General features: G+C 35.9%; 1 protein-coding gene and 1 pseudogene across 2 annotated transcripts; both read right to left on the bottom strand.

Moving 5' to 3' along the window:
* Window positions 1–16735: 16735 nt before the first annotated feature.
* LOC134732539 (syncytin-B-like) lies at window positions 16736–82857 on the bottom strand. 2 transcript variants are annotated; one of them, XR_010115852.1, is made up of 4 exons: window positions 82519–82857; window positions 77714–77886; window positions 76199–76297; window positions 16736–19011 (listed from the first exon to the last, which is right to left on the bottom strand). XR_010115852.1 is itself a non-coding variant. In XM_063618478.1 (3 exons), the coding sequence occupies exon 3, from the start codon at window positions 75995–75997 to the stop codon at window positions 75254–75256; it is 744 nt and encodes a 247-aa protein (XP_063474548.1). In that variant the 5' UTR covers window positions 75998–76297; window positions 77714–77886; window positions 82519–82857; the 3' UTR covers window positions 74836–75253. The 2 variants fall into 2 exon arrangements, 1 of the variants encoding a protein (XP_063474548.1); XM_063618478.1 differs by lacking the exon at window positions 16736–19011 and having other exon boundaries at window positions 74836–76297.
* Window positions 82858–130506: 47649 nt separating this feature from the next.
* Window positions 130507–141026, bottom strand: LOC129463723 (keratin, type I cytoskeletal 18-like; annotated as a pseudogene).
* Window positions 141027–144179: the final 3153 nt, after the last annotated feature.

Below are 144179 nucleotides of genomic sequence, written 5' to 3' on the forward strand. Positions count from 1 at the left end.
ATATTAGCAAGAAATAATTAGCAGCGGTTGTGGTAAGAAAAAGCAAGAGACTGGATGAATTGAAAGGAAGAGCACAGCAGGTTGATTTAGGATGGGCTAAGGATGAGCATAACTGAAGAGGACAGAAATGATCATACAGAACTTGCCCACTATCATGTCACTGGGGACTGGAATGAGTTTTCTTTTTTCTACTGGGTCCCGTCGTGGCGTCTGCAAGTGTGGCTGCTACATCACTAGGGATCCTGCACTTGCATTAGCAAGTCCTTACATGTAGACAAATGCAGCTCTTTTCTAGCTAAGTACTTATCTGTCTCCATCCACTAAGAATCTAGAGAAATGTTGATTTTCTGTCTTTAGATTTACTTATGTCTTAAGATCAGTGCCCAAGATAACAAAACATTGTCACTCTTTAATGGATAGCCCACATCAGTCCATAGGATACATCCTCTGTCCAGCTAGGCCATTTCTTTTTCAGAAGCTAGCCAGTCCATCATTCATCCTTTTTTCTCAGCTTAAAATCAGAAACCTTTTATAGGTTTAATACAGGTGTGGATCATAAAAAGCTAGTAACCAGTTGCCAATTTGATAATTTAATAAATTTCCTGTTAGTGTAGAAACACACTTTGGAACATAACTTCTATTGCACTTTGATACATTAGTGAAACAACATTTTAATACTTTATCACAGCCACTTAAAACAGGGGTCCCCAACCCCTGGGCCATAGACCTGTATGGGTCTGTGGCCTGTTAGGAACCAGGACATACAGCAGAAGGTAAGCAGCAGGTGAGTGAGTGAAGCTTCCTCTGTATTCTCAGCTGGTCCCCATGACTGGCATTACTGGTACACTCTACCTCCTTTCAGATCAGTGACAGCATTAGATTCTCAGAGGATCACAAACCTATTGTGACCTGTGCATGCCAGCGATCTAGTCAGCCTGCTCCTTATGAGAATCTAATGCCTGATGGTCTGTCACGTCTTCCATCACCCCCAGATGGGACCATCTAGTTGCAGGAAAACAAACTCAGGACTTCCACTGATTCTACATTATGATGAGTTGTATAATTATTTCATTATATACGTCAATGTAATAATAATAATAATGAAGTACATAATAAATGTAATGTGCTTGAATCATCCTGAAACCGTCTCTCCCGCAATCTCAGTCTTTGGAAAAATTGTCTTCCATGAAACTGATCCCCAGTGTCAAAAAGGCTGGGGACTGCTGACTTAAAGCAATAATAGGTAGTTTCAGCCAGAAAACTATGAAAGTAAATACATTACAGAAATATATTGGAGGGTTATCTAACCCCCCAAATTACAAGTTAATTTAATCCACAATAACTAATTTTGGTACTCAGGTTTCATGGGTTAAACTTATTATATTAAAATAATGTTTGATAAGAATGTGAGAATAAGAAATGTTCAATATGTTGTTCTTCAAAATTAGGATAAATATCAAGGAAAATCTAATTAAACAGCCTTTTTACATTTAAGGATGTCTAGGTTTCTTGCTAAAAACCAAGTCCTTGGGGCTGGGCACAGTGGCTCATGCCTATAATCCCTGCACTTTGAGAGGCTGAGGCAGGTGGATCACGAGGTCAGAAATTTGAGATCAGCATGACCAACATGGTGAAACCCCATCTCTACTAAAAATACAAAAATTAGCCAGGCATGGTGGCATGTGCCTGTAATCCCAGCTACTCAGGAGGCTGAGGCAGGAGAATCGCTTGGACTTGGGAGGTGGAGGTTGCAGTGAGCTAAGATCTCGCCACTGCACTCCGGCCTGGGTGACAGTGAGACTACCTCTCAAAAAATAAAAATAAAAATAAAAAATAAAAAACAAAAAAAACAAGTATTTGTTATGTGATTTGATATGAAACATATTCTCAATAAAAACTAATATTAACTAATAAAATACATGTCAATTTTTGGAAGTTCTCCTGGCCTGATAATTTTGTCTTAGCTGTTTTATAGAAAAAAAAGAAATCTTTTTGTAGGAATGAAAAACTTGCTAAAGTTTGCAATGAGGCTACATTCTGAATCATCTTACACAATTCCATTTCTAAAATTTAGTTGGAAGTTGTTGATCTTCCCTTTTAGGCAGTGCCATGTTAAAGCAAGGAAGAAGATAGCTAAGTATAACACTCAACTCTTTCAGTGATTGCAAATGCTGCTATTATGCCCTTCAGTGATCTAGAGGAAAATATATTACCTAAATCTCATTTGGGGAGTGTTCATGGTGTATTCTGGTGTAACTAGAGTATGCTACTGTAATAATACATAATTTTAATGCAAATTTCTAATGCATGACAATTTTAATGCCATCTTCTAATTTTCTTGATTATTATAATATTTCTGTCAATAAGATATTCTGATTATAATTTTGAAGACAGATTCTCCATGGCTAAAATTTTTTTGTTTATTGCAAACTTTCACTGATATAATGGTAATCTAATTGCCAAATGTTACACTTGTACTTAAAATCATACATATATAATTGTATTCTATCTTGCAGTCTGGGGAATAAAAGAAGAAAAAGTATTCTGTATTTGTGTATATGTATATAAAAGAAACATAGTACAGGAGAGTTTCGTAAAGTTTTTTCAAAATTTTTCAAAGGTAAGCCAACGTCATGCCAGTCATTATTTTGTAAAAAAAATTTTATAACATATCATTCTTCAGACATTTACATCTGGTATGATGCTGGTTTAAGCTCAGGTATAGCTCCCGATGGCATCGGGGGATAATCTGATTGATTTCCCATAAGCATCATCCTTTCTGGCTGGGCACGGTGGCTCACGCCTGTAATCCCAGCACTTTGGGGGGTTGAGGCAGGCATATCACAAGGTCAGGAGTTTGAGACCAGCCTGGCCAACATGGTGAAACCCCGTCTCTACTAAAAACACAAAAAGTTAGCTGGGCATGGTGGCATGTGCCTGTAATCCAGCTACTCGGGAGGCTGAGGCAGAAGAATCACTTGAAACCAGGAAAGCGAGGTTGCAGTGAGCGGAGATTGCGGCATTGCCCTCCAGCCTGGGCGACAAGAGCAAGACTCTGTCTCAAAAAAAGCAAAAAAAAAGTCCTTTCTTTCTAACATAATCTTTATTGGCCATGTGTACTTGTTCACAAAAAGACACAAGCAGGCCGGGCGCGGTGGCTCACGCTTGTAATCCCAGCACTTTGGGAGGCCGAGGCGGGCGGATCACAAGTTCAGGAGATCGCGGTGAAACCCCGTCTCTACTAAAAAATACAAAAAATTAGCCGGGCGTGGTGGCGGGCGCCTGTAGTCCCAGCTACTCGGAGAGGCTGAGGCAGGAGAATGGCGTGAACCCGGGACGCGGAGCTTGCAGTGAGCCGAGATTGCGCCACTGCACTCCAGCCTGGGCGAAAGAGCAAGACTCCGTCTCAAAAAAAAAAAAAAAAAAAAAAAAAAAAAGACACAAGCACATACATACATATACACAACAGAGGAAATAAGACAAAATTACATGAAAGTATGAATAGACACAGCTGCCTTTAACAGTATAGTTTTTATTTTTTCCTTCTTCTTTTCCTCAGCCTCCTCCTCCTCTTCCTCATCCTCTGCTTTGTCCTTCTGTTACTGAAACACCAGGGGTTCAGTCTAGGTCCTGCTGTTTGCAACACAGAAAGCTAACCACTGAGACACCTAATTGGGTTCTGCAGCTGAGGAGACTGGAGATTACTCTCAAATCCATCTCCGACTAAAACTAGGGGTTTATATAGCAGAGAAGAAATGGAACAATGTATAAGAAAATGGGAACCAGGGAGTGGAAGGGAAGAAATCATGATGAATATGGGGTCTAGCATCTCCATGTCTAGATGCTGTGAGCTGGTGTTTCAGTTCTTTTATACTTTCTCTGAGAAGCCTAAAAGTCATTTCCTGAGAAAAGAACTCAAACAAAACAAATATAGATTTCAAGTTTAAGACCAGAGGGTCAATTTCCTTCTTATTAAAAAAAAAAAAAAAAAGCTGTTGGGTCATTTTCACTTCTCTCCTCCTCTCTTCCTTCTTGAACTCCTTTATTATTATTTTTTTCATTTATTACTGGAAGGGGCAAAGAACTGAAGTCTAGGTAATTAGTAAGTGAAAGCTTAGATATTTAAGTATTAAAACACAAAGCTCAAGTGATAGGGACTTCCTATAGACATACAATATTCTCTGATCGATCACAGAGGTTCTATTGTGTTCTTGAATTATTAAGTATCTCCAAATTCCCCTCTTCTTCTCTTTTCTCTGAGACTCTTAAGCTCTTACTGCTCTTGTTTGGGCCATGTCTGTGTGCATAACCCTAAAGTAAAGCAACTTTTGGAATGGAAATGCCACTTCCCTCACATCAAACCATAGGTAAGAATAAACTAAAGTCTGATTTATTGAACACACAGAATCACAGACCTTGAGGAAGCATAATTTTATTTTGTATTATTCATAACTATAAATATATTATAAACTCCGCTATTATTTTTGTTTATTGTTGTTCGTTCATTTTGGCCTAATTTGCTCACCAAAGTAAGAATATGTATTATGAGTGTAATTCTTCAAAGAGATATTATGATTTCTGAAAGGCAGCGAAGGTGAATTCTTAATGATTTTTTTAACACATTGACAGATACTGAATCATATTTGAATACTAATATTATTATCTTAATTTTGCAATTATATTCCAGAAAATATTAAAATATCATTTTGCCTTTATGATAATCTTTAAATATTTTAATTATATTTATAGAATTTCATTTGTGAGTGCATTGAGAAAAACTATACAAAACTATAGCCTTGAGGAACATGCCTTTGTATTATGACCATTATAAGGGTGGGGATTTGATACATGAAATATGGCATAGTGCTTAGAAATACTGATCTTTGGGCCCTAACTAGACATAGTATAACATAATTTAGAGTTGGCCCAATATATCATATTTATTTTATTACATTATAATTTATTATAATATATAATAGAATTTTTATTTTAATAAATATTGAATATAAACAAACATATTTCTCGTTTCCCACGTGATCTTCTAATCACTCCATTTCAGAAGAAACTAGTTTCTTCTGAGCACCTGGTTTCAAAACTTCCATAGGTGACCACCCTAAAACAATAGAAGATATAGTTCACCGATTCCCTTATGGTGAAATTTTGCTTACTATGTTGACATACCAGGAGCTCAAAAAGTTTGATCAATGATTTTTAAAAATGCTTATTCTCTTTTTGTACTTTTTGTTAAGCGATTTGCTTGCTTTCAATATTCCATTACTCAAGACAATGCCTCAATCTTTAATATATTATTCAGCTCTATATTTTCAAGTATTAAATATTGCTACCACCATTTCTCTAAATACATAGTTAACTCTCAAGTATTCACTCAAATGTAGAGAGCAGTGGGGCATGCAGTGCAATATTGTAGATCACATTAAAAGCCTGACACAGGAAAATTTTCCATTTATATTTAAATATGTGTTTTTTTTGTGTCTGTACATTCATGCCAAACAAACAAGCAAATAACATGTAAAGTAATCCACCCTATGGGGAGGGTAGAAAATTTACTGTACTCTGTTAAGTTTCCCATTATGATCTTTCACTCAGCTCATACCTGAATCTGACTTTAAATAGGAAACGAGCAATTTTCTCTCGGTTTCTAATCCCTATTTTTTCCCTTTTAAAATGTTCCCTAGAGGTAGTAATAAAGAGCTTTTAAATACAAGAAGTAAACAGAGAAAATCAAGAAATCAAGATGTGTTAACTGCATCTAGTGAGTAGGATAGATATTAATAAATTCAATATTGCAATATAATTGCTTTATCGTACTTGAACATAGACCGTGTGTCCTGTTTTCCTAAGTGTATAAAATTCACATAGAAAGTTAACTGTACATTTCTGGATTATTCCAATAGGAAAATTGCATGAAAGTGCTATATAGCTTCAAAAGCACAGTGCACATTGAGTTAAAAGTTAATGAGACTCAATTCTAGAATATAGAATATACAGAGCCAAAAAACAGTCAGATGTATTACACTTCACTATTGCTTTTCCTAAGATAGTTTACTTCAATTATGAGTCTACTTGCTGCATCTATGAAAGTCTGCCAGCAGGGCTCTCCCTTGCATTATAATTTAGAAACAAATGACCTAATTTGTTTATTTCTTTAGAATAAAATGTTAACTCTGAAATCCATACCAAAATTAGATATGTTGAATTTCCAAAGCAAATGACTAATACAACTGTACACTGGCTTGTGTCTTTTTTCATGATCAATTCATTATTAATCTATTAGTTTAAAAATAATTGTGTTATTTAATACAGAATCCTATCTTCTGTCAGTTTAAAAAAAATTAAAATTAAAAAATTAGGCTATACACTAAAAACGTTTATAAGTTTGATTAAATGAACATTAAAGAAACTCCTCATTTTATGTATTGTCTTTTAGGCAAATTCTTCTCTTTATCAGAAAATTGATTACTCCACTAAGTTGTTGTTTTTATTTTAATCAAGTAATGAGCTCAATAGTTTTGCTTATGGCAAAATGATTAGTCATGGGTATAGATCATTCTGGGATACATGACTAATAAAAATATATAATAAATTACCTGAGTTGCACATAAGATTAAGCTGGAAAAATTGTAAGAGATTGAGTAAAACTGATATTCATCCAGACATTGTGAACTTTTTAATAAAAAATAAACAGCCATGTAACAAGAAATAATTAAATAGTGAAGAAGGAAACAGTATCACAATGAGAGCTCTGGGTGGATTCTTTTTTTTTTTTTTTTTGAGATGGAGTCTCCCTCTGTCACCAGGCTGGAGTGCAGTGGCGCTATCTTAGCTCACTGCAACCTCTGCCTCTCGGGTTCAAGCAATTCTCCTGCCTCAGACTCCCGAGTAGCTGGGACTACAGGCACGTGCCACCACACCCGACTAATTTCTGTATTTTTAGTAGAGATGGGGTTTTGCCGTGTTGGATAGGCTGGTCTCGAACTCCTGACCTCAGGTGACCCACCCACCTCAGCCTCCCAAAGTGCTGGGATCATAGGCGTGAGCCACTGCGCCCGGACCTGGGTAGATTTCTAAATCATAGGTTTTAATGTCAGTTGGGCTTAGTTCAGGCTTGCCAACCTGCCACTAGGTGACTGTGTGTCTTTGGAGCATTCACTTAAGTGGTTAAATGCATGGCTGTATTTCCTCATTTTAAAGCTTGGGAGCAAATAACATCTAACTGAGAATGAGAATGATAAAGTAGACGTGGGTTATGTGTCAGATTCCCGCTCAGTAGTCAGTTTGCTATAGCCTCTGCTCTCCATGTGAACTAATTTTGATATACTTTAATGAAGCACATACTGGGTTCCGTTAACATCAAAGAAGGGGTCTAGATTTGAATTTTCAAATGTAAAAACAACTCTGACATGCCTTCGCAAATTTTAAAATCTGAATTCTGCCTTCAATGTTCGTATATCAACTGCTTGGCGAAGATTTACACTTGGACAACAAACGAGTCTTCATTTTGATTTTTTCAGAACAATGGAAGCCTACTTTAGTGTGACTTGCTGAAATCAGTCATTGAAGAAGAAATTTCCAGCAGTTACAAATCATAGTTTAAAAAAAGACCGGAAAAAAAGATGGGAAAAAAAAGGAAAAAAAAAGAAACTAGCAGAAAAAATGAAGAATTAAATTGTACATTTAATTTACACCACACTAGCATCATGATCTATATAAGTATAGTCATTCTAGTTCTTGGAATATAAGAAAGCAATCAATGATATGTTAATATACTTGATCATATTGTTGGTTACATTATCACCATAGATTTAGTCTTGAATTATTATTATCACACGTTACTAATTGAATTTTCACATGTCATTTCAAAAAATGTGAAAAATTCTATAAGCAAGACAATTATGAAAATGCACAGATTTAGAGACAAGAAAGGACAGATACTTTTACACAGGTACATATAGACAAGCAAGAATCATGCAAATTTATCATGTTGTTGGTTTGTGATTCTCAATCATGATTCAACAAAAGAGGATATAATATGTTCAGTTTAGATTGTTCTCTAGAGATGTAGAAAATGATATCCTAGGCAAACGAAAAAGAGCTATACTTAACAAATCATAGAATACATGATTACAGGAAATGGTAAACATACAAAATATACTATGGTACAGTATGATTTTTAATAGGAAGCATAAAAATGTTTTGGGGAAAGATCTTGAACTCTTAGGTTATGATTGTGGAGAATAATATTTTAATGACATAAAATAGCCTTAGGTAAAATTGTCTTACTTCTATTAAATTGAGTTACTTGGCCTAAACCTGTCTCTGTACTTGTGGGATAAAGATTGTTCCTAATGGCCTCTGTATACAGTGAACTGTACCCTAACTTGATGTGTAAGTAAGTTGTGACCAAACTTATGACTATACCCTGGTAATCAAGCAACAGCACCACACCCAATCACAGCAGCCAAACCCTCAGCCAACCCCAAGTTGAAAGTTGCCAGATTCTGTCCAAATAAGGTCAGCCATGAACTGCACCAATCAGGTAATCTGTGTATGTAATTTCCTGTTTTCTGGCTATAAATATGGTTTACCACATTGGGTAGGTAGTCATTTCGAACTGTCTTAGCTCTGGAATGCTGACTGGTTCTAGAATCTATTTCTTGCTCAATAAACTTCGTTAAATTTAACTGGTCTTATTTTTTAACACTTTAAATACTTGACAGGATTTATTATGTATTGAATCAATTTTGTGATTCTTATATTCTTGTGAACTTTTGCTATGTGAAAAATAATGTAATTAAATGATACTAATCAATGATATAAATAATTCTACATAAAATATACTAGTAAGAAATGTTAATGCTGTCTTAAAATTACATAGATATTTATATTTAAATGTTAACATTTCTCATGAGCATAATTAAATACATTATGCTAAGAAAACTTCAAAATGATTATTAAAGTGTTAAGTATTACAGTTTGCATACGTAACAAAATAAATATTGTTTAAGCATTTAAACCTTATTATTGTAAAATAAAACAATTTCTTGGACTACTTATTTTAAAATGGGAGATATAGAATGAGAGCTTATACTTTTTCTGATAATTAATAATTTAACTCTAGTAATTTCTCATATAAAATAATATATTAATTTTTAATATTTACTATATTTTATTATTTAAAAGCTGAACATCCAATTTAGTGTCTCTATGCATAGCCATCCAATAGAAACTACAGCATTAATTATTTTCAAATATATATTTTTTAAATAGATTTTACTTTTTAGGGGAGTTGTACATTCACAGCAAAACTGAAGCAAAGTACAGAGATTCCCATGAATCCCTTCCCCTGCACATACACAGCATCCCCCATTATCCACATACCCTCTATCATGTATTACAACTAATGAACCTATGTTGATACATCATTATTCACTGAAGTCCACCATTCAAATTCTGTTTCATTTTTGGTGTAGAATATTCTATGGATTTGCACAAATATATAATGCAATGTGTCCAGTATTGTAGTATCATACAGAGTAGTTTTGCTTCCCTAAAGATCCTCTGTTCTCTTCCTATGTATCTCTCTATCCCTCCTTAAGTTCTAGCAACCACTGGTATTTTTACTGTCTCAATAGTTGCCTTTATTAGAACATTATACAACATGTTGGAATCATACAACATGTAAACTTTTCAACTTGAAGTCTTCCACTTAGTCATATACACTTCAGATTCCTCCATGAGATTTTCATGACTTGATAGCTCAATTCTCTTTAGCAATAAATAATATTCCAACGTCTGGTCTACAGTTTATACATTCACCTACTGAAGAACATGGTGGTTGCATCAGTTGTGAAGTTTTGACAATTATGAACAAAAGTATTATAAGCTGCCCTGTGAAGGTTTTTTTGTGGATAAAAGTTTTACTTCCTTTGAGTAAATATTAAGGAGTATAATTGATGGATTGTATGGTAAGGACATATTTCGTTTTGTAAGAAACTGCCAAATTGTCTTCCACTGTAGCTATACAATTTTGCGTCTCCACTAACAGTAAATGACAGCTTCTGTTTCTCCACATCCTTACCATCATTTGATGTTGTCAGTGTTCTGAATCTTGCCCATTCGAAAGAGTATGTAGTAGTATCTCATTGCTGTTGTAATTTGCATTTCCCTAATGACATATAATGTGGAACATCTTTTTATGTGCTAATTTTCCATCTCCATATCTTCTTTGGTGTCATATATGTTAATAATTTTATTAGTCTGTTTTCATGTTGCTGAAGAAACACCCAAGACTGGGTGATTTATAGCGAAAAAGAGCTTTAATGGACTTACAGTTCCACATGGCTGTGGAAGCCTCACAGTCACGATGGATGGCAAAAAGGAGCAAGTCTCATCTTATATGGATGGCAACAGACAAAGAAAGATAACTTGTTCAGGGAAAATCCTTTTTTAGAAAACATCAGATCTCATGAAACTTATCCACTATCATGAGAACAGCATGAGAAAGACCCACAGCCATGATTCAATTACCTCCCACTGGGTCCCTCCCACAACATGTGGGAATTCAAGACAAGATTTGGGCGGGGACACAGTCAAACCATATAAATAATTTTGGCCCATTGTTTAAATTGGGTTTTTCATTTTCTTCTGGCTGCATTTTACAGTGTGTGTGTGTGTGTGTGTGTGTGCACGCACGTGCATGCGTGTGTGTGTGTGTATGTGTATTTTGGAGTACTGTCCTTTATCACATGAGTTTTGCAAATATTTTCACCAAGGCTGTATTATGTCTTTTCATTATCTTTACAATGACTTGGACAAAGCTGAAATTTTTAATTTTATTAAAGTCCACCTTATCAATTATTTCTTTCATGGATCGTGCCTTTGGTATTACATTTTAAAAAGTTGTCACTGCATCCAAGGTCATCTAGATTTTATAATATGCTGTTTTGTAGGGGTTTCAGAGTTTTGGATTTTACATTTAAGTCTGTGGCTTATTTTGAGTTAACTTTTATGATGGCATAAGATATGTTTATATATTCATATTTTCACGTGTGGATGTCCAGTTGTTCCAGCACCATCTCTTTGTAAAGACCATCTTTGTTCCCTTGTGTTGCCTTTGCTTCTTTGTCAAAGAATAGTTCACTATACTGAGGTGAGTCTACTTCTGAGTTCTCTGTTCTGTTCCATTGATCTATTTGTCCATTTTCTTCCACCAATACCGCACTGTATTACTGTAGTTTTATAGTAAGTCTTGAAGTTAGGTAGATGCAAACCTCACTCTTCGTTCTTCTACTTCAGTATTAATTTGGCTATTCAGGGTCTTTTTTCTGTCCACATAAATTTTAGAATCAGTTGATTGGTATTCATAAAATAACATTGAGATTTTGAGTAAAATTGCATTGAAATTATAAATCAAATTAGAAAATATTGAGTGTTTCTATGCACAAACATGGAATATTTTTCCATTTACTTAGTTCTTTGATATTTTTCCTCAGAGTTTTGTTTTCTTCATATAGATTTTGTATATATTTTATTAGATTTATACCTAACTAGAGTCAGGTGTCACAACAATAGGGAAACATTTTGTGAAATGCATCTTTATGCAATTTTATTATCATAGTAGCATTATAGAGTGTACTTACACAAATTAGATGATACAGCCTATTACACATCTAGGCTATATGATATAGCTTATTGCTTCCAGGCTACAAGCATACACAGTATGTTAGTATACTGAAAGCTGATGCAATTATAATATAATGGTAAGTACTTGTGTATCTAAATATAACTGAGCATAGAAAAGGTACACTACAAATACAGTATAAAAAATAAAAAATAGTACACCTGTATAGGGCACTTACCATGAATGGAGATTGCAGGACTGTAAGTTGCTCTGGGAGAATCAGTGAGTGGTCAGTGATGTGAATGAAGTATTCACTACTATAAATTTCAGAAACACTATATACTTTGGCTGTAATAAATTCATAAAAATATTTTTGGCTGGACGCGGTGTCTCATGCCTATAATCCCAGCACTTTGGGAGGCCAAGGCGGGCAGATCACGAGTTCAGGAGATCGAGACCAACCTGGCTAACACAGTGAAACTCCGTCTCTACTAAAAATACAAAAAATTAGCTGGGTGTGGTGGCACACCTCTGTAGTCCCAGCTGTTCAGGTGGCTGAGGCAGGAGAATCGCTTGAACCCGGGAGGTGGAGGTTGCTGTGAGCCGAGATTGTGCCACTGTACTCAATCAAGCCTGCGTGACTGAGCAAGACTTCATCTCAAAAAAAAAAAAAAAAAAAATATATATATATATATATGTAGTAAATTAAACAGCTTACTGTAATGTTTTTACTTTATAAAAATTTTTTTTAAAAATACCCTTTTAACTCTTCTTCAATAACACTTAGCTTCAAAACACACACATATTGCACAGTTGAACAAAAATATCCTTTCTATATATCCTTAGTCTGTAAGTTTTTTCTAATCTTTTATTTTTTTTCTTTTTAAACATTTTTGTAAAAAACTAAGACACACACATACACATTAGCCTAGGCCTACACAAGGTCAAGGTCATCAATATCATTGTTTTCCACCTCCACGTTTTGTCCCATTGGAAGGTCTTCAGGGGAAATAACACACATAGCGCTGTCATCTCCTATGATAACAATGCCTTCTTCTGGAATGCCTCCTGAAACAATTGCCTAAGGCTGTTTTACAGTTAACATTTTTTAATGAGTAGGAGTATACTCTAAAATAACAATTAGAAGTATAGTATCCTACATACATAAACAAGTAACATAGTTCATTACTATTGTTCATTATCAAGTATTATGTTCTGTACATAATTGCCTGTGCTATACTTTTATATGAGTGGCAGCATAGTAGCTTTGTTTACACCAGCATCACCACAAACAGGTGAATAATGAGTTACACTTGCCTGTTACAAAAGCTACGGAGTCATGAGGCACTGGGAAATTTTCAGCTCCAGTATAATCTTATGGGACCACAAACGTATATGCAGACTGTCATTGACCAAAACTTTGTTATGTGGTCCATGACTATTTCAATTTTGAGGACTGCTATTGTGAATGGTAATGTGTTTTTAATTTCCAACTCCATTTGTTCATTGCTGACGTAAAGGAAGGCAATTGGCTTTTGTATATTAACCTTGTAGCCTGCAATCTCATTATAACTCCTTGTTAGATCAAGAAATTTTTATTTTTGGTCAATTTTTTCTGGATCTTCTATGTAGACAATCATGCCATCTGCAAAATCAGTTTTATTTATTCCCTCCGAGTCAGTAGTTTTACTTCCTATTCTTGTCTTATTAAGTGAGGCAGGACTTTTAGTATGATGTTGGAAAGCAATGGTGAGAAGGAACATTCTAGCCCTGTTTCTGGTTTCAGCCGGACAACTTTTAGTCTTTCACCATTAAATAGAAGGTTAGCTGTAGTTTTCTGTGGATGTTCTTTATAAGCTGAAAGAGTTCCCCTCTAGTACTAGTTCACTGAGAGATTTTATCGAGATGAGTGTTAAATTTTGCCTGATAATCTTTCTGCACTTATTGACATAACCATGTGATTTTTCTTCTGTAGCCTGTTGATGTGGTGGATTACATTAATTTTTTAATGTTGAACTCGCCTTGCATACTTGGGATAAATCCGAGTTGGTCAAAATTTATGTTTTTTAATACATTGTTGATTTTGATTTGCTTATATTTTTTTTGACAATTTTTGCATCTATCTTCATGTGAAATATTAGTCCATAGATATTTTTATTTTTGCAGTATCTTTGTCTAGTTTTGATATTAGCGTAATGCTGGACACATAGAATAAGTTAGGTGGAAATATTTCCTGTGCATCTGCCTTCTGAAAGACATTGAGAGAAAAATCGGCTTACTTTCTTCCTTTAATGTTTGGTATAGTTTACCAATGAACTGGTATATTTTGGAATGCTATTAATTATTGATTCAATTTCGTTAATAGATATAGGCCTACTTGGATGGTGTATTTCACCTTGTGTGAGTTTTGCAGTTTGTATATTTTGTGAAACTGGTGTATTTCCTCTAGGTTGTTAAATTTGTGATCATAGATTTCATTATACTATTCTTTTATTATCCTTTAAAGTCCATGTGATCTGTAGGGATCATCTTAAGTTTCTGATATTAGAAATATGTGTCCTGTCTTTTTTTGTTTTTCTTAATTAGCCTGCCTAAAGGCTAGTGATCTTTTAAAAGAAGAAACTTTTGGTTTTGCTTATTTTCTCTAGTTTTTTCTCTTTTCTATTTTATTAGTTTTGGCTTGAATTTTCATTAATATTTTTTTCTTCTTACATTAGATGTAATTTAATTTTTTTTTTTTTTTTTGAGATGGAGTCTCACTCTGTTGCCCAGGCTAGAGTACAATGGCATGATCTTAGCTCACTGCAACATTTATCTCACAGGTTCAAGCGATTCTCCTTCCTCAGGCTCCAGAGTAGCTGGGATTACAGGTGCATGCCACCATGCCCAGCTAATTTTTGTATTTTTAGTAGAGACGGAGTTTTGCCATGTTGGCCAGGCTGGTCTTGAACTCCCGACCTCAGGTGATCCACCCACCTTGGCCTCCTAAAATGGTGGGATTACAGATGTGAGCCACCATACTTGGCCCTTTAGTTTTCTAAGGTGGAATTTAGATGATAGATGGCACACTTATCTTTTTGAACATATACATTTAATTCTATGAAATTGCATTTAAGAATTGTTTTTGTTGCATCCCATAAATTTTGATAAGTTTTATTTTTATTATTGTTAGATCAAAACACTTCTTAATTTTTTCTTGAGAGTTCTTCTTTGACCCATGCTTTAGAGGTGTTGTTTAATCTCCAAATATTTTAGAATTTTCCAGCTATTTTTCTGTTATCGATCTATTTTAGTTCCATTGAAGTATGAGAACACACATTATATAATTTCTATCCTTAAAATTTTTAAGCCATGTATTATGGCACAGATGTGGTCTATCTTAGTAAATGTTTCATGTAGTCCTAAGAAAAAAAAAGTCCTTTCTTGTTTGATGAAGTAATTGATAGATTTTTATTATGTCCTGTTGATTCATGGTGCTATTGAGTTCAACTATGTCCTTATTAAATTTCTGACTGCTGGACTTATCTACTTGTGCTAGAGGAGTGTTGAAATCTTCAGCTCAAACAGACTCATCTTTTTCTTTTTGCAGTTCCATTAGTTTTTGCCTCATGTGTTTTGGTGCTCTGTTGTTAGGTGCATGCAGGTTAAGGATTGTTATGTCTTTTTGGTGTATTGACCCCTTCATCATTATGTAATGCCCCTATTTATCTCTGATAATTTTCCATATTCTGACGTTTGTTTTGTCTGAAGTTAATATAGGTACTTGTGTTTTATTTTTGATTTGTGTTAGCATAATGTATTTTGTATATACCTTTATTTTATTTTTTTCAAAGAAAGGATCTTTGTCTGTCACCCAGGCTGGAATGAAGTGGCATAATCACAGCTCACTGCAACATCAAACTCCTGGGCTCAAGTAGTTCTCCCATCTCAGATCCCTAAGCAGCTGGAGCTACAGGTACACATTACCACACCTGGAAATTTTTTTATTTTTTTTGTTTTGTAGAGACAGGATCTCACTATGTTGCCCAGGCTAGTCTTGAACTGCTGGACCCAAATGATCCTCCCACCTCAGCCTACCAGTACTGGGAGTACAGGTAGGAGTCACCACGACTAGCCTATCTCTTTACTTTTAATGTGTAGGTGTCTTTATATTTGAATTGGGTTTCTTGTTAAACAACAAATATTTGGGTCTTGTTTTTTTATCTGCTTTGGCAGTTCTGAGTTTTAATTGATGCATCTGAATTATTGATATTCAAAGTAATTACTAATATAGTTGGATGAATATCTACCCTACTTGTTACTGTTTTTTGTTTGTTGCTCTTGTTCTTTGTTCCTATATGTCTTACACTTTTTCCTGCCATTGTGTTTTTAATTTAATATTAAATTAATTTATTAATTTAATTTAATATTAATTTATTAATTTAATATTAAATTAATTTATTAATTTAATATTTAATTTATTAATTTAATATTTAATTTAGTAATTTAATATTAAATTAATTTATTAATTTAATATTAAATTAATTTATTTAATTTAATATTAAATTAATTTATTTAATTTAATTTTACATGATTTTATATTTTTTCTTTAATTAATTTTCACTCTTTTAAAAAACTTTTAAATTTTTGCTTTAATGTTTGCTATACAAATTCAAGTCCACTTTCAAATGCCATATCACTTCATAGATCATGCAAGTACCTTATAATAACAAAATATTCCTTATTCCTCTCTGTGCCATTTATTTCACTTATACATAAGCATATATATATCATATATATACATATATACACACATACACATGCAAACATAAGCATACATAATTGAATACATTATTGCTATTGTAATTTTGAACAAACTTATTTTTTGATCAATTAAAAATAAAAAAGTAAATTATTTTTATCTTACCCTTACTTATTCACTCTCCGATACTCTTGACTTCTTTATGTAGATTTGAGTTTCTGGCCTATATTATTTGCCTTCTGTCCAAAGAAGTATTTTAACATTTGTTATTGTCTACTGGAAAAATGCCCTCAATTTTTATTTGGCTGAGAAATTATTTCTTTTTTACTTAAAAAAAATAATTTTGCAGGATACAGAGTTCTAGGTTGGTTTTTATCTCTCAACATTTCAAATATTTTCTTCTTGTTAGCACAGTTTTCAAGAATTAGTTTGGTGTAAGTGTGTTATCTTTGTTCCACTATAGGTAAGATATATTTTTTCCTCTGGCTTTTTTCGTTTTTTGCTTTGTTTTCTGAAATTGGGATATGATATGCCTAGGTGAGGCTGGCATGTGTGTGTGTATGGCATTTGTCATGCTTGGTGGCTTTTTTGGGTTTTTTTGTTTGTTTTATTTTGTTTTTTGTTTTTTTTGGGAGGTGGGGACGGAGTCTTGTTCTGTCCCCCAGTGCAATGGTATGATCTTGGCTCGCTGCAACCTCTGCCTCCTGGTTTCAAGTGATTCTCCTGCCTCAGCCTCACCGGTAGCTGGGACTACAGGCGCCCACCACCACACCTTGCTAATTTTTGTATGTTTGTAGTAAAGACGAGGTTTCACCATATTGGGCAGGCTGGTGTCAAACTCCTGACCTTGTAGTCCGCCCACCTCAGCCTCGCAAAGTGCTGGGATTACAGGCGTGAGCCACCACGCCTGGCCCATGCTTGGGGTTTTTATAGATTCCTGGATCTGTGGCATTAGGTCTAACAGAATTTGGGAAAATTCTTAGTCATTATTGCTTCAACTATTTCTTGTGATCCTTTCTCTCTTTCATCTCCTTTGGGTATCACTATTACACATATCGTATACTTTCTGTAGTTTCCCTATGGCTATTAGGGTTATAATAACAGAAACTATAATCTTCTGCTATTTTTTTAATTTTTTTTTTTTTTGACAGACTCTCATTCTGTTGCCAGGCTGGAATGCAGTGGTGTAATCTCGGCTCACTGCAACCTCCACCTCCTGGGTTCAAATGATTCTCCTGCCTCAGTCTCCTGAGTAGCTGGGACTGCAGGCGTGTGCCACCATGCCCAGCTAATTTTGTATTTTTAGTAGAGATGGGATTTTACCATGTTGGCCAGGATGGTCTCGATCTCTTGACATCCTGATTTGCCTGCCTTGGCCTCCCAAATTGCTGGGATTACAGGTGTGAGCCACTGCGCCTGGCCTAGATTCTTTTTTATTTGTTTCCACTGTCATATCTTGACGCTTAGAGATTCTTTCCTCAGCAGTTTGCAGTCTACTAGTTAGCTTATCAAAGACATTCTTCCTTTCTCATCGTATTTTTGACCTCTAGCATTTTTTAATTGTTTCTTGGAGTTTTCATCTTTCTGCTTACATTATCCATTGCATGCTGTCTGCTTTTTTTTCCATTAGAGCTCTTAGCATGCTAATTACAGTTGTTTTAAATTGCTGGTCTGATAATTCCAATATTCCTAAAATATCTGACTCTGGTTCTGATGCTTGTTCAGTATCTTGAAATGCCGTTTTTTGGTTTTTCTTGTTTCTTCTTTTTTTTGCCTCTTTGTATACATGTATGTATGTAATTTTTAATGTTTTTTTCTTTAAAATCCTGACATGATGTATTAAGTAAAAGAAACTTCAGTAAATAGGTCTTTAGTGGTGTGGTGTTAAGTTGTGGGGGAAGGGAAGCATTCTATGGGTCTATGGTTGTCAGTAGTTCATAAACCTTTGCTACCGGACTGTGAACTTCACCAGTGCTCCTCAGTATTTTTTCCCCTTCGTAAGACAGAATGGCTAGAGGTGACCGGAGTTGGATATTTTTATTTCCCCAGGTAGGTTGGGCTCTAATAAGACCTCAGATGATTAAGCTTTAGTAAATAGTTTCTCCTCAGGTCAGACCTTGTTAAAAACAGAATGCTCTAGGGTATTTGCAATTGGTAATTTTCCCCTCCCCCTGCTGGAAGTAGAAGGAGATTTTTCTCCCATATTCTCTGCGAGTCCCTAGTAGAGCTCTTGGAGGTAATTCTCACAAAATATAAGGGCATCATCTCTATGACTGGGTCCTCTGGAGTTTTAACTTTCAGACTTGCCCACACTGAGCCTCCAGCAATTCATCAATTAAAATTTAGGTTTTTCTACCCTAGCACTGGGTCCTGTGGAGGTTTATGCTTGTAGGTCACTGTTTCAGTAAGTTGTGATTCTCTGTATCCACCTATCTTTTCAATATTCAGGATTGCAGTTTACACTGTAACTTTACTTCTTTGGTCTAAGAAAAGTTGTTGATTTTTCAGTTCGTTTAGGTTTTACTTGCTGTTAGGATGAAGCGGCAACTTCTGAGCTCCTGAAGTGTCAGGTCTAAAACCTGGAATTTTCCTTGGTTCTCTTTGTAGACGTTGTTAAGTCCATTATTTCCTAAAATGGAAAATGTTTAAATGTCAGCATCATATAAACTCATTTTAATTACTAGTAAATCATCAATTGGTCTACAAAGAGCCCTAGTTGAATATACTATTAAGTTTGGACGTTGCCATGAACGAGCTGATGTTTACCTGAAATTTATGCCAGTGCTTGAGTCTCTAAGGGGTATAAACATATCGTGATAAGGGAGCCTAAGAGGTTAAGAACTTGTGACCAGACATTTATATGGCATCAATATATTCTGGTTGATGAAAGATGCTATCAACAGAGCAGGGTCTGGGAAGACAAGGAGTGCTGTGTCAGGGCAGATTGATACCGCTATTCAGGATAGACATGATTAAGAATGGTCATAGAGGAGAAATTTTTATGTGATAGATATTTTAGCTAAGGCCACATGGACAACCTTAATATGTTGTGACAAATAAACATGTCTTTGTTTCCATCTGTGTTGTCTCGAAACCATTTATCAATTCTGCCACTGCAAACCTGATTACATCCAGGAAAATGAGCCTATAGTAGAAAAATGTCTTTTTTTATGTGGATGATGCTTTTGCACCACAGATTCAGTGTAGTGCTAAGAATTTGATTGTCAAAAACAGCTTACTCTCAACTATGACAAAATTTAGATGATTATATACCTTCTTTTAATTAAAATAGATAATACATAGAAGTTTAAACAAATGTACTCAAATAATAGATAATAAATGGGCAATAAACATTTAAACAAACTTAAAATGATTATATGTGGACCTTTTTTTGAGATTTGGTTTTTAAACTTTGGTTAAGGAAAATGAGTAATTTTAGTTTGTTTTACATGTAATTTCCTTGGAGTGCTTAGGGTAGGCTTCCACAGACCAATGATGCATTTTGATGTATTTCGCAATGCTACCTTCTAGTGCCTATTGCAGACGCAGGTACTAAAGAATAGGATGAAAGGCCAAATTCTACTGGGCCTTGTAATAGACATTATAGCCCCCTAGCTTTCCTCTCATCACAATCATTTTAATATCTGTACTACAACAATAATATATATATATATATATCATTATTTCCTAAAGCAGAAAATGTTTAAGTTTTAGCACCATATAAACTCATTTTAATATTTTCAGCTGCTAGTAAATCATCAATTGGTCTACAAAGAGCCCTAGTTGAACATACTGTTAAGTTTGGATGTTGCCATGAACGAGCTGATAGATTGTTTACCTGAAATTTATGCCAGTGCATAATAGTTACCCAACTCTGAGCTCTTTGGCTGATGAATTTCATTTTGGTTTGGTTAATGACTATTAGAAGATAAACAGATGATAAAAGTGGTAGCAATTCCATAAGAGGCCAATATCAGTTACAAAATTTAGAATCCTCATTGTCATTCTTAATTGCTTACCCTCCCTCACGTTGACAAGTCCTAACGTGTCTAGTTTCAAAATATACGTCAAAGGGCCATATTTCCTGTCCTCTACACCTCCATGAACCCCATTCTAGTTTAAGTCACCATCATCTCTAGGTCTGAGTAAATGTAACAGGTTTTTATTTTTATTTTTTTAAATCCCCCATCTTGTCCTCTAACCCCATTCTTATCCTAAATGTTAAAATGTTAGCTGTGGTAAACATTGACGATAAAAGAGTCACAATCCACATCATCTCTGTGTCCAATTTCAGGCCACTGTTGATAATTGAAGCATAACACATTGTTTCTCTAATACAACATATGAATTTATTGGCTGCAGGAAGCACACTATAGTTGTGAAGAAAGAAGACTCTACATAAGCCTGCTTAGTTTAGAATCATGACTCAGAGACTTACTGGTGATGTGGTTTTGAAGAACTTATTTAAACTATTTGTTTCAGTACCTCATTGTAAAATATTGTAATAGTACCCTCTTAAAAGGTTGTTGTTAGAGTTAAATGGGTTAATTCATAAAGTAGCTTAAAATAGTACCTGGCATACAGTAAGTAATCGCTCAGTAAATATTCAATTTATTCTTGCCAGAGCCAAGAAAACACACAATGATCTAGACACTACGTACTTTGCTTCCTCTTATTCTCCTGTTCATTCATTGTCTTCTAGACTCAATGACAGCCCTCTGATCAATTCCTCTATCCTGCTAAGTTCTTTTTTTTGGGACAGAGTTTCACTCCTTTTGCCCAGGCTGGAGTGCAATGGTGCAATCTCAGCTCACTGCAACCTCCACCTCAGCAGAGCAGGTTCAAGTGATTCTCCTGCCTCAGCCTCCTGAGTAGCTGGAATTACACGTACCCACCACTATGCCCAACTAATTTTGTATTTTCAGTAGAGACAGGGTTTCACCATGTTGGCCAGGCTGGTCTCGAATCCCTGACCTCAGGTGATCCATCCACCTTGGCCTCTCAAGCTAAGTCCTTTTTTTAGCTACAAGTTTTCACTCAGAACCTGAAATGCTCTCTCCTATTTTTCCCCTACTGGCTTATTCTTAACCTTATTTGATTTATTGTGACTTTCTCAGTAGACTTTCTCCCAATCATCTAGGTTTCCATGTATCAGGCCTGGTAATTTCATTTCAGTTGAGTTCTTCCTAATCATTATTATAAATATCTCATAGTTCTATTTCAATTGACTGCTTCCTAATCATTATCGTCTGTTTTCTTGTTAGTTGTCTGCTTTTCTCTCTTGTTCACATCAAATTCTCAATGTCTTCTAGATAAAAGACCTGAATAAAAGGTGCTCAGTGCCTGCATGCATTAAATGGTTGTGTTTACTGACCCAATACCTTAGGTGTGTCATGCTAGAACACAAGAGCCTTGTGCCAAAAATTCCGCTGATTCTACTACTGTTTTTGTACGATAGTACTTAAGATACCACTTTTCGGCCGGGTGCAGTGGCTCACCCCTGTAATCCCAGCACTTTGGGGGGCCAAGGCAGGCAGATCACGAGGTCAAGAGATCGAGTCCAACATCCTGGCCAACATGGTGAAACCCTGTCTCTACTAAAAATACAAAAATTAGCTGGGCGTGGTGGTGCGTGCCTGTAGTCCCAGCTACTAGGGAGGCTGAGGCAGGAGAATCGCTTGAACCTGGGAGGCCAAGGTTGCAGTGAGCTGAGAATGTGCCACTGCATTCCAGTCTGGCAACAGAGCGAGACTCCATCTCAAAAAAAAAAAAAAAAGATCACTTTTTGAGTTTTTGTCCATAGTGAATTTATTCTGAATCAAAATTTCTGTGTATTATTATTATTATTATTATTATTACTAACAAATACGCAGTCAATTTCTGGATAAAAGGCTTGGTGTCTTTTTTTCTTTTCTTCTTCTTCTTTTTTTTTTTGAGACAGAGATTCGCTCTTGTTCCCCAGGCTGGAGTGCAATGGTGCGATCTCAGCTCACTGCAACCTCCGCCTCCCAGATTCAAGTGATTCTCCTGCCTCAGCCTCCTCAGTAGCTGGTATTACAGGCGCCCCCCCCACACCACCTGGCTAATTTTTGTATTTTTAGTAGAGATGCGGTTTCACCATGTTGGCCAGGCTGGTCTCGAGTTCCTGACCTTGTGATCCCCCTGCCTCAGCCTCCCAAAGTGCTGGGATTACAGGTGTGAGCCACCTCGCCCAGCCCAGAGAATGCAATCAAAGTTTCCTCCTAATTAGATATAAGCAAACAGAAAATTTAAGCTTCCCTCCTTACAACATTTAAAGTTCCTATTAAATATCTTACCTAATTCAACAAAAATGGTGTTTCTTCTTTCACTCAAGTTTATCTTAATATTTTTTTCTCTCAAATACAGCCTTTCAGATATGCACAATGTCTTTACTCGAGATAATTTTTAAAAGAAAGGATTTATGTATAGAGAACAGTTAAAGATAATAAAGTCTTAGGAAAAATACAAAGTCCTTGAGTTGCACAGTGAAAAAGTTACTAAACAGAGAGATAGAAGTTGAAGGAGATTGACAGATGTGGCTTCAGACTGCAGGTGATTAAGCTTGCTGGTGAAGAAGAGACCACACAGGGTAATTAACTGAGTGACCCAGATGTAGCAAGCTACTTTCAACTGAACTACTCCACTAATGAAAATGTACCTGGCTTCAGTTGTTGTTTTCTTTTATAAAATAAAAATAATAATTAGCGGTGGAATTATTTTGATCCTGTATTTCCTTATGAGCAGTGAAGTAAACTTAGAACACTTTTTTGGTTCAGTTGTTGATTATTTTAATTGCACCAAAAACCAAACACCAATTTGTAACTAAAATAATGTACTGTAAAACATGAAAAAAGTAAAATACATAAAATTTTAGGAAAAGTGACACATCAAAAATGACAAGTCGAATAATTTTTATTTAAGACCCATTTTAAATATAAGCAGTTAAAATGGAGTCATGGAAGTAAATTAATCATTTTGGACATAGAGACTTCATATAACCTTTAAATATATTTATGTGCTATGGCTATCAAATTAAGTTGTACATTAGAATCTACTGCTGTAGAGGTTATAAATAAGCCTTTGTAAAATGTTATTGTAGTTCTTATGATGGTATCTCGTATTGTGGACAGCATTTCAGTATCAAACTGTGAGCAAAATTATTAAATAGATAATATCTAAGAATTGAGAAAATTAATATCAGATAAGAATAAAATGAAGTTCATCATAAGACACTATTAAAAATAGCTGTAAAAAGTATTACAGAGTGCTTTTAAAATTCCTATATATAAAAATTAATAATGCTACCTTGTATATTGTTGTTTTGTAACTCAAAGAGATGTTTTATTTTGTTCAGATGAAGTAAGTAGTCAACTTACTTTCAGATAAATCTTTATTGAAAAATATTTATGAATCATTGTACTATAAAACTGATGGAGAAGAATATGAATATGCTCCCAGCTTCAATAAACTAAGTATAGTAGGAAAGTATGGAAAGGAAAACACCACCTTTGTCTTACAGTTTTGTGTCCTTATTTGATGCAAAACATATGTGTTATTTATTATTGTTCAAATCCTAGATTCAAAATGTGAGCCTCAGATAAAGTACTCGACTTATTCAAAAATCCAAGTTGGAGTGAAATTATGGAAACAAAATTTGAATTCATATCTGCTTGACTTGAAGGCATATGTTCTTTACACTCTATGACATGACCATCCACAAAAGCAAGGTCCATATACATACCAGGTAAAAGCAGAAGACTTATAAACACGTAGTTAGAATGCAATGAAATAAAGGGTATAAGGAAACAGCTACCTATCTTCAAAGACAGCAGAGAAAACTTGGTGTTGCCATGACTGAAGAAACTAAGGAAGTAACTGATTGTCAAAATGAGCAATGATATTTTGAATTTTATTAAGTAGAACTCGTATAAAAACAAAAACAAAACACACAATTTCAATGGGAAAATGTGCATCGGGAAAGACGTAAGCATTTCTTAAATATATTCTAGGCATTTTCTGCAAGGAGGGTGTCAATAACAGATTCTTATGTGAAATGGTGCTTTTACATTTATGTGAAAATCACTTGTTCTCTTTATGGAGGCGCTGCCTGATTTCTCAGGCAGCGCCTCCATAAATCAATGGCTGAATATTGTACAACATATATTTATTATAATTACTCATCAGAGAGACAACTAATACCTTTCCTGATAGATTTACTTTGTAATATCTGATGTATTCCATATTCTTTGAATGAAAATTGTTTGACTAATTTTGTACAGTAATTCTTATGGTAATAGATGTCTGCAATATTAATAGAGGTAGGTCATCTACTTTCCAGGCTTTGGATTTTAATATCTATAAGAGGGGGGAAATCAGATTAAGTGTATATTGGGATGTTAGTTCATCTGAGGTAAAGGACTAAGCTTATAATAAAATTTTCAGATACTAAATTCTAACTACTCTATAACTTGCTTTTCTCATGTCATAAAATATCATGGTTATTCCTTCAAGTTAATTCATATAGATCTAACTCATTTTTATAGTAGATGGTGTAAGCTTCTATATTATAAATAAATGACACTTAATTTATTCATTCTTCAACTAATGGGCATTAAGATTTGTTTCTTTTTTAAAAATCCAAAACAATTGTGGAGGAAATATCATTATGCCTATATCCTTATATACTGGGATTTTGTTGTGATCAGATAAATTTCCAAAAAAGCATAATTCTGACTGAAAGTCTTCTTTATGCCATAGGTTTTAAAAGATCTTATTAGATTTCTTTTTAAACTGAAGAAACACTTTAAGCTCTTGACATTAATATATAGGTTTATTTCCCTGATTTAAAAAATAGTGGATATTATCATTGTTTAAAAAATATTTACAATTTTTATGAAGGAATGATGTGATACTTTTTCTTTTTATATTAATAATATGCATATTTTAACATCTAGAGAAATTAGGCATTTTTTTCATGAGGTTAGGATTAGCATTTGTTTTCCTCTATAAATTGTTTCTACATATGTATTAAGCATTATTTATTGAGTTGCTTCTATTTTTGTATTAATATGAAATAATATTTTGATTTTTAGTCTTATTTACCTTTTATTGATATATATATAGGATTTTTTTATATATATATAGTTACCTACGTTTTTCTTTTAAATTTAATTGTGATTTATTTTGCCACAAATGTTTAGTTTTTAATGTAGACTACATATACATATGTTTTTTCAGAGTGTCTGTAGTTTTACTGTTGTTTATGAGGTAAGTTCATCTCAACACTATTAAATATCCTTATAGTTTTCCTTCTAATTTTATGTTTTATATTTTCAATTTAAGACTTTAATTCACCAGGTTTCAATTTATATATATAGTAAAGCAGAGATTTAGCTGTGGTTTTATCCAGATATAGAGACAGTTTTGCATAGATCCTTACAAAGTTGAATTTTTTTTCTCATTACAAGAACTAACCCTTTTGCCTTTTTTATTTTTTAATTTTTATTTATTTATTTTTTTGAGATGGAGTCTCTCTCTGTCACCCAGGCTGGAGTGCAGTGGCACAGTCTCGACTCACCACAACCTCCACCTCCTGGGTTCAAGCAATCCTCCTGATTCAGCCTCCTGAGTAGTTGAGACTACAGGCATGTGCCACCATGCCCAGCTATTTGTGTGTGTGTGTATTTTTAGTAGAGACGGGGTTTCACTGTGTTGGCCAGGCTGGTCTTGAACTCCTGACCTCGTAACCCACCCACCTCAGCCTCCCAAAGTGCTGGGATTACAGGCATGAGCCACCGCGCCCAGCCTACCTTTTGCCTTTCAGTCATATCATTTTAAAATTTCCATAGCTACTTTCATCTAGAACTGTGTTTTGTTCCACTTTCTCTTTGTGTGCAATGCCAACAACTTTAATGGCATTTAAAAATGTTTAAATATTAGTGAGTCAGGAACACTCTTACTATTATTCTTCTAAAATTTCCAAGAATATTCAGATACTTTCTATTCCATAATAATTTTCTGTAATTTAATTTTAATTTTATATGTATATACACCTAATTAAGTGTATATATATGTGTCTATACATATATATGTATATGTAAGACATACTATATATACACATGCATACATACAATATACACCTAATTAGGTGTGTGTGTATATATATATATATATATACACACTTAATAATTGTATATGTTCATGTGGTACAGAGTAATATTTTGATACATTTATACAATATATAATCATCAAATCAGAGTAACAAACATATTCATCACTTCATACCTCTATCACACCTTTGTATTTAGAACATTCAATATCTTCTCTTCTAGCTATTTGAAAATATGTAATGAGTTACTGCAACTATAATCACTCAAGAGTGCTGTAATGCACTAGAAATTATTCTACTAATCTAGCTATAATTTCGTGTTCGTTAATGAATATTTCATTATTATCTCTTCCCATGTTACTTTTCCCAAGCCTCGAATAATCACAATCCTACTCTCTATTTCTATAAAATCAACGTTTTCAACACCCACATATCAGTGAGAACATGTAGTACTTCTCATTGTGTGTCTAACATTTCACCTAACACAATGTCCTTCAGACTCATCCATGTTGCTGTTAATGACAGGATTTCATTCTTTTTTATGGCTGAATAAGATTTTATTGTGTATATGTACCACATTTTCTTTATCCATTCATCTGTTAATAAAACGTTGATTCCATATTTTGGCTATTGTGACCAGTGCCGCAATAAACATGGAGGTGTAGATATCTCTCCCATATACTGATTTTCTTTCCTTTGGGTTAATACCAAGTACTGGGATTGCTCGATCAGATGGTGGTTTCACTTTTAGATTTTTTTAGGAACTTCCATACTGTTTTTATAATTACTATACAAATTTATATTCCCACCAACAGTGTATGAGTTCCCTTTTCTCTGCATCCTCGCCATTGTTAATTTTTCTCTTTTGATAATAGCCTTTTTTTAGATACATAATAGTCATACCTATTTGGGAAGTATATATGATATTTTGATATATAACATGTAAAGATCAAATCAGAATAATTGGAATATTCATTACTTTATATATTTATCCTTTTTATGCTAGTAACATTCAAATTGCTTTTTCTAGCTATTTTTACAAGTAAAATAAATTATTACTAATGATAGTTACCCTACAGATCTATCGAACACTGTCTCATTTTTTTCTATCTAACTGTGTATTTGTATAAATTAATCAACTTATCTTCATCCCTCTCTTCCCCCTCACCTACCTAGCTTTTGGTAACTACCAATATACTCTATTTTCATGAGATCTAATTTTTTAGCTCCCATATATGAGTTAGACCATGCAGTATTTGTTTTTCTGTGCTTGTCATAGTTTACTTAACATAATGACTGCCAATTTCATCCATGTTGCTGCAAATGACAAAATTTTACTACTATTTTTATGACAGAATACTATTCCATTGTGTATATAGACCACTGATATGGTTTTGATCTGTGTCCTTGCCCAAATCTTACATGCATTTGTAATCCCCAATGTTGGAGGTGGAGCCTGGTGGGAAGTGATTGGATCTTGAAGGCAGTTTATCATGAACTGTTTAACACCATTGCCCTTGCTGCTGTGCTGTTCTCATGACAGTGAGTGAGTTCTCGTGAGATCTGGTTAAAGCAAGTTCTTAGAGACCTACAAAGAGACTTAGACTCCCACACAATAATAGTAGGAGACTTTAACACCCCACTGTCAATATTAGACAGATCAACGAGACAGGAAATTAGCAAGGATATTCAGGACTTGAACTCAGCTCTGGACCAAGTGGACCTAATAGACATCTACAAAACTCTCCACCCCAAATCAACAGAACATACATTCTTCTCAGCAACTCATCGCACTTATTCTAAAATTGACCACATAATTGGAAGTAAAACACTCCTCAGCAAATGCAAAATACGGAAATCATAACAGTTTCAGACCACAGTGCAATCAAATCAGAACTCAAGATTAAGAAACTCACTCAAAACTGGACAACTACATGGGAACTGAACAACCTGTTTATTGTGGCAGTATTCACAATAGCAAAGACTTGGAACCAACCCAAATGTCCATCAGTGATAGACTGGATAAAGAAAATGTGGCGCATATACACCATGAAATACTGTGCAGCCATAAAAAAGGATGAGTTCATATCCTTTGCAGGGACATGGATGAAACTGCTGGAAACCATCATTCTCATCAAACTAACACAAGAACAGAAAACCAAACACCACATTTTCTCACTGATAACTGGGAGTTGAATAATGAGAACACATGGACACAAGGTGGGGAACATCACACATCAGGGCTTGTTGGGGGGTGGGGGACTAGGGGAGGGATAGCATTAGGAGAAATACCTAATGTAGGTGACCGGTTTATGGGTGCAGCAAACCACCATGGCCCGTGTATACCTACGTAACAAACCTGCAGATTCTGCACATGGACCCCAGAACTTAAAGTATAATAAAAAAAGAAAAAAAAGTATGTAGTACCACTCCTCCTCTTTCTTGCTCTTGCTCCTGCCATATAAGACATCTTGCTCCTCCTTTGTTTTCCCCCATGGTTGTAAGCTTCCTGAGGCCTCCCCAGAAGCTGAGCAGATGCCAGCATTATGCTTCCTGTACAGCCTGTGGAACCGTGAGCCAATTAAACTTCTTTTCTTTATAAATTACCCTGTCTCAGGGAATTTTTTTGTAGTAATGTGAGAATGGACTAATACAACCATATTTTCTCTCTTCTTTCATAAACTGATGGACATTTTAATTGATTCTGTACCTTGGCTATTGTGAACAGGGCTGCAATAAACATGAGAGTGCAGATATCTCTTGAATACATTGATTTTCTTTTTTTTATAATAAATCCAGTAGTGGAAGTCCTATATCATATCAATGCTTTTTGTAATTTTTAGAGGAACCTCACTTTCCATAGTGGTTGTATTAATTTATATCCCCCCAAACAGTGTACAAGTGTTACTTTTTCTCCATCTCCTTGCCAGCATCTATTATTCCTTGTGTTTTCAAAAAAAAAAAAAGCAATTTTTAACTGGGGTAGGATGATATTTCATTGTATGAATTCATTTGATGACTAGTGATGTTGAGCATTTTTCATTTCTTATTTTGAGAAATTTCTGGCAGATCTTTTGCCAGTTTTTAACTCAGATTATTTGTTTGTTTGTTTTTGCTATTGAGTTGAGTTTCATGTATATTCTGGTTATTAATCTCATCAGATGGATAGTCTGCAAATACTTACTCTTACTCTGTGTGTTCTCTCTTCACTTTGTTTACTTTTTCTTTGCGGTGCGGAAGCTCTGTATCTTGATATAATCCCAATTGTCCATTTCTACTTTTGTTGTCTGTGCTTTGAGGTCTTACACAAAAAATCTTTGCTCAGACCAGTGTTCTGCTGTGTTTCCTCAATGTTTTATTCTAGCTATTTTGTAGTTTCAGGTAAGAGATTTAAGTCTTTGACATATTTTAATTTGATTTTTGTATATAATGAGAGATAGGGGTCTACTTTCATTCTTCTGCATGTGGTTAGTTTTTCCATTCTTTAATAAATAGTTGTTTATTAAAGACACTTCCCTTTCACCATTGTCTGCTCTTGCCGCCTTTGTCAACAATGATTTGTCTATAAATGCATGGATTTATATCTGGCCACTCTCTTCTGTTCCATTGGCCCATGTGCCTGTTTTTACATCTCTACCATGCTTATTTGGTTATTATAGCTTTGTAGAATAATTGGAAGTCAGGTAGTGTGATGCCTCCAGGTTTGTATTTTTCTGCTTAGGGTTGCTTTGACTATTTAGGGTCTGTTGTGGCTCCATATAAATTATAACACTGTTTTCCTATTTTGTGAAGAATGCCATTGGTGTTTTCATAGAAATTGCACTGAATCTACAAAATGCTTAATTAGTATGATAATTTTAACAATATTAATTCTTTCAATCCATGAAAATGAATGTCTTTCCATTTTGTGTGTCCTCAATTTTTTTCCACAGTGTTTTGTAGTTTTTATTGTAGATATATTTCACCTCATTTAAAGGTGTTTTTTGTGACCTATTATAAATAGAATTCCTTGTTTCATTTATTTTCATGATTGGTGTATAGAAATGCTACTGATTTTTGTATGCTGATTTTGTATCCTCAAACTTTACTAAATATACTTTACCAGTTCTGAAAGTTTTTCAGTAGAGTTTATAGGGATTTTAAAAAATATGTAAGATTATAACTTCCACAAAGGAGGAACAATTGGGCATTCTCTTTTCTAATTTGTATGCTCCATATTTCTTTCTCTTGCCTAGCTTCTCTGATTAGGATTTCTCATACTATGTTAGATAAACGTGATGAGAGTGAACATCCTTGTCCTTTTCCAGTTCTTAGAGAAAAATCTTTCCACTTAATTAAATTAGCTCTTTTTAACTATAAATAACAACAAGCATTGGAATAAACTGTAAAAGTCTGACTCATTTCTCTATTAAAATAAGAAAGGAGTCAGGTATATTATAGTCACTATTATCCAAAATGTTTTTTTATTTTGTTATGTTTAATGTAATTATAAAAATCAAATATAGCCAAGATAAACATTAAAGGAAGAGCAAACTTTATTTGAAAACAATAATTTTGAATATGTAAAATCTAAAAGAAAAAAATCACAATTCATTAAGTTTTTTGCTTAAAGCCTATTTTGTTTGAAATGATTATAGTTACCCCGCGCTCTTCTGGTTTCCATTGACTTCGAATATCTTTTTCTGTCTCCTCACTTTTAATCTATCTGTGCCCTTAAACTGAAGTGAATCTCTTGTAAGCAGCATATGCTAGTTGCATTTTGTTTTTCATTCAGCTAGTGTATGTCTTTTGACAAGAGAATTTCATCAGTTTACACTTAAAGTAATTATTATTTGATCAGAACTAAATATTGTCATTATTTTGGCTTTAAAATATATATTTTGTTTCTTTATTCCTAAATTTGAGTCTTCCTTTATGACTTGATAATTTTCTGTAGTGGTGTGATTTGATTCCTTTCTCTTTACCTTATGTGTATCTACTTATGTTTTCTTTTTGTTGTTACCACGAGGATTACATAAAACAATTTGTTGTTATAACAGATTATTTTATGTTAATAACAACTTAGCTTTTATGGAATACAAAATCTCTACACTTTTACTTTCCTCTTTGACATTTTATGTTTTTCTTATCACAATTTACATCTTTTTGTATTGTGTACCCATACAAATTGTTATAATTTTAGTTATTTTTCCTGCTTTTGTCTTTTGAGCTTTATGCTAGAATAATAAGTGATTTACACACTACCATTGCAGTATTATTCTAAATTTAACTATGTAATTACATTTTCTAGCATGTTTTACAGCATGTTTTATTCCAGCATATGTTTTTCTGTTACTAGTGTCCTTTAATTTTAGGTTAATAAACTCTCTTTAACATTTCCTGTGTGTCAGATCAAGTGGTAACGAGCTCTCAGCTTTTGTTTGTAAAAAATGTTTAATCTTCCCTTCTTTTTGCAAGAAAATATTTGCCAGGTAGAATTTTTGTTTGTAGTTTGCTGGAGGTTTTTGTTTTTGTTTTTCCATTCTGTAGTTTGAATATATCATCCCACTGTCTCCCAGGCTAGTGAAGATTTAGTAGAGACTTCTCCTAATTAACATTCTCCTATATATAATAATCTCCCTTTTTTGCTACTTTAGAAATTCTGTCTTTGTCTTAAATTTTTGATAGCTTGATTATTGTCTTTGTGAAATCTTTGGGTTGAAACTGCTTAAAGAATTTTATTCTTTATTTACCTGTATACTCACATCCAACTCAGAATGGGGAGTTTTCAGCCATTATTTAATTGAATAAGCTTTCTGTATCTTTCTCTCTTCTCCTTCAGGGACTGTCCTAATGTGTAAGGAAGCTGTCTCGATGGTTCCCTGTAAATCTCACAGGCTTCCTTTATTCCTTTCTATCATTTGGTAGTTTTTATCTCCTGACTAAATATTTTCAAATGACTTTTCTTCAAGTTCACAGACTTTTACATCTGCTTTGTAAGTCCTCTGTTGGCACTCACTATTGTCTATAATTTTATTCATTTTGTTTTCCAGCTTCAGAATTTATGTTTGGTTCTTTTTTATGATTTCTATATCCTCATTAAACTTCTTATTTTGTTTATCTATTCCTTTTCTGATAACATTGAGTCATCTGTGTTCTCTCGTAGTTTACCGTACTTTGTTAAAATATCTATTTTGAATTATTTTTCAAGCAATTCATAGGTCTCCATTTTGTTGAGTCAGTTACTAAAATATTGTGCTGCTTTGGTGGTGTCATATTTTATTCATTTTTAATGTTCTTGAAGTCTCACATTCGGCATTTGAAGAAGTCATCTTCTCCAGTTTTTGCTAACTGGCTTCAGGAGGGAAATGCTTGCAACCAGTTAGTCTGCCTAAGAGTTCCAAGTCTCCCTCGGATATTTTTTATATTTGTGTTTGCTTCACACTTTTTGTTCCTTTTTGGGGAAAACTTTTACGATTGAACGGCTTCTATCAATCACACAAAGCCAAGCCGGGTGCTGAGAACCCTTTGTTTGCTTTCCTTAGGGTAATACCATGAAATACTCAAGTTTGTGTGCCTTCTCCCCATCGTGCTGACTGAAACTAGTCTGTGCGGGATACTTGCACCATCCACTGGGATAACCCCTGAGAGCTGCGCTGGGGAGGAAGGGTTGAGGCATATGGAGCACTTGGGTACCAGTCAGCCAGTTGAGGGGAGGGTCCACAGGAAAAGCATTCAAAACAGCCCATGGCAGGCTTCCTAATGGAAACTTCAGAGCAATTGGTAGAGTCTACTCTTCTCTGCTCTCATCCTTCCGTAATCCCTCAACTGTCCTGATCACCTCGGTATTTTGTGTGGAGCAAGAAAGAAGTCAGCATCTCTTCGGGCTTTGTCCAGTATGGCTGGGAAAACAGGGCACTTCCTACACTCTCACTTTCCCCTGTGGGAGAAAATAGTAACCAAAGAGATTTATCTTGGCACTAAGCTGTGCTGCCTTGGGAGGAGGGGAAATTCAAAAGTGAAACGGTTCTTACCTTCTTTAGTGCATCTATTCTCAGACTTTTCACTCCAATGGTGTGCTGAAACTTCACTGCTGGGCTCACAGACTCTCACAAAGGTACTCTTGTCTGTGGGTCTGTGGGTAGTTGTCAAAATTGATGCTTCTGTGGAAGGATTATCCTAGAAACTGCCTATTCTACTAGCTTGCAGACATCACTTTGCAATATTGATTTTTATTTTCTTTTTGATTTTTTAAAGTTATAAAGTAATAAATCACTCCTTTTAGTAATCTATACATTTAAAATATATTCCTTTTGATCAGACATACTTTTTTTGTCAATTATTTTTGTTTTTCACTTTTTCAAATATACACATGTACACATGTATTCATATGCATATACACACATAAATGTATGCATATATAAACATAGTTCAATTAATATTTTTCAATCTGGTCTTTTAAATATGAATAAATCACTCTTTACAACTGTGCTTTTGTTAATTTTGTTTATTTTTCTAAGTTTTTTGCTTTTTTGTGAGAGAAAAGTGTTACATATTTATGGGCATATAGCACTTTATAACTTTTTTCCTTTTTTGTGCACGGTAATTATCTTTATCATGTAATGTTTTTTTTACCCAGCTTATTAAAATAGGCCTGTGGTACCACTTGGCCAGATATTAGCATGTTTTCTGTTGTCTCATTTTGACTGTTTTTTTTTTTTAAATACTATTTGTCTTTTAATTTTTATTTTTACTATTTTTTTTTATCTATGCCTATTTTATTTTACATGGTTTCCTTCTGGCTGGTATTGTAAAGCCCATAGTCAGATGGGTCAAATGTAATGATTTGTCACTTCTCTCTTGCTCAAAACATGTAATTACAAAGAAAGGTACATTTATATTCATATGTATAACAGAGAGAATAACCAAGAACAATAAACAGATTGTCAAATAGCATAGCCAAGGTTGAAAAACAAATATTTCACCATTTGGAAATTAAATTGAGAGACAGTATCATTGAGTGCGGATGAATCTACAAGCATGCCACAGCATGTTGGAATCCAGATCTGGAAGCAGAAATAATGCATCCAAGCAGTAACAGGGAGTATGACAGCTCCATGCAAAAAGTGGTCTAGAAACAAACTCTGCTTGTATTCAGGGATTTTGAAGAGGAGTTTCCACTTGTGGAAATAAAGTCCCAATGAAATGCTATACACCAAACTCTTAGTTTCAAGCTTATAATAGCTTGCAGGTCTTGGGAATTAGGAGTCCATAGATATTGTCAGGTGACTAGGAACTAAAGAACGTTACCATTGGCTAGACCATGAAATATCCCATACTGCAGCAATATTTGAGTTACAAATCATTATTGTAGTTGTGAGGAGTCAAATCCCTTCAAAGATGCTAGATTTTGAGGTATGCACATAGAGAAAAGTCATTTTTTTAAAAAAATCTAAGACATAAATAAAAAATAAAACAACTACTCCAATAACAACAAAATTATCTACTTAAGCTAAGAAACTCCAATTTCGAAACACATATTTGGAACATTATTTATTATTAGTATCATCATTTTTAAGAGATGAGGTCTCATTCTGTTGGCCAGGCTGGAGTGTAGTAGTATGACCATAGCTCACTGCAGCATTGAACTCTTAGGCTCAAGTTATCCTCTTGCCTTATACTCTAGAATAGCTAGGATCAAAGGCACGCATCACCATGACTTGCTAATATTTTTTATTTTTATTAGTATTTAGACACCACATCTCACTATGTTGTCGAGGGTGGTCGCAAAGTCCTGGGCTCAAGCGATACTCCAACCTCAGCCTCCTAAGTAGCTGGAATCACAGGCACGAGACACTGTTCCCAGCATATTTGGAGCATTAAACTGATAAATGTAGAACTTATAATAAAAAAATTTGTTTAAAAATAATATAAGAAGTATGTTTAGGCTTAAGAAGAAAAATCTGTAAACTAATAAAAATATACTAAGTAAAACATGGAAATAGGCAGCCATCAGAAAAAGAAATATTGGGGCAGGGCACAGTGGCTCATGCCTGTAATTCCAGCACTTTGGGAGGCCAGGGCGGGCAGATCACGAGGTCAGGAGATTGAGATCATCGTGGCCAACAGGGTGAAACCCCGTTTCTACTAAAATACAAAAAAAAATTAGCCAGGCATGGTGGCGCGCGCCTGTAGTCCCAGCTACTCGGGAGGCTGAGGCAGGGGAATAGCTTGAACCCTGGAGGCAGAGGTTGCAGTGAGCCGAGATCGTGCCACTACACTCCAGCCTGGCAACAGGGCAAGACTCTGTCTCAGGGAAAAAAAAAAAAAAGAAAAGAAAAGAAATATTGGAAATGAAAAATACAGTTATTGATAAAAAATAAAATTGATGGTGTAATACTACCTATCACTCATTATGTACTTATCCATATACGAAGCATCACACTCACTTAAAAGCACCTTGTATTAGATCCTATCATTTCTGTATTTCATACACCTTACAAGGCAGACCTGGAGCTTCGTGCAGCCATAAAATCTGGTTCCAGATTAGGTATTTTTAACCACTCTGCTACTGCCTCTCAACCAAGCCAGGACTGATCTGAGTTAATCAAAAGACAGGACTGAAGAATGCAATGAGCTGTGACAGAATTTGATTAAGATAGGAAACAGAATGGATACATATGCAAAAGTAATATTTAAAGTAAAATGGATGAATTTTTTTTCAGAAAAAAGGACAGGGATTAGAAGTAAAGGCATTCTGCGTTCCAGGTAGGATGAATTATTATATTAAATACATATTTTGTGAAATTCCAGAGCATAAAAATAAAGACACTATTTTAAAATCTACTCAGCAGAAAGATAAACCCCAAAGAGGAAAAATTTTGAAAAGATTTTTCACCACCAAAATAGGTAATAGAATAAAATTGAAATAGCTCCCAAATATTGAGGGAAATCTTATTAATCTTAAATTTTTATACCAGTTAAGGTACATTTTTATTATTCATAATATAATATCATATATTTATACAGAGAAAGACTAAGATGGTGTCACTCACAGGTTCCTACTATAAGAAAAATTAGAAATGAGAAAATTGGTCCCCCATCGCAAATGTGAGATATAAAAACATTTTTTAAATGATAAAATATGTAGGTTAATTTCATTTAACCACTGATAGCAAAATAAAATTAATGTTTTCTTATTTTAAGAGGTAAAATTTGAAAGCTAAACCACAGTAAAAATATATGGCAAATTTCATTTATATTTAAGTTTATCTGAGGAAAAAAGTAAATAAGAAAGTCAAACTAATGTGACTATTACATCATTTAAGTGCTCAGTACTGACCTCATGTAAAGGAACCTAATGTGCGGGCTTGATAATTATACACGAATATGACATAAATATCAATATAACTTTTAAAAATATATAAGATCATTTTCACCAACAAATTTAAATCCTGGATTAAATATTTTTGGAAAAATATATATTCTCAAAATTAATTGGAGAGCAATTGTCTATTTGCTATAAGCAATAAACTTTACAATGATTGAAGATTTGAGTTAGAATGACAACTCTATAACCACCAAATTTTATATTAGGTTATTCCAAAATACAAAAAATAGAAAATCTTTGTTTTATATAAAGACTTTCTAAGGCTCTTATCACTCTATTATTGGAATATTCTTAATACCAATTTATCTTTGAAAGAGGCATAGGGTTCTATAGTACATTATTTTAAAATGTCTATCTCTTTGAAATAATCACATTTCCATCTTGAACTTCAAAGCAGTTAATTATACTTGAGAACAATGATAATAAGATTAATTTGATGCTCATAATGTAGACATATTCACATTAAAATATAATCATAGTGGTAAATCATGTTTATTCCAAATTCTATTTTCTATTTTTTAATCTTTTTTTTTTTTAGTAAGAATACATATCTAAAAATAGATGAAGCAAACTTCTTTAACAAATAGGCTTCGGAATCCTCAAATGTCAGGAGTTGGAATGATTAAATGCACTTTTACTAAACCTCTAGAGTGTACTGCAATATGTAACTCTTAATGAGTCTGTATTTCCTATTTGTGACTTTTCTCTCCTCAATGAGACTGTCAAATCCTTGAAAAGATAAATCATGCAAGATATTACCTTGATTGTACGAGAAACGCAAATAGAAAATGTTCTACATAACAAGCAATACAGTTTTAAAAGTGTAAGATCAGATCATTAGAAAACATTTCTCAGTGTAATGACCTGGATATTTGTAATCACCTTCAAATAGTTTAAACGTGTTATACAACTTCAAAGTTTGAACTTTAAAATGTTTTTGACCCAAACTATCTTCATACAAATATAATCCCTAAGAAACTTGTTTTTTTATTGCTACCTTTGGATATTGTCTTTATTATAAACAATTTTGGTTTTCTTATATAATAAGACATTATATATAAATATTGTGAAACATTTCATATTTATTTTTCAACCTTTGTCATTAAGATGTTTATCTTTTAACTTCCATTAGTACATTCTATCAAGTTTAAAACAATGAATTAGTGATTGTTTTATTGCCTCTCTTTCTAACCTTGAACTCAATTATCAGTAAAGAAAAAAATTGCAATGAGGAAAAAACACTGAAAGATTAGTGAATAGATAGGTAGATACATAGATGCATAGCTAGATAATAGAGATAAATAGAAGTGTTATGAATTTGGAAATCAATCACTATTACCATGTTTTTAACAAAACATGAACGTTTTTGTTCAAGAACAAATTTTTTTTTGGTCATGAAAAATTACTTTTATTGAAAATATTCTTCTTTAATGTGCATACAAATCATCAGGAGATCTTATTAAAAATGCTTTGCATGCTTTCTTTTTTTCTAAGTAAGTGGAACACATAATACTTTCACATGCTACAAGTTCCTTACTTTGAAGACATGCTAATCAAACTGGTCCCTGAACTAATTGCATCATCCTCACCTGGGGACTTTGAAAGTACAGAATCTCATTTACACAGAAAAAATACAAATTATAAATATTAAGCAAATGCCACTGGAGTCATCATCAATCTGCGCAAAAAAAACTCTCTTCTCTTTTCCGTGTTATTATTCTTAATTATATCAACTTTATAGGCTTTTCATCTCATTTCAGTATTACTAAAAGTGAATTCTAACTTGCCTGCTTTTGACCTTCAATCATTTGTGTCATATTCGACTTCTATAATCACAACAACCTTTGTCCAGCAAATTTTCAGTGATCCTTTGTTATTGAATTAAACCAAATTCATTTGGTTTATAGTTCAGATTTGCCATAATATGCCCCTCAACTTTCCCTCTTAACAATATGCATCATTATTTCTTCATGGAAATTCTATATTCCTGGCAATCTGGCTGATCTTTGGCTATCAAATATACATTATTGTTTTCTAGCCTTAATTTTACTTTTTATTCCAGAAAAGAATAGAAGGTAAAATCCAATGCTGCAAAAATTTTCTGAGGACACAGAAATGATTTCTATGTTTTTCGTGGTTTACCTTATATCTAGAAAAATTATATGTAAAAATACTAGGATACCTCCTAAGTGAAAGTTATTTTCATATATTACAAAGAACAGTGAAAAATCAGAAAAATGTAAAACTGTGGTAATAGGTAGGAAAGTATTTTATTTTTAGATAGAGTTCCACAAACCACAGCTCACTTGTTCAAAAAATTATAGTAAGGATATTGACAGGTGAGGAATATTTCCAAGTTAAATATTAAGTCATAGAAATTTCTAAATAGTAAACTCACTGGTACAAAAAATTATAGCAAGGGTGTTGACAGATGTAGCATATCTCAGAGTTAAGTATTAAGTCATAGAAATTTCTAAATAGTAAACATATATGACAAACATATAGGAGAAAAAGTATGGAGAGAAAGATGAATTTTAAATGATTCAGAGCTTTTTGTGATATATTCTGTTCCTGCATCTAGTAATTCTGCTTAACATTTTTTCCTTCATTTTCAAGTGTGAATACGATTTTCTTTAGTTCTTCAAGAGATGGGACGAGCTTGTCTTGTAAAATATCCTTCACTTTCTTTCTTTCAGCATTCACACAACTGTCATGCATTGCACATTCACATCCTTATTTTCTTTTGCATGCCAGATTCAGATTTTTATACCTCAACTGGTGAAAGAACATTTTGAGGTATTATACGATGCTGCTGCTTGCTATTATATTTTGGCAATGTCTCTAGCTTTGTACATTGGTATTTTTGTACTTCTGAGTGATTTATTTCACTCTTCTGATATAAATTTATATAAAGAATGTAAAATGAAAAGACAAATTCTTCAATCAGTTTTAAAAGCGTGATAAAAGTGGGACAACACTGAAATTCATGAGGCATATCTAAAATAGCCTCAAGTGGACAATTTTTAGACTTACACTAGTCACCTATTGATTCAGTTGTGCAGCAAGATGAAGAAATGAACGAAACCGTATGTCATTCTGTAAAGACAGCATTTAAATATTTTCTAAAGCAGCTGGTACAACAGTGAAGTTTACTGTCTATTTTTATGTTGTGAACTCTGGAAATAGCATTTATAATATCACTTTAATATCTTGATTTCTTCAGTTTTTCTGGAATTTCAGATGAAACAAAATAGGGAACTTTGAAAGTCTTGTCACTGGGGTAGAATCATTCTCTGTCATGAGCTCACGCAGCTCTATTGGCATTAGTCCCTCTCTTCCAAGTCCTGGAAAAGGATTGACAGAGCTTTTCTGTAGTCATTGGAGTTCACTGTAGGTTTATTCTTATGTCAAATAGAACCTCCCAGGGCCATTCGAGTTTATCCTCTGCTCTAGATAAGAAGCAGCCATATTCTTTTATGTCTACAGCATGCAAACTTTAGGATAACTGTTCTTAAGCTTCACTTCAGCACAAAAATGAAAATGACAGTGAGTATTATACTCTCTAAATTCCAGCAAAAAGAAATATTGTTAAGTCCAGGAGTTTGTATTTAAAGTACTATTTTGTTTTCAAGAGTATATTAAACAAAAAATACTGAGTCTATACTTAAGAAAATATGTGACACATACATAAAAATAAGCAAGAAAATACAAATATATATTATTGAAGGGACTAAATAGTTTCAACAGGACGTTGTTCAGAGGCATAGTAACTGACAACCGTTTCCAGCGTATACTAAGTTTTTCCTTCCATTTCTACTGAGCAATGCCAAAGCAATTTCCTGTGTACTTCGGATATATATGTGAAAAAACATATAATTATTGACATTTGGTGCTCTGTAGTATTCTAAAAGCTTAAATTATATCATTAGCTTTAAACATTTGTGGAAAAAATAAATAATGTAAAGATTCATGGACTATTTAGAAAATGAATTATTCCAGACACTAAAGGAAATTCCAGGAAGGATTCTTAATTATTGATTATTTACATTCATCTACGAATTGTTCATGTTTCACTATATGCTATTGTGGTTCATGAAGTTACTTTTAAAATAATTGCTTATAAATATTTTAGGACTTGAAGAAATTGATTCCTTTTAACAACCTAAGCATGACTTTGTATTTGTGATTGTCTAAAAGCAATTTCATTACAAAATATTTTTTCGTATGACATAGCATTTTTCTTACATTTATTTTTACCTTCGAATCTGGGGAAATCTAATTTACTTGTCTTTTTTTTTGAAGTGTTTTCTAATTGACTAAACTCCAATACAATACAGCCAAACTTCCAATCATATTATGCTTTATGTTTTCAAGGTTATTTAACCTAATCAGTCATCTGAACATTTGCTAATATGTAGTCAATGGCATTTTAATATTGCTGAGTTCCCATAACTGTATATTTGCAAATACTGAAAGTTCCTTATGACCTTTGTGAAAATTATAAAAATGATGATAAATGTCTGAACAGCTAGACAAAACAAACAGCACTGGGTATTCCAGGAGTGTGATGTATTACCCACAGAACATCTGTGCTATGAATGTTTAAATCTACATGAAATCTGCCTTCATACAGAGAGCACCTAGGAAGACCAAACAGCCTGGTGATTTTGTATAACACGTTGGTCCAGAAGTAAGGAAATTCTGTCTAAGTATAATGAAAATCATAAAACATCTGCAAAGTCCTGATCTGGGTAAGATGACATTCTGGTCAGAGTGGCACACTTTGCCCTCTTAAGGTCTCTGTGAGGAGGTGATGTTGTGTAAAACAAACAAAAACATGATTAATATGTTTTTAAGTTGTTCCTCAAATAGAGTATGTTTACCTCATATTAAATAATCTTCAGTATATATAATTTTAATGAACCTGAGATCTCACCATATCAGCTATTTGTTTGTTGTTGTTGTTGTTTTCTGTTGCCCTTAATGCAAACTACTGATAAGTATGCTTCAGCATGTTTATAAATTAAGGAGTAAACACCTAGAAAGTGGAAAGTTTTTCCATGCCTGTTTTTCAATGTTTTACATAATTTTTTACTTCTCACACATTAAATAGGTAGGTAGCATGACTCAGAAACATAATGGGCCTTAAAGTTAGTAAATAGTTTTCTCTAATAACAGTATTGTTATTGAAGAGGAGTGATTTTACTGCTGGAATTACAGTACTTTTCAACTTTCTGAGTAAAAAATTGTGCTAGGTTTCCCAAAGGTGCCTGACTTTTTCTTGGGAGAAAAATTAGGGTTATCTGTATTGACAACAATCATCTTTTATAAGAACTATTGGATATAGATATTCTTAAACATAATTCATAGAAGCATTCAAGAAAAATTATATAAGCAATAGCCATACATAACAACGAACATTGCTAAATAAAAACACATAAATGTTCTATCTTCTAATTTTGTGTGACCAAGTTAAAAGCACTATTTGCCAAGTGTTGTGCTAAGTCTATTATATCATTTGTTTCTACAACAAATTTCTAAGAAGCAATTTTTAATTCATTTGTATACATCATCAAACTTAGCCTTAAACAGGTAGGTAACTGGCTTGAGGTGTGAAAGGCAGAAAAGGGTGGGGCTGTGGGCAGAACTCAGGTCATCCTACTGCAAACTTTATGCTCTTAACCACTCAATCTACTGGACATTAGACAACTAATAATACTGATTCTCAGGGACTACAGCCCCCTTTACATTTCAATGCATTTTCCTGCATAGAAAATACTGTTCCATTGTTCTCTGATTTTGAATTGAAACAGAAATAGCATAGGAGAAAATGTTCACACCATTTCCGATTGTACCTCTCACATAGAGACTGACAGAAGGAAGCCATTTTATCACATTATGATCAGTCACACTTGCAAATGCCATAAGTGTCAACGTGAAGAAGTCTGCTCTTTCTGCTGGTTTCTTGGATGAGTTATTTCTGTCATTTAATTTTAAAAAGCAAATATATTGACCTATACTGACATTTCTCTTTTATATAAGCATAATAAAAAATACCATGAATAGACATTTTTTTCTCTCCTGATTTAATTCATACTATCCTCAATTAAAATTTCAAAAGCTGTCATACTGTAGTGAACTTGTATAATTTAGAACCTTTAATTAACTTAAATATAATTTTTTCTTTTATCTACATGAGTAAAACAAAGGGCAGATCTGGAGTTTGGGGAGTTGGAAACAGATTAAAAGAAAATCTTCACTATATTTTTATTTGATTTTCTTATAAAATATTTGGTATTTTTTTCACAGAAAAGAATTAAAAATGTGTATACTCAAAATATTATGATTATTTTAAGAGAAGTGAGATTTCTGATGGGAAGAAAAACATTTCAATTATTACACGTTCATAATCTTCAGCAACCTTATTAGTCTCTGTAGAAGGTTTAGGAGCAAAGGGTGTGCAACTAGGATTATATGCCAAATTTTACAATTCACCTTGTATGTACATGTGTTATCCTTTGGGAAGAGAGCCTCTTTACTGAACTGTATTTCTCTGATGCAGCCCTACTTAGTCTGAGGCATACATTCATTTGGACTCCTTAATGGTTGCAATGATATCCTTGTGATGACAGGAAGTTTACATCTGTTTTCATTTCTTAACAAAAAGGAGAAAATGGTAGATAATACAGGACTAGAGGATTGTAAATGAAACTTCCTCCAAAATTGTTTTATTTATCACTAACAGGTACTCTTCTTTTTACTCAAAACATTCATTAGTTCAATATAATTCAATTTAGCAAATCTGCAAAGTGTTTCCTATGTGCAAAGACTGTGTTTGATTAAAGGCTGATTTTCTTCCACATAAACAAATGGACTCTCAGAAACATATCTAATTGTTATCTTGATGTTCTGGAAATGATTATTTAAGTGCAATATATTATATTAGAGAATTTTTGGAATAGAAAGTATGCTTGTACAGGATTACAATTCTATGTTCTTTTCTGGAACTAATGCTCATTTTCTCCAAATTCTCAATTGTTTGAAATCAGCTCTTTTTACACATTTTATTGTTGCTTACCTAAAGAAGAAAACACAAACCGGATATTGGACCAATATGATTTTCCCAACTTTAGGGAATCTCAATTCCTATTTCGTATTTTTTTAAAATTTCCTAATCATGGATGGTTTTAGACTTAGATCAAATAGGCAACTACCTGTTTTGTATGACTGGAGAGGTATCTCGGAAAAGCATCGTTGAATCTGCTTTACACCTACCATATACACACATTTCTTAATATTTCTCTCTCAGCCTGAAACAACTGTCTTCATCTGCTATCATTTTATTTCTAGACACCCAAGACTATTGTTTTATGTGCCAGATCATTGAGGTAATTTCATTTCGATGTGCACAGGTACCTAAGGTAATTTTTCAGAAACTAACTCTTAGTAGGGAAAGTTTTCTTTAATAACTGTCTTTTAAGCTAGGCCTCCCTGGGGAAGTTTGGTCAGGCTACTGCAAGAAGTCAGAGTACTCAGGGAGAGAGGCAGTTACAGGAAAGATGAATAAGGAAATAAAAAAACCCACAAAAAGTCAAGACACCTGTATTTGGTAGAGGACTGAAGCCCACTAATTAAGAAATATGTAGATACTGATTTAGTCCTGGCTCCCAATAGCTGTCACTGTGGACAATCTACAAAGTTCTTCTGAGGATATTACACAGGGTGCTTGTGTATATAAGCTTTAATGTTCCTCCCAGTTTAGCAACTTATCTTATCACTTTATTTTCTAAAGACATCTCTGCCCCTGTTCCCTTCTAAGAAATAACAACAAGGAAGGCAGAGAAGGGAGGTAATTATCCATCATAGATCCTGATGATACTGTAGCTACCACCATTGAATTTTAATAATAAAGAGTAAAAAAAGATCACAACATATGCTGTAGCAGAAATAAAGGAGAAAAAAAGCAAAGGAAAATTCCCTAACACTCAACCATAAACTTACTGCTTTATCTCAAGGCACCACCAATAGCATCTTTCTCTTAAATGTCATCATGGGGAGACTCTGGTAGGTTTCTACTTTTCCACACAGCTGGGGATTTTAGAGACAATATTTATTTGGACAAAGTTAATTTGACAGATGTGATACCACCTGATGTCTCTACTGTATATTTCTTTGCTCCTTCTGAAATGGCTCTGGTGTATCATTCTGTCTTCAGGTACTGAAAGAAACAAACCACCCCCACCCCCACTCCTCTCCTGCATTTTCCTTCCTTTTTGAAAAACACAGGGCCATAAAAAGATGATTTGCAGAACTAGAATGAAAATCAGAATTTTATTTTTTATTAGGATGTCAACACATGCCTGCAAGGCACACACTGCCTGCTGCTATCATTCTTTGTTGAGTAGGCTCCAGCGCTGAGCAGAAGAATTGGAGCTTTGTCCTTCTCACTGGCACTAGTCTAATCATTCATTCCTGCCTCTTGCCTTCCACTCCTCAAACCTGTAGACATATCATAATCTGGCTATTAAGAAGCTCACATTTAAAATCACCTAACCTGCTGCTTGATAATGGGATGTTGAAAATGGATGGTCTGTTCCCTGGGAGGGCATTGTCAGCTATGAACATGCGCCCGACAGTACTTCATTACATCGACTATGCTCCGTCCTCAGAGTCCATTCAGAGGCTCTCAGAGGCTCACCTTCTATCAAGCTCTGGATTGACCTTGGCTGTTGTGAGAGTATTATACGTTCTTCTATTTGTTGCAATTCCATGGTTTAAGGCTTGCAAAGGATCACACATGAGAAACAAAAACAGGGTGTCCAGGTGAACAGCCCAGGGACTCTGTGACTGGCTACCTAGTGCTACCTCCAGGGTGAGAGGAGACTTCTCCAAACCAGAGCAGGGAGGGCCACTCTTCGCTTTTGCTTTCTCTGAGGTTCACAGGTGCTAGAAACCCACTTTAATAGCTGGAACACAGACTTAGATCTTTTGCCACCTGTTGGCTAGGCCGGATCCCAGCCCCACTGAGGTCTCAGCTCTGTTCCTATGAAAGCACCATCTTCTGCCTCTGCTCATCCCTCTGTAGGATTCCTAGCTGGTCCTCCGAGGCAAGGATGCATTGACATTTACCTTTGCCCTTTGCTTGATGACATTTAGTGATATTATTATTAAATTTGGAGTCTATATATTACTTGTTTATAATTCTTGTCCCTCCTGGAGACAGCTATAAAAATGTGCTACTCAGATCTCATGGGGGATGGAGCGTGGTTGACTGACACCTCCAGCTGCTGCCTCTGGCGATCAAGAACCCCATTTCTGCTGAGGTCCCACTTCCCCAGATTATTCCCACCCAGTGCCTGGGTGTGTTTGCGGTGCTAGTGCTGTCCTGTTCCTAAAGCTCAGCTATGCTAACAGACAACACTGCCTATGCACTCCCCACTGCCTGGACAGGGACTTCCTTAAAACTGTGCTGAGACCATCTAAGCAATCCTCCTTGCTTGCCCTGTGCTATAACAGGCCAGTCTTGCCTTGCGGTCTGAAGGCTCTTTCTGCCAATTCTTGTTTCCTCCCCTCTTTCTTTCATAGGCATTTTCCTTCATAGGTCCCTTGCCAATCTTATGGTGTCCTGGTATCTGCTTCTTGGAGAATCTAAACATAGACTTACTAATTCTCAAAATCAGCTGACATGGCTTATTAAAAAAAATAACATAAATACTTACAAAATCAGGTTTTAAAAAGTCTGAGAGACAGATTGGAAAGTGTACAGACTAGGGAGACTCTAGCTATTAAGCATTACCAACCAGGTAACATTTTGAATAGGAAGCATAAATATAAAACCTATAGGAAAGCCAAGTGTAATTTTCAAATTTTACCCTGAACTTTCTGGCATTTGGGGAAAAATGATACATATAGTAAATTATACAAAATTCCTAGTATAAACGTTACTTATTTTGGCTCTCTGGTTAAACATTTTTGCCTGTTATAGCCATTTATCTGTGCGGCCACCAGCTTCCTTAGGAAAACCGTCCCTCTGTGTCTTTCTCCCCTCACTATTGTCATGTTGTCTGAATAGAAGCTCCTTGCCCTTTTCATGACTTTGCTTCCCCGGCTGCAGTGACAGACTGATGTGTAGACACAGGTTCACCACTCTGGACACAGTGAGTGGCTCTGCTGGACTTATTATCCAAGACTTGCCAATCAGAGTTCTTGCCTAAAAGCTTTCGACTTTTAGGCAAATCAGCCCTGCAAATAAAAGTTCTTCTTCTTCTTTTTTTTTTTTTTTTTTTTCCGGAGCTCTGTTGCTTTGTGCAGGAACATACCAACAACAGTCAAAGAAAATGATGAACTAAAATTGTAAGGTTTGTATCTTGAAAACAACAGAAGTGAGAGATTAATTGTAGATGCTACTCAAATGACTGATTATAAAAATTCCTAAGCCCAGTCCATTCTTGTTCTTGCTGTGGTTTGATTATTCCATCCAATTCATTTGACATTTTTCTTAAGGTATCTTGAATTGATGTTCTGTTGTTTATGAGCCAAAAGACTTACCTAGTGTAGCTGACATTCTAATTCTGGTATTACTTTCTTCAAGACATCTCTTTAACTCACATTATGTGTATTATATGATAATGAGCACCACAGACATTTGCAGAATGTGGCCTTTGCTCTTTATCTAATGGAATATAAGAATTTATTTCATTAATTTTAACCATTTTTTCTTGTATTTTATGTAATATTTAAACATTTAGGAAACTTTTAAAGAACAGTTTTAGTTTTACAAGAGTATTGCAATAATTTTAGAGTTCTTACATTTGCCACACCAAGGTTCCCCTATTGTTAACATTCATGTGGTTCATGTCTCACAATTAATGAACTGATATTTATATATTTTTATTAAATAAAGTCAATACATTATATTTTCCCATTTTTCTCATTTCTTCCTCTGTTCCAAAATTCCATCTAGGTTACTACATTACATTTACACATCTCCTTAGATTCCTCTTTGTTGAGATAGTTCCTGAAATTTTTCTTATTTTTGATGACTTTGACAATTTTTAGGAGTTCTGGTAAAGTATATTGCAGAATGTCTTCGATTGGGAATTGTTTGATGTTTTTCTCATGGTTAGATAGTGGTGATGGCTTTTTTTAGGAGGAAGTCCACAGAGATAAAGTGCCCTTCTCCGGACATCATATTAGGGTATATGCTATCAACATGCTTTATCGCTGTTGATGTTAACTTTGACCCCCTCATTAGGGAATGTTTATCAGGTTTCTCCACTATGAGGTTACTTTCTCTCCTCATCCCCTTTTACATAGCGTACTCCTTAATAGGAAGTCACTATGTATAGTCATGCTTGAGGATGCAAGAAAAATGCTCTACTTCAATGGAGTGGAATCTTGCTGCATTCTGCCCCATTTATTTTATAATTTATTTATATAAGCATAGACTCATAAATGTTTATTTTATTCATTGGATCATAATTTAATACCATGTTATTTTGTTTCTCAAATTGTTCCAGGTTTTGGTCATTGGGAGTTGCTTCAGACTGACACCTTTGTCACTTTTACATTCCCCTAGAGTTTGTTTTTTGAACATTTTCTTCCTTTCTGGCACTCCAGGATGCTGCAGGATCATCTTGCATGCTTCTTTGTCTTAGCTCTAAAATCACTCATTTTTTTTTTTCCCGTTGACTCTAGATTCCTTTTACTGGAAAATGCTATTAGAACCCAAGATCTGGGTGCGGGGGTATAACCATTTATTATTTTGAATGCAAAGTTCAAAAAGTTAGTGTAGATATATAGAGAGAGCTAAGTATACTAACAAACATGTACACATGTATACATCTAATAAGTGAGGGATTATGAGACAGAAAGTAACGGTTGGTATATTTGTTTTTCAATATTAGAACTCTTGGTCTACTTTCTGATTTTCTGTTTTCACTGTTAAATCTTTTTTTCTTACATTTTTGTCATTTTTGTCTAAGTAGCCTCCAATAGCCTTTATTTCCCTCTTAGTTTGCAGTGACTCACCTGTAATAGGTTAATAAATAAGTGTTTTGAAATTGCATCTAGTCCTCTACAAATACAAGAACTTTTCACAGAGTTCAACATGAATGGTATTAAAGCTGACATTCTGGCAGTCATTTACTCTGTTCTGAGTTCTTACTTTTTCACTTTTTCCCCCTTTTTTATTACATTCATGTCTTGGTTTTTGCAGTCTTATCTTGGTTTTATTTCATAACCCAGAGCTGCACTTTATAGTACAACTTCTAGATAAATTTGATGTTACAACGTTGTTAATACCATTAAACTAACAATTTGTTCTTTCTCTATTTTAAATTATTACAATATCTCATAGCAGCTCCAAACTTGGGCCTTCCCATTCTAATAATGATCCCCATGTATAAAAACATTCAAAAAAACTTATTTAGATATTAAGCATTATGAAAACACATATAATTCAATTTTAATTTTTCCCTCTATTTTAAAGAAAACTGTATTCTCATGAGATAGTGAAAATCCTACTTACTCTTATTACTGATATGACAAAATGGCTTTACTCTAAATTTATTTCCTTGCTGACTTTTGTTTATAACCCTCTCTTCCTACCTTTATTCAGTTTGTTATTTATTTTCTGACCAGCTATGTCATGATTATATTTTTGTTTTTAATTCTAAAATGCATATAGTATGTCCTCTGAATATCATTTCCTGATATTTAATTTTAATGTTTTAAACTTTGACACAGTCTACTTAGCTTCACAGTTTTATCTAAATTTTTATTGATGGCTATTATGTTATTTTTATGTCCAATTTTATCTTTCATGCCTCAGTTGTCAAAAGATAATTTGGAGCTCTTCTGTGGTAGTTCCATCGTCTACTTAAGCAGAGTAGGGTAAATGGCATCTGCTGAGATTACAAGGAAAGTCTAGGGGTGTCCAATCTTTTGGCTTCCCTGGGCCACACTAGAATAAGAAGCGTTTTGGGCCACACATGAAATAAGATAAAACTAATGACAGCTGATGAGGTAAAAATATATATACTGCAAAAAAAAAATCTCATGTTTTAATAAAGTTTACAAATTTGTGTTGGGCCACATTCAAAGCCATTCTGGGCTGCATGTGGCCCAGAGGCCATGTGTTGGACAACCTTGGTTTAGACAATGGTATTTAAGGAAGAGAAGTCTTGACAAAATGACTTTCTCTCAGTCCTGGCTGAAATTGACCTTCAATCCTACCTGCCCTTTCTTTTCATCATGCCTATAGGGTTCTTATTCCTATGAATCTCCTACCACTAGTTATCCTGCATCATCTGGTTCTTCCAGGTTGTATAGTCTCTTCCCACTGTCTCAGGAATTGTGGGCTAACAAGAACACAGGAATCTTCTCTCTTTGGTTTTGGTCAGATGAGTACAGGAAGAAAGTAAGACAATCTGGTCCAGTGGGAGAAGAAATTTAACTTTCCCCATTTTATTCCAGATATATAAAGCATTATGAAGATTCAAAATGGAGAACTGCCACTGGTTCCATGATATCTGAGTTCTTGTATATTTTATCCTCTGCCTGCTGAATTTGCTTAAGTCGGGGAAAGACAAATAAAGCACTAAATTTTAGAATTAATTATTGGCTTTCTGGAAAGGAAACTCTCATGCGCTCTGTCACCTCACTTTCACACATTCAGACATTTGGCTTTCAAACATATACTCAGGGACATTTTCATTAAGAATGAGGAAGAATCTGCCTCTGATGGAGAGCGTTTTGTTTGTTTGCACTGTATTCAGCATCAACCTTGCTGAAACATGTTTGCCAGTGAAGAAGGATAGCAGCTTATCTCTCTTTTTTATTGGTATCTTCCTATTCAAACTTTCTCCTGTTACCTTAGTCAAACTAATTCATCATCTAACTTTTCTTTGATGCTTCAGAGATTCATATCTCTTTATATAAGAATTATATCTTTTCTGATTCATTTTTTCCTATGTTTCAGTATAAGTATTAGAACTGCTGTTGGTTTTGATCTAGTTAAATTCAATGCCTTGAATTGAATTTTCAGTTATTTCTAGGAGAATTGAGATTTCAAACTGATCAGCACTGCAGAAAATGAAATCAAAGTAACAAAACTTCCTAAAAAATCATTATAGTATAATATAGTCATAGACTTTATTGGGTACTGTAAAAGGTATTAAATTTTATTATTGTAACTTATAGACTGACTAGCACATTTAATGAAGTGTAGCCATAACTCAGTATGTATCAGTTATATATGGCAGTTAATCTATATAAGGGGTAGGTGGTTAACAGTGTCCTAACATGTATTGAGATAACCTGCCAAAAGAAGCAGGGAAAATTCTAGTGAAACTATTTAGATTTCAGGAGGCAAACATAAGTTATGTTTGGTAAGCAAGTTACAACTGAGAACCCAAAGTTTTGTAGTCATAATACATGAAAATGTTCAATATTAAGGAACTTGAAACAAAATAATGGTGTTCCATTAGGAAAGTAGAACATAAAAAGATACAATTATCAATGCAGGAAAGCTGTCTTTGTTGCAAGTTAGTATTTAGGGAATGAACTTCAATTTCCAGAGAATGGACTAGAAAAAACCAGTATAGGAAGCCAGTCCTGTAAAAAGACTATGGAGCTTTACAGGCTACTGGAACTGGAATTCAGATTCAGAACACCACATTCTGCAGACTGGGGTATGTAAAGGAGACTTATGCATTGAAACCTAAGTGCCAATACATGGTCGTTATAATGCATGTAATAGATTAATGGGAAACCAATAGTTAGAATTGGCCATTCTTATGCTCCTTCAGAGTTTTGACAAGATCATGATTGGATTCAACTACAGAATGCTGTAGTTAGCCTCAGGATGTGGCTTTGCTAATGAGTGGAATAAGGAATTTTGTTTAAAAGCAATCCCCATTCACAGCACTAATATTCAGTAGCCATTGTAAACTGAATTATCTAATTTCTCTCTATTCTGATGAGCAAGACTAATAAAGATGAGTCACTGATTTCTAAAGTCTGAGAGAGGAGCAGTCTATACTATGTTGTAATGGAATTGAGATCTGTCCTGTTACTAGAAAAAAAATTAAAAAAAATTTCCAATTAGTAATGAACAAAACATCAAGGGAAGACTGTAGTAGTAAATTAACACCTACAAACAGGCTATATAATCTGGGTGAAATTTTGTAAAAGTGCTTGAAGGTAAATGATTTTCTGACTCAGAAAAAGAGATTTTTTTTTTTTTTTTTTTTTTTTTTTTTTTGAGACTGAGTGTCACCCTATCACCGAAGCTGAAGTGCAGTGGCGCGATCTCTGCTCGCTGCAGCATCTGCTTTGCGGGTTCAAGTGATTCTCCTGCCTCCGCTTCCTGAGTAGTTGGGATTACAGGTTATTTTTTATACTTTTTAGTAGAGACAGGGTTTCGCTATCTTGGCCAGGCTGTTCTCCAACTCCTAACCTCAAGTGCCTACCTGCCTTTGCCTCCCGAAGTGCTGAGATTACAGGCGTGAGCTGCTGCGCCTGGCCTTAGAAAAAGAAATTCTTAATATGCAATGGATACTTCTACTTGAAGAACAAATTAAGCATTCTTAGGTACTTTTGAGTTATTTAATGTGTTATATAGACAACTACCAATTTATTTCCACAATCTTATAATAATCAGTCGTTTCTACTTAATGTTTTTCTACATAATTTGATATGATTTAAAAAGACAAATTTATAGAGTAAAGGCGCTGGAATAAAAGTGTCCCTGAGGAAAATAGTTTCTCACTTCTTATAATGTTGCATACTCACTCTCTCCTCAAAAATTAGAAGAGGGGAAAAGAGCTTAAGTGATATGCTGAAGGCCTTGTGAGTTCGCGTTTAGAAGAGTTACGTCTAATATTCACACATCATGATTTTCAGTGCAATGACTTATATTCTCGTTTATTTCATCTTTGATTTTGTACCTTTGATTTGCAATATTAGAACTATTAACTGTCTGGAAAAATTTTGGAGGATGTATCAATAGTAATCATTTTTTAGAGTTACAGTTCAATAATTCAGAAAGAAAAATAATATTTGAAATTACATCAATAAGATGTACATAATATCCTCCTTAATTCCTTTGTAATTATCAAGATTAAAATATTGCCACTCTAAAATGTGACTACTTTCAATGATTTTTTCTGTGTTTAAAAGTATTTGCAATTTTTTTTTTTTTTCTTTTTTTTTGAAACGGAGTCTCGCTCTGTCACCCAGGCTGGAGTGCAGTGGTGCGATCTCGGCTCACTGCAAGTTCCGCCTCCCGGGTTCACGCCATTCTCCTGCCTCAGCCTCTCCGAGTGGCTGGGACTACAGGCGCCCGCCACCATGCCCGGCTAATTTTTTTGTATTTTTAGTAGAGACGGGGTTTCACCGTGGTCTCGATCTCCTGACCTCGTGATCCGCCCGCCTCGGCCTCCCAAAGTGCTGGGATTACAAGCGTGAGCCACCGCGCCCGGCCTGCAATTTTTATTTTTAATCTACTGAGGGTGAATTAGGAAACAGTCACCAGGATGGTTCCTTTTCTGACACTCTAGCAAGTTTGAGAAGTTCCCACTCCACCTCAGTTTTGATAATTTTCTAAAAAGACTCACAAAATTGACTAACAGTTGTTATATTCACAGTTACAGTTTGTTACAATGGAAGTAGACAGATCAAAATCAGCCAAAGACAAGGTATGTGGGGCAGAATCCAAGAGAATTTCAAAAATGAAACATCCAGGTTTGCTTTTCCTTATAGTCATGGACACTATTAACTTCTCCTAGCAATGAACATTTATAGGGCATTGTCAACTAAAGACACCCTCTCAAGCCATGGTGTCCAGGGTCTTTACGGGGCTCTGTCACAGAGACATGATCCCCTGCCCACATGATCCACCCTAGTCCTCAGATCCTCTGAAGGTATTAACCTGATACTTGGCCACTCAAAGCCCTAGATTATATGGCATGGCCCAAGAACAAAGACACTTTTAGCAGGCAGAACATTTCCAGAGCTTAGCAATCACTTCCCAGGAGCTGCGGGCAAAGGCCAGACACCCTCTGTGCAAGGTTAAATTCTTTACTATATGCTGAGAAATGTATTTTCTATTTTCTCTTACAAGAAAAAATACTTATAAGATTATTTCTAAATTAGTGGAACACAGAAACCTGAAAATGCTAAAATAAATGTTATGATCAGGAATAAACAGAGAGGTTACCAAAATGAATTGTGTATCTTTAATTAGTTGACCAGATATAATAAGTTTTTGTGTGTTCTTGGAATGTTGTAACAGAAAATCAAGGATGATCAAAGTAAGGAATAAAATACATCAAGGGAAGGTATAAAATTGAAACAACAACAAAAATCACTGACATTAAGCTCCTAAAAAATCAGAGTGTATACAGACAATTGACAAATAGTGAAACTTTAGTCTGAATATTGGTAAATTTATTTAATTAAGTCAATTGTTTTCCTCCCCAATCAAGAATAAGATGTTACATTACCAAAATAGAACACATTTCTTAAGTACCTGATGTCTAAAACTAGACATATATGTGTATATACATACATGTCTAGACATATTTCTATTTGTATGCATGTGTATGTGTGTGTATTGTATGTATTGTGTGTGTGTGTAGTGTGTGTGTATTGTGTGTGTGCGCGTATTGTGTGTGTGTATTGTGTGTGTGTCGTGTGTGTGTGTCATGTGTGTAGTGTGTGTATTGTGTATAGTGTGTGTGTATTGTGTGTGTGTAGTGTGTGTGTATTGTGTGTATTGTGTGTGTGTGTGTGTGTGTGTGTGTGTGTGTAGTCAGCCCTTGATGTCCCTGGGTTCTATATTTATGGATTCAACAAACTATTAATAAAAATTGATAGTTGTGTCTGTACTGAACACATACAGGTTTTTCCTTGTCATAGTTATTCCCTAAACAATACAGTATAACAACTATTTATATAGCCTTTAAATTGTACAAGTATTAACAGTAACCTATATGTGATTTAAAGTATATGAGAAGATGTGCACGGCTTATATAAAATATAATGTCATTTCACATAAGGGACCTGAGCATCTATGGATTCTTGTATCTGAGAGGGGTTCTGAAACCAATCCCCCACTGTATATATGTATGTACGCATGTTTATATGTGTATGTGTATGTATATATGTCTGTAAGTGTGTGTGTGGTATGCTATAGAAAGAACATTATACTGTACTCTTCCATATTATACTGTGGAGACAATAGAGAGATAATAAATAAAATAATTTTGTGGAAGTTATCACTTGTATACATTTATCACCCCTGTTAACTTTCTTTCTATTCCTCAAAGTAAATTCTTTCCTACTTAATGCCCTTCTCAGTGTTTCTTCCATTTTCTTGGAAACTTCCTAATTCCATACAGTATTTTACCGAGTTAGCTCTTCCTCAAGTTAAAAATAAAATTGCTTCAGGAAAGCCCTGCCTATTCCTCAAATGTAAGTCAGAAAATTTTGTTACAACCTGCTCCTATGCACATTCACAGAGGCTGTCCTGAAATATATGTAAATAAACATCTATTTGTAAATATACACATACTTATATATGTCTATATAGACACATGTAGAAATATATCTATATAGACATGTGTATTTATATGTGTGCATCTACCATTTCCCAATTGGCACTATGCTTTAGCTTTTCAGTCCTCATTGAACATTGTCATTGAAAAATGATTGATATATTTTGTTTTCAGATAAAACCCACACGGATAGAACTATATTAATCTCCATCATTTTCTATTTGCCAAATAGCACGGCGGCTAGTCCATGATAGACTTTGAATTAATGTTTGTTAATATTAATATTTGTTGAAAGAATAAATATATATTATACATTAAAGGTGTAAAAGACAATGATAAATCAATTATGTACCTAGAGAGCTAATACCTAGGTATATACTAGAAAAACCAAGACTCAAGTATCAGAGAGGACAATTACGGACTCATTCAATATCAGTAGTCACATAAGAAAAAAATTCAGGTAAGATGTCACTGGTTTTAGACAATGTGAGTTTATGCTATCTCTTAAAATAATAAGTATAATTAAAAAAGTATTGTTACAGAAGTATAAGCACCAAAGCTAAAATGCAATAGATTTAAGCTATTGTCATTCAGCACCCAACTCGGCCTTCTAGACTGGCTTTGTGATGGTGGAACTGGGATCCTAAACACCACAAATTTGCCCACACGGGGACTTAAAAGGAGGCTGTGTGGCTGGGAGAGGAAAGGGAGCTTGCTTCTTCCTGTCTGCTCACTGGGGGTTTCTCCTGGGCTTGTAATTCCTGTGAGCCTCACTCCAATAGAGCCTTCTCACATCTTCAGCAGGTGACTCATTTTGTGGCAGCAGCTGAATCCATTTACCAGATTTTCCCAAGTGTGCCCTACCAGCTTCATGGCAACTGCCTCTCAGGAGCCATCTAAGCAGTGCTGCCTTCCTCAGGGACCCTCCCAAACTCAGTTACACCAGTACCAGCTGAACTGACGTTCCTTCCTCAGGGGTCTTACTTTAGTCTCTGCAGAGATCTAAGTAACTTCCTAAGTTTTTAAGATTCAATAATTCCAGAATCTTCCTTCAGCCCCAGGAATGACAGTTGCTTCCTGCAGCAATTATTTCCATGTTACATCAGTTTTTTGTTTATCCTTTAGTAATACTTTTATACATCGGGGTAAGATTTCTTTATATCAAATTCTCTGCTTCCAATAACTTGATAGATACAGTTGCCTGACTGGACTCTAATTGATAGAGAGGAATATGCATTGAGAAAATAAGTAGTGAGAGAAGATAATTTAATAGAAGTGACTGCAATAAAGAGAAGAGAGACAGATGTGGCTTTAAAGAATTGATGCAAGGCGTACAAAAGATCTGAGGAGGTTCTGGGACAGAAAGGAAATGCGAGTGGAATGAGAAAGCTTGAGAACGGGTGAAATAGAGGGAGTGAATGAGACTGGCGGCCCCAGAGGCAATAGAAATCATTTATTCTAATGGATAATGGCGATGTGATTAGTCTGAAAACAGTCTTCACTAGAACACTGGAATCTTCCCTAGACGCAGAAGAAAAAAAGGGCAGGAAAAAGACAGTTTAATGATACAGGAAGATTTTTCAGGGAAGAAAACAACTGAGGTATAAAAGAGAAGGAGATTGAAGAATTAAATTCTTATTGAAGAAGAAGGTTTTGAACATCTGGCAAATAAATAAATGTAAGAAATTTTTAAAAAGGTAAACATTGAGACCGCTTGCTTTGTAGGTTTTCATGTCATTAATAAACAATTTATATAATATTTAGTTTGGGTTGTATGAGTGAGAGCACTTTTGGTTTAAGTAACAGAGGCCCAATTTGAATTTAATGGATATATACCAGGGTAGCTATCATGAAAACTTATGATTCAGGGAAACTCACATTTTCCCTGTGGTGAAACGTGGAGTTTGAACAGCAACACAGACACCATCAGCCTTCATACTCGCTATGATCATTTATTCATGCTTCCCCGTGGCCACTGATGCCATTTATTCTTCCTCTGTGAGAATTTTGTTCATGCAGCAGGAAACATGGCCAAAGGAAGCTCCAGGATCATGTGGTTGATCCAGATAGAAAAGACACATGTATTTCAAGCTGGGTGCGGTGGCTTACACCTGTAATCCCAGCACTTTGGGAGGCCGAGGTGGGTGGAACTCCTGAGGTCAGGAGTTCAAGACCAGCCTGGCCAACATGGCAAAACCCTGTCTCTACTAAAAATACAAAAATTCGCCGGGTGTGGTGGTGCACACCAGTAATTCCAGCTACTCAGGGGGCTGAGGCAGGAAAATTGCTTGAACTCAGGAGGCGGAGGTTGCAGTGAGCCGAGATCATGCCATTGCACTCCAGCCTGGGCAACAGAGCAAGACTCTCAGAAAAAAAAAAAAAAAAAAAGACACATGAATTTCAATACAAGAAATCTAAGTAAAAGATGCCATGCAGACTGACGATCGCCATTAGCAATCACAATGACTCAGGGAGAAGTCTACTGACGGCCCAGTGTGGGCCAATTGCCCACAATATGGACACTTGGGAAACTGGCAATTCCCATTCAAAACGTGCATTGGTGTTGTATTAGTTTTCAATTGCTGTGTAACAGATGAGTATGAACTTAGTGCTTAAAACAACACAAATTCCCTATCTCACACTCTCTGTAAGTCTGAAGTCCAAAACTGGCATAACTAGGAACTAGGTTCTCTGCTCAGGGTCTCACAAAACTGAAAGCAAAGTACCAGCTATGGCTGAGTTCAAGTGGAGCTCAGGGTACTCTTCCAATCCACCAGTCCACTAGCCCCTTCCCCAGCATCCAGTTATTTTCAGGTGTAGGAATGAAATTCCTGTCTTCTTTCTGGCTGTCAGCAAATAATTTCTTCCCACTTGTAGAGACTGGCACTAGGCCCTGGCTATATATCTCCTCCATGGGCAGTTTATAACATGGCTATTTGTTTATATTCAGGCTAGCAGAAGAGGATCTCAATGATGCTTCACCTTCTTTTCAGGAGCTCACCTGATTCTTTTAATGGAGCTCAGATCCATTCAGGATAATCTCCCTTTTGAGTAACTCAAAGTCAACTGTTTAGGGACCTTACTTATGTCTCTAAAAAAATCCTTTTCGCATATTATATAACATACAAATGGGGTGTTATTTCTTCATTTTCACTGGTGCTCCTCACACTCAGGAGAGAACATACAGACCTTGTCCATGAGAGATGGGGACACTGGGGGATGTCCTAGTTTATTCAGATTTGTATAAGAAAATACCATAAATTGAGTAACTTATAAACAACAGAAATCTATTTCTTGCAGTTCTCAAGGCTGGGAAGTCCAAGATCAAGACACCAGCAGACGTGATGTCTCATAGATGGCACATTTTCCCTGTGTCTGCACATGGTGGAGCAGGCAAGGCAGTTCTCTGGGCCTTTTTTTATTTTGAGTTAGAGTCTCACTCTATTGCCAGGCTGGAGTGCAGTGGCACGATCTCGGCTCACTGCAACCTCCGCCTCCCAGGTTCAAGTGATTCTCCTGCCTCAGCTTCCCAAATAGGACTACAGGCACATGCCACCACACCCAGCTAAATTTTGTATTTTTAGTAGAGACGAGTTTCACCATGTTGGCCAGGATGGTCTCGATCTCTCGACCTCGTGATCTGCCCACCTTGGCCTCCCAAGGTGTTGGGATGGTACTAATCCCATTCATGAGGGCTGCCCTCATGACCTAATAAACCTCTAACAAAACCCACCTTGTAATATCATCAAATTAGTAATTACGTTTCCAACATATAAATTTGTGAAGGGCACAACTGTTCAACTATAGCAGGGAGGAGTCATCTTAGTATTCTGCCTGCCACAGTCTACTTCCTGGACCCTGATGATTCATATCCCTCACACAAGCAAATGTTATTCACCCTCTCCAAGCATTACAAAGAGTCTCATTCTATTATATTATCAGCTGAAAGTCTAAATTTCTCATTATCTTAAGTAGGTGTGAACGAGGCTACTGTGTGTAATTCATTAAATACAGCTCTTGGGCACAATGCCTCCCCACCTGTGGACATGTGAACCTAAAGACGTACGGTATCTCCCCGCAACAATCCTGACATACAGTAGAGGAGTAGGCATTGCATAATAGTTAAACACGTTTGGGCTTGAAAAAGCAGGCAAAGGGGCCGGGCGTGATGGCTCATGCCTGTAATCCCAGCACTTTGGGAGGCCGAGGTGGGTGGATCAGCTGAGGTCAGGAATTCAAGACCAGCCTGGCCAACATAGTGAAACCCTATCTCTATTAAAAATACAAAAAATTAGCCGGGCATGGTGGCAGGTGCCTGTAATCCCAGTTACTCAGGAGGCTGAGGCTGGAGAATCACTTATACCCGGGAGGTGGAGGTTGCAGTGAGCAGAGATCACGCCAATGCATTCCAGCCTGGGTGACAATAGCAAAATTGTGCACATGTACCCTAGAACTTAAAGTATAATAATATATATATATATATATATATATATATATATATATATATATAAATAAAGAAAACAAAAAGAAAAACAAATAAAAAAAAAGAAAAAGAAAAAGCAGGCAAAGGAAGATGAGAAGGAGTGATTAGTCCAAGCTAGTTCTGAAATCCACAGAAGAAAACAGCTTTAGAATTTTTTTATTAGGTTTCAAGGACTGGGAATAATCACCCATAGCTTTTGACTTCGTCCTCTAGGCTCTTGGCTCCATTCCTCCTTTCTTTATTAAAGAAGCAGCATGTGTTTGCTGCTGAAGAGTTTCATTAGCCTTCTGTTGTTAGAATTTGGGGATCCAATAGCCTACTTTAACTTCATCTTCTCGTAGTCTTTTCAGTCTAGGCTGAGATTATTTCTGCTAAAACAATGTTCTCAAAAACCTTGTAGATCTTGTGTGAATTTCACTGGCTTCACTTCAGTAGTCAAAGGCATATTCCATAAGATTTTTGAGATAATTTATTTTCCATCTTTGGCTTCCACTGAGATGACTGAGGGACAATACACTAGAGCCTCATAAAGGCCCACTTGTTTGTTTGAGAGGATCTGTGAGGGATAGCCTTAGTACCTTGCAAAGACCCTTTGTGTTATTGATTGTTTTGACCTTTGATCTGTTTGATGTTTTAGCAAAGGTCATATAGTGACACATCAGCTTCTTCTCCATGCCAAGTTTCTGGTAGCCATATGATAATTTTAGAATCTTTCACCATCCAGAGAGCTTGAAAGTTTCAAAATCATCTACTCCTTGTCCCTCTTTATTTAACATTTCTTCCCTCAATTTCTCTCTCTCTTCATGATTTTATTATAAGTAGCAAGAGGGAACCGGGCAGCACCCTTAACACTATCATTGGAAATGTCCCTACCTAAGTTCATCACTTCAAAATTCTGCTATCAACATCGTATACTTTCACCAGGGCTTCTGCCACTGTATTAGAAGGACGTCCTTTCCTTTGGGTTGCAGATTCTGTTTCTAGCTCTCGTAAGCATCATCCTTAAAATCCTAATTTCTATTAGCAGTTTGTTCAAGACAATTTAGATTTTCTCTTAGTATTCTACTCAAAATTATTGCAGCCGTCACTCACTGCCCGATTTAAAAGCTGTTCCCAAACTTTAAGTGATCCTAAATTTTGGTATCAGCACCACTCCACTTCTAAGTACCAAAACACATATTGGTGTACTTTTGATGTTATAATGAATTACTGAAAATGTAACAGTTTAAAATAACACAAAATTATTATCTCATGGCTTCTGTAGATCTGAAAGTTCAGGGGTAGCATAATTGGGTTGTCTTTCTAGGACCTCATAAAATTGAAATTAAAGTGTCAGCTGAGGCTCCTTTCTCATCTGGAGATCAGAGTTCTCACCTGATTTCATTTAGATGGTTGGCAGAATTCAGTGTCTCATGTTTGTAGGACTAAGATCCCTATTTTCTTGCTGAGTTTTGGCCAGTGGTCCCCTCAGAGGCTTCTAGATGCTTCCTCCAGGTCATAGTCATGTGGCCTCCTGTGTAGACAGTTTACAGAGTACATGGTTGTTTGGTTTAGGCCTGCCAGAAAGAATCTCCATGATACTTCACCATCTGTGTTAGTCCATTCTCACACTGCTGTAGTATTCATACTACCTGAAATATGATAATTTATAAAGAAAGGAGGTTTAAGGGACTCAGAGTCCTGCATAGCTGGGAAGGCCTCAGGAAACAATCATAGTGGAAGGCAAAGGGGGAGCAAGGCATGTGTCACATGGCAGCAGGAGAGTGTGAGCAAGGAAGTGTCACACTTTAAAACCATCGGATTTCATTAGAACTCACTCCCTATCACAAAAACAGCATAAGAAAAACTGCCCACATGATCCAATTACCTCCTACCAGGTCCTTCCCTCAACATGGGGATTACAATTCAAGATGAGATTTGGGTGGGACACAGAGCCAAACAATATCACCGTGTTCTGAATATCTCACATGGTTACGTCAGGGCCACCCTCAAAGTTAAGTGGTTAGCAACCTATTATGGAAGTGACATCCCATCATACTCAATGGTCTCAGCCACACTGAAGAGGAGGGAATTATATAGGGTGTGTGTGCTGTGGATGGGAGTCATGGGGACCGTCTCAGATTTCTTCTTACTGCAGGTGGAGACAGAAGCAATTATTAACATTCTCCCTTTGCAGTGCATCACTCTGCCTTAGGTGGGAATCTTGCTTTAAAGCCATTACTGTGGATATCTTTTAAGTGTCTGTTTCCAAACACAGTAAATTTCAAATAACCAAATGGCACTATCCAGCTTATTTGTCAAGGCTAAAAAAAGAAAAGGTCATTCCTAATTTGTCTCTTTTTCTCACACCCACTGTGTAATCCATTAGCAGGTCCTATCTTCATCTTTTAACCTAACCCAGCATTATCTGTGCTGACCCCTGCAATAGCAGGGAAGGTCCTCCACTTCTGTTCTGGACTCCTTATGATCTACTACTCTCCATATTGCATCTTCTAAAAATGTCAGATATATCTTCGAATTTAATCAGATCATGTAAATAAAATACATATTAAAAAAAAAAATTTCCAGCCAGGCACAGTGGCTCACGCTTGTAATCCTAGCACTTTGGGAGTCCAAGGCGGGTGGATCACTTAAGGTCAGGAGTTTGAGACCAGCCTGGCTAACATGGTGAAATGCTGTTTCTACTGAAAATACAAAAATTGGATGGACATGGTGGCAGGTGCCTGTAATTTCAGCTACTTGGGAGGCTGAGGCAGGAGAATCTCTTGAACCCAGGAGGCGGAGTTTGCAGTGAGCTGAGATCGCTCCACTGCACTCCAGACTGGGTGACAGAGAGAGACTGTGTCAAAACACAAACAAACAGAAAACTTTTCTGATAACTACCTATTAAATTCAGAATAAAATCCAAACTGTTTACCATGCTTCACAAGTTTCTACTGTCTGGTCTTTGCCTACGTCGTCTCTAACATCAACTTTTTGTTACTCTCCCTACTTAACTCATTTACTCACTTCCAGCCACATTTTCCATTTATGCATTAGGATGATTACGTATCTTTATCTTTATATATGAGACTTACAACCTTGCTCTTGACATGACTATTTCTTCATCATTCTAGTGCATTCTCTGACTACTCTACCTAAATTGCAATATCTCATTCACACCCTTTCCTATCAAACTGATTAGCATTTATTTATCTTGTCCTTTTTAAAAAACAATTATTTACTACATCTTCCTAACCTATGTCCTCATGTTTGGAAGTCATCTCTGTTCCCAGAGAAGGACACAGTTCACTCCTGCACTGTGATGTTTCACTCTGCATCAAGAAGTAAGTGTTTGCTTCCAATCTGATTCTCAAGACTTCGCTACATGGACTGTCCTGCTAGCATAAGTCATACCATAGTTTCCTTTGAGGGGAAGTGGGCAATGATGGAAGTGGTGCTGTATAATAGGAATATTGTATTGGTCCATTCTCACACTGCTATAAAAATACTACCCAAGACTGGGTAACTTATAAACGAAAGAGTTTTAATTGACTCATAGTTCCACATGGGTGAGGAGGCCTCAGGAAACTCACAATCATGGCACAAGGCAAAGGCGAAGCAAGCTTACACCTTCTCACATGGTGGCAGGAGAGAGAGAAGTAGCGAAGGAAGAACTTGCCAAACACTTATAAAACCATCAGATCTTGTGATAACTCACTGTCATGAGAACAGCATGAGGGAAACCATCCCCATGATCCAGTTATCTCCCACCAGGTTCCTTCCTCAACTCCTGAAGATTACGGGGATTACAATTCAAGATGAGATTTGGGTGGGGTCACAAAGCCTAACCATATCAAATATAAACTTAAAAAAATTAGATAACAAATATTAATGCAACATTTGTTTAAGATGCAAACTGAGTGTATGTGCATGTGAAGTTTGTTTAATTCCTTCTGTTATTTGTATGATTTTTTGATCCATAAATACTTTTATTCAGTTTATTACTGAATGTCAAACTTCATTTAATTTCGAGTCATGTTACATATAATCAAATGCACCTATCATATTTACATACTAAAATTACTTTGAATTTGAGATAGCTTTAAATTTTATATAGTAAATATTCAATCTTCTAAGCTCAGTAAAAATGTTTACTAATTTTTAAGGGCAAATATTTTTAAAGGAATAAGCAAGGAAATTTGCATTTCTTTAAACATTTATTGCAAGGTAAATTTCTATGCAAATAGATAATAAAATAGCTGATCTATGTTTCATGAAGCATTATGTTATTTACTTAGACATTTTAAAATGCCTTTATGGAGATGCAGTAGGTATATGTAGGTATGTGTGGACATATATGCACATAAATATATAAATATGTCACAGTGATTTCAAACAATCTGATTTCAAGCCCTATTTTTGAGTACTAGTCATAGAGTTCACTAATTGTGTTGCTTTTAGAAAGTTACTTTTCCTCTCTAGATTTGTTTTCTTATCTGTAAAATGGACATAATAACATCCAAACACAGAATTTTGTAAAGATACAACTTATATGGAAGTCCCTTGCTGGTGCTGCTCACATCATCAGCCTAGAGTGAGCAAATAATAAGGAATATAATTATAGTAAATTAATGGTTTGGAGATTATTAGTTTTCTATTAATGTCATGAGAAATTATCACAAATTTTAAACACCTTAACATAACACAAATTTGTTATCTGATAGTTCTGTATTTCAGAATCCCAGCACAGGTATTACTGGACTAACATTTAGGTGCTGGCAAGGTGAAGTTACTTTCTGGTAGCTGTAGGGGAGCATCTGCTTTTTGTTTTTGTTTTTTGGCAGAATTCAGTTCCTTGCAACTACAGGACTGAAGTCTCTGTTTCCTTGCTCACTGTCGGCTGAGGTTTGCCCTCAAATTTTAGAGGCTGCCCACCCTTCTCAGCTCTCGGCCCTTTGCTCCATCTTCGGAACCAGCCCCAGAAGGCTGGATCTCTCTCATGCTTTGAATCTTTCCTGTCTCTTCTCTCACATCTTCTGCCCCACGCTACTGTCTTCCTCTTCTACTTGGAAAAGCCTGAATTGGACCTCTTTAGGTCCATCTGGATAACCCAGAATATATTGCCTATTTTAAGGTATGGTACCTCAATTTTATGTGCAAGATTCCTTTTGTTATTTGAAGTAACATATTCTCAGGTTTGTGGGATTAAATGTTGACATCTTTAGAGGATATTATTCTACCTGTCACAGACACCATTCTGAAAAAGCTGCTGCACTTCTCAAAAGAAGACATTGATGCAGACAGGAAACATATGATAAAAAGCTCATCACCACTGGTCATTAGAGAAATGCAAATCAAAACCACAATAAGATACCATCTCACGCCAGTTAGAATGACGATCATTAAAAAGTCAGGAAACAACAGATACTGGAGAGGATGTGGAGAAATAGGAACGCTTTTACACTGTTGGTGGGAATGTAAATTAGTTCAACCATTGTGGAAAACAATGTGGCAATTCCTCAAGGATCTAGAACTAGAAATACCATTTGACCCAGCAATCCCATTACTGGGTGTATACCCAAATGATTATATATCATTCTACCATAAAGACACATGCACACGTATGTTTATTGCAGCACTGTTCACAATGATAGACTGGATAAAGAAAATGTGGCATGTATACACGATGGAATACTATGCAGCCATAAAAAAGGATGAGTTCATGTCCTTTGCAGGGACAGGGATGAAGCTGGAAACCATCATTCTCAGCAAACTAACACAGGAACAGAAAACCAAACACCACCATGTTCTCACTGATAAGTGGGAGTTGGACAACGAGAACACATGTACACAGAGGAGAACATCATGCACCTGGGCCTGTCAGGGGGTGGGGGGCTAGGGGAGGGATAGCATTAGGAGAAATACATAATGTAGATGACGGGTTGATGAGTGCAGCAAACCACCATGGCACGTGAATACCTATGTAACAAACCTGCATGTTCTGCACAGAACTTAAAGTATAATAATAATAAAAAAGCTGCTGCACACCTTCATATATAGAATCCACTTAAAATATCAATTTAAATTATTTTCTTACTCTCTATACCCATAAACATATATATTTCACTCACTTGAAATTCACTTTCATAAAATCGAATATGTATGTAGAAATCACTTAAGAGTGATGACATCAACACTAAGCAATGAAAAAGATATAATTTAGTATCAGAATACATACACAGGCAGACTCTCTTACACACACATATATATGCATATATTTATAAACTTCCATTTATGCCTGAAATTAATATCCAGGTCTAATTGCAATGTGATTCTTATGTTAACTCTTTGGGCCTCACTTGGGAATTCTGAATATGATCAAAGGACACATCATAGTTCTATTTGCAGCTGATGTTTATATTTCTCTTTTGTTTCCTAATTCCAAATTTTGAAGCATGTATTTGTCTCAAAACAATGTCTTTATCAGAAATCACTTCCTTTTGAAAGTTTATTATTTTTTACCAAGATTTCTCAATTTATTTGCTTATAGTTACAAGAATCTCTGGTGCTATATATGGGTTCTTCACTATCTGAATTTCTAGAGTTCTGTTTATATACTTTTTTCCCTCTATTATCTGCTCCACAATCTCATCCCATCTGGAAATTTAAAGAGGAATGTTTTTCTCTTCCAAATTTGATAAAATTATGACTGTCACAACTGCCTTTGACCACAAAGGAACAATTTCATCTTTGTGCTCCAAAGCTAGGAGCAGAGTGATAAAGATTGACCTAGTTTTGTCAGACAGAAAGCAACTTCTAGACTGACTCATACCTAGAAAGTATTTCCCAAGATACAGCAAACATTTATTCCGTGTATAATTGCTTTGTCCCAGAATCAAACACCCCTGCTGACTGTAGCCACCTCGGTATAGCTGTTTAACTCTCCCATGCACACTTCTGTGGACCTTTGTCCGACGTGGTTCTGTATTTTCACAAATGTAATTCTAGTCTAAAGAAGTATGCAATGTTCCATTTAACCCTATATGGCAACTTTCAGTAGCTAGTGATTAGCTAGTGATTTAGTTAGTCATCAATTACAAAATAACATTGTAGGTTTTTTAAAATGACTATTCACTATGTATAAAATAGATTTCATTGCTTAAAGGATAGAGTACCTAAATTCACTTAAAGTACCAATATAGTATTTATTCATTTTAGTTACTTATGGATCTATGATTAGATTCATACTTGTCTTCCCCATTTTCAGTTGTAAGTTCAGCAATTGATATAAGCATTAAAAAATACTGAAAAAACCTCTCCTAATCTCCTATTCCATTCCTTGGATTTGACAATTTCTATTCTCACTTCTTCTAATGGTCACCTCTGTAACTGTAAGTAGTATGTTTGTATAAATTTATCATTTATGTATTTTATTTATCAACATAAACCCTACTGTTTTACTCTCTGCTGTGAGAGAGAAGACAGGTGTGTAACTTACACAATCTTGTCTTTCTACCTTCCCATTCTCTTTTTTTTTTTTAGATTTATCTTTGGTTTTTATTTACTTTTTTCACTCTTATAAATCTGAATACTATGTTCAAATGTAATCTTAATCCACCAGATTTAGGTAATATATCTTTGCTCATTAGATGAAATTCTAAAACGCATTTCCTCCCCTCTTCCTCTCAGCTTGATAATTACATTCTTTTACCATGTCAACATTTATAACATTTACCTTTCTTTCTATAGCTATAATTATTTCATGCTGTTTTTGATTGACTCTGAAAAATAAAATGTCGTAAATACTTTCTATTATAATACAGTGATGTAAATATAAACTTTTGAACAAGAATATTATTGAATTTGTATAGGATATGAAATATACTTTCTCTAAAACTTACTCCTTTGAAGGAAGTTGGTCCAACACCCAAGACTAATTGGAATCACTTTTTGAATACTACATTAACTGAATAAAGTCATGTTACCTTCTAGTTTAATTCATATTTGGACCATAAGTTACATGACTATATATTTTTCTAAAATTTTTATTTCTGTTGTCAATCAAAAAGTGTCTTTCTTTACTACATCTCTTATGTCATAAAATCTCTTAATTCTGCTAATTATTAAACAGTGATTATTAGATTGATTGTGCCAGTCTGTTGTAAAATGGGATCTCAACATTTCTTTTAAAAGCCCTGCTGGGTGAGATCCATTGTTTCTTCAGTCTCATAGCACATAATTTCCTTCATTTTGGGCTTTTTTCCAGTAAGCTTACATTCCGCCCCACCATGAATGCAGATTTTACATTTATAAAACTAGCTTTTTTGCATGATATTAGTTATCAATGACAAAATAACATTATAGATTTTTTAAAATGACTATTCACTATGTATAAAATAGATTTCATTGCTTAAAGGATAGAGTACCTAAATTCACTTAAAGTATCAATATAGTATTTATTCATTAATTCACTGGACAGAATTAGCTGAACGGAATTTTTGAAATGCTCGTCTATATTCCTCTAGGTTTTTAGAACTGATGTTGAAAATTTTGGCAACAATAAAATTTAGCTTTGAGACTAGTATCCTTATTTTTAACGGTCTGATGTGTGATTGAGCTGGATGGGTGACAGGCACCTGTAGTCGTAGCTACTTGAGATGCTGAGGCAGGAGGATCCCTTGAGCCCAGACATTTGAGTCAATGAGTCCAGCCTGGGCAACATAATGAGACCCCTTCCCTGAAAAAAACGAAAACGAAAGGGTGTGAATTAATGTGCTGATGTGCGCCACCTCTATTTGAAATGCATTTTAAATGTAAATTAATCTTCTGTATTGATCCTTCGTGTTTTATAGTATTCTAACATATTTTATATTTTTGCCTATTATTCCATGATATGTAGATTTCAATTCTATCTCTACATTATTCTATTTAGTAATAACAATAACAACAATAATATTATTAGTTATTATTTAATAATAATTATTAAGTATTATTAATTATTAATTAGAGCAATATGGTATCTATTTACAAGTCTTATTTCTTATTGTCTAACTCATCTTCTTAAAAATTGAGTATCTCTGGAGATACTTGTATATAGAACTTTGCATTTGCATATTTTCATATTTCCTCTGAGATTCAATTTCTAGTATGGCCATTTTTTTTTCCTTTTGTGCTTTAAGTTTTCCTTGGCATCTGATTGGGTCCTTTCTGGGCTCATCACTATTGAGAAAGGAAGATTGTTAATTGAAAAGATGGTTGTAATCATGGAAACTATAGTTAATAGCAATATATTGTGTACTTCAAAATTGCTAACAAAGTAAATAAGTGTTCTCACCACAAACAAGGTATGTGAAATTATGCACATGTTACATATTTCAAAACATCATGTTGTACAATTGTATAACTATGTACAGTTTTTATTTGTCAATTAAAAATGTTTGAATGAAGTTGGCTGCTTGGCCTTCCCCTGTTGTGACCACACTTCTCTCTGTATTGTGGTGATGTTACCAGTATGCTCTAACTATGGAGGAGTTGTGTGCGGACATGTGGTTTTACTTGATCTTGTGTAGGCTGTGATCAGACTAACGAGTCCCTTCTCTAGGGGACTGGCTCTGGCTTTCTCACCTCCACCTGGAAGGTGATCACTCATCCTCTTCAGACAATTCTTCCATCTGGGAACAAAAACCACTGAAGCCAGGGTGAGAGGTGAGAGGGGCCAATCATGTATTATTATGCAAATGGGGATTCCATGGATTGCCCTTGTGTCCATCACATCTCCCACACCTGTAGGAGACTGAGCAACTTGACCCCAGGACTACCCTTTGGTTCCTCAGAGCTGAAGTCCCTTGCCTAGACATTCGCCCTAGTAATGCCCCAACTGCATTGAGTCTAGCCCTGTCTAATGGTCACTGTTGTTCCTCTGACTCATAGAGTGGCACATGGAAATTTAGAGTACATGGATGACCAGCATGAAGATTTATGGTATTTTTGAAAGTATATTTTAAAAATTGTTTAAATATTTTTATTCAGAAAAATTTCACACTTAAAATATGCGAAGTTCTCTCCTTTTCTCAGTAGTTGGAAATATAATTGCATCAAATCTCCCCTCTGCCAGCTATAGACCCTGGACCTAGACTGTGCTGCAACATTGGATGGTCAGGTAACTCAATTAAATAGAGTAACGGGCCTGAACAGAATCAGTCTTTTGAGAGTGTTAGTATAGCAACCAAAAGCAAGTTATAAATTTGGTAATTTACAGCAATTACTTGCGAAGGTCTTTTCCCCACCTTCCCAAATCGTTTAACCCTTAATACCTGGCTCTTCAAACCTCACTCTCACATAAAGTCTTGAAACTTGTTTGCATTATCTTGCTAGGGCTTCTCTTAGCTCCTCTCACTCAAAGGCTCCCCCTTATCTTCTTTGTCATAAAGCTAGCCCCACCTATACCCTCCTCACTTCCCCAAACTCAGATTCTGTCTCCATCTTTTCAGTCTCATAAATTTTTATCACAAAATGTTGAACATCTTTCTCGCCTCAAAGCAAGCAAAGTAAAAGCTCCCCTTAGATGTCAAGGAAGGAGGGGGAAGGAAGACAATTCACACATTAACATACTATACGAGAAGCACATAGACAAGCTGCAATGACCAAGACAGCCATCACCACATGGCACTCTTTTTCCTCGAAGTCTTTATTTATTAGTTATATTCAATAAATCAAATTCATAGCCAAGGCGTATTTGCTCATCACCTGAATCAGCCTCTGGAAATTATGCAGGAGGCAGCCATCTCTCTCTCTCTCTCAGGTGAATTATAATGCAGCAATGTCCAGTTGCACACACTAGGACCTCTGTGTTCTTAAATTTATATTTCTACCGATAGCATGTTTTCCTGCTTCACCAGCACAATAGGTTGAAAGAAAGGAGAAAGATAGCTCACATAAAGGGTGGTGAACGGTGTTTCTCAGTCTCTTTTTTCTACTCACTATTTTAAAACACCCAGGACCATTCAACTACTTTCCCCAAAAATCTCCTAAGCAGATTCCTAAAACAGTACGTTCAGCTCTACTTGTACGGATTGTCCAGTTCTTGCTGCCCATAGAACACCATGAAAGTGCATTACAACCCTTATGTGTGTGTTTCATCAAGCCACTATGATAACTGTGGTCATGTTTTGTTGAGAATTGCTGTGAACATACCACTAAGACTGGTGTCACTCATCAGCACTAAAAGGCCAGTGGGATGCTATTACCATTGTGATGTGCACATTGATGGTAGTGTTACTATTTTCTTTTGACACATGTGCTCCCTGGATACCACATTACTGTCCAGTGCATTCACTGCAATGTAATAGAGAACATCCATTCACCAAATGAGCAGTTCCAAAATTGCATTATTTTTGTGTCCGTAAAGAGCAGTTCTTTGCCTGGTTCTGTGTTGTGCATATATATGTATATCGAATTATATACATATTTATAATGAATTATATATATATTTACAACAAATTATATATATAACAAATTTGTTGTTAATTTTTCTTTTTTTCCTCTGGAGAATTAGGCATGAGATCATGAAAGACCAAAGGATGGACTGAATGTTAATGTTACATAGCTAAGTAACAGACACTATTGTATATTCTAGAATTGGTCCTCAAACAAAAAGCTCAGTTTTCTAAGGAGAGCTATTGAGGGAGAGGTGAACCAGGCCACTGAACAGACAGCATGGTTTTAAGAAAGAACTGCCTTTCGAGTTCCCTGACTGGCATAGGAACTGAGCCCCTTACTGGTGTTGAAATTTCTTTATAATGAACTTTCTGGATAGAAAGTGGCTAATGTTTCAAATGCCAAAATTTTGTGAGCTAATACTTTAAATTTTCATAATAGCTCAAGCCTTTCTGATTATACCTCAGGAAGCCCTTAGATTATAGCAATAGTTGTATTTATTGTTAGTCTCATTCTCTCTCTTTTTTTTTTTTTTTTTTAGACAGAGTCTTGCTCTGTCACCCAGGCTGGAGTGTACTGGCACAATCTGCATTCGCTGCAACCTCCACCTTATTGGTTCAAGCAATTCTCCTGCCTCAGTCCCCTGAGGAGCTGGGATTACAGACGAGCCCTACTATGTGCAGCTACTTTCTGTATTTTTAGTAGAGACGGAGTTTCATCATGTTGGCCAGGCTGGTTTTGAAGCCCTGACCACAAGTGATCAGCCCGCCCTGGGCTCCCAAAGTGCTGGAATTACAGGCACGAACCACTGTGCCTGCCTAGTCTCATTCTTTAATGTGTTTCATGAGAGAGCATTTCTCTGAGTTGTCCTAACTATATTAGTAAAAATTTGGTAGAAATTTGTGGGCTGCTGATTACATGCTATGTCTCTATTTTTAATATCCTCATTAAAAAAAGAAAAAAAGAAGAAGTTCTTGGCTTACATCAAAGGGGGCACATATCTATAAATTCTGTGGGAGCTATCCTCCTCTTAAAGTGAAGTTCATATCTCTAGATGAGATCCTTTATAGTGAAGGCTTTGCAAGGCCAGTCATGGCTTGTTCTTCTGATGATAATGTACAACTAAAATAAAGCAGCAGAGTATTTTCTACAAAGAAGGATTTCATGCTTTTATCGTTATATTTAAATTAAAAGTAAGAGTATACCTAGGGCTAGAATCTATTATTCAAAAAGATCTGTCAAACAATACAAATTTTAAAAAGCAACGCCAGGTGTTAAAAATGACTTCCTGTGAGCAAAGTAAAGTGTGAAGGTTATGACAAAGTTGATAGCAGTGATTCTACTTGATTTTAGGACTTTTTATATTTTGCCTATTGCATTTATGATTCTTTAGTAATAATATATGAAAATTTTGTTATACTTTTTATTAATTTACTCTATGCAGACTTATTTTCTACAATGTTTATATTTTTTTCTACATTGTATCAATATCTTCCAAAACATACAGTTATATTAGACAGAATATATATTAAGTAGTAAATATTTGAAGCTACTATGTTTCCTATTAGCTATATTATATTGAGCAAAATAAATAGAAATGAACATACAATACTTATGTAATGATTGATGGTTTCTATTAATAAGAATTGAGAAGGTTTTATAAAAATATCTAGCACAGTATCTGGAAAAGATTTGGTGCATAATAAATGCCCCTTCTCTTATGCCTTTATGATAAAAAGAAGAAAGAATGTTAATCAGAGCAATAAAATTTTACACTAGGAAAGTAACTGTTTCATCCAGTCATAGTTTTTAGCCTCAGGCAAAGTACACATAAAAATAAATCTTTATTTAGTTCATCTAACTGTAAAAAACCAGTACTGTATACTTAACACTTTTTGGACAAAATTTCTCATAATTTAAGAGAATGTAGTCTGTTTTCTGGACTAAAACCATAGGTAATAAATTGTGTAAATTTATAGAGTTTGGAATTATACATCAAGATTTCTTGAGATAAGAATAAATTGAATAGAACCATGATAACCTATCATTTATATTCCTCTATTTACAGCCTAAATATTCTATGCTATATTTGGTAGTTACACATTATTCCCTTACCGATACTCTTCACTCCACTACATTTTAGTAGTTCTCCAAAACAAACTCAAGTGTAATAAGAAGTTTGTTATTTGTACTTTACAGTTCAATAGCTGCGGAATCAAATAGGAATGATTTCTTGTTTTCTTAATGTAGATTTTAAGAATATATATAAATATTTTTGTTGAATTTAAGAGGATCATTTATTTGAATTGCATAAAGAAAAATACAATTTAAAAGTAAATTTTCTTGAGCTAAATGATCAGTATTTTTTCAAGCATGTAATTAAACTGCACCTCTGTCCTCATTTTATGATTAATACATAAGTTAGTTTTAAATATTTAAACAAAATATATACTTGCTTGTTTATGGACTAAACATTCGGTAGCTTTTTCTTAAGCCAAGGATATTTTGCAAGTAACACAATAAAATGTATTAAAGAATTCAAATTTCAGATTGTGGAAGAAGCTTCATTTGAATTCAATGAAAACATTTTGAATTTATAAGGCATATCATTCTCTTAAATTTTCTTTCTGACAAAATAGAAGAAAATTGCTTATGTTAAAGCAAAATTGATGCTTTAAACCTAGAAGTTTTAAATATAAAATAGTTTCATAATGTAACATTTGTAAATACTTAGGGGTATGCTGAAAGTAATTTAGCGTGAAAACATCAACAGAATGTATTATTATTATTCACCTTTAAGACTGACAGAATATAACAATATCAAAGATGGAAGTTGTATGATTTATAGTATTGTTCTCATCTGTCAAATCTCAAATGCATAATTTTATAAAAAGTATACACTGAGATATTTACAGTGTTTGACATTTTCTAATATACCATAATGAATGGATATATATAAAACGAAGTGATAGAGATTAATAGGTAAATAAAATACATAATGCTACTTAGCTGTTCTTTGTATCCTTTTCTAAAGAATTACCAGGGACATGTATCAAAATGAACCAGCACCTTAACTGCATTTTTTCTTACAGCATTATATCAGTGGGATGTTTTCTAAATAATACAAGTAGATTCATTAAGTAGATTTTTATTGCCCCTTAAATCAAATTTAACTAGTTGAAATAATTCAGTTTATCCTCATATAACATACAAAAAGAATTAAAAAGACATAGATTTTATAAGATAGGTCTATCTATCATCTATTTATCTGTATCTATAATATCAATTTAATCTCTCCAAGTGACTTTGAAAGCAAGCTACTTTTTTCTATGGAAATTATTTTTATCTATTTTTCTCTCATTTGTAAACTGATGAGGGTAAATTCTATTTCCTTATACAGCTGAGATACTATAAGTCTAAAATTATAGCCATTTTAGTTATATGAGAAACACAATTACCCGTCCAAACACCAAGAATGGACTTAAAGGCACAAAGAACAGCAAAAGTGAGACTTTTTAATAATGGTATTGCAAGAGCAGTGTCTGGTGGGCGGGCACACCCAGGGCAGTCACGACGGGTAGTATACCTCCTAGCACACAAGTCCCTCCCCAAGTTCCTCACTGATCGAGTACTATGGGGTTACAATCTTCCCAGACGTTGCCTAAGTTTCATTATCCCCCTTAGAAGGTTGTACCCAGGTCCACTTCTCTGCTTAAGTTTCGATTTCCCAATGATGAAACTTTCTTCCCTTTTATGAGCTGACCCCTCCTCTACCTTCTGTTCACTTACTGTGACCTAGGTGCATGAGCCGTGTGGTTTGTTACCATTTGCAGGCTGGCTGCCAGTACTTAAATTTACCATGCCTTGAAGTGGATCTTTTAAAATGTTTTCTCACAAATTCCCTCCTGTTTTCTATTTACTTCCTTTGGTCTTATTTTCATCTAAACCCTTTTGGTCCTCGAATTGCTCTAGAAGTTTTTTACTTTCTTCCTCATAGGAGACTGAGTTTAATTTGATTTCAAATGCTAGCAGGTTATTCTGCCAGTAACTCATGGGTGTTTGTTTATTAATAGCTATTTCAATTAATCTCTGTGCTAGTCTCCTCACACAAGGGATAATATAACATCCCACTGCTGTTAAGACTCCTGCCACAATTATGAGAGATGTAAGAACTGAAGCTACCATGCCTTTCCATTTTCCAAACCAACCTTCTTGCCAACCCGTAAATGTGTCATCAATTCCAGCATTTTCTGTCATTTCATTGGCTAGAGTTGTCAGTCCTCGTAAAGCTTTTCTGTTGGTCCCATCTGGGGCAGTATTGTTGGGAATAAAAGTACAACATTTCTCACCCAGCATAACACATAGGCCTCCTTTTTCTGATACTATGTCTAGTGCAAGCCTGTTTTCCCAGGCCATTTGGCTGGTGGCATCTAGCTGGCTAGCCATCCCTTTGAGGGTGTCCAGAGCATAACTGATGAATCTCTGTTGATTATAATAGATGTAGTTAATCCAATCCACATCCTTATTAATAGTTGACCACCAGAAGATTGCTGAATCAAACCCAGCAGCTATTTGGTTTCGGGCCTTAAATTCATTAGGTACCCACCTAGGGACTCCTATCGAGTCAACGTATAGATTGGGATCAAAATAATTCATTAAATCTCTCTGGTTTCAGTGGTCATGTGTATTTTCACGTATCTTGTGGAATGGCAGGGTGAAGGGAATGGCCAATTGGACTGAAGACAAGTCCTGATCCAATTGGACAGTAACAGGTTACAGAGGCTCCCTTTCCCACGGTACCACCAGACATCAGCCTGGGGTATATGGAGAGCTTGTAATTGCCATTGCTTGACTCACCAGTGACGTTTCAGATGTGGGTACGAGTTGAGAGTTCTCCCATGGGCTGATTGAACTCTGCCCCCTGCCTAGAGAGGCAGGAGGAGTGGTTCATAGTCCCTATAGAGAACGAAAGAATTGTTCTGGGATCCAGACTTTGCAATGCAGAAAGAACAATGACAGACTCTTACAGGTCTCATTTCCCCATTCCCCATTCATCCTTGTTCTGGTATAGAGCCAACATGCAGTGCGTTCCTTTAGGATCGGGATTCCATCCTAGGGGAAATGGAACCGCCTCTGCCCGAGGTTGTCCCGCAGCACACATGTAGCAGATACTCTTCTTGAGAGCTTGTACCTAAAATTTGATCCATTCAACCCAGGCATTCACATCCCCATACCTTGTTTCAATTTCTAAGGTTTGCCTTAAATCCTTTACCTCAATTATTTTTACCCTTTTAGGGCTATTATTTGGCAGATTAAGTGTTTATTAGGGCCTGGGGTTGCAGTAGTCCCAGGCAAATGGGAGGCTGAGTTCTTGATTAGTTTGAGAACAAATCACCCTAGAGGGTCTTTTCCTGTGATGTCTGCCCCTAACCCATATATCCGAGATGCTACTTTTGGTTCTTGGTCTGGAATGGGTGGATTGTCAATGGTGATGAGTATAGGATTGCACTCTAAATTCTGGCAGTTATTTGGCAGGGAACGCTTGGACAGAAGTAGTTTATTCTTCAAGGGTCTCCAGCTCAGAGTTACCCACTCCATGTTTACTGTCCAGGCCTTAAACTGGGTAGTTCACCATACATCATTCCATCTGGAGCAGGGTGATGCCCTTACTGTAACCTGCATTTGGCTCACGGCAAAAATATTTATCTGCCTGTGAGAGCTGTCTCTGATTTTCTACATTCCCAGAAGGTAAAACCTGGAAGGCATCAAATCTTTTTTTTTTTTTTTTTTTATCTTGAGACAGAGTCGTGCTCTGTCGCCCAGGCTGGAGTGCAGTGGTGTGACCGCGGCTCACTGAAACCTCCGCCTCCTGGGTTCAAGTGATTCTCCTGCCTCAGCCTCCCAAGTAGCTGGGACTAAATGCATGTGCCACCACATCTGGCTAATTTTTTGCATTTTTAGTAGAGATGGGGTTTCACCGTGTTAGTCAGGATGGTTTCGATCTCTGGGCCTCATGATCCGCCTGCCTTGGCCTCCCAAATTGCTGGGATTCCAGTCGTGAGCCACCGTGCCTGGGCGGCACCAAATCTTACAATCTGGTGTGCTACCATCTTGGTCACATTAATCACCAACCTGATTGGGTAGGGAGGAGTCCCCTGCCAGTTTCCATTCTGACCTTCTGCTCTTTGTATAGTAGCCCATCCCAACCATATTAACTTCCAGAAATGGGGCCAGCCCATGTTTTCTTTGTAGATTTTTCTCAGAGTTAACTTCAAGGGTTCCTCAGGTGACCCGTGCACTTTCCACTGGTCTTTTCCCCTCCTTTCCAGGGTTTCTCTTCCCAGTGCCTTGACGCAAGTATACTGAGCTCACCCCTGTTCAGCTGTTCACACGGCTGTCTCAGTGGTCAGGAGCGCTTGATAGGGACCTTCCCAGTTTGCGTGGAGCTTGTCTTCTTCCCAAGTCTTAATCAGCACCAAGTCGCCGGGCTGCAAATGCTGAACCCGAACTCTGGAGGTGGAGTTTGAGTCAGAAGTCCTGTTAGCCTGAGGGATGACAGGGTGGAGGATATGGTCAGTATACAATTTCTTAAGAATTTGTTCTTGGTTTCCATAGTAAGAAGATCTGTAGCCCTGCCAAAATATGGGAGTCCATATAATAACCCACAGAAGGACAATCCCAAGTCTTTTCTTGGGGCTGTCCTAATGCTAAGGAGTGCTATTGGGAGACATTTGGTTCAAGGCATCTTAGTTTCTAAGATTAGATTGGTGATACGCTTTATGAAAGTTGATTTATTCTTTCTACCTTTCCAGAGGAAGGGGGATACCAAGGTGTGTGATAATCCCATCTAATTTGTAAACCTTCCGTAATTTCCCTTAGCACCCTTGAGGTAGCTTCCTTTCTAACTTCGTGCAGTTCAAAGAAATCACTTCTCTTCTAACAAAGGACAGCCTGAAAGTCCAGGCTGTAAATCACAGATAAACAGCTTAAGCACAGAAGGAGGGGTGTGAGAAAGACTCCTGGGTAATCACCAACTTCACACTCATAAGATGTGCCCCAGTAAAAGTAAAGCCTTAATAAACACATTCCTTTCCCTTTAGGCACACTAATATAGGGAAGCTTAAAGAGGACTTGGGCGGATGCCTGCAGCTGCAAGAAGATGTCTGGGAACAGACACAGAAACTCTGCCTTCCAGATAAGCAACCCAAAGGAGGGCTGTGTGGTGACATGCAACGTTCTAATAGTCCATTTTTTTTTATTGTACTTTAGGTTTTAGGGTACATGTGCACAATGTGCAGGTTTGTTACATATGTATCCATGTGCCATGTTGGTGTGCTGCACCCATTAACTCGTCATTTAGCATTAGGTGTATCTCCTAATGCTATCCCTCCCCCTCCCCCTACCCCACAACAGTCCCCAGAGTGTGATGTTCCCCTTCCTGTGTCCATGTGTTCTCATTGTTCATTTCCCACCTATGAGTGAGAACATGCGGTGTTTGGTTTTGTGTCCTTGCAATAGTTTACTGAGAATGATGTTTTCCAGTTTCATCCATGTCCCTACAAAGGACATGAACTCATCATTGTTTATGGCTGCATAGTATTCTATGGTGTATATGTGCCACATTTTCTTAATCCAGTCTATCGTTGTTGGACATTTGGGTTGGTTCCAAGTCTTTGCTATTGTGAATAGTGCCGCAATAAACATATGTGTGCATGTGTCTTTATAGCAGCATGATTTATAGTCCTTTGGGTATATACCCAGTAATGGGATGGCTGGGTCAAATGGTATTTCTAGTTCTAGATCCCTGAGGAATCGCCACACTGACTTCCATAATGGTTGAACTAGTTTACAGCCCCACCAACAGTGTAAAAGTGTTCCTATTTCTCCATATCCTCTCCAGCACCTGTTGTTTCCTGACTTTTTAATGATGGCCATTCTAACTGGTGTGAGATGGTATCTCATTGTGGTTTTGATTTGCATTTCTCTGATGGCCAGTGATGATGAGCATTTTTTCATGTGTTTTTTGGCTGCATAAATGTCTTCTTTGAGAAGTGTCTGTTCATGTCCTTTGCCCACTTTTTGATGGGGTTGTTTGTTTTTTTCTTGTAAATTTGTTTGAGTTCATTGTAGATTCTGGATATTAGCCCTTTGTCAGATGAGTAGGTTGCGAAAATTTTCTCCCATTTTGTAGGTTGCCTGTTCACTCTGATGGTAGTTTCTTTTGCTGTGCAGAAGCTCTTTAGTTTAATTAGATCTCATTAGTCAATTTTGGCTTTTGTTGCCATTGCTTTTGGTGTTTTAGACATCAAACCCTCTATTACTGGTTGGAAATCTTTTCTCCCTTCAATGGAAATGGGATATTGTTTTCTGCAAACTACTTTTACTGGTTGCTTTAGTTCATTCTATAAGGGTGTGATTTTTAACCCTCTTCTGTTGCCTTCCCCAGCCCACACAGGGGGATTAATTTTTTCTTTCCTCCTCCTCTGTTAGGAGGCTCATCTTTCCTTTTATTTGTCCTTCCTCTACTCCTTATCCTAAACCCAATCTCACACTCAGTCTCTACCTAGGAGGTTAGTTCCTGCTTCATGAACATATAAGAATGGCCCGTCAATTTGTTTTCGTCCCAATCTAAGTAACATTGTCTTGAATATCAGAACTGGAAATCCCTCCTCTTTTACCTCTCATACTGTCAATTTTTCCTAAAGTGTTCTGTACCCCTTGGTTGGTGAATTAGGGAAGAGCGAGCCTCCCCAGTATTAACCAAATATGTCACTTCTTCTCTGGTCCTACCTTCAAATTTATCAAGAGTTCCTGGTGGGACCTACTCAGAAGGAACCCCTGAACCCCCCTAGTCTTTATTAAGGGTCATGAGGGGGATCACCTTTTCTTCTTTTGCTCCATTCAGGACATTCTCTCTTAAAATGCCTTCGCTTTCCACACTGGTAACATCCACTTATAAAAAGTAAAGTAGAGGTTCCTCTTCAAAGACTTTCCTCCCCGTCTAATTACGAATAAATAGTAACTTCTCTTAGAAGCAAAATTTATTCAAAGACCTGTGCTAACATTCTTAAATATCTGCTGGCCATAATAAAGAAATCAATGTACTTTATGTTCTTAGCTCCCACAATTTAGCCTAAATATTTGCCCTGGCATGCTTATACTGGTCCAAGCAAGCATTAGGTCATAGCCTGTTCCTCTTCCTTGTTTAAAAGTGTTTTTACCTTTCTCAGCATTCCACAAGTTACTTCCTCCTTCCTTTGTTCTCCTCTACCTTTTCCTCTTTTAAAAAGTTCTAAGTTGCTAGCCAGTCGGGACAAATACAGAATGTGAGGTCCCATTCCAGCCACTGGAAACTGGACGCAGCAGTAAGGTGGACGCATCAGGTTATAAACGACCCTGTCTCTTTTGTTCAGTGTACTCTCGTGGCAAAACTGCTGGCGAGTGTACCCTTTCTTCAGGAAGTAAAAATGGCCTTACTAAATAAATTAAATTTATGTTCAAGTGCTATTTCTTTACAGCACCGAGAAACAAGTATTTCAAACACACTCATGGTCTTAGGAAATTTTCCCTCCATCTCCCATCTTTCTCTGTGTCAAAATCCATCACTCCCTTGTCTCCTACCAGGGGTATCTTGATCTAACCTTTTTCTGACTACCTCTTCCACAGTGGAAACCATGATTTTCGCTTTTTGTTTCTACTTCTCTTCCTCTCTCCTTACAAAGACGTGAGCTTCCCTCAGGAATTCCTCAATCAGTTTTATTCCATCCATCAACCTTTTGCAGTTTCTTTCTATTCTTCCTTATGTAGCCCCACCAGCCCTTTTGCAGCTTTACCGACAGAGGCCCCTGCTGGACTCTCAGTAAATCAATAACAGCCTCTCAATAAATCAATAACAAAACCCTTTTTTTTTCTTTTTTAATTTTGAGTCTCTCTCTATCTCCAGAATGGAGTGCAGTGGTGCAATCTCGGCTCACTGCAACCTTCACCTCCCGGGTTCAAGTGATTCTCCTGCCTCAGACTCCTGAGTAGCTGGGACTACAGGCATGTGCCACCACACCCAGATACTTTTTGTATTTTTAGTAGAGACGAGGTTTCACCATGTTGGCCAGGATGGTCTTGATCTGACCTCGTGATCCGCCCACTTGGCCTCCCAAAGTGCTGGGATTACAGGTGTGAGCTACCACGCCCGGCCCAACAACAAAATCTTAACGGTCATCTTATCCATGTACCCCTCTATAACCTGAATTGTTTCTACCACCTCCTGACAAACAGCCATCTAGTCTTTGCTGTAGGCAAACCACTACTCCTCAAACAGCTTGATCCTAAACTCCCCTCCACATCCCTTTCTCACTTGCATCCCCCAGTTCCCAGGCTCTGTCCCTCCTCAGTGTCCACACTGCACCCTTTCCTTGCACCTCCTTGTTGCTTGAGCCTCTAGAACCTTCCCCCGTCTCTGCCACACTCTCCATATACTCTCACTTCCTCTTGTACTCTTTCTTCCTTTTACAGTATTTTTCTCCCCGTCTCACCTTCTGCGTCTCTCTTTGATCTCTGTCATTTCCAGTCTCTTTCTCACTCATTTTCTTCTTCTATTTCACTCTCTCTTCCTCCCCTGTTTCCTTTCTCCCTTTCCCAGTTTCTCCTTTCTTTCTTCTTTGAGGGGGAACATGGGGGCTAATTCCTTCATCCAGCAGAGAGCAGAACCTATGTCTTCTTGTGAGGATGGGGTTTTGTTATTCACATAGAGAATTAAAGTTTGGCGTGCCCAATCCTCATCTGAGCCAAACTTAGACCAAAAGACCGAAGGCTTACAAATGGAGTCTTTGGGCCAGATTAAACAGCAATACTTGATCATCTTTTGCTTTTCCTTGCCCCTGGTTCGAGGCTTGTCCCCTTCCAAACCTGCAACATTCTCCCCAAAGGACTATCCAGGGTAATGCCAGAGGGACTCTCTTTGGCTCCCTCTTTCTTTTGTCCCCTAGACCTAGAATTCCTGTCTCCCATTTTCGGCCAGTCTCTGTGTCTGAGTTTTTCCCTGTGTACTCAGCCCCTCTTACTGGAGGTTTCTTGCACACCCGTGTGTACTCAACCCCCACTTACTGGAATTTTCTTGCATACCCCGAGATCTCTGAAAATTCCCAAGCACCAAGGCAGTACTTGCAGTCCAAATTTCCTACCTTGGCTGATGCAAGAGGTTGCCTTCGTTGCCACGATGCCTGCTTTTCTCCCTGTGTCACCTCCACTGTCTCCTGAATAACAGTCTCCAGTTGATCTATGGCTTCTGTGGGGAGCTGGTACTGCCCAGACAGAGTAGGCCACCTAAATCGGGTGGGACGCGTCTCCCTTCTCAGCTGGAGTCCCACTCTACACAGGCACAGAGATCCCGGACAGGCCCCCAGGTTTGTGAGAAACACACTCACAGGTCCAAACCCAAAGAATGGACTTAGAGGCACAAACAGCGAAAGTGAGACTTTTTAATAACTGTCTTGCAAGATTGGGTATCTGGTGGAAGGCACACCTGGGACACTCACAACTGGTAATTTATCTCTTAGCGTGCAAGTCCCTCCCCCAGTTCCTCATTGGTTGAGTACTATGGGGTTACAATCTTCTGGGATGTCACCTAAGTTTCATTATCCCCCTTATAAGGTTGTACTGTGGTCCCCTTCCCCACTTAAGTTTCAATTTCCCAATAAAGAAAATTTCTTCCCTTTTATGGGCTGACCCCTCCTCTACATTCTGTTCACTTATTGTGACCCTCTAGGTGCATGAGCTGTGCGGTTTGCTACATTTGCAGGCTGGCTGCCAGTACTTAGATTTATCATGTCTTGAAAATAGATCATTTAAAATGTTTTCTCACAGTTATTACTGTGACATACACTTGTGTAGCTGTAAAATAAACACCTATGTAAGGGTAGTATTGTTATAATATTTATATACATCCCTTCACTTAATAGATATATTCTGATAAAGTTATGTGAAAAGCAATTTTGATGAATCTTATTATTAATTTTCTAGAATTTTTTATTGTTCATACACATGAAAGAACTTCTATGAAAGCCAATACTAATTTTAATAGAAAAAAAGACTAGTACCATCTTACAAAATCTTTAGAGAAAAAATAGAATTTTAACATTAATATATAAACTTTTTGTAACTATAGTTATATTTTCCCAGACTCTGAAAATTTCCTAGCAAAATTCTCTACATTATATGCAAGTATTTAAACTTTTAAACATTTTAATTTTGCGATTCATTTAAAACTATCAAAATTGTCAGCTAGTGTAATGAATTTGAAATGAGTGAAAAACTAAATATTATGAAAAAACAAGAAGATGTAATATGATGTAATATATTCATGTATAATTTCTTACATGCATTGATAGTGGAAAAACATGTCTCCATTCACACAGTATTATATATATGTAGCAAAATTACGAAAATTGGATTCTACTAAAAGAAAATTATTCACTCAGTCTTTGAAATTACAGTTCTTTATCATTGTTCTGGACCAATAACTAATGAACTAACACCGAGGCACAACAGAGGATCATTAAATACTTATATATGAATATATATACACACACACACGTGTACACACAAGGAATAAACATTTCATTAATTCACTATATGCTACTCTAATTTCTGTCCCTTTTCCCTATGAGGCATCAAAAAGCAGCTTGTAAAACAGAAATTCTCAAACTATAATGGAACATATATTATTATTCATTTCACAAACAAAAGCACATTTTTAGATTCGTATGCCATAAAAGACCAAAAATGCAATCATAGACAACATCAAGAATTAATGGGCCTTAATTATTTTTGATGTAAAAGCATAATGTACATAACAAAACATGCTTCTTGAAAGAATTTTAAAAAATTAGAGTTCAGTTTCCGGATGGCCATAGAAAAATTATGACTGTCACCTCAGGATGGTGGAATCAGGAATGTTTTCATTTTTTCTTTGGGTCACTGTGTTTTCTAATGTTTCTGTAGTGACTGTGACAAAGCTACTAATATGAAAAATAGTTTATTTTTACTTTTGTGCCACCAGCTTTTTCCCTGAGAATGCTGAGTATTAGCTAATATCACACTACAGAAATCACATTTCAATTCAACTGTATGCCTTCAGCCAAATATAAATCTAGAAGAGAAGGCTTAAGGAAACAAATGAATGAAACTAAATTGATAAAGAAAATGATTTCATACCTTTTGAAAGCTATTTAGGGGCATATTTTGACCTAAAAATTAGCAAACACCCGTGTCCCAATCAGACTACAAAAAGTGATTTATCTTTGTGTCTATAAGGCAGATGATACTAACAAGTTAGGGCTTAAGGCATCATGGTCACTAGACTCAGCAAAATCAGGATTCAAATCTGATTTTCTCAAATGAGTATATTTGATACTTCAAATTAGTCATTTGCACCTCTCTGAATCTCAGATTATTCTTTCTATAACATTAATAAAATGGTAGCAATTGTTTAGAAGGCATTTTACCTGTCCTAAATATTAATTAAAATAATGTATGTAAAGCACCCATGAGGAATACACATATTTAAAAGATTTCTTTTCTTCCTCTTTGTAAAACAAAAATTTTAAAGTTAATGATGTTTGACCAGGTGCAGTGGCTCACATCTGTAATCCCAGCATGTTGGCAGGCCAAGGCAGGTGGATCACTTGAAGCCAGGAGTTTGAGACCAGCCTGGCCAACATGGTAAAACCCCATCTCTACTAAAAATACAAAAAGAAACAAAATTAGTGGGGCGTAGTGGTGCGTGCCTATAGTGCTTGCTACTCAGGAGGTAAGGCAGGAGAATTGTTTAAACCTGGGAGGCGGAGGTTGCAGTGAACTGAGATCATGCCACTGTACTCCAGCCTGGGTGACAGAGAGAAGACTCGGTCTCAAACAAACAAACAAAAAAAGATAATGAAGTTTACTGTAAAATGTCTCTCCCAGCCGTGTGCGGTGGCTCACGCCTGTAATGCCAGCATTTTGGGAGACCGAGGCGGGCGGATCACTGAGGTCAGGAGTTTGAGACTGGCCTGGCCAACATGGTGAAACTGCATCTCTACTAAAAATACAAAAATTAACCAGGCATGCTGGTGGGCGCGTGTAATCCCAGCTACTCGGGAGGCTAAGACACGAGAATCGCTTGAACCCGGGAGGCAGACGTTGCAGTGAGTCAAGATCGCACCACTGCACTCCAGCCTGGGCAACAAAGAGTGAAACTCCATCTCCAAAAAAAAAAAAAAAAAAAAAAAAAATGTCTCTCCCTACATGGCCTTTTCCCTTCTCTGCCCACTCTCATTGAATTTGTAAAAGAAAACAACTCTGATGTTTTAAATCCATGTTTTTGCCTGCCTTTTCATGATTATACTAGTTAACAATTATTAATATTTTCACTGAAAAGTGAAGCTATCCATTTCCAATTTTCTCATCAAATGCTGAAAATTTAGAGAATTCTGCTTTAATATATTGGATTTATTCTTTTGCTTTTATAATTGTTGGTCTTAAAACAAAATTTACCTTGTCAGGTTCTGTTTATGACAGAGTTTTGTTTACTGGAATAGCCCTCTCACAGGTAACAATCACAAACTCTAAACATGATGCAAAAATTGTTTGAAGGGTCTGCTGTGAGAACATACACAGACAAGAACTAGAGGCACTCAGCTCTTGATTAGAAGGTTGCAATGTGATTGCACGGCAAGGTCATCACTAGAATGACATGATAGCAGGAAATATAAAGAACATATTCATGAGTGAAAACATGTTTAAGGAATCTACATTTCTTATAATGTACTTGCAAGTTTCTCATAGGTTTGAGTTTGCTTCAAAATAAAAATATGAAAAATGAAATATGTAAATATAGGCAATTTGAATATTAATTGACAGCACATCTACTGTACCAAATAAGCATACAAAAGCCAGTGTGTCGCTATTAAGATAAGGCAAATTTTATCAAAAATATTGTGATAGAAATATGGAGGTAGCTACTGCAAAGGAACAAACCTAATATTCCAAAATAAGAGAATTTTTGAAGGTATTTTTTAAAAAGAATCACTACATTTAGTAAAATTCTGTGACATAAAAATCTAGCCTGAGGCATCAAATTAAAACACTTGGCATCAAATTACATCAGCTACAAAATCATCATCTTGTAGTTAATAATGAAACAGGCCCTACCAGTAAATAAATAAGATCAGATTTTATTGAAGAATTTCTCTTTTTTTCTATAAAACAATGGAAACATTAAATAAGCATCCCAATCTGACATGAATCACAGTGTTGCAAAACCAATTTCAACTTTAAAACATCTACATGGGAAGTTTTACAAGTTAAATCCACAAAGAACACTTTATCTGGTATGATTCTATACCTACAGCTAAAGATTCTGCAGCAAAATAATGAATGGAGTTTTTCTAACTCAGGTTGAAATGCAGGGTACTTTGTATCAGATTAGACAAACAATGCATCTGAAGACTCTGCTTATAATCTGATTGCAGTGTTGAAATACTGTTCTATTAATTCCCTATTGGTGACCAAATATTTGAAAGTAGAATATATCATTAGAGCATGGAATTTTGATGTTTGTTATGACTCATGCATTTTTAGATATACAGCATTTCTGTCATGTCCAAAATATATGAAAATCTGCCTTCTCTTAAGTTCCCTTCTTAAAATACATGAAAGGAAAATGCTTCTAGACTTTCTGGATAGGGTATAAATATTCCAAAATCGGAGTTTATTTTTTAGGAAGCTTTCTCCTGATTTTCTTACCAATGGTAGCAAATTCATTAGTAAAGATTAATTCCATCTTTCTGACTCTAACCCTTGAATTTACCCTTACTCCTTGTTCAGTGTGCTTCCGTGCACCTCTCCATTCCTCCCGACTCTTGCCCTGGAGATCACTGCTTATACAGGTAGCTATCAGGAGTATCCAGAAATTATACCACTTTTTATTACTGTGTGGAAAATCACAAGTAACAACCTTGGTTACAAAAAGACACACAGAACAGCTACATCATTAACTTCTCCGTCTGGCTTTTTGCAATGTTTGGGTTCTTGTCCATTCTCAGTTGCTACGAGATCCAATCCTTGTTAGAGTGCTCATCTTCCCAGAGTTACTTAGGTTTAAATTTTTTTTTAATGAAATACCTCCAGGTAACCTGTAGAAATTTTTCGAATGGTGGTTTCTAGTGTATCACCATTGTAGCTACATTCCCCTTGTACTGCAAAAATCAGAAAGCTCATGAGGCTGACTGAATCAATGTTTTTTGCCCTTCTCAGCTTATTCTTTATTCTCTTACAATTCTCATTGAGATATCCTATTTGTGTTTACATAAGCCTGATTTTCCCCTACATCAAGTGCTATTTAATATCTCTGACATTTTTCATGATACATTTCCACCCACTTATGAGTTTATATTTTAAAATATGCAGATTTATATGGATAAATTGTAGAACAAACACAAACCATATAGTTTTTGTAACACAAAGGGTACATAGAATATAAAAATTTGAAAAGATTTGCTACGTATCTTTGTCAAAAAGTTTACAAATCTCTACCCTTGATAGCATCCCTCAATAACATTACATCATAAGAATATTCTGGGTTTGCTGTACAAAGGTGCCCTCTGTGCAAAGCTGGATGAACTCCAGGTAGTTTATATGCTGTTGTTGGCACAATGCACAGATTTATATATCATTCTTTATTTTGACAGTATGCTGACATGGAGTTGAGCCAACATACAGACCTTGCAGTGTCCATGTGGCTCTGCCTCTGTGAGGGGTTGGGACACATTATGCTTTGTGCTTGTACCTCACAAAAGAAATCACAATGCAATTGAGATGATTCTATAAGTTGTAAGTGTTATCCAGAAATTTTTCACAGCCGACTGAAGTTTCTATTCTTGTTGTATTTCTTATTTGAATGGCTTGAGGTCAAGTCTGACTTCAGTACAATTCCTGGTTGGACAGAATTCTGAAATAATACAACTTTTCTTTTATCTCATTCTCTCCCTTCCCTTGGTTGATCTACCCGGACTGCCAGCCCCCCTCCAGTAACATGAGGAGTGGATGCTATTCCCCACAAGCAACTCACCTTAAGTGCTTAGTAGTTATTAAGCCAGAAAAGATGGATTTAAAGCTCTTAAGAAATGTCTCCCTTCTTACTATAATAATTACAGTTTCCTAAAGAGTAGCAGGTATCTAAAAAAGCAAAAGCAAAAAATAAATCATTTATAAAGTATTTTGTGCAATGTGGTCTATAACAGATACATTTTCTCACTAGTCAAAACCAGAATAAGTTTTCAGATGCAAATTTTTAAAAAGGACAACAATGCCACCTAACAATAAAGCTTATTGGGATCTATACTGGCTTGGCAAAAACAAAAGGATTAAAATCATAATAATTGTACATAGATAAATGTAACTAATGTAATATTATTTTAAAATAAGCTAAAATTTTGTACCATGATAAAAATAAAATGTGAATAATATCTATCAATTAGAAAGCACCATTCAAAATGTGCTCATTTCATCAAAATACTTTTAAAATAACTTCTTTTGACAGTGTTTAATCTTATGAAGGTGATATGTTCAACTCTCTTCAAAACTGAATTCCATTTCAGTGTATGATAAAAAAAAGTCACTGAAGTGTCTATCATCATTGAAATCAAGGATTTCAGAATATATTTTATCTTCTTGTATTGGAATATCAACTCTGGGTGTGATGACCTGAATTCTGAAATATCTCATTTTTAAAAACTGTTGTAGCCTAAAAAATGAAGAGATCCGAGTCCTTACCTTGAAATTAGTCTATAGATAAGTAGGATAGACCTAATGACCTTGGGCAAGTTATCTTTACCAAACAGAACCTGAAATTCAATTTTATAAAAAGATCGGATCAAATGAATTGTGACAAATGATCTTCTATTTTAGTTCAACTCTGTCTAGGTTGTCTTTAATATTTGGCTATCTTGATCAGAAATTACCAAGTCCCTACAATTGACCATCGAATACAGTTCTTAACCCTGGCATGATCGATATTTTGGTTCCAGTATTTATTTGTTTTGGGAACGGTCTTGTACATGGTAGCATGTTTGCAGCATTCCTCGCCTGTGCTTACTAGATGCCAGAAGCAGTGTTAATCAAAATGCAGCAACCAGAAGTGTATCCAGATATTACCAAATAGTCCTGTCCCTGAGGTATAATCACCCTTGGTTGAGAACTACTGCTGTGGAAGAAAAGGAACAGTACTTGTATATGTACTGTTACCTTAAATGTATTAATATTACCGTTTTTTCAATTCATTCATTCAAACTCTGATACAGTAATTCCATACTAATTGGCATTGGAAAAGTGTTTGATTTCCACTATTCAGTATTCTATTTTAGAAATAAAATATCATCATGTAATTATCTTACATTCAAAAGGAAATGGAAGTATGTCAGCAAACAGGTTATTCAGTTTGAAGTACTTTGCTTAATTACTTCTGCCAGTTATTATTTAGTACCTGAGCAGATACTACAGAAATTTTTTTTTTAATTCTTAAGAAGCTTACAGTCTCAGAATGTGATTAGCAAATCCAGACCCAACTCATCATATTCAAATAGAAAAAAAGTTATAAAATTGTCCTAAATTTCAAATTTTCTTTAAGTCATTTTATTTATTGCATTGCATTTGCAGAAATTTAAAGTAAGAAGACAGTTTTGATTTTTTAGGAAAATTATTTTTTCTTACTGTCTTTAAATATCAAGGTATAGATATTTGAGATCTTTTATTTTTAGACAACATTGTTTCTGTCCTTATAAGTTTATTTCTTAAAATAAACAATGTACACAAAGTTGTAAATAAATGTGGTATACTTAAGTATATTTAAGTGAAAAATATATTATTCTACAGATTGTAATGTGTTGCCACATTTGCTTTTGACATACACAAAGATTTCCAAATTTCACTAGAAGAAATAACATTGCTGTTGTTTGGAAACTTTCTAATAAAATTCTGTAATTTCAAAAATATAAGAATGCCAACCTAAGAGCTAATACTGAAATAAATCATACATTTGGTTAAATAGGAGAGTTATAGAGTCATCTAAACAACACAGAATGAGGCAAGTAGTTGATAGTTACTCATCTCAAACAGCTTAAGAGGTCTTCAGCTAGGGTGGGCACAGTGGCTCATGCCTGTAATCCCAGCACTTTGGGAGGCCAAGGTGGACAGATCACGAGGTCAGTAGTTCAAGATCAGCCTGGCCAACATGGTGAAACCCCGTCTCTACTAAAAATACAAAAAATTAGCCAGGCGTGGTGGTGTGTGCCTGTAATCCCAGTTACTCAGGAGGCTGAGGCAGGAGAATCGCTTGAACCCAGGAGGTGGAGATTGCAGTGAGCTGAGAGTATGTCATTGCACTCCAGCCTGGGCGACAGAGCAAGACTCTTGTCTTGAGGAAAAAAATAAAAAGAGTTCTTCAGCTAGTAGTCAAGGTAGATTAAGCCCTCGACATTACGATTTCCCCAGTGGTAATTTTCTCTTCCACTTTGACTTTTAGAAGCTGTCAAGTCCTACTGTTGCTTACATATTTAATTCAATTCAACATTTTAGTATGTTAAGTAAGTGTGAAATGCTAAAATTTAACTGTATATTGGCCCGCACTTTTTCATTGATTTTTTTCTGTACCAAAAAGGAGACTGTTTGCATGTTTTATAAGTATTATATATGATTGCATATGTATGTATATAACTATGCCTATATGTATCATACATAAATATATACACATACACCCCTATGCATGATTGTGTGCATGTGTTTGCTTTTTTCTCCTATAAAAATAGGCAAGATGTATTGGGCCCTGACTATGTACTATATGCTGTTACATAACTTCGTAAGCATATTATCTCATTCATTGTTAAAGCCATAGGCTGAGAGTGGTGGCTCACGCCTGTAATCCCAGCACTTTGGGAGGCCAAGGCAGGTAGATCATTTGAGGTCAGGAGTTCAAGACTAGCCTGGCCAACATGGTGAAACTCCATCTCTACTAAAAATATAAAAATTAGCTGGGCGTGGTGGCGGGTGCCTGTAATATCAGCTACTTGGGGGGCTGAGGCAGGAGAATCACTTGAACTCGGAAGGTGGAGGTGGCAGGAAGGCGGAGGTTGCAGGGAGCTGAGATTCTGCCATTGCACTCCAGACTGGGTGACAAGAGCAAAACTCCATCTCAAAAAAAAAAAAAAAAAAAAAAAAAAAAAAAAAAAAAAAACCATGGTATAATTATAATTACATTTTAACATGAAGAATCAAAGAGGTTAAGTTTGAATCTAGAGGCCACATTATTATCCACTATACTATTTTATTAGGTTAAACAGAAGGAGAGGAGAAAAACATATTTCGATAATTTAGGCACTAATTTCCAACAAAAATTAAGCTGAACAAGTTGAGAAACTTTGCAGCTCTGGTACATTGGTTGGCATTTTTCCCTTACCCCTCAAACTTAGAAACACATTGAATCATTCTTTTCTCTTTTTTTTTTTTTTTTAGCAGAATCTAAAGGACTCTTTTGTAATTTTTCCTGACATTTACACCTGTAGTTCCAAATCATGGAAATTAAGCCTGGGAGAGATGAAACATCTTTAGCTCCAAGAGGAGATTACACTGGTTTTATTAGATAATTGACAAATCATTTCTTTTTGTAGTAAAAAGTTTCAGGGGAAAAATAAATTTCTAAATTTCTCTTCGTGAGGGGAACCACAAGAGCTAATAGGTAGCCTACGAGGGATTTTAGTAGGCACTACCAATTCAAATGCACATTGTGGTCAGTGAGGAAACATAAGTAAATGATATGTGACAAGAATAAATGCCTATGCAATTATTGTGCAAATGGTGGTTGCTGGTAAGGGGGTAAGGGGATGTCTGTACTGCTCTGAAAGAAGTAGCTGCTGCTCAGTCTATGGATAGCAGTTACCACATGGAATTCAGTCGGCTCTTGTTTGAAGTTTCCATCTGTTTAGGAGATTTCAAAAGCATGTGTTTATAAATATTAAGTAAATTATATAATTTAAACAACATTTAAAAATATATATGTAGCCCAGGTTTTTGTGGCTCTTCGTTTATCACCAGGTTGCTTTACAAAATAATGGGTGGGCTATTAGGAAATAGCTAACAGGAAATATCTCACAAGGAAAATATTCAATTAGAAAAGGAATAAATCATTTTCCTAATGTCGAGGATAGTAGATCATAGGGATAAGGTTGTAGAGGGTACTGTACTAAGGTGACATAATCACCCAACATGAAGGGATGATGTAGGATTGACAGTTTAAAGTGGAACTCAGCAATATACAGGCTGTCCTCCACCCATTTGGAAAGGACAAAGAAAAAGTCCAAACCATCTTTAAGAATGCATTAATACATTATTTGGGTGATGGATATCTTAAAAGCCCTGACTTTGCCTCCATGCAATCTTGCATGTAACAAAGTTAGACTTGTACCCTATAAACTTATACAAATAATAAAAAAGGCATTAGCACTTATAACTGTAATTATTTAATAATCTATTTAATATTTATTGTCTGCCATGGAATATAATATACTGGTTAGACATGGAAGGCATAAAGTCAGACTGTTTAGTCAAATATGACCCCCTCAACTCTTATTACCTCTGTGGCTTTAGTGTTTACAGATATGCAGGTAAAACTGATACTAGACATAAAACAAAATCTACCAACTTGAAACCAGTGAAATAATTGCAAATTTGAAGAAGAGAGATTTGCAAGTAAAATCAATCCAGGTAGAAATGCTGGGCTTATGTACATGTAGAGGGGATAAAAGTTGGGTTATCTGTGAATACATTGACTGGAAAATTGCTCTGAAGCTTTGATAATGACACAATTACTTCCAGGTAATACCACCACCTTTTCTGGGAATATTTTTTGCTGTTCTTAATTTATGACTATAACAGAGTCCTGTTTAAACATGTCAAAAAAATGTATTACAGGTATAGGACCTTTGATTTTGATCAAAATGCTGATGTAGTTGGAAGCATCTGGGATATAGCACTTTAACCCTTGGCATCAATTTGATGTTATGGATGACCAGATTGTACACCATTTGAGTGTGAATGATATGAAAAACTAGCTTGTAGCTTGTTGAGTCTCAGAACTAGCCTCTATTTTAAGACCTTGATGAGTGCTTCTAAGCATCACCTCAGTAAAAATAGATCTGGATCTTATTCAGGAATAAATTCCAGACAGGCAAAGAAACAGCTGGAATACAGTTTCTCCTACATGGGGTGCTAAAGAAGATGTATGGTTGGGTGTCCTACAAATATGAAAGGTATTAAATCCCAGATGCCTATATGTTTTTTGGTTTAATAATGTGAGCTAGCAGAATAATGTAAATATAGCAAGCTTGAAATTTTCTTTATCTGCAAAAGTATGAAAAAGTGTTTCAATTATGTCAAGCCCATGATGGCTTGAGAGTTTAGGATTTTGAGTATAAAATATATTTAAAAAGTATAGAAATCTTAGGCATGAAGTTTAATTTTCCAAAGTAAATATGTCCAGGCAATTAACAGAGAGATCAAGGAATAATGTAATATCCCAGTTCCTCTGTGGCAGCACTCAAGAACTATCTCAGTTCTAGCCCCATTTATCTCTCAAAGTATACATTAGCCTAACTTCTAGCACCACAGGTTGGGTTTTCCTTTTACAATATTGACTTTTTTTGTTTAGCTTCTTTCAGGTAAGTGTGTGTGTGTGTGTGTGTATACGCGCGTGAGAGTGAGTGTGAGAGAGAGACAGAGAGATTCAATCACTTTACTTCATGAAGCATGTTTTCTTAGTAATTTTATTATTATATAATATTGTGTTGTATCATTACAAAACTATATGCATTCTACTATTGTAGGGCAGTTGCCACATCTCCAGTTTGAGATTATTATAAATAATGCTTCTATAAACCCAGTTTGAGATTATTATAAATAATGCTTCTATAAACATACATCTACATGGCATTTAGTACACACTTTTACTTGTGTATGATTGATATATGATAGGAAAAAGAACTGCTGGTTCTAGAAGATACAAATAATCTAATTTATAATATTCTACTAAATAATTTTCTAAAATGATTGTATTACTATAAAATTCCTCCAGTGTCAGCACAAATAGAAACACTATCTCCCCAAATTTATCATTTGTTAGTCTCCTAATTTTGGTCATTTCTGTTGGTGTGATTTGCCATTGGGATTTAAACTGAATCTTCTCAATGGTTAATGAGGTCAAGCACCTTTCTCATATGTCTCAAGGGCATTTGCATAACTTTTTTCTTTAATGCCAATATCACATTGCATTAATTACTGATACCTCAGACGCTTAGTTTTCTTTGGCTCTTATGACTTCCATATACATTCTAAAATCAGCACGTAATGTCCTAAAAAGTAAAAAAGTATATATAGAAACCTGAGATTTTGTTTGAGAATGCATTAAATATACAGAGCATTTTTCAGAGAATTGACATTCACGACATTGAGGATTGCAGTCTATGAACATGGATAGTGATAGCATTTAGATTTCATTCACTGTTGTCAATAATATTTCATTGTTGACTGAGTGGAATGTTTGTACAATATTTATTAGGTTTATCCTTAGGTATTGAAGTTTGTGATGCTAATTGCAAATGGTTTCATTTATTATTTTCATTTTAATTATACATTATTGGAATATTAAATTACATTTGAATTTTGTATATTGATCCTTTATCCAGCACACTTCAAAAATTCAATTACTGATTCTAATTGTTTTTTTGAAAGATTAATTAAAATTTTTTATACAAAATCATGAGTCTCCAAAAAATGAGAATTTTATTTCTTCTTTTGTATCCTTATGTTTTTCATTTCTTATTCTTGCATTGTTGAATTGGATAGGAGTTAGAGTGGCATTTTCAATAGAGTTTGTGAGAAGAGAGATACATGTTTCCTTCTATCTTAGAGAAAAGCTTTTAATATTTCACCATTGAACACATCAAATGCTGACATTTGTTAGGTGTGTGTGGTAGGCAGGATTCTTAAATGGCCCATGATTTCTGGCCTCTGATATATCTACACCTTCTCCCATGTATTCAATCAAGTACGAACCTAGTTTTGATTAGTTTTCTGATAAGTTTTATCATTAAAGAGCATTATATGTTTTCAATTATTTTTCTTTATATTCCTTGAGAAGGTTTTTTTTTTTTTTTCAGTTTTCTGTGAACATGAAATTGACTCAATAGTTCCATAGACAATTTTTTGGGGATAAACATGAAATTTGGCCCTCCTAGTCTTAAAGCTTGGAACTTACATTTTTTTAATCTCAATTTTTTCCACAAGAAAGGACCCCCAGGCCTCTCAGAAAGTATCAAAGAACTGAAACTCACCAGATCACTGCATCAAGACAATGAGATGCAAAATCCTTCATTCATCATGATCACTTCCTGGCCCCTCCATAGTTCCTGTTTTCTTACACATTGTTACATTTCTTCTCTGTCATATAAACCCCTGGTTTTAGTTGGTCAGGGAGATGGATTTGAGACTGATCTCCCATCTCCTTGAGTGCAGCACAGGATTAAAGCCTTCCTTGGCACTTCCTTAGCATTACTTTTCATCTCAGTCGTTGGCTTTCTGTGTGGCAAGCAGCAGAACCTACAGCAAACTCCTGGTGTTTTGGTAACAAATGTGGTAAATTAAATGATTTTGACTCTTACAATATTAAAATAAACCTCATTTGATCATGGTGTTTATATTATTCTTTCTTTATATAGCTGTATTTACTTTGCTAGGATATTGGTTTGTATTTTGTTTTGTTTTGTTTTTGAGACAGAGTCTCGCTCTATTACCCAGGCTGGAGTGCGGTGGCATGATCTCGGCTCACTGCAACCTCTGCCTCCTGGGTTCAAACGATTCTCCTGCCTCAGCCTCCTGAGTAGCTGGGATTACAGGTGTGCGCCACCATACCCAGCTAATTTTTGTATTTTTAGTAGAGATAGGGTTTCACCATGTTGGCCAGGCTGGCCTTGAACTCCTAACCTCATGTAATCTGCCCTCCTCAGCTTCCCAAAGTGCTGGAATTACAGGTGTGAGCCATCATGCCTGGCCAGTGTTTTTTTTTTTTTTTTTTTTTTCTTTTCTGTGATTATGAAACGGGTGGAAAATGGACAGGCTACATATAAAAACAGAACATTGACCCACATCCTGCAGCAACCCAGAAGACCAAATCCCTTTTTACAATCAATGACCAGGAAGTTAGCTTGTTGTAATTTAGACTTGCAGAAAGCTAGATTTCTATCTCCAGTGACAACTCAGAAATCTGAATAGTAACTTCTATAACAATTTGATCTAAATGGCCAGGACTTGATTAACAACTGACAGCTTTCCTAATTTTTGTCTCCTCTTCTAACTTAGGATGATGTGGTTTGCCTGTGTCCCCATCCAAATTTCTTCCTGTATTATAGTTCCCACAGTCTCCACATGTCATGGGAGGGACACCATGAGAGGTAATTTAATCATAGCAATGGGTTTTTCCAATGCTGTCCTTGTGATAGTGAATAGGTATTGCAAGATCTGATGGTTTTATAAAGGACAGTTCCCCCACACATATTCCTTGCCTGCTGCCATGTAAGACTTGCCTTTGCTCCTCCTTTGTCTTCTGCCATGATAGCGAGGCCTCCCCAGCCACGTGGAACTCCAAGTCCATTAAACCTCTTTTTCTTTATAAATTACCCAGTCTCAGGTATTTCTTCATAGCATTATGAAAATGGACTAATACATAGGATCAGCCATAAAAAGCTTAATATGCACCCCTAATCAATCGTATAGAATGCCTCTCTTCTGATTAACCCAAGAACATCTTCCCCATCAATGGCCTCCAATCAGAGCTAACTGAAACCTTCCCATTTTTCCACTGTGAACCTTTCCCACTCTTCTGCCTACATTTGAGTCTCTGCCAAAATTTAATTGAAGGTGGCTAAGTTTCCTACCATAACAAGTTCAGAATAAAAAGCCTTTGCTATTCCCATTGTTTCTTCTACATATAGTCATGTGTCATTTAATGACTGGGATAGGTTCTGAGAAATGAACCACTAGGTGATTTCATTGTTGTGTGGTCATCAGAGTGTAGTTGCAAAAATATAGTTGGTATTGCCTACTACACACCTAACCTATATGGTAGAGCCTATTGCTTCTAAGCTGTAAATCTGTACAGCATATGACTGTACTGAATACTGCAGGCAATTGTAACACAATGATTAGTATTTGTATATCTAAATATATCTAAACATAGAAAAGGTACAGTAAAAATATGATATAATCTTATGAGGCCACCCTCACATACATGGTCTATCATTGGCTGCAATGTCATTATGTGGCACACGAATTAACATATATTGGACAGAAATCATCATGGGACTTGAAAACTTAAAAATATTTAAATTACTCTTTCTATATCTTTAACAGATATAAAACTATTTAGTTTTACTATTATTTATTTCAACCAGAATATTCTGTAACTTTTGTCTCCATAGCCCAATGGCATCATCAAAACCCATAATTAGCTTCCCAGCCCATTACTGGCCACTTTCTGCTGGGCTTTCTAACTTCCACTTAAATTTGGCAAATACTTTGAAGGAATTTTTGTTACTTTCTCTTAGGAGCTCTCTTCTGAAAACTTGAGTCCTAAAATCTTGTTTGAGGGTAGATTTCTTGTGGTTTCAACTCAATTTTTTGTAATATTATAATTGTTTAATCATGTTTTCTAGCTTTTCTAGATATTCTTTGCTGGTATTATTTAGTCTTATTTCAGTCTAGCATGTCATAGCTAGAAACGGAAATTTGCCCTGATTTTAGTAAAAGGAATAAGTAGTTAATGAAAGGCTAACAGGAAAAATGTTCCAAAAGATTATAGAGACAATAGAGTGATAAGTAATAAAGCTTTTTTTGTTTCTTTTTTTGTTTGTTTGTTTTTTTGTTGGGTGGGGGGGGAGGATTCTCACTTTGTCACCCAGGCTGGAGTGCAGTGGCACCACCTCAGCTCACTGCAACCTCCACCTCCCAGGTTCAAGTGATTCTCCTGCCTCAGCCTCCTGAGTAGTTGAGACTACAGGCACGCACCACCATGCCCAGCTAATTTTTGTATTTTTAGTAGAGACGGGGTTTCACCATGTTGGCCAGGATGGTCTCCATCTCTTGACCTTGTGATCTGCCCTCCTTGGCCTCCCAAAGTGTTGGGATTGCAGGGATAAGCCACCACGCCTGGCCTGATAAAGCTTTTTAATACCCTTATTTTACTAGGATTTGAAATAATGACTTACATTCCCTATTCTTGCACATAGAAATTTATTCTATAATCACTTTTCAAATCTTCAATTATTAACACAGCATTCTCTTTCACTGATTAGTATAAATAATTTTGCAAAGGTTTTTTCTGAAATCATGAAATGCCCACTATTAAAAATAGGAACAGTCTTATCTTTGTATTAAAAACTGTTTTGCTGTTATAGAATACTCTTGTCATTCATGGCAGTTAACAGCTGCCATTTTAACTAACAAGCGAAATTAAATATTTTCATTTTACTGTGGTGTGTATTTGAATCATGCTCCCTTAAGTATGCAATGTGAGAACACATTTCTCAGCTGGGGGAGACAAGTAGAGAGTCCAGACCCAACATTTCCAAGACATTTTTTTTTCTACTCAGAAAAACATCTGTAATACTGGTAAAAATGTGGAGCAAAGATGTTTTTTATTCAGCTACAACGTACTGCATCTTGGGGGAATAATGATATGGCATAGTATATCTGCAAATAAGATAATTTATAAAGCTTTGGAAAATTTTCCCACAGTGAATTGTTAAAAGCTAATTTGATTGAAAAGAATTGTAATTTTCCCCTTCAGAAACATATTTCTACTCAGCGAGCTTGGTGATTGGCCTGAATGAAACTTATGTTATCTTGAGGAATTAAAGATAAGGTAAAGATGGCAGCCATGTATCTGCCTGACTTGGATCTTCCTTCCAAAAGAATTTTCCATTTAGCTATAAGGACTACAGCAAACGCAGCAGCTTTCTGCTACAATGATTTTTTGAACAGCCATTGGTTTTAAGCCCAAGCCACACATTTCCCTAGCAGTCCCCAGACAATAACTAAGGAAAGCCAGGCTGCCAGATAAAGCCTGACCACTTTTGCCCAAGTTTGGACTCCACTAAAAGCATTCTTTGCTCCAGAGCTCCACACTGGATTGACCGATGTTTCATCTAATTTGCATCATTATTTAAGGCTCACCCTGCCCCATCATGCTTCCTGCCCAACCATGCTTCCTGTAATTTTTTCCACTTTTATCTTTTACAGTATCATCTGCCCCCACACACACATCCGCTTCCTCAAAGATCCAGTTGGTACTCTAGTTTAAACCTCCCCAATTCATGCACACGATTCAATCAAGTAGAACTTTTTCTTTTTTTCCTTTATTTTATTTTATTTTACTTTATTTATTTTATTTTTGAGATGGAGTCTCACTCTTTTGCCTAGGCTGGAGTGCAGTGGCGAGATCTCAGCTCGCTGTAACCTCTGCCTCCTGGGGTCAAGCGAATCTCCTGCTTCAGCCTCCCTAGTAGTTGGGACTACAGGTGTGTGCCACTACACCCGGCTAATTTTTTGCATTTTTAGTAGAGATGGAGTTTCACCGTGTTAGCCAGGATGGTCTTGATCTCCTAACCTTGTGATCTGCCCACCATGGCCTTCCAAAGTGCTGGGATTACAGGTGTGAGCCACCACACCTGGCCCCATTTTTACTTTTTGAGACACGGTCTCTCTGTTGCCCAGGCTGGAATACAGTGGCACAAATACTGCTCAGTGCAGCCTTGACCTCCTGGGCCCAAGAGATCCTCTCTCCTCAGCCTCCCTAGTAGCTGGAAGTATAGGCACACACCATGATGCCTGGAAATTCTTGTTTGTTTTTTATAGAGACAGGGTTTCACTATTTTGCCCAGGCTGGTCTTGAACTCCTGGACTCAAGCAATCCACCCATCCTCATCTACCAAAGTGCTGCACCTGGCTCAAATAGAAAATTTTTAATAGTGGACATTTTAAAAAGGTCTCTGGCCTAATATGGATGTGAGAAATATCGTGAGTGGACATAGAATGAAATGAAGACTTGGGCCAAACTTTCTTCTCTCCTACCTGACAGTTCACTTCCAATTGTCCAAGCAAAGTTTAATGGAATAGATGGAATGTTAAATAATGACTAGGAAATTAGTGTAGCTATTGTGGGCCACACATTTTAGCATCTTATAGACAATGTCACATAAGATAAGGCAGGTATCAGAGTTTCTTTGGAACAAGTACTTGCCACTAGAAGGAGAAATGGTGCCTCATGCTTTAAAATTCCCCCTTTTCTCATTCTCTCCCCCATGGCTCACAGTATTTGATGATCAAAACAGGGCATAGTTCTCATTGGTCTGTTTCTCCTGAGAAAGGGCATATAGATGCTCACTTTCAATATTATAATTTCAAAAATGGCTTAGAGATACTGGAGTTCAAGCATTATTGCCTTGAGCTATTTTTTCTTAGGTAAGAAGTGAAGTCTCAGTGATACTCAAGAACTAAATTATTATTCATTGTCATGCTGTTTTCTTGTTTAAAAATTCAAATTAGAATTTTAAACCCAAAATTCAAAATCCAAAAACTGAGTATAATTCTAATGTCTTATTTTCAATAGCAAAATCATCATGACAATATTCTGTAAGAAATTTTCAATCATAGGCTAGTAACCAATTTTTCCTTATGTCATCTCAGATGTTAAATAACAGTAATGAAAATGTTAGGTATTTGTAACTCTAAATGACAATAATTCTGTCTTATGTTAAAGGGCGTATTTATTCGTTTTTCATAGCAACATTTGTTGGAATTTTCCTGTGTTTCTACCCTGAACCCATCTTAGCTTGAGCTAATCTTGGCTGTTGTTAACTTGTGATATTGATACAGGAGGGAGGCAGGGAAGTGCTGGGTAGAGAAGGGCGGGTCCCTGGTGAGGGTTCCACCCCCAGGCCTGTGCCCATGAACCTGGGTGAGAACAGGCATTTTTGTTTTTACGCCCAAATGTTGCATTTCCCAAGAACACCGTGGCTTGCCACATCTCCATCCTGTGCCTATAAAAACCCCATTAGCACACCGACAGGCACCGGCAGATGCTGGTAGACCATTTGCAGTGGAATGACGGGAATGGGAATCTGGCCAGGTGGTCTGAGGAGAGCCCAGCCAGCTGCTGAGCACCCCAAATCCAGGGGAAAACCACCTTCCCACTCCATCCCCCTTCTGGCCTCCCCATCCACCTTGCTGAGAGCCACCATCACTCAATAGTAAACCTTGTACTCATTCTCCAAGCCCATGTGTGATCTGATTTTTGCAGTATGCTAAAGCAAGAACCTGGGATACAGAAAGCCCTCTGTCCTTGCAATAAGGCAGAGGATCTAACTCAGCTGATAAACACAAGCCACCTTTGGATGCCAAAACTGAAAGCGCACACTGTAACACACGCCCACGGGGGCCTCAGGAGCTGTAAATATTCACCCCAGGACACTGCCATGGGGTCAGCACTCCACAACCTGCCTGTGTGTATGCTCTCCTAGAGGTTTGAGCAGTGGGGCCCTGAAGAAGGGACCCACTCCCATCGTGTGCCCTGAGAGGGGGATAAGGAAACTTATCCCATTTCAGTATCAAAGAGTGATTTTATATCTTTACTCTCATTTTATTCTTGAATGCTGGGAAGGGAGTGACACCTGGCCGCGTGCCACATGGGTAGCTTTGCTTCATGTGCATCCTTCTAACTCTGTACTGAAAGGTTGTTTACTTATACAGAATTTTGCGCTCACAGCCAAGGGAACCATACATTCCAACTGTCTGAAGTGACAATAGATCATATAATGATGAATAAATCCTTGCATATTCCAACATAGACAGATGCTGAGGAACAAGAGTTACACTCTGCATCAGTGCCTTAGTCCCAGATTTAGACAGAACACTGAGGGAGAGATGGGTTAGGACAAACTGATAAACTCCCAGTTTCACTGAAATTAAATTACTATCAATTAACAATATAAATATTCAATTTAATTACAGAAAATATGTTAAAATCACATTTTTTAACACTCGATTTCAAAGTAGAGATTTTTGTCTACTCTCTCTTTCTCTCTTTATAAATACACACACTCCTACAAATTGATTTTTCTTATAAATAGTGAATGCAGGATTCATATTATTTGATTTTTCAGTTAAATAAATATATATAAATATAATAAAATACTCTTCCATCTTCTTACATGTAGGTCTACTTCATTCTTTTAAAATGCTTCAAAGTACTTTATAAATAGATATACTATAATTTATCTAACTATATGCCTACTGATGAGTACTCACAGTATTTTTTGTTTTTATTTACACAAACAGTATTGTGAGAAGCTTAGTAATTAACTGCTTACTTGATTTCTGTAAAAAAATGAGAATACTGGTCAAAGGGAATCTGCATTTGCCATTGTGAGACATCTGAGCAGACTCAACAGAGAGATGATGATTGCTTTCCAAGACTTCTTAAAGGCTTATTCACTTTTACCCATTTTCTGTCAAAAAAAAAAAAATTAGCTCAATCACTCTTTCTGGAAAATCTAAATCAAAGTATATACGGGGCTAAGTATTTCTAATTTCAGTTTGTCTAAGTAAAATAAACGGACTGCTTATCTTTTCAATAGTTTTTCAGTAGTTTTTTTAATAGTTTTCAATAGTTGTTTTTCAATAGTTTTATGGGGGTCTTCTTTTATTCTTAAGTTTTAAAATTACCAATAAGTCCATCAACAGATGGGGTTCTTTAATGACAGCTTATATTCACAATAGTCTTTCCCTCTTTCGTTCAGGTAATTGTACTAACTACATACAATTTTTTCCTTCAAATTTTTGGCATCCTATATAATACTTTCAAGTGAGATGAACTATGAACACCTTAACAGTAAGTTATCAGCATAAGCATCTAATTTGACTTTAATAAAAAATTGTTTTCTAAAAGTAGTACTTAAAACTGGCAACTATCTGATGTTTCAAATACTTCCCTCTGAAATTACTATGAACATCAAGGCTATGATAAACTCAAACTTAACTAAATAGTTGTAAGGTTGTAATGATGTATTTTACTCAAGAATATTCCTACTTGACTAGCAACTTGATCAGTAAACATTAGACTTAAAATGAGTATCTGTGTATGATGAAGTAGTTAATAAAAATAACTTCAGCTGGGATGGAGAAAATATTTTTGGGTTTTTTTAGTATTTTAATGAAATGTTTATATGAAATATATGCCAGTTTTCATCAGGATAGTTACATGAAATGTTGTACATGCTTGGATTTTTAATCTTTTGCTAAAATTTGTATCCCCTTTTCTACACATCCTTTTTTTTCTGCATTGTCATTTATAATATGACTAAACAATGTGGGAATGCTGCTCTTGAGACCTAGTTGTCATATGAAAGGAAACAAACCTTTAAAGATAATATAATGTGTGATTTATATATTTTATTTATTTTCAAAGCTGTTTGTGGATCATTTACAGCACCTACAGTCACTGTGACAGCAAAGGAATGACTCTGTGTTAAGAGCAAACAAAAGTGATGTCTCCTTTGATCACAGCAAACAAAATTCACCAAGTCTTATATGAAATAAATCTGCTTTCATACAATAAAATATGAGAATAAGTTTATCATAATAATAGTAATTCTAAGAAGCTTAAAAATGTTTATTCTTATTCTAACTGAAGTTTTAATTATTGATCACAAATTAATTTCTATAATGGTAAGTATATAAAATCCTTCATATTGTACAATGGTGTAAGTGTATTCACTTCTCTTATATGGTTGCCATGAAAAAACCTATGAGTGATTATCAAATATTTGGGACTCAGATTGGAGGTTGGATGGGCAGAAAGTGTGGGGACTGCTTAGTATGAACTCTGGAGAGGTCTTGCTTAAGACACTTTAGTAGAAGGCCAGATAAGATGGAAAAGCCAAGAGTGTCTCTCATGTGAAAAGAGTATTGTCTATAGCTCATTTTAGTTTCAGATCGGAAGGAAACAAAGTGAAGAAAATCTTTAATATTTTCTGGAGGGAAGAACAGTGTTTAAGATATGTAAATTAGACAATGAAGTAAAGAGGGGAGTTGAAAGTTGTACCTAAGAACAGGATGTGCCAACATTCAAATTTATAAATGTTTAAGAGCGGAATTTCTTGTTTTATATTCCGTTATCACCAGAAAAGGACCGACAGTGCAAGCAGTTAAACCAGAATATGCAAATAGAAGTGTCATAATGAACTCATTTCTGTGGAAATAGCTACTAGAAAATGTTAGCACATAGATGAGAGATTCTGAAAAAAATTAGTTATCAACACTAAATATCTGAAGAGAAAAAAACCTTGAAGCTATTCTTTTATTCTTTTTCTTCTTTTCTATCTTCAATTTTACCTGATTATTCCTTCATCTTTATAAAACTACTTGTTATTCTCTCTGATTTAGAATAAATATATATAGATAAAAGTTAAGCTTCGGGAATACTTGAAGCCTGGAGACTCACAAAATAAATGCATAAAAAGTAAACTTTTCAAAATTATTAGGAATTAGTTATCTCACATATTGTCTAAACTATATTTAAATAAGAAAAAGAAGTTAGAGTTGGCCGGGCGCGGTGGCTCACGCTTGTAATCCCAGCACTTTGGGTGGCCGAGGCAGGCGGATCACGAGGTCAGGAGATCGAGACCACGGTGAAACCCCGTCTCTACTAAAAATACAAAAAAATTAGCCGGGCGTGGTGGCGGGCGCCTGTAGTCCCAGCTACTCAGAGAGGCTGAGGCAGGAGAATGGCGTGAACCCAGGAGGCGGAGCTTGCAGTGAGCCGAGATTGTGCCACTGCACTCCAGCCTGGGCGACAGAGCGAGACTCCGTCTCAAAAAAAAAAAAAAAAAAAAAAAAAAAAAAAAGAAAAAGAAGTTAGGAAAGTGACTGAAGTTTAGACCCTGGAAACAATAATGCTCGAATGTTACACTCCCAATTCCCACACAGCCTCAAAGCAACTTGAAGGACAGCATGCACGGCATGATTAAGATGATTTTATTCAGGCTATTGCATAGGAAGGATGATCATACTGAGAAAGATTTCAAAGAAAAAGAAGGATATCTTGGGTTTTACAGAGGCAGATGAACAAATGAAACCATCTGCGAGTCTTCCTGGAGTGGTGAAAAAGAAGAGACAATGAATCATACAGGGAAGGGTGGTTCTTTCGCAGTTGGCTCTTTTCTAGAATAACAAGAAAGAAAAAAGTGGTGCTAGGAATAGGGAAATGTCTTAACCATAAGCATTTTCTATGAGCACAGGGCCCAGGTTAAATTCAACATTCACCATTTTATTTGAAAATTTTATTTTATTTGAATTTGAAAAGAATTATTTATTCTACTGCAAAAGTAGTTTTAATTGCATTATATGTTATGTTCAGTATACATTGAATAGGGTTCCAAATGACAAATTCCTTTTAAAATTCACTTCTAAGAAATAATACTAATGATCCTGAGGAATTGATTTTTTTATTTTATTCGACAATGAAAAGTATATGAAACCACTGTTATAGTTTGTCTCTACCTAAGCTGAGAGCTCAATTGAACATTCAATTACAGAAACTGTATAGGCATATATGGTGGTCTGTATGGTTCCCCATTATTTTCATGGCATTAGTTATAAGCATTATATATTACCAGTTGTCTTGTTTGCATATATTTTTAACATCACCTAAGTCTTTTGGGAAGAAAGCAACATATAAGTAATAAATTTATCTCAATGAAAACAAGGGTGAATTGACTTTTTGTTGTTTCTTAAACAACAAAACAAGCCCATATTTGTTGAAATATTAATTCATGAACTGTAAAGGATTTTGAATTACGTTTGTGGAGACCATGGTATCAGGACAAGAATTATGTAGCTATCAGTGAAAATGGATATATATAGGAATTATCTGGGTAATAGTATTTGATGGAAGTAGCACATGATAAGAGGATAGAAATTAAAAGAGAATAATTCCAAAGCCATGATCTCATCCCAATGATACATAAAATCAGTGCTTAGACAAAAATTCCTAATGAATATTGGAATGTCAAGAGAAAAAAAACTTGAAAATAATCCAGAGGTAACTTACTTTGGTAATTGGAATTCCTTGTAATAATCCTGTCATTATAGTTCCTTATACATACAATAGCAACAAGTAAATGTTCACTCAGAGGGGAAAATAAATTGATATTAGATTGCCTACTGAATATTATTTATAATTTTTCTTTTCTTTTTTTTTTTTTTTTTTGAGACGGAGTCTCGCTCTATCTCCCAGGCTGGAGTGCAGTGGCGCAATCTCGGCTCACTGCAAGCTCCGCCTCCCAGGTTCACGCCATTCTCCTGCCTCAGCCTCTCCGAGTAGCTGGGACTACAGGCGCCCACCACCATGCCCGGCTAATTTTTTGTATTTTTTAGTAGAGACGGGGTTCACCGTGGTCTCGATCTCCTAACCTCGTGATCCGCCCGCCTCGGCCTCCCAGAGTGCTGGGATTATAAGCATAAGCCACCGCGCCCAGCCTATAATTTTTCTTTATTATTTAACTTTTCTTTTTATTGGTGATTATCAACATTCAAACATATTTAAGGCTCTTTCTCATTTGACAAACTCTATCTTAATAAATAGCACTGCCTGTCATCCAGTTGACTAATCCAGAGTTCTAGCCATCATTTTGCATCCTTCATCCCACACTCACTCATTTAACATATATGAATTGAGCTCTGTGTTCAAGACGCTATTATTATAAATATGTTAAAAAACACTTCTTCTCTACTTATTCCTAATCAGTTGTCAAGTTCCACTTTGCCACCTTTAAATGTATTTTTCTGTCACCATCTAGAAATGCGTGTGTGTATGAGCTCTTTTGCCTATAGAAATATAGTTGTGAGTGTGTGTGTGTATGTGTGTGTGTGTATATATATATATATATTTATGTGTGTGTGTGTGTTTTCCCTTCACCATCCCCCATGGTTGTAAGTTTCCTGAGGCCTCTCCAGGAGCTGAGCTGAGCTGATGTCATGCTTCCTGTACAGCCTGCAGAACTGTGGGCCAATTAAACATATTTTCTTTTTTCTTTTTTTTTTTTTTGAGATGGAGTCTCACTCTGTCTTGCCCAGGTTGGAGTGCAGTGGCACGATCTTGGCTCACTGCAACCTCTGCCTCCCGGGTTCAAGCGATTCTCCTGCCTCAGCCTCCCGAGTAGCTGGGACTATAAGCGTGCACCACTATGCCCAGCTAATTTTTGTATTTTTAGTAGAGACGGGGTTTCACCATGTTGGCCAGGATGGTCTTGATCTCTTCAGTTCGTAATCCATCCCCCTCGGCTTTGCGAAGTACTGGGATTACAGGCATGAGCCACTGTGCCCAGCCAACATATTTTCTTTACAAAATACCTAGGCTCAGGTATTTCTTTATAGCAGTACAAGAACATACTAATGCAGAAAATTTGTATTAAGGAGTGGGGCATTGCTATAAAAATAGCTGAAACATGTAAGTGACTTTGGAACTGGGTAACAGGCAGAGGCTAGAAGGGTTTGGAGGGCTCAGAAGAAGACAGGAAAATGAGAGAAAGTTTGGAACTTCCTGGCGACTGGCTAAATGGTTGTAAACAAAATGTTGATAGTGATACGGACAGTAAAGGCTAGGCTGAAGAGGTCTCAGATGGAAATGAGGAACTAATTGTGACCTGGAGCAAAGGTCATTTTTGTTATGCCTTAGCAAAGAAACTGGCTGCGTTGTGCCCCTGCCCTAGGGATCCGTGGAACTTTGAACTTCAGAGTGGTGATTTAGGGTATCTAGTGGGAGAAATTTCTGAGCAACAAAATGTTCAGGAGGTAGCCTGGCTGCCTCTAACAACCTAAGCTCATACACATGAACAAATAAATGACCTGAAATTGGAACTTATATTTAAGAGAAACAGAGTGTAAAAATTAGGAAAAATTTGCAGCCTGGTCATGTGGTAGAAAAGAAAAGCCCATTTTAAGGGGAGGAATTTAAGCCAGATGCAAAAATTTGAATAAGTAAAGAGCAAAGAGATAATGGCCAAGATGATTGATGGGGAACAGGCCTTGAGGGCATTTCTGAGACCTTTGTGGCAGCCCCTTTCATCACAGGCCAGGAGGCCTAGGGGAGTATAGTGGTTTCATGGGCCAGGCCCAGGTCCCTGCTTTCCTGTGCAGCCTAGGGATACTGCTCCCTGTATTTTAGCCACTCCAGCTCCAGCCATGGGTCAAAGGGGCTCAGGTACAGCTCAGACCTTTACTTCAGAGGGTGCAAGCCATAAGCCTTAGAGGCTTCCACATGGTGGTAAGCCTGTAGGTATGCAGAATGTAGGAGCTGAGGTTTGGCGGCCTCCATCTGGATTTCAAAGTATGTATGGAAAAGCCTAGATGTCCAGAGAGAAGCCTGCTGCAGGGGTGGAGCCCTCATAGAGAACCTCTATTAGAGCAGTGTGCAGGGGAAATGTGGAGTTGAAGCCCCCCACACAGAGTCCTTACTGGGACACTTCCTAGTGGAGCTGTGAGAAGGGGACTGTCATCCTTCAGAATGGTAGAACCACTAGCAGCTTGCACCGTGTGCGTAGAAAAGCCAAAGACACTCAACATCAGCCCATAAGAGCAGTAACGGGGATAAACCCTGCAAAGCGACGGAGCTGCCCAATGTCTTAGCAGCACACTACTTGTATCAGTGTGCCCTGGATGTGAAACATGAAATCAAAGGAGATTATTTTTGAGCTTTAAGATTTAATGACTGCCCTGCTGGGTTTTGGACTTGCATGGGGCCAGTAGCCCCTTTGTTTTGGCTGATTTTTCCTTTTTGGATTGGGAATATTTACCCAATGCTTGTACCTTAATTGCATGTTGGAAGTAACTAACTTGTTTTTGATTTTACAGGCTCATGGGAGAAAAGGACTAGCCTTGTTTCAGAGGACACTTTGGACTGTGGGCTTTTGAGTTAATGCTGGAATCAGTTAAGAATTTGGGGATCTGTTGGGAAAGCATGATTAGTTTTGAAATGTGAGTAGAACATGAGATTTGAGAAGAGCCACGGGTGAAATGATATGATTTGGATTTGTGTCCCTACCAAATCTCATGTCAAATTGTAATCCCCAGTGTTGGAGATGGGGCCTGGTGGGAGGTGATTGGATAATTGGAACAGTTCCTCATGAATGGTTTAGCACCATGCATTTGGTGCTGTTCTCATGATAGTGAGTTACATCTCACGATATCTCATTGTTTAAAAATGTGTACCACTTCCTGTCTTCTCTCTTGCTCCTATTCTGGCCATGTGATGTGTGTGCTTTCCCTTCCCCTTCTACCATGATTGTTAGTTTCCTGAGGCCTCCCCAGGAGCTGAGCAGATGCCAGCATTATTCTTGTACATTCTGTGGAACTGTGAGTCAATTAAGCCTCTTTTCTTTATAAATGACCCAGTCTCAGGTATTTGTTTATAGCAGTAGGAGAACAGACTAATACAATCATTTAGTTGTCCTTGAGAGAAAATAGATATTCTTGGAAGAGCTTCTGATTTTAGTCCTGACTGCCTTTTTGTATTTTAAACTCTCCCTCTTTCTTTTATCCAAATATAATGGAGTCATATCTTTAAATTCAGCAACTCCTTTATTTGCCTCCAGGTCCTTGAACTTTGTTTCTTCTGTTTAAAACTTCCATTTATTCAGCTGGCTAATTGCTACCAAACCTTCTGACCCTAGTCTTTGTATTGCCTCATTGGGAGGAAATGGCCTAATGTACCTGTGGTACACTTTCCAATTAGACTTGTAGTTCCTTTCAAAGAGTTCATTGTGTTGTAAATGCATGCTGAATTTCTATAGTCTGTATGTTAGGATTATTTTCTGTGGAAGGATTTATACAGATATAAAATGAAAATATGTTACATATTTCATTTAACTAATTATTAAGATGATGTTTGAACAAATGTGATGGAGAATTCAAAGAACAGACACATTTACAGTTCAGGAATTCAAATGAGTATGTAAATGGCTGCAATGAAGGATTTTTACATGGGGGTGGATGGAAGTCAACTGAACCTCCAGTAGGCAGAATTTTGCATATCTATTAGCAATAATTATTTTGCATTGCCATCAGATATCTATAAGCTGACTGAGTGGTAAAATAGCTCAAATAGAAGAAAAGATTAAAATTGGATAATCTGGAAAAATGTGATCTACAATGCACACGGAAACCTTCTTTTCCCTTCATTCAGTAAACTGGCAACTCCAAGGAAATAAGGAATCTGTCACCTTGTTCACAAGATATTTCCCTAGAACCTATCGAAGTGCCTAACTTAAAATAGTTATAATATTTTTCATTAAAAATTAGATAATATCTTCCAAATTTTTCACTATAGCCCATGTCTCTTTCTTAAGAATTAAATAAATGTCTAATTTCTTCAGTAGATAGTCCATCTTCATACACACAAGCACCTCAAACACAGCATTATCAAAACTATATCTTGTTTTCATTAAAACAGTCGTTTCTTCAGTATTCCAGATCAGCTAATATTTATGTGTTCCAGAGGAGTTAACGATGCAATAAACTATCTGAACTCCCAGAATTTAAACCTATGTGTCACCTTGGAACTATCCACCTGGCATCTTAACTGCATATAGGTACAGTTAATTTTTCCATTTTATAAACTTAACATTTTTCCCGGCATAGCTCCAAGTGTTTGTATTGTGAAAACTGTGAAGCTTCTGTACAGTTCACATGATTCTGTGATTCTCTGCCTTTTGCATCCTATAATACTTGAGATTCTATTCACCTGCTAAGCCCCATTTTAGTAATTTTTTCTGTGAAGATTGAATTAGGTCAAACCCAGTCTACTTCACTCTGTGCTTCTTTCCACACGAAGAATAGTTTACTTCAAACTTTGTGCTACCACAATGCATGACACTTGGCACATTCATTTACTGTGGTACTTCACCGGCTTCCTGGAATTATTTTGATTAAAAGTTTATTTCCTTTACTCATCTATAAGGTTTCAGAAGTTAGAAAACTTATATTTCTTATCTTTGAAACTCACTTGACTAACAACAAATAAATCAAAAGAATAAATGATATAGGAGCAGAAAAAAATCAATTCCTCTTATTTTATAAAAGAGAACAGTCTATATCCACATATTGAAGAGTAAAACAGCATTTTAAAATATGATATACTAGGGGAAAAATAAAAGTTCAACTAAATTTCTGGAGGTTTCAAAGCATTTTCTATCTCAAAAACCATAATGATGAAACAAACACATATAGGGCATTCATGATTGTAATTGGCGCTAAACCATGACCAATAGCTTTTTGCTTAAAATTGATATTGTAAATGTTTCAGTCACTATAGAATAAAAGACATGAAAGGAGATTTTTATCTAGAAATACAGCTTTCTAAAAAGCACAGTCATATAATTTGTTTTTCTTTTCCAACAATGCAGTGTCAAATTGCAGTGTAATAGCACAGCATGGAGACATTGCTGATGGTCCCTGAGACATCGCTGATGGAGTCTGAGCTGTAAGGGCTAGCATATAATTTCAGCTCCTCCTAAACCTCTTCTCTTAGAGGAAGACTGTGGAAATATTGTACAGCATAGTCATATTTTGCAGAATATGAAACACTTTCTAAGGCAGAATGGCAGAGTATATTTGTATTTTATTAAAATAAAAAGTAAGAGTTTTCCAACAAGTTCTCTTTCCCCATAGTTCCAACCACTGACCTGTACAAAGCACAGTTCATCAGATCTCATTCTTTGTGTCTTTTTCGCCACTATCTTTACTATTTCAGTCAGTTTCGACTCCAGTCATGCAAATTTTCAGCAGGAGCATAGGTATTCTATATTTATAATAGAAATGTATCAGTGTTTAGTCAAAGATGGAATAAGAAATATGAATTCAAACTACTCCAACATTTTACTGAGTGAGTTGTACAAAACATTAGTACTGTGAGATTTCAGCATTTTAGGGTAAATTTTAGACAAAATTAAGCAATTCCTATTTTAAACATTTTTAAGAGTATTTAATATAATGTGCTTTCTAAATTTCTAAAGGAACAAAGAGCAAAACTTTTATCCAGTTATATTTGATGATGTAACCTTTTCCTTAGGAAGAAATTCCAGGCAACTATATTTTATAGACTATGCTAGGAAATGATTTTCTTCCCATATAGTCTTGTTTTGGAAACAAATATAGACAAAAGCACCTCATCTGTTAGCATATAATACTGCTGATATTTTCTTATTGTTACTTTTGCAATTTCCATTTCTAGAAATGTAACTAACAAAAGTACAAACAGACACATAAAGATATGGTTTTCTATTGTTCATCTGGTTATTAATAATCTTGGCCAGGCTTGCTTTTCTGTAGATTTCCCCAAAGATTTCAGGGTTAGATTTTCATATGATCTGAGCCAGGAACTCATCGTTAGTCAGTGATCAAATAGAAGCTATGCTTTGCTGAACATTGGGAAAATGTATATGAATTTATTTTTAATAAAGATAGAAGGTAGAAAAAAACAAAATAAGAGGACAGATAATATTAATAGTTTTTAATTGATTGTTTACTCTGTGCCATTGACTATGCTAAGTAAATCACTGAAATCATCTCATTTATTTTTCACAAGAACTCTAGGGTAAAGATATTACCATTCCCTCCATGTTACAGATGAGAAGACTTAGCATTCTGTAGGTTATATGATTTGACAGTGCCCCCCTCGTAAGAAACAAAGCAAGATTCTAACCGAAGTGAGCTGATCCTGAAGCCCACATTCACTGATGATCAGTGTGTTGCCTCATACCAGCCCTCACTATCACTATGCAATGCTTAGAAGCAAGAGCGATTGGTTCAGTTGGCCTCATTCATGAATGAAGCTTTGTAGAGTTAAGTCTAGAAGAAAACCTAAAAGAGATGAGAGAGGAGGCTTGCTGCCTGATTCATTGCTACCATCTTTGATATAAGGAAAGAAAGTTCCCTTGAGTTGCCAGTTTTCCTTTATGCCTTTTCCCTGGGGAATCCTTAGTGTGTGGAATGCAGTTAGCGTGGAGATGAGGTGAACCATGAGGTCTCCATTCTATGAAACACGTGGTGTTCTTTTAACAAACTCAGGTATTAGCCTTTAGAACATTGCCAGAACTATGGAAGTTGTCATGTTCTCATCATCTCTAAAGCCATGGCTGCCCCCATACACTCACAGATGCTTAAGAAGTCCTTCCTCCAAGCCTAAGAGTGAAGTGATAAAGGTATGATGAACATTCCAACAAGCTGTAGTAGTTCAATGATGGTTTGGACACATTACCAAGACCATCCCACAAATCAGACCAACATACAAAATATTTTGTACACAGTCTCCAACAATAAAAGAAAAAAAATTAGTGATCTAACCATCCCAGACAAGAAGTTGGCATCTATACAAATTGCCTCTTGTAAATAATTTTCTACAAATTCAGGTTCTTGGGTATTTTTTGTTTTTGTTTTCTCTAGCAATGGCTCATTAGTCAGGGATAGTAAACATTCTCATTTTGATAACTTGAAATATAGTCCTTTAAACCAGTGTTTCCCCAATCTCCATTCTTAATCTTTCTATTTGTTCACTGGCAAAATTATCAAAATAGTACTATTACCTACAGTGCTTTTTCTTCCAGTCTCAACTTACTCTTTGTTATTTTTCCTCCTACAAATTTGCTGAAACTACAGCCTTTGAGAGCTCAATTCACCAACGATCTACTAATTAACAAATTCAATGGTCTCCTCTAAGTCCTTATTTGACTAGTTTTCTCTACAGTAATCAAAATCACAGATCACTTGTTCCTTCTTGAAAAGCTCTTATAACTGGAAGAAGAAAATGAATGTCTCTTTCCCATAGAGAGACTGGGGAGAAGAATGACCCTTGGCTGAAAATGTAATCAAGTACTTATAAGAAGTAATTTCAAGGCTTCCACCTGCTCTTAGTGTAGCTAAGGTAGCAGGTTGTAAAAGATATACAGTTTAGCATTAGCCATTTATTATTCCAGGTAGACCTGAAATGGCATGTTTTAAAAGGAGTTTGGGGAGCCGAAGGAGAAGAATTATTATGGCGCTGCATAACAATGAGACTATGCTAACTCTATCGCACTCAGGTCAACTTGTGAGTTATGAGGCAGTTAAAAACGTGTTTGTTTTTCTTATTTAGGCTTGGCACTATTTTGAAAGATCTATGCATATGAATAAGTGCATATGAGAGAGAAACAGAGACAGACAGATATAACAGATAACAATGGGAAAGTTGGAGAAACAAAATGTTTGTGACTCCATCTGACCTTTGGGAAACAACTACAGGATCCAGATTCAAAGTTCCCAGGACCACTCCTGGAGTGCATGAAAAAACTGCAAAAATAGGCAATTCCTGAGTGTTTCTTTTAATGTCTACATGGTTTTATTCCAGCTTTGATATGACTAGACTAGTGACACTTAATCCTAGATGGGACCAACCTTAATAGATTTGCTGTAAAGGAAGATAATTTTTCTAAAATTCATCTAAAAACAATGAGCATATCAACAAAGCTTTTAAATATGTTTATATATCTGTTTCTTCTTCATCAATTTTCGAACTCTTGGAGCACAATCATTCTACCTAAGTTTTCTTTGAACATCATTGTACCTCCCATAGAGTCATCAATAATTAGTAAGTGCTCAAGAAATATTTTTAGAATTGAATTGTTGAACTAAACACAGACATATGTATGGTAAATTAGTCATACGCTAAATGTTATATTAACTTTGATAAATTTATTTAAATAAAATACATATAAAAGTAGATGAATTGAAACATATTAATATTAAACATACAAAAATTAATTGGCAACATGGTGTGCACACAATGAAATAGTGTAAATATCTTGATATTTATGGTAGAGGGAGAAAGTAGGAACTAAGCTAACATTTATTAAGTGCCTTTAAAATATCAGACATTTGTCATACATCGTCTTATAATATATAAACAAATTCTTTAAAAATAAACATTTTAATTCCAATTTACATCTGAAGATTCAGCCCAAAATTCCATGATGAGTAACTAGCTCAGGGAAGAACAATAGGTCTCAACTTTCTTGCAAACACCTATCAGTTTATTCAGGCTGCAGACAAATAATTAAAAATAGTCTTTTGTTGTATCTCTATTCAATGAGAAAGCCTCCCCATGCATCAGTAATATCTGCTTTAACCTCAGAAGGAAAGGGAAACTGATCACTAGCAAGTGTTGCTATCACTGCACAAGTCCAAAATTAGAAAGCAAGAATATGAGTGTATGGACATGTTTATTCACAGAGAGATGGAAGAGAGGGCTGAACAGGATTCGAGCTCACATACATACATGCTCCTCTCAAATAGAGCTATTTCCACTATCACTAATTTAATTTTAAAATATGGGAAAGATATAGGTTTTTTGATGAGTGCATGATTAATGACAAATGTCATGGTAAGAGCAGACTCAGGAAACATTAGTTCAAATTAAAAGTATCCTAATGGGTAATACTATATGAAAAATTATGACTAATAGAGCAGAAGTTGGAGAGGAGTCAGCTCTCCATTTCCTTTTTTTTGTTTTTGGACTTCCCAGACTGGTTTTACCATTTTTGTATCTAGTGATCTTTGTGAGCTTAAGGATAAAAATATACACAAATGTTTTGACGTATTACCACCACAAAACCAAGAAAATAAAATACTCCCGAGTTTACATAGTCTTCCGCTTTCGGGCACTGGTTCACACTTTTCAAAATAAATTGCACCAAAATCAAAAATAATATGTAGTTTCTTTAAAATTCCTATTTATAAGCAAATGTTTTATAAAATAAAATTTATTTGCTATGAAGTTAATTCTGGCCTACAGATGAATATATTAAATAAAATAACTAAAAGATGAAATTCAATACCAATTAAGTTGAAGAAAATGAAGACATGCAAATTCCCCAAATTACAGTACATTTTATTTTAAAGCAACAATGCTACTGACACTGTGGTTCTGTCTTCCAAAGCTTAGACATTGGCTGGCATGGAAAGCTGGTAATTTGCAAAATTAGAAATAGGCTTTCTATACCACTTATAGTTCAATTAAATGAGTTTATGAAAATGTTACCACAAGGAGGCGGAGAGAGATGGCCAGATGGAACCCTCCAGTAATTGTCCTCCCGACAGAAGTAACAAATTGAACAACTATCCACGCAAGAAAGCACCTTTATCGAAATCACATATAACATAATGACAAGGAAAGAAGCATAGAAGAGGATAGGAAGGATAATCTCGCATTGCCTATACACCCCTTCCCCAGCCTCAGGCAGAGCAGCAGGGAGACAGAACCTTTGTGCTTGGGGCAGGGAGAGTGAAGTGAGTGTGGCACTTTGCATTGGAACTCAGTGCCACCCTGATACAGTAAAACGCATTGGGCAGAATTCCACTGGTCCACTGAAAGAGCATTTAGATCAGTCCTGGACTAGAAGGCAATCCTCCACCCCAGGGGTGGGAACCCAAGTTCTAGCCCACTTCACCACTGCTAACTAAAGTAGGCTGGGGTCCTGAATAAATTTGAGATACAGTTAGGCCACAGCAATTGCAATCGTTGAGCAGACCCTGGTGCTGTTCAGACCTTGGAGGCTTTGGCCTTAGGATACAACCCAGTGAGATGCAAGCTGCAGCGGTCAAGGAAGTCCACGGATCACCCCTCTTTCAACTCCAGGCAGTGAAACACAGAGAGACCCCTTCTACTTAGGGAAAGAAAAGGCAAGAGTACAGAGAACTTTGTCTTATAGCTGGATACCAGCTAAGCCACAGCAAAATAATGCACTATGCAGACTCCTGAAACACCCAATTCCAGGACTTTGCTCCTAGATGTTGTTTCTAGACACATCCCAGACCAGAAGGGCATCCACTGGCCCTGGTGGGACAGACAGTTTTAGCAGGATTCACACTGGCTGACGAAAATGGCCTTGGTCCTTGAATAAACACCAGTGGCAGCCAGGCAGTCGTTGCCATGGGCCTGGGGTGAGCCCCAGTACTGTGCTGGTCTGAGAAGATATGGGCTTCAGGTGCAACACAGCACAGTGCCAGCTGTGCCCATGAGAGTGCTCACATTATCCTTCCCCCAATTCCAGGCAGTTCAGCACAGAAAAAGACTCCTTGTGGGAAAGGAAGGAAAGAAAGCAAAGGACTTTTTGGGAATCCGGGAAATTCTCCCTCATCTTCTCCAAGTCCACCAAGACTTATGTATTTAGGGTCTGCAAGAGTCACGGCATACGTGGGCTTGGGGCATCACCTAGTGCTGGAATGGCTGAAGTGACCACAGGCTAGGAAATAAAACCCAATCCCCTTTGAATTCTTGGATTCCTCTCAAGAAGGATAGGCACAAACAAGGCCAAACTACAAAAACTAGAATAAATAACTTCCAGATTTTATAAAATAAAATCTCTTCTATGCTCAGAAATAAACAAATGTCTATGAGTATCAAGAACATCCAGAAAACCATGACCTCATCACATGGAGTAAATAAGTCACCAGTGACCAGTCCTAGAGTGATGAAGATATGAAATCTCTCAGACAAAAAAAAATTCCAAAAGCTGTGTGAGGAAGCTCAGTGAACTTCAAGACAACCCAGAGAAGACATGCAGAATTTTATCGGAGAAATTTAACAAAGATATTGAAATAATTTTTAAAAATCAAACAAAAATCCTGGAGCTGAAAAATTCAATTGACAAACTGAAAAATGCATCATAATGCCTCAAAAGCATAATTGATCAAGCAGAAAAAATAATTACAAAGCTCCAAGATAGGCTATTTGAAAATAAACAGTCAGAGGAGAAAAAAGGGTCATGAACAAAAAATAATGGAGTATACTAGCAAAACCTACAAAATAGCCTCAAAATGATAAATCTACAACCAGACTGAAGGTAGTTCTTCAGTGTGAAAGAATAGGACACCAAAAAAAAAAAAAGTCTCTAAAGTTATAAAACTCACTGGTAGATTAAGTACACACACAAGTACCAAATACTCTAATACTATAATTGCAGTGCATAAACCACTCATATATTTAGTATGAAGACTAAAAGGACAACCTATTGAGGCCAGGCATGGTGGCCTATGCCTGAAATCCCAGCACTTTAGGAGGCTGAGGCGGGCAGATCACAAGGTCAGGAGTTCAAGACCAGCCTGGCCAACATGGTGAAACCCTACCTCTACTAAAAATACAAAAAATTGGTGGGGCACAGTGGTACGTGCCTGCAATCCCAGCTACTCAGGAAGCTGAGGCAGGAGAATCACTTGAACCCGGGAGGAAGAGGTTGCAGTGAGCCGAGATCCCGCCACTGCACTCCAGCCCGGACAATAAAGCGAGACTTCATCTAAAAAAAAAAAAAAAAAAAAAAGAGGAAGAAGAAAGAAAAAAGAAAAAGAAAAACTCATCAAAAACAATAATAACCACAGAAATTTGCTTAAAGACATAAATAGATAACGAAAAGTTTCTTTTTTTCTTAAAGCAATCTCATTTAAAATAGCTACAAATAAAATAAAATGCATAGGAATAAGCTGAACCAAAGAGGTGACATATTTCTACAATGAAAACTATAAAATACTGACATACAAAATTGAAGAGGACAGAGAACATAGAAAGATACTTAATGTTCACAGATTGGAAAAATCTTATTGTTAAAATGTCCATGTTACCCAAAGCAGAGATTCAATGCGATATCTATCAAAATACTAATGATGTTCTTCACATAAATAGAAAAAAAAATCCTAAAATTTACATGGAACCACAGAAGACTAAGAATTGCCAAAGTCATCCTGAGCAAAAAGAACAAGACTGGAGGGATCACAATACCAGACTTCAAATTATACTATGCCATAGTAACCAAAATAGCATGGCAATGGTATTAAAACAGACACATAGGCCAATGGAACAGGATAGAGGACAAAGAAATAAGTCTACACATTTACAGTCGACTCATTTTCAACAAAGGTGTCAAGAACATCCATTGGGGAAAAGCCAGTATCTTCAAAAAATGGTGCTGGGAATACTGGATATTCATAGGCACAAGAATAAAACTAGACCACCATTGCTCCTCATATACAAAATAAATTCAAAATTATTAAAGAGTTAGATCTAAGACCTGATGCAACAGAACTACTAGAAGGAATCATTGTGGAAATGCTACAGGACATTGGTCTGGGCAAAGATATTTTAGTAAGACCTGGAAAGCACAGGCAACCAAAGCAAAAATGGACAAATGGGATCACATCTAGCTAAGAAGCTTCTGTACAGCAAAGGAAACTATCCAGAAACAGGATGTGAGAAAATATTTGCAAGCTATTTAACTGTTAATGAGATTAATAGCCAGAATATATAAGGAGCTGAAAAACTCAATAACAAAATAACAAAGAATCTAATTTTAAAATGGGCAACATAGTTGAATAGACATTTTTCAAAAGATAAGAATGGCCAGCAGGTATATGAAAAAATGCTCAACTTCCCTAATCATCAGAGAAATGCAAGTCGAAAACAATGAAATATCATCTCACTCCAGTTAAAATGGCTTTTATAAAAAAAAAAAATGGATAGCAGCAAGTATATGGAGAAAGGGGAATGCTCATACACTGTTGGTGGGAATTTAAATTAGTTCAGCCACTATGGAAAACAGTATGGAGGTTTCTAAGAAAATTGAAAATAGAACTACCATATGATCCAGCAATGCCATGGCTGCCAATATATTCAAAAGAAATGAAATTAATACATCAAAGAGATATTTGCACTCCCATGTTTATTGCAGATCTACTCATGGTAGCCAAGATATGAAATCAACCTAAGTGTCCATTAATGGATGAATAGATAAAGAAAATGTGGTATATATACACAATCGAATATTATTCAGCCATAAAAAGAATGAAGTCCTGTCATTTGCAACAGCATCAGTGGAACTGGAGGACGTTACATTATTTTAAGTGAAATAAGCCAAACACAGTAAGACAAACATTGCATGTTCTCCTTCATATACTGGCATTACAAATTTGGTCTCATGGAGGTAAAAAGTAGAATGATGGTTACCAGAGGCTCAAAATGGTACTGAGGAGGAGAGGTTAAAGAGGGGTTGATTGACGGGTACAAAAATGCAGTTAGAAGAAATAAGATCTAGTGTTTGGTAGCAAAACGTGACAACTATAGTTAACAATCATTTCCCTCCCTCCCTCCCTCCCTCCCTCCCTCCCTCCCTCCCTCCCTTCCTTCCTTCCTTCCTTCCTTCCTTCCCTCCTTCCCTCCTTCCCTCCTTCCTTCCTTTCTTTGTTGTCTCGCTCCATCACCAGGCTGGAGTTCATGGAGTATAATGATGCAATCTCGGCTCACTGCAATCTCCGCCTCACGGGTTCAAGCAATTCTCTTGCCTCAGATTCCCGAGTAGCTGGGACTATGGGTGTGTGCCATCACGCCCAGCTAATTTTGGTGTTTTTAGTAGAGATGGGGTTTCATCATGTTCGTCAGGATGGTCTCGATCTCTTGACCTCGTGATCCACCCACCTCGGCCTCCCAAAGTGCTGGGATTACAGGCGTGAGCCACCTCGCCCGACTGTGTATTTCAAAATAACTAGAGGAGTGAACATGGAATGTGGAATGTTCTCAACACAAAGTCAGGGTAAACGGATATCCCAAGTACCTTCATTTGATCATTACCCATTGTATGCTTGTGTCAAAACACCATGTATATCCCATAAATATATACAACTCTCTTCTTTTTTTTTTTTTGACGGTCTCACTCTGTTACCCAGGCTGGAATGCAGTGGCATGATCTCAGCTCACTGCAACCTCCACCTCCCGGGTTTAAGCGACTCACCTGCCTTCGCCTCCCAAGTACCTGGGACTACAGGTGTGTGCCACCACGCCTGGCTAATTTTTGTATTTTTAGAAGAGACAGGGTTTCAACTATGTTGATCAGGCTGGTCTCAAACTCCTGACCTCAGGTGATCTGCCCTCCTAGGCCTCCCAAAGTGCTGGGATTACAGGTGTGATTCACTATGCCCAGCCTATACAACTCTTATGTACCCATATTTTTTTTTTAAAAAAAGTTAAAATTTAACCACAATAGAACAACTGGTCTTTTTCTTCATGGTGAACCTTGCAAATTTGAGCATAGATGAATTATGTGGTAATTCTTTTTACTTGCTTGCCCTATCCATTTTTGCTCTCATCACCTCAGGTGTCACCCCCTTTTGTTATTGTCCCTAGGGACCCGATGCTGGCTGGTTTAGGATTAGGTTTAACACAGGGAAAGCACCAACATGACATTGGAAGGCAAAAGTGGAGATTCTCCATTCTCCTTTGCTTTGAGGATGATTTTTTTTTTTTTTTTTTTTTTTTTTCTTTGTCTGCAGCTGCTTTTCTCCACAACTACTTGGGTAGCCCTTTCGCCAGTAGTTCAAGTTCCCATTGAGGAACTGTAAAAATATTTCCTATCCTTTTTTTCTTCAGTCTATGGGTAGAAAAATGCTCTGACATTGCTAGTATCTGGATGCCTCACTTGCTACACCTTTTTTGTTTCCTTAACTCTGCCTGAAGGTTTTGAGAAATCTTTTCAATGGTTAAATTTTATTTCCTTTTGGGACTATGATCAACCCAGATTGTGTTCCTAGTTTTGGTGGCTTTTTTAATTAATACTTTTATTCCTAAGGCTTGTAATGTGTTTGTGTTTATGCTCTGGGTTTAGCATCTCCAGTCCACACACTGTCCTTGGTGCTCAAGGACACTTTGTTCCATTTGTTCCTCTCATTTCTTCCTTTCTCCTTCCACCCATTTAAAGTAAGTTTTCTTTGTAGCACATTTCAATTTTGTCTGTCATTTTAATTCACCATAGGGTTCAAATGTGTGAGAATAGCTGATAATAGATCAAAGGGCTGCCTCCTAGGTAATATCCTAATGTTTCTATTGAACAGTAGTGATGCATTGAGAATAGTCCTGAAATTTAAGGAAAAAGATCAGCATCTGAGCTCAGCTCTGGCATTAATTATTTCACATTACAAGGATCTATTAAACATCTATTCTTCTGTGGCAGAGCAAAATAATGTGCTTATGAAGGTGAAGCAAATAATTTCTAAACCTAAAGCGGATTTGAATGTATTTTATTTCTTCTTTCTCTATGAGCCTTTATTTTCTTGTTATTTCCTTTTATTACCATGCAGTGATTTTTCTGTGGGGGGGGCAGTAATTACCATAGCTTGTACCTATTACTTAGTACTTACATAAATATGTGTAAAATTGAATTAAATTTTCTCTACTTTAAGTTGAAGAACATATATTCTAAGTTCTCGCTTACATGAAATTTTCAGGACCAGCTGTTTATTTGTGGCACTACTAAAAATATATTGATAGATTGATATGCTTAAATTGTACTCCCTTTAGATAAAACAAGTAACTTGGTTAACATCTTTGGAATCACCCAGGAAATTTAAAGAATATTAAAATGCTCATTCATTCAGATTTATTTTTAATACAATCTAATGTTTAATCAAATTATCAATAGTTATTTAAAGGTTTGCATCATGCAGACATAATCTGTTTTTTGTGGAGGGGAGGGGCAGTGGATATATTTGAAAAATAACAAAGAATAAATTCTACAATATTTCCATTTGGCTTTTAAAAGTTATTACAGGTTTCAAATTCACATTGCCCTATTTGTAGAATAATTTCACCCACTGAGTAGACATATTGTATTTTTAAATATTTCAGGATAACTTTGAAGGGATCAAAATAAATGTATACAAATTATAATGATTTCATATAAAATTATCTTATTTTATTACAATTGATGAAGTTTTCATTTGCTCCCTCAAACATAATTTAAGTATCTGAGCATTAGAGCAATAAGCTATTCTTTTATAGTTTATTGATACCCACGGAAATATCAGTGTGTAATTTTGCTCTGTTCAGATAGTATTTCATCATATCATATGATTCCATTGTTCTTGAATCATTGGGCTGTTTCCTAAGATAGAAAATAAAATTAACCCGGCTTTATGTATTTCTTTGCTACTCTTTCAATAAAGGCTGATAGTGAAACAGTTAAGTAAACACAAAGTTTCTAAGAAGAATCACTGAAGTGCATATGATCTAACATAATGTGCTTCACAGAAACTAGAAATTGGATTAATATTGCTTGCTCATGCTTGAAGCACAGAAAATTGCTCAAAGGCAGATGGATGGAGAGTGAAAATCTAAAAATAAAATTCCCAGTGGAAATGAGGATTTTCACAGTCCAGATTGGTTTCATTTAGGATATAAGTCTCATGGCATGGACAAAAACCTTACAAACAGGGCACTTATGAATATTGTAAATCACATGTATGTGTGTTTGTGTATATGTGTGTGTGTTGTGTGTGTGTGTGAGAGAGAGAGAGAAAATAGGCCTAAAAGACATATAAATTAAAGAACAACAGAGTTAATACTATTCATCATTTGTGGCAAATTGTCATTATTTATTGATATAACCTATGATTTCTTTATAGACTTCCAGCAGCAGGCATTCAAAATTTGAACTAGTATGATTCTAATGAAAAAAATGCAATGAACTTTGGCATGATTTTTATTGTTTTATTTTAATAAAATCTATATGGTGGATATGTTCCCCTTATGGATTATATTTACTAACTTCTGGAAAGATCTGGAGTCTAAATGCTGCAGTTTTAATACCTGCAGATAAATCAGCTCAACTATGTATAATGTAATAAATGATCACAGCAATTATGAAAAAAATGATGAATTCTAAATTAAAATTTATTGAAAAATATCGCATTGTGTATAGCACTGAAATAAATTCCTAACCAAAAAATGTGTTAAGTAATCAGATTTAATACATGTTTTATTATTTTTAAATTTAATTTAAATTAATTAATTAATTTTTGAGATGGACTCTTGCTCTGTGGCTCAGGCTGGAGTGCAGTAGCATGATCTTGGGTCGCTGCAACCTCTGCCTCCCAGGTTCAAGTGATTCTCCTGCCTCAGCCTCCCAATTAGCTGGGATTACAGGCATAATGCACCACGCCTAGCTAATTTCTGTGTTTTTAGTAGCAATGGGGTTTCACCATGTTGGCCAGGCTGGTCTCAAACTCCTGACCTCAAGTGATCCACCCACCTCAGCCTCCCAAAGTGCTGAGATTACAGGTGTGAGCCACTGCACTGGGCCAGATTTAATATATATGTTTTAGTATAAGGACAATTCATAAATCTAGTGTTTTTTGTTGCTGGCCACATATTATCTGCTAATTTAATATAGGCACAAGGTATAAAGTGTGCCCATTTATTAAGAATGCATTTATATTTCTTCTTTTTAATTCTAGAAATTTCACTCAAGTAACTGTAGTTAATACTTTTATTAGTGATAAGACAATTAAATCACCTCATTTTCTTTATATGAAAAAGGAGATGTTGCTTAAAAAAATATTGTGTCTCCTCTCTCACCAATGCCAACCTATAACAAGTGCAAACACAATTCATTTATTGCTAATTTATTTTATATTGACTTCATTTTAATAAACTTTAAATATATGAACTAAAATATTAGGAAAGTATTATGGGAGGGGTTATTAGATTATATTAAATAATACTCCCCATCAGGCTTTAATGGAGAAGATAACCAACTTGTAAGGGGTGAAGCTTTCTGTCACAACTTAAGAAGTTGCAATAAATTGACTATTTTCTGCTTCTCTGTCCAGTGGTTCTATAAATTAGCTTTAGGAGAAATCATAAAATGAATTTTAAAAATTCTTTAGAGTGAAGCAACCCAATAATGTTCTCAAGGCCCTTCCAAAGGCTGCTTCTTAGGTCCTAGACTCATCATGGATTTCCTGGTTGACCTTCAATGTTATCCAGTACCTTTGCCATAAATGGAAAGGATTGGTAATCTGCCAAGGCCTTTCTCAGGCTTGTAAATCCACTTCTAGAAAAAGATTTGACAGTTATTCATCTTCACTGATAACGGGGCAACATTATAAAAAATAATAAAAAGAAAAAATAAAACATTGACTTAAATTTCAGGAAGGTTTAGAAAGGTAAGAACACAAAGACAAGTCTTTTCGAAAAATAGAAATCACTTAAAACACTTTTGTATATGCCCACCTAAATGAATTTAGAATCAAGTTAGTTTTATCATAGATACAAAGGAAAGAGTATTAATATTTCTTCAAGTTTTATGAATTTAACATCATATGAACAGATATATCAAATAATATAAATTATGGAGAGATTGTCTTTAATATCAACATTACTATTAATTTGCAAAAATTTCAGGGACTAATGCAATTTTTTCTCAAGTCCTGGAATCAGTCTCTGTATACCAATAAATGAAAGTTATAACTTCCTGTAGGGAATATAGTCCAGGTTCAACATGCTTGCCCAATTACAATGAAAATATTTGTCTAATTTTTATTTTTCTTCCTAATTCTAGCATCAACTAAAGTTGTCCTTCTTCCTGAACACAGGATTAACAGTAAATTAGATTATAAGACTATATTTTGATTATTAACCATTCCACTAGTAAGAAATAAAATACTTTATTCTTTTCTTAGGAATTTTTACTTTTCCCCATTTAAGAGGGGAAGGTATTTCTGCATAAGCAAAAAATGTTTTAGTCACAAAATAAAACATATCAGATGATAAAGATATAAACACATATTCATTGGGATACTCATTTTGTTTGAGCAAATCATTTTAATTCAGAAATTGATCAAAAAGAACTTCACACTAAAAAAGGAAAAAAACCTTAATTATAGAAATTTGAAAATTCTCATAAATCTGAATGCCCCTAGTTGAATTTTCTTGAGTCAAATTTACCAAGATTATTTTATTATGTTTGATTGAATGGTAAAGTAAATCACCTAAAAAAACTTAAAGAAAAATTAAGTCTTATTTAATAAATCAATTATCATATATTTAGAAGAAATTTTGTTAAATTAGTTCATGATCAGTAATAACAGCTAGTTTTTGAAAAGATAACCTGATTATTATTCTGTATCTGTTTTATCTGAATATGTAATTTGTATATATTATTCTTATTATTTTAGATTCCTACATTCTATTCATTAACATTTCTTGAAAACATGTATTAATTCTCACAAGTATTTAGGCATTAGTGGGAAAAAAAAAAACACCCAAAACTACCATAATTTTCTACCTTAGAAATCGCTGCAATGTTTTGCTATATTTTAAATCCCTTCTGGGAAGTATTTTTCTTTTTGTTAATTTGAAAATATAAAATAGTGCCCTTTACTTTACATAAAATAACATTTTCTTCAAACTTGGTACTTAGAGCACAGCTACATAACCAGAAATACAGGAAAATTGCCTCGTAAGATATTGACTGTCCCACAACTTACATACTTAACCCGAAGAGAGTGACAAAACTGTTTGTCAGCTGTATAAGATTTTAGAATTGTTCATAAAATTAACTTTATTGGTTAGAAGGGACAGTAAATCAGAAGCCTCACCTGGAATCATTCAGGCTGGAAGGAGAGAGAACATTGCAGCTTTAACCTGGAACTCTTACCTTTTGGAGTTGACTGAAAGAAAAGGAATTTATACAGACAACAAAGCACAGAGTTTAGGTGATCATTTAAAGCAAGAAGCACATCACTTTAACCCTATGTTCTGAGCATCATCGTCATTCTGCTCCAGATAGCAAAAAGTATTAAGCAATTGAAAAAGTTTTGGAAATGTTTTTAAATATTTAGCCAAAAACAAAAGTTCCTAAGGAATAATGCATATAAAAAGGCATATATTTACATGAAAAATTTTATTCTCCACATACTCCAAAGTGATAGATGTGTGAGATCATTATTTTTAAATCACAACAATATATTGATACAACAAAAAGACTGACTTTAAAATAATATATAATATATATGATAAAAATATACAAATAATATATATTACATAATATATATAACATCATGTACTGCATATATTATATAATATATTATGTATATAATAGATGTGTGATTTTGATGCTCAATAAATGTTTATTAGCAACAATAAAATAAGGCCCAATAACAGTAATTGTTTACAGTGAGATAAAGTAGTAGTCTAGGCAGACATAAAGTCAAATAGAAAAAGAAAGAATAAGCATATTGAAAATTAAATGAATGCATGGAATGTCATCAAAATGTCAAGTTCAACATAGCAATTAATAGTGTAACATAAAACAAACATGTTTTCCATAAAACAAATTAATATACTCATTCATCAAAATAATTTATGAAACTCCTACTGTTAAGAATCAGATGTTGTCCAGGGTACAAAAGGTTGAAAGGCACTTTTAAGGACAGAAGGAGATTGAAAATTTTCAAATAAATTGTATGTAGTCTCTTGAATTTCCAGCAGTTTTCCAGTTGTCTTTTACTTCGCTATCATTATTGTGCTTTCTCCATGGGAGAAGCTATCCATTTTAATTTTCTATTTGCTAAATGAGTGAAATAGCATGCTCAATTAGTTGCTTAATACATATTTTTATTTTATAGCTTTATTGAGATATTACACATACCATAAAATTCACCAGTTTAAAACACACAGTTGAATGATTTTTAGCATTTTCAAAGAGTGTACAACCATCATCAAAATCTACGATTGGAATACTTACCTGATGCCCAAAAAGCCCCGTACACATTAGCAGCTATATTCCATCCTGGCTTCACATCCTGCACTCTCTCATTTGAGACCCCACTTCCAGCCTCACCTCCAGAGAACCACTAATCTATTTCCTGTCTCTGGATTTACTTAGACTGGTATTTCACGTAAATAAAATTGTTCTTTATGTGGTCTTTGTGACAGCCTTCTTTCACTTAACATGATGCTTTCAAGGTTCATCTCTATTGTAGTATGTATTAATATTTCATTATTTTTATTGTCAAGTAATATTTTATTGTATGATATAACATGTTATGTTTATTAAGAGATATTAAACATTTTGTGTTTTCCCATATTTTGCCTATGAATAATGCTGCTATGTACATTTATTTATAAGATTTTTTTGTGTATCTAACTTTTCATTTATTTTGGGTATACACTGAGGAGTGAAATTTCTCGGTCATACGGTAAATTTATGTTTAATTTCTTGGAAGAACTGTAAGTTTTTCAAAGTGGCTATGCCATTTTAACTTTTCTACCAGTGATATATAAGGGTTCCAATATATCTCCATATCTTCATCAAACACTTCTTATTGTCTGTCTCCTTTATTTTAAGCATTCCATCATATGAGAAGTGGTTTTTCCTTTAGGTTTTAATTTGCATTTTCCTAATGATGTTCAGCATCTTTTCATGTGTTTATTGGCCAATTGTATTTCTTTCTTTTTTCCTTTTAGCAATTTCTATTTAAATCCATTGCCCATTTCATTACTTGTTTTTATTGTTGAGTTATAGAATTACTTTATATATTTTAGATACAAGGCCTTAGTCAAATGTGTGATTTGAAAGTAGATTTTTCTCATTTTTCCACTTGACTTTTCACTTTTTTTTTGAGACAGAGTTTTGCTCTGTCGCCCAGGCTGGAGTGCAGTGGCGCAATCTCGGCTCACTGCAAGCTCCGCCTCCCGGGTTCAAGCAATTCTCCTGACTCAGCCACCTGAGTAGCTGGGGCTACAGGCGTGCACCACTACACCCAGCTAATTTTTGTATTTTTAGTAGAGATGGGGTTTCACCATGTTGGTTGGCCAGGATGGTCTCGATCTCTTGACCTTGCAATCTGCCCACCTCGGCCTCCCAAAGTGCTGGGATTACAGGTGTGAGCCACTGCGCCTGGCCCATTTGTTTATTTTCTTAATACTCAACACTTGAAGGCAAATAATGTACAATAATAATCTGACAATTACTGAAAATTCTATATTTTTAAAAAATAAAAATTTTGGTTTCAGAAAGTTTTTTAATGTGAGGTATTATATTTTCTTAATTATAACAACTCATAGAGAACCTAGCCAATTAAGAATGTTCATAAATCAATAAATATTACTTGAATAACGATGCTACATACAAAGACCAAATGAAAACTATGTGGGCAAATTGTTGGCAGCAGCTAGGTTTCCTTTAGAAATTCCTTTCACATAACACTATTTGGACAGAATATTACCTATTTCAATCACTTCTAAACCATCTTGAGAATGGAAAGTCAAGGAGAGTTGCAGAGTTTTTTAACTATTTGATGAGAACTTTATCACTTTCCTTTGATGTGTAATTTTCTCTTGAGAGAGGCCTAGGTCAGCTCTGACTGAGATTGGCGTCTGAAGAATCTGAGTGTTGTAACGTTGTGATCCCTTCATTGTATTTGTTTGTGGGTAAATATTTTATAAAAGCCTTCAAATATAAAACTTCCCCGGTCATGATTTTTAACATTCTCTCTGGTTTAACCAAGTTTCTTTTCTCACTTTGTCTTAATAATAGGGAAACTGTAGTAAGCACTTTGCAAATATCAAAATCAGAAAGCTCATACTTAGTTTGAGATTAGTTAAATACTAATCCTAAATCATTTCAAACAAAGCTGCCTAGTAGTTATCAAAAATTAATTTGTTATGACTGGCATTTTATTATAATCTTTAGTAATAATAAAGTTGATCGTGTTTGATCAATTTCAAAATTTTAACAGAGGTCTGTGAGCTCTTTATTAATGAACATTACATAAAACTTGAGTGTTGTCTCTATGTTCCAAAAATATCCATACATTTTAAACTTCAGTTATTATGGGATTCATCTTTTTGACTAAGGAAAATAGTTGAAATAACACATTCTGTAAAAAAGCAGTTCTATCAGAAAAATCTTCAAGTCATGGCACACAGTGGCTCATGCCTGTAATCCCAGCCCTTTGGAAGGCCAAAGCGGAGTGGATCACTTGAGGTCAGAAGTTCGAGACCAGCCTGGCCAACACAGTGAAACCCTGTCTCTACTTTATTTTTTTAATTAATTTATTTTTTTTTTACCTCTGAACTTCTTATTGGCCTCCTGCTCCCCAAATAGTACCCTGCGTCTGCTGGCTTAATGTCTCAGAACTTTGGTGTCATTGGTCTCAGGCACCACTTGTCATCCACTATCCTGCAGGTGGTGGACTTTTGGTTGGTTTGCATGGATCTGCTGCTGTCCAGGGCATCATCATGATTGAAGTTCTCCCCGTCTTCCAGTGGGCTGCGGTAGGTGGTAATCTCAGCCTCCAGCTTGACCTTGATGTTCAGCAGGGCCTCGTACTCCTGGGCCTGGCGCTGTCCCTCTGCCCGAGTCTGTGCCAGCTCTGACTCCAGGTACAGCAGGATCGTGTTGAGCTGCCCCATCTGCAGGGTATAGCAGGCCTCCACCTCCCTCAGGCTGTTCTCCAAGCTGGCCTTCAGATATCTCATGGAGTCCAAGTCGATCTCCAAGGACTAGACTGTATGTCTCAGCTCCGTGAGCATCATCTCACCAGCTCCAACCTCAGCAGACTGCATGATGACCACTGTGGTGCTCTCCTCAATCTGCTAAGACCAGTACTTGTCCAGCTCCTCTCGGTTCTTCCCAGCCAGCTCATCATATTGGGCCGAATGTCTGCCATGATCTTGGTGAGGTCCTGTGATTTGGGGGCTTCTGCCTCCATGGTCAACCCAGAGCTGTCAATCTGGGCTTGTAAGCCTTTTATTTCCTCTTCGTAGTTCTTCTTCATGAAGAGCAGCTCCTCTTTGAGAGCCTCGATCTCTGTCTCCAGCTGCAGCCGAGTGACATTGGTGTCATCAATGATCTTGCAGAGCCCATGGATGTCACTCTTCACAGACTGGCGCATGGCCAGCCCTGTCTCATACTTGACTCTAAGGTCATCAGCAGCAAGACAGGCATTGTCTATCTGCAGAACGATGTGGGCATTGTCCACAATATTTGAGAAGATCTGAGCGCTCAGTTCCTCGATGGTCTTGAAGTAATGGCTCCGGTCTCTGTCCTGGGGTCCCTTCTTCTCCAGGTGCTCCCAGATTTTGCTCTTCAGGATTTTGCTCTTCGTCTTCGGGTTTTCAGTATCCAGGCTCCTCACTCTCCAGGTAGGAGGCCAGGCGGTCATTCATGCTTTGCATTGTCTCCTCGTTCTAGATGCCTCCCATTCCTGCCGAATCCCCCGCCATCCTCATGGCCAGGCCCCGAGACCCCATGCCGCCCAGGAAGCTGGTAGAGCGGGACACGGAGATCCGGGAACCAGAGCCCCTGGCGGCTGCACAGACGCTGGCCGCGCTGCTAACTGGCAGGGCACCATAGCTGGCCGCCTGGACAGAGCCCAGAGAATGGTAGTTGGTGGAGAGTGTGGAGCGAGTGGTGAAGCTCATGCTGTTTGGGGAGGAGAGCAAGAGGACAGGACTCAGGCTTTGCCAACGACCCCCTGTCTCCACTTTAAATACAAAAATTAGCTGAGCGTGGTGGCGCATGCCTGTAATCCCAGTTACTCGGGAGGCTGAAACAGAGAATCACTTGAACCTGGGAAGTGGAGGTTGCAGTGAGCAGAAATCCCACCAATGCATGCACTCCAGCCTGGGAGACAGAGTGAGACTCCATCTCCAAAAACCAACCAACCCAACAAACAAAATCTTCAAGTCAACCAAAAAATTGTCGATAGGACTTTGTTTGTTTGTTTGTTTTACCTGATTTCTCTTAAATTAATGTTGCTCTTAACTCTGAGATAACAAAATAAGGGACTGGTTCCTATGTAGGAATCAGTAGAAGTAAAGAGGAAGAGAACTATAGGAAATGATATTTCAATGTGAATGCTTTAACGTGGTATTGTTTAAACCCAGCTATTTCAAAAGATTTTGTAGTCTTACTGATAATAATATGTCATTGCTACGGGAAGAAAGGTACAAACACAAGTTAAAGACAATATCCTTAATCTAACTTGGAAACAACCTGGGTGCTAGTCAGAACTCATATTAAGGAACTCTATAATGTTTTGATGCTGAATAAAGTTACTTTAACTAACTTCCAATATCTTCTAATTCATGTATATTTTTAATATATCTCTCCTTTGTGTTTGTATAGATGTATACAGCATGGGTTTATAAGAAATTTTTCTTGTTGAGAATATATTATTATTAAGCCATAAACTCAGGACAGTTTTGGTTTACTAAAGGCCAAGGTTGCTTTCATCAGTTCCACTAAAAATGGTTTAATGGTACCACTCACCACCCTTGCCTCTCCTTTCCAGCTCCAGAACATTTAGTTCTCTGTCTTCAGTACCTTCATAGTACCAAATGCATATTTCTGTCCTAACACTTGCCACATTGTGCTTTCAGGTTTTACTGTACTTGTGGACCCAGGAGAAAAATGTGCAGCCCTGATTCAGGTTTCTTGGTATAGTTGATACTTTTTCTTTGTCATTTCATAATCTGTGTTGAACATAATTTCTGGCTCTTGTTGGATCTCAATGAGAATTTTTGAAAGAATAAATAAATAGTGGGATCAATGTGAATTTCTGCAAGCAACTTGCTTTTGGAAATAAATTAATCCATTTGTTTTTATTCCTGTTCTCTATGGATAGGGAATGTGCAAATTGTTAATGTCCAAATTGTGAATGTTAATTTTTATTCTTTTAAGTAGAATGGGCTGAAAAGAAGTCAAACTGTATATTAACTCTAAATTTTACCTGGAATAGTAGTAACTGAGTCGATGAATTCTGGGAAGAAAATTTTTTTGAGTTTTTAATCTTGACTTGTAAGTTATAAATTGTCTGGATATATGCTCCCTGCCTATGTCATAGCATGAGAATAGTAGTAACGGCAGAGTGAGCTGATCTACAATATCAGTTTAACAAGAAGGAAATGGGCCAGGTGCGGTGGCTCACGCCTGTAATCCCGGCACTTTGGGAGGCTGAGGTGGGTGGATCTCTTGAGGTCAGGAGTTCAAGACCAGCCTGGCCAACATGGTGAAACCTCGTCTTCACTAAAAATATAAAAATTAGCTGGGCCTAGTGGCATGTGCCTGTAATCCCAGCTACTTGTGAGGCTGAGGCAGGAGAATCACTTGAACCCGGGAGGCAGTGGTTGCAGTGGCCCGAGATCGCACCACTGCATTCCAGCTTGGGCAACAGAGGGAGACTCTCTCAAAAAAAATTAAAAAGTAAAATCTAGAAGAGTAGCTAAGATTTTATTCAAGTAATTCTCTATTGAGAGACTTAACTAGACATGATTTTGTTGCTGATGAAATTTGACCTTGTCGCCACTTCCGGCCCTAACTCCCTTTTGAATTTGGCTTACACTGCTCATCTGCAAAGCTCTCTGAAACACAGCACTTCTTTGCCAGGGTAAGAAACTTTGTTTTCCTGCTTCAATCTCTGAGTACTATGTGTTATTAATTCTCTTTCCTTAAGGCCCTGTCAACATACGCTGTGTGAGCTAACAGATTTGTTAAGATACAATAGTAGTATCCTACTCCTTCACTAGAGTAGAAATGTAAGGTATGGATAATTAAGTTCCAAAGATTCCTTGAGCCCTGAGAATAAAACATACATCGGTATTTGGGAGACAAAAAGATGTATTTTTCTTTTTTTTTTTTTTTTTTTTTTGAGACAGGTCGTGCTCTGCTCTGTTGCTCAGGCTGGAGTGCAATAGCGTGATCTCGACTCACTGCAACCTTCGCCTCCCAGGTTCAAGTGATTTTCCTGCCTCAGCCTCCTGAGTAGCTGGGACTACAGGCATGTGCCACCATGCCTGGCTAATTTTTGTATTTTTAGTACAGATAGGATTTTGCCATTTTGGCCAGGCTGGTCTCGAATTACTGACTTCAGGTGATCTGCCCACCTCGGCCTCCCAAAGTGCTGGGATTACAGGTGTGAGCCACCATGCCAGGCCCAAAAAGATGTATTTTCTCTATCTTTTAAATTATTCTGTAAATATAATAAATATTCAGAGTATTAGAAAATATAAAAATGTGAAAAAATGTTTGGGAGTCTGGCCTATTATGACCTCACAGGATTTTTCAAATTTGCTTCTATGACACTATATCATATTAATACCTGTAATTTTGAGGTAGGAAAAAATTGTATATTGCTTTTAACAAAAACTTTGATTTAGGCACTGAATTATTCTTTCATAATATTCAGTTTGCTTTCAGATTTCAATAAATTTGCTATTTTAATATGCCCAGTTTCTTAGCCTATTATACTCTGACATTCATTATTAGCAGGATTTTGTAAAATAAAAATATTTGAAATTATCTGTGTGGGACCAAGCTGAATTAAGAAATGTGGCTCTAGAACTGTTTTCATTTGAGACTTGTTTTAATTTCGAATACTGACCCCACGTGCACATATAGACACAGCACCTCATGGAGAAATTGAGCAAGGTTTGCCTCACCAGTGATTACCTGCTCTTCTCTTTCCTGACACTAACGGTGTCCAAAATAGTAATTACTGCTTTAAGGGTGTCCAGATAACTCTGTTCTAACCAGTGAGATATAAGTTGACTTCACAGAATGAGGCTTCTAAGAACCCATAAAGGGAAAAATAGGCTGTGAAAACATTTTGTCCTTTGTTCTTCTCTGACCTGGAGTGCACTAAGTGATGTTGAAGATGAGGCAGGCAATGAAAACCTTTTCACCTTAATGTCCCCACTGATTATTAAGAAAACTATCACTCTTACCTCCTAAAACAAGCCAGTAGATTGACCAACTATTTTTTTTTTTTTTCTAGAGAGACTATAAATTGAACCTGTAACAGAAGCATTTAAAAATCTGTTCAGACAGAAGAACTGGGTATTCACAACCACCAACCTGATAAACTGTCTTAAACAGATGCTCTTTTTTTTTTTCTTTTCTGCCTCTACATATCCAGAAGTTTGAAATAGTCCTGGGCTAATACAAGAACCCCAGTGTTATCAGGCACGTGAGCATCCTTTAGAATTCCTTTCTCTGTTATTTTTCAAGTGGAGTGAGCTTTTCTGTGGTCGCAAGGTGCCTGGTTCAACTTCAACATCACTTACGGCATTGCAATCCAGAAGAAGAACAAAGACAGACACAATAATTTCACAGCCTATTTGCCCCATAATAGACTTTCATGGAAGCCATACTTCATGAAGCTGTTTATATTGTATTGGCCAGAATATACTTATTTGGGCAGCTTTAGACCAATGATTGGAAGCTAAATTTGGAGAAAGTAGTTGTCCATAGGGTTAGTCAGCCAACCAACAGTGACCTCCACTGTTTTTACCTAAAAGTGATATGACAGACAAAAAAAAGTTAAACAAAGGAATGTAATAATGCATACAATTTTTAAAATGCCCTTTCTACAGTGCGTTTGTGTACATAATAGCTGACTAAAAAGAGTTACTAAGAATTCAGAACTCTGCTGTTGGTTTCCTTGGCTATGCTTTGCTGATGTGCAGAAAGGCTGGAATACTTGGCTGAGAAAACAATATGGAAATATCATTACATAAGACACAATTAATATCAATATATTTCTTTTATATATTACATACTTCCTAGGGAAAAATCACTCAAATACAAGCATTAGATTCAAAACTACAAGCTGATATAGGAGTGTTTACATTAATTACCAGTAACGAAATTTGAATTGACCTTCATGGCCAAGGTAAAGCACAACTGAACCCCAATACCTGAGCTTGGTTTTCCCTCGGCCACATTTCGACAGGTGCCTCTTATCCTTCCATTCAGGGAGGAAAAATGGAGTAGTCCAGGAATCCTTTGGAACTTCCTAAGCCTTCAATTAGAACTATATTTCACAATATTTCTTTCATGTTGTGGCAAAATAGAATAGTATACTATTTGAAGTTCATGGAGGAAGATGCTCCTGGCGGACTGGGCTGGGTTGACCAATTCCATGGATAAAGTGTTTAAAGATCTTGGGACATCGTTAGACCATTCATAGCCTCCCTGTGCATCATAATAAAATGATTAAAAATATTTCTTAGAACATAAGTTTATATCACAGCTAGGGTTTATCTACTAAGCTGAAACATATTCTGCCAGGTAGTGATGACACTACAAATGACTGATCACCTTTCTTTGTCCCCCACGTCTTTTTTCCCATCTGGAAACATCGTCTCATTTTACAATTCAAATTTGTCTAATTTCATTTTATTGCAGATCCTTATGCCTGTCCTTTAAAAAAAAATCTTACTCCTTTCTTAAGTTTTTTTTTTTTTTTTCTGGGACCTGACTGTTCTCTTTTAATTAAATTGAAGTATGCAATATGGATCCTGAACAGTCATAGGCAAGCTGTGTGCATTGATTAGCAAGGTGGAGCTTGTCCCTGAACTTATTTTCTATTGGCAAATTCAGGGTAAGGCCAAGTATGAAGTCTGAAACTTGTGTTTTCTTTTCTTTTTTTTTTTTTTTTTTGACTTCTCCTCTTTTTGTGACATTCTTGCCCTCACTCTTCAACCTCCTTGTCCCACTTAGCCCCAAGTCAAGAATGTTTTTTCCATTGGTGCTGGTTTTCAACCAGTCAGGATCTTTGGTCTTCTGACAAAATCTTTTATCATACAAAAGTAATTGTGTGAAATTATTTCAGCTGGTTTTAATATCACTTGGCATTTCATCTAAATTATAAGTTCCTTGAAAATAACTGAGTCTTCTAAATATTTGTACCCACAATGCTATGCACAGTCAATAAATTATGCTTTTAAAAATATTATATAACTTTTAAAACATAAATAAAACTATAGAGTGTGGTATAATGTACTCATTACACTCATTATTCATACATGGCCAATCTTAGTTTATCTTCATCTAATGCAGTTAGTATCCCCAAATGTCAGACACCAAATAGTATGTCAGTATATGTTTCTAAAATATAAGGACTTTAAAAAAATGCAACATAATACTGGGAAGCAGGTTCACCAAAAGAGGACTCCCATTGTGGGGCAGATTGCAGAGATCATCATCATGTGAATCACCAGGAATTGGAGTCCAAACTCTTCCACCCACTGTAGCCTGGGCTGCACTGTTACCAGTGTGAGAAGGAACACATTCATGTGCAACAGTTATTTAAAGCAGGTTTATTAATTATAGATGGGTAGGAAGGGAAATAAGAAGTGTTGGATCCACTGTGAGCTGATCCTCAAGGTTCAGAAAAGATGCCCAAGGCAGATGGAGTCTCAACTGCACGTGGTCCACTTGCATGACAGCTGAGGGACACCAAAAAGTAGACCACCCTAGGCTACTAACTCAGGAGCATGTGACTCACTGGGCAAAGCTTTGAAGGCCATCCTGCTTCCAAGGGAGAGAGGAACAAAGCCCCGGTTAGTTCCAGATAGTTTCTCCCTAACTCAAGATGTTACATTTCCTAGGAGAGAGAGACAAGTCCCAGGCAGTTTCTCTCTGCCTAAGGATATTGCATTCCTAGCACATTCTACACTTGTTTTTGAGAACTATAAGCAAGAAGGTGGGGAAAACTAAGTCAGTCCAAGACCATGTGAAGAACTGCCCTGAAAATACCACTTTCACACTAAGAAATGAATGATAACTTCATAATGTTTTTCCAGTATTCATATTATAAGGGTCTTACAAGAGATTTTTAACATATTACTTTTTTGGATCTGAATACAAAGAAAGTCCATATATTGCAATAGGATGTTACGTCTTCTTAATATTTGTATCTATTCTTCTTTTCATTTACTTTTTCAATTAAAGTAAAATTTACATACAAGGAAATGCACAGATTGGGTGACAATTCTGTGAGTTTTGACTAATGTATACATCATGTACCCTATACCCCAATCAAAACAGAAAACGTTTCTATCACCCCACAAACTTCCCTTATGGCTCCATCCTATTTTTGTCATCACCCCATAGTTCAGATTTTCTATCAAAAATTAAGGTTGTCTAATCTAAAAATTCATGTATATGAAATCAGACTTACTATTTTGCAACTGAAGTATTCCTTTCAAAAAATGTTTATAAAATTCAACCATGTCTTCCTATATATCAGTTTTATTTTATTTTATTTTAGAAATGGGGTCTCACTCTGTTGCCCATGCTGGAGTTCAGTGGCTTTATCCTAGCTCACTGCAGGCGAGGACTCCTGGGCTCAAACGATCCTCTCACCTCAGCCTCCCAAGTAGCTGGGACCACAAGAGCAAGCCACCATGCCTGGCTAATTTTTGTATTTTTTGTGAAGATGGAGTCTTATTATGTATGTTGCCTAGGCTGATCTCATGCTCCTGGGCTCAAGGGATCTTGTCACCTAGGTCTCCCGGTGTTGGAATTACAGGTGTCAGCCGTTGTGCCCAGCCCCATGTATCAGTCTTTTATTATTGATGAATGTTGCAGTATATCAATATATCCCATTTTATCCATTCTAATGCTGATGGACATTTGATTTGCTTTCAGTGTTTTGCTATTATTAATAATGATTCTATAAACATAAGTAATGCGTAAATTATTTTTCTGGACATATACCTTTATTTCTCTTGTGTAAGTAGTTGGGTGTGGAATTATGTGGTCTTGAAGTCAGTGTCAGTTGGACTTTATAAAAAGACTATCAATGCAGATTTTTAAAATTTTTTACTGTTATCCTCAACGTATATGCATTCTCTAATTCTTTCACATCAGGCCAAACTCACATTGGGTTTTTGCTTTTTAATTTTTGGTACATAGTTTGTATATCCTATTTATCTATTTTATATGACATAATATGTGATAAATATGTAAATATGAGTGCAATATATTAAACAGTTACTGTAAAATGTAGCATACTATAGTATAATGTAATATAAATGTAGGGCAGATGGAGTCTTGACTGCAAGTGCTCCACTTGCATGGCAGCTGAGCGGCACCAAAAAGTAGACCACTCTAGGCTACTTTATTTATAATTTTGTATAAATTATAAATTATCTATATAAATATAACTATTGATATATGGTTATATATAACTATATGTAAATATACATATAACAGATTATAAATTATATAAAATGTAATATATAATATAATATAACTTAGTATAATACAATATGATAAAACATATAGTTTATATAATATTCTATATATCAGTAACAAAATCTCAACCATATATATGAGATTTTATATATATATATATATATATATATATGTATTTTTTTTTTTTTGAGATGGAGTCTCACTGTGTCACCCAGGCTGGAGTGCAGTGGCAAGATCTTGGCTCACTGCAACATCCGTCTCCGGGGTTCAAGCGATTTTTCTGCCTCAGCCTCCCCATTAGCTGGGACTACAGGCACACACCACCATGCCTGGCTAATTTTTGTATTTTTAGTAGAGACAGGGTTTCATCATTTTGGCTTGGCTGGTGTCAAACTCCTGACCTCGTGATCTGCCCATCTTGGCCTCCCAAATTGCTAGAATTATAGGCATGAGCCAGCGCACCAGGTGAGATTATATATTCTTTATGTCAATTCTATGTATTATGTATGTCATATAATATATAATATATATTATCTGTGGTTACATGTTACAGGTTAGAAGTTAGGATATAAGTCCTTCATAAGTGTTATATCTACTAGATATGGAAATATTTTCTCTCAATGTGAGGCTTGATTTTTATTTTCTTAATGGTGCTATAAAAAGAAAAAGAATTAAATTTTGTTAATATCCAATTTATGTATTTTTCATAAAAGCTTAATGTTTTATGTTTCTCAAAGAAATCACTGACTACTAAATAATTACAAAGGTTTTCTATGTTTTCTTTGAGAAAATTTAAAATGTTAGTTTTACTATTAGATCTATTAGGATTCCAAATTAATATTTGCTTGTGCTGTGCAGTAAAGATCAAGGTTTTTAGTTTGATGTGATTTTGTGTGTGTGTGTGCTTTTTTTCCCCAATGTTCATCCACTTATTCCAGCAGCAGGTTTTGAGATTTTCGTTTCTCAGTTGAATGGCCTTACAAGTCTGTGTTTAATTGATAGTATTTGTGAGGTTAATTTCTGAATTCTCCATTCTGTTCCACTGGCTGATTACTTTTATATCAATCACACACTTGCATGATTATTGAGGACTTACAAATAGCCAGAAAGTCAGGTATATCTATGATTTTCCTGTCAAGATATCTTTGGTTCTTCGAGGTCCTTTATATTTTTATTTACATTTTAGAAATAATTTGTCAATTTCTGTAAACATATGCTGTTATTTTGGTTGAATTTCCATAGAATCTATAGCACATTTTTTTAGATAATTGATGTCTTAGAAATATTACATTTTCCAATATATAAATATATTGTGTTATTCAGTGGCTTCCTTAATTTCAGTCAGTAATATTTTCATCTTTTAAATATAGAGGTCTTGCACATTTAACAAGCATAGTTCTTAATATTTTCTTTTTTATGTTAATATAAATTGACTTTTTAAAATTTCATTTTCCAGTTGTCAGTAGTATGTATAAATACAACTGATTTTTCTTCAAAAACCTTCTATTCTGTAATCTAAATTCATTTTTAATTCAAAAGATTTAGTACTCTCCTTAAGATTTCATTAATAGTAAATATATAAAGATTTATTTATTTATTTATTTATTTATTTATTTATTTATTTATTTATCTTGCCTTATGGTGCTAACCAGGACCATGGATATAATGTTGAATGGAAGCGCTGAGAGAAAATATGCCTTTTGTCCTATCTCAGAAGAAATGCTTCGTCAGTAAGTATGATGTTAGCTGTAAGTTTTTACAAGTGCCCATACTTAGGGTGAGATATTTTTCTCCAATTATTTTTGTATGAGTAATTCTATTATGAACAGGAGTGGAGTTTTTTTCATATGAATTTTCTTTGGGTACGTAGATGATAATAGAATTCTTTGGCTTCTTAATATGGACATAAGCTCCTTAATTTTAAACTGTTCTTTTTTATTTTTTTTTATTATAGTTTAAGTTTTAGGGTACATGTGCACAATGTGCAGGTTTGTTACATATGTATACATGTGCCATGTTGGTGTGCTGCACCCATGAACTCGTCATTTACATTAGGTATATCTCCTAATGCTATCCCTCCTCCCTCCCCCCACCCCACAACAGGCCCCAGTGTGTCATGTTCCCCTTCCTGTGTCCAAGTGTTCTCATTGTTCAGTTCTCATTTATGAGTGAGAACATACAGCGTTTGGTTTTTTGTCCTTGCGATAGTTTGCTGAGAATGATGGTTTCCAGCTTCATCCATGTCCCTACAAAGGACATGAACTCATCCTTTTTTATGGCTGCATAGTATTCCATGGTGTATATGTGCCACATTTTCTCAATCCAGTCTATCATTGATAGACATTTGGGTTGGTTCCAAGTCTTTGCTATTGTGAATAGTGCCCCAGTAAACATACCTGTGCATGTGTCTTTACAGCAGCATGATTTATAATCCTTTGGGTATATACCCAGTAATGGGATGGCTGGTTCAAATGGTATTTCTAGTTCTAGATCCCTGAGGAATCGCCACACTGACTTCCACAATGGTTGAAGTAGTTTACAGTCCCATCAACAGTGTAAAAGTGTTCCTATTTCTCCACATCCTCTCCAGCACCTGTTGTTTCCTGACTTTTTAATGATCGCCATTCTAACTGGTGTGAGATGGTATCTCATTATGGCTTTGATTTGCATTTCTCTGATGGCCAGTGATGAGCATGTTTTCATGTGTCTGTTGGCTGCATAAATGTCTTCTTTTGGGAAGTGTCTGTTCATATCCTTTGCCCACTTGTTGATGGGGTTGTTTTTTTCTTGTAAATTTGTTTGAGTTCTTTATAGATTCTGGATGTTAGCCCTTTGTCAGATGAGTAGATTGCAAAAATTTTCTCCCATTCTGTAGGTTGCCTGTTCACTCTGATGGTAGTTTCTTTTGCTGTGCAGAAGCTCTTTAATTAGATCCCATTTGTCAATTTTGGCTTGTGTTGACGTTGCTTTTGGTGTTTCAGACATGAAGTCCTTGCCCATGCCTATGTCCTGAATGATATTGCCTAGGTTTTCCTCTAGGGTTTTTATGGTTTTAGGTTAACATTTAAGTCTTTAATCCATCTTGAATTAATTTTTGTATAAAGTGTAAGGAAGAGATCCAGTTTCAGCTTTCTACATATGGCTAGCCATAAACTGTTCTTCTTTTCTGATATAAACATGTAAATTATGAATTTCCTTCTAAGTACTCCTTCAAGTGCATGTCACAAATTTTGACAAGTGCAGTTTTCATTATCATTTATTTTAAAATATTTTTATATTTTCATTGTGTTTCTTCTTGGACAAATGGCTTATTTCAATAGGTTCTTGTATCATTTATAAATATTTGATGCTTTTAAAGTTATTTTTATCGACTTTTAATTTAATTTAACTTGATTTTTTATTTTATTTTATTTTATTATTATTTTTTTGAGATGGAGTCTCACTCTGTCGCCCAGGCTGAAGTGCAGTGGCATGATTTCAGCTAACTGAAACCTCCGCCTCCTGGGCTCAAGGGATCCTCCTGCCTCAGCCTCCTGAGTAGCTGTTATTACAGGCATCTGCCACCATGCCCAGCTAATTTTTATATTTTTAGTAGAGATGGGGTTTCACTATATTCGTCAGGCTGGTCTCGAGCTCCTGACCTCAGAAGATCCACCCATCTCGGCCTCTCAAAGTGCTGGGATTACAGGCGTGAGCCACTGTGCTCAGTTTAATTTTATATCATTATGGACAGAGAACAATATTGTATCAGATTTTATTATTCTGAAATCTGAGTCTGGTTTTATGGCCCAAATATAGTAGAGCTTACTGAATGTTCTATGTGCATTAGAAAAAAATGTATATTCTGCAATTGGTGGGAATAGTATCTTATAAATGTAAATTAGTTCATGCTGACAATCTTGTTCCAAAGACATAAATCTTCTTCTTCTTCTTCTTCTTTTTTTGATACAGAGTCTTGCTTTGTTGCCCAGGCTGGAGTGCAATGGCATGATCTTAGCTCACTGCAACCTCTTCCTCCCGAATTCAAGTGATTCTTGTGCCTCAGCCTCCTGAGTAGCTGGTATTACAGGCATGCACCACCACACCCAGCTAATTTTTGTATTTTTAGTAGAGGCGAGGTTTCACCATGTTGGCCAGGCTGGTCTTGAAATCCTGACCTCAAGTGATATGTCCACCTTGGCCTCCCAAAGTGCTGGGATTACAGGCGTGACCCACCATGCCCCGCCCCAGATCTGATTTTTTTGTGTACTTGTTTTATTAATTAGTGAGGAAGCAGTGCTAAAAACCTCTAAATATGTTTGTGACCTTCTCTGTTTTTATTTTTGTCACTTTGTATATTTTCCTACTCTATTATTAGATATGCACTAATTTTGTATTGCCAGGTTTTTCTAAAGAAATCACTCTTTTATTACATGATGTTATCTCTTAATCTGTGGTAACATTCCTTTTAAAGTCTTTTTTTTTTTTACAATATTAATATATCCACTTTTTTTGAGCTTCTACTTGGTATGGTTTATCCTTTTTCATCTTTTTCCATTCAGCTTATCTCTGCGTAAAATAGGCAAGTCTGACATGGAATAACTTTAAATTGCAGTATTTAGTTCTTTTTATTTGATAAAATTATTTCCATTTGTTTTTTGTTTCTATCTGCTTATTTTTTCTTTTATGTCTTTTAAAAATAATTGAATATTCTGTTACTTCTGCAATTTGCTTTTCAGTAGAAATTTTTTGTATATTTTTCTAGCCTTTTCCAGAGGCTAAAGTATGTCTAATTTATCAGTCTACTAAAAGTTATATTGTACCATTTCAGG

Source organism: Symphalangus syndactylus, chromosome 15, assembly GCF_028878055.3.
Source record: "Symphalangus syndactylus isolate Jambi chromosome 15, NHGRI_mSymSyn1-v2.1_pri, whole genome shotgun sequence".
In the NCBI taxonomy this organism is placed as follows: Eukaryota; Metazoa; Chordata; class Mammalia; order Primates; family Hylobatidae; genus Symphalangus; species Symphalangus syndactylus.

Coding starts and splice junctions, on each gene's coding strand:
- LOC134732539 (XM_063618478.1), bottom strand. CDS start 75,997: ATGAATTATTTTGATCCCAATCTATACGTTGACTCGATAGGAGTCCCT.